At 39.4% G+C, this 117,166-nt stretch overlaps 3 protein-coding genes across 7 annotated transcripts; all 3 read right to left on the bottom strand.

The window, feature by feature from the left end:
* Positions 1–5,645: 5,645 nt before the first annotated feature.
* Positions 5,646–29,741, bottom strand: CYP27C1 (cytochrome P450 family 27 subfamily C member 1). Of its 4 annotated transcripts, none has more exons than XM_069020971.1 (9): positions 29,224–29,740; positions 24,477–24,667; positions 22,627–22,826; positions 20,626–20,835; positions 19,169–19,332; positions 11,764–11,930; positions 10,925–11,003; positions 10,037–10,240; positions 5,646–7,570 (listed from the first exon to the last, which is right to left on the bottom strand). In XM_069020971.1, the coding sequence occupies exons 1-9, from the start codon at positions 29,545–29,547 to the stop codon at positions 7,454–7,456; spliced, it is 1,656 nt and encodes a 551-aa protein (XP_068877072.1). In that variant the 5' UTR covers positions 29,548–29,740; the 3' UTR covers positions 5,646–7,453. The 4 variants fall into 4 exon arrangements, 2 of the variants coding, with proteins under 2 accessions (XP_068877072.1, XP_068877073.1); XM_069020972.1 differs by having other exon boundaries at positions 24,477–24,594; positions 29,224–29,315; XR_011151998.1 differs by lacking the exon at positions 5,646–7,570 and adding an exon at positions 10,383–10,549 and having other exon boundaries at positions 10,156–10,240; positions 29,224–29,741.
* Positions 29,742–41,751: 12,010 nt separating this feature from the next.
* Positions 41,752–61,364, bottom strand: ERCC3 (ERCC excision repair 3, TFIIH core complex helicase subunit). Its single transcript, XM_069020970.1, has 15 exons — positions 61,318–61,364; positions 61,029–61,234; positions 59,777–60,013; positions 59,098–59,147; positions 57,934–58,069; positions 57,560–57,724; positions 56,372–56,576; positions 55,058–55,372; positions 53,738–53,922; positions 51,483–51,685; positions 47,978–48,074; positions 47,671–47,788; positions 46,405–46,523; positions 43,084–43,236; positions 41,752–42,725 (listed from the first exon to the last, which is right to left on the bottom strand). The coding sequence occupies exons 1-15, from the start codon at positions 61,334–61,336 to the stop codon at positions 42,591–42,593; spliced, it is 2,343 nt and encodes a 780-aa protein (XP_068877071.1). The 5' UTR covers positions 61,337–61,364; the 3' UTR covers positions 41,752–42,590.
* A 267-nt stretch (positions 61,365–61,631) lies between these two features.
* Positions 61,632–114,687, bottom strand: MAP3K2 (mitogen-activated protein kinase kinase kinase 2). Of its 2 annotated transcripts, none has more exons than XM_069020968.1 (17): positions 114,604–114,687; positions 95,453–95,522; positions 92,986–93,104; positions 91,385–91,425; positions 88,789–88,888; positions 86,875–86,988; positions 86,144–86,243; positions 85,129–85,259; positions 83,163–83,242; positions 81,208–81,275; positions 78,138–78,233; positions 75,417–75,623; positions 74,540–74,688; positions 72,593–72,724; positions 71,312–71,441; positions 70,071–70,248; positions 61,632–68,508 (listed from the first exon to the last, which is right to left on the bottom strand). In XM_069020968.1, exons 2-17 carry the CDS (start codon positions 95,454–95,456, stop codon positions 68,283–68,285), a joined length of 1,875 nt encoding a protein of 624 aa, XP_068877069.1. In that variant the 5' UTR covers positions 95,457–95,522; positions 114,604–114,687; the 3' UTR covers positions 61,632–68,282. The 2 variants fall into 2 exon arrangements, with proteins under 2 accessions (XP_068877069.1, XP_068877070.1); XM_069020969.1 differs by having other exon boundaries at positions 78,138–78,230.
* Between the last annotated feature and the right edge of the window lie 2,479 nt (positions 114,688–117,166).

The raw sequence follows: 117,166 nt of genomic DNA, 5'->3' as shown, positions 1-117,166 counted from the left end.
TCCCATCCTATCTTATCCATTATCACAGCAAACAAGTCTTCATCTTCTTATATAAATACCAGAATATATATACAGAAACACGATTTGTGCTTTTATGCCATATAGGATGGAACAGTTCCTAGACATGTTTTGATAAAGCTAATCAGATCGGGTTTGCTCTTTTTTATAAAAAAATATTTTACAGGTTCCTGTTTGTTTATATGCAATATTAGAGGCAGTTCTTTAGTTACTAGTTCCACATTATCTTGCAATTAGAAGTTGCTATTCATCCCACAGGAATGTCCCACTGATCACAAAGACTTTATTGACTCACTGCTGTCTTTGATGTATTTCTCTTGGCCCCTTGGTTACAATCAGTAGTCACTAAAAACACCAATCACAATCACAAAAACCAACAGGAGGAAGTATCTTCTAGCTAGCAGTTTTTAACCTTTTATGAGTTGCCATCCCCTTAAAAAATACTCCAAAAAAACATTAAAGCATGACAAAGGCTTCCTTGTTTTGGTCCTTCTTTACAGATCCTGGAGAAATAAATAATGGATTGTCATTGCTCCCTGGTGCTGACACTAAACATCCCTCTTTCCAGTCACACTGTTCAACATTAAAATTCCAAACTTTAGATGTGAAGTACATGATGATAACCAATAAAGTGGTTGCTTCTATTTGTTGCCTAAAGACATCTAAAAATAATGAACTCTTTTCTACTCTTTCTTATCACTATGTTGTTAAATAATAGTCATAGAAGTAAAGCAAAGGCCTAGGAAAGATTTTCTCCTCTGAGAAGTAGTCAATTCAGTGGAAAAGCCTTAGGACCCTGACCTAACCCAGCATCTGGGAAATGTAAGGTTATTCCCCATCCACTATATGTTTTTCGGTAATTTAATTAATTTTAATTTTACATGAATTGAACAATTGATATTTTATCACTTCTCGTGGCAGAAACTCATTAGTAGCCCGCTATTTTCTGTGCCTGTAGAAAGAGGACAGTGTGCTATTTATAGCCAAATAATAGCATAAATTTCGTTTGGTCTTGCCTATAGTATTGTGTGGTGAAATGCCAACATCAAAAATAATAATGAAAGTACTTAATACCAAATTATAGGTTAACACAATTGCAGTAATTACAAGTGGCACTCTTGCATTCTGATGTGACCCAGAATCATGACAGATTAAAACATTAATCTCTACTATGCATTTGCCAATGAAGCTTTGTCAATCAAGATGATTCAATCTCAGAAGATGCAGAAAGAGGAATTTAACACACTGAAACTGTTCAGTGTGGGCCTAAAATTTACAGCTTTGAAAACATACAAACATTGGAGACATCTGCTTTGATACAGCAGCATGGCTGTATTAGATCTTTCCTGCCTCAATTTAATCTGACGTAGCCAGTGGATGGATAAGTGTAGCCATTCCCTGCAGATGTGATGATTGATCTCTGCATCACAATATGTGCTAGAAAGCTTTGCCAGCTGAGATTTATGTCTCAGAAATCTGCAAAGTTGGGATGTTTTGTAACCATCTTTAAAATACAATGTAGGATAGAGTGAGACAAATGGCTGCCCACACTTTCTGGAGCTGATACCTATTTATATTGCAAAACTAAGCTGACTAACAACCAGTGAATGATTATTTCTTGGATGAATTTGGTGCCTTCATTCTTTGTGAAACAGGTGTTTGATAGAGTTATCATGATTACTATGCATTTATTATTTATGAATTTGTGACCATAAAAGAAGCATCTATAACTGTGATAGTGAAATGCTGATTGCTTTGTCAGTGGTATCTTCCTAGATGAAGATTTTTAACCAAGTCCTTCCAGTTATATGTGTAACTGATTCCCCACATACCTTTTTGATTCTCTAATAAACTAGACTTAATGCTTCTTTTTTGCATCTGGAATGAGACTGTCTCTGCAGTATTCGGGAATCTTCAAGCAAATTCAGGTGTTCACCCCTATCTGCATAAAGGGGACAAAGAGCTTATCAAGCTGAGCTGCTGAAAGTAAAGAAGACTTGTCTAAATGTTTCTTATCCTATACTTAACTGTGGTGGCAAACATTCTCTTGCAGTCCTTTGTCTCTTAGACACTCCTTTCTACAATCCCTGACTCCAACCTTTTTTTCTGAGTAAAGTGGGCTGCTTCAGTGAGTTTACACTTCAGTGTAATTCTTTCCCAACTAGGTAAACACTTGACAGCAAACACTGTGTTACAAACATTGCCAATGTTGGTACAATACCCTTTAAATGGTGTCAGATGATCTCCTGTTTACTGCAATGTTTATTGCAATAGTGTCTGAAACACACAAATATCCCCCTAAACTATTTCCTGTCTCCTTTACTTTTATCTCACCTAGACTGTGATCTCTTCAGAGTAAGAACTGGCTTTATTTTGAATTTTGCATGATAACAGGTAGACTGTCAAAGCTCAATGATTAACAAACTGTTAAAGACAAATCTCAACAGGAGCCATACAGGACTACAAAGGCTGGGTTTTCTATAAGGAAACTTTTCCCACACGAAACTTTGGACATACTGTACTTTTTTCCACATGAAAATTCCCATTTTGAGCAAGGATATGCAAAAGATGAACAGAAATTTGAGAATGTTTACATGTACAGGGGCTAAGCGTCCTTGTCAAACAAGTTTAACCAAACCCCTCTACCTTTAAGAAGCCACAGTAAGTACATTGCTGTTAGCTATATATATATATATATATATCCCCCCCCCCCGTAGATACATAATCACAGACTTTCACTAAGGAATACTATAATGGCAGCACCACCTAGTGGTACCAAAACCACAGTGTAGTATTTTCAGTAGTTCCCTGAAGAAAATCCTATTGGAAACATAGGGGAAACTCAGCTGAAATTATTTTTGAAATACCCAAATGACATCTCCATGTTTTGTTTTTGTTTTTTTTTTTCCCAGAAAGAACACGAATAAATATTTGAAAGCTCTTAGCATACATATACATATACAATACGTATACATATTTTCCATTGTAAGTACCCTTTGAAAGGGCAAACAGTATGTGAATATGTGCATTAATCACAGAGGATAAAATATTTTTCTTTTTATTATACATATATATAAAAAATGAATAAATATATATATTTAAATGATCATGTACTAAAATAATTAATACACCTTCCCATCCAACTTTTTAATTTACTACTGCATGTGTAAGGTTTAGATGGAAACCTATACAGGCATAAGAAATACCTAGTGACTTTGGACCCCTTCCCAAATATTTTCCAACACACATTCCAGGGAACCATAGTTTGTCTTACTTCAATATATATAGTCCATGACAGAGATGATCCCTTTGCAAAAAACAGAAGGGTCCAGTGTGTAAGAGCAGTTGTCCTCCCCAGTGGTTGTATTGGCTGGCATACATATTTACATCTGTGCTCAGTAGCTGTACAGCTCTGGGACTACCACTTGGTAGCATTTTAAATCATCCTATCATCTGCTTTTCACTTGCCCCTGTAAATCCTCTATTGACACTTCTGTGACACTTCAGGAGGTGAAAAGCCCTCCTGATGCATCTGCCACCGTGGGAGCCTGCCAGTGCAGACTAACATTGTTCTGAACACTGAGAACCAGTGATTTGTAACAGCCCTTCCGAATCTCTCTCTGGGCATGTAGTGGGGAAGTTTGGCATTACCAAAGATGTAAACCTCTAGTAATTATATGATAGCATTTTTTAAAGTTATAAACATTACATGACAACACAGCGTAGTAAGGAAAAAGCTCAATGATAAAACAGTAGTGGGGTTTTTTTTATATGGTGCAAATAGTACACATCAGGCACCCAAACCACTCCTGCCTCATGCCTTTTCTCTCAGCCTGCCCCATGCCACGTGCAGTCCACAGCTCACCTCTCCACTTCCTGAACTTGCACCCCATGTGATATTTGGTATAGCCCCAAAGCCTCCACTCTGTGTGGCTTTCCCACTCCTTCCCTTCCCAGTCCCAAATACCAGCACAGCTCTTCTGTTCCTAGCTCCAAACACACCCCCAGTGCCTACCTCTCTCATGTTCACAGCTGCCAGGCATCCTACTCTCCATCTTCACAGCCACATCACTGCTGGCCTATTTAAGAAGCTCCTAAGCTTCATTCACTACTGGCATACAAGGTTGCTGGAGTTGTGACTATTTCACCACTGACCTCATAGATTCCTTCCTTGCCAAGAAGGAAAAACAGAGAACAAAGTGACTGAATACAGTAATTCTAGTTAATACTTTAGGGAATTCTTTTTACCATGCTTTATCATTTCATGGTTGGGTTTGGGTTTTTTTCAGTCTTCCCTGTGTCTCACAGTGACTTTATTCTGAACTCTAATTCTCCCGATAGCTTGAAACTTTCCACACCAGTTTATTTATTCATTGTTACTGGTGATACTTGTTTTGAACAGGCACTGTCCTTTACTTCAAGGACTAAAGAGCTTAACCTGAAAGGATTTGAAGAGATTTATGACTTCTTACAATATTCACTTTTCTAGACTAACTACATGAACATTCTGAGGATAAATTTAGTCTCTTGCAGACATCCATGTTTCCACTACCTGTTATCTAATCCAACTGGAAGAAGCAAAATCAACTCAGCAGTTTTGTGTCCAACAAACCAAGTTCTCCTAAGCCCATGGTTACATAGCTTCCAGGTGTGCCAGGGCTTGATCTGCCAGCAAACCACAGGGAGGCAGAGCAAAAACCATTGCAGTATAACCCTTTCTCCACTCACAGAAACTATTAACCTGATAATTACCTGTCCAAATCAAACTCCACCTTTCTTGAACACTTAAGCATACTGTATGTAGCACTTAAGAAGTATCTCTGATAAAAATTGGGGAAGAATAGGTGAGCTCCTCAAATAAATTATTTTTATTTCCTACATACCTATATTTTGCTATTAAATTCCAGCCCATTTCTAGTACATTCTGAGTTCTGTTTTTGTTGTTGTTTTGGTTTGATCTTTTACACTTATGCCTTTTTTCTTTATGTCATTAATACTCTTCTATGTATTAAGCAATTAATCAGAACATTAACATTAGAGTCAGTCCTAAAGTATTTCTTGGATAACTTTGCCAGTAACTTTCCTCCAGAATAACAGTACTCTTAAAATAATGTTATCTCTCCTTCTGCCAGGTCATTATATACCTTAAATTCTTGTAAGAATCCTCATCTTTTCTAGCTGAACTATTAATTTCCATGGAGCAGTGAATCTTTCCATTCTATACAAGTTAAAGACTTTAGGCTGCTAAAGAAAAATGCAAACATAAATAGTAATTAAAATAAGAACCAAGACTCGTAAATTCTGTATAAATATTTTATTATGTATAAAAGACAACTTACATGGATAGATGCTCTATTAGAAAAAAATACTGGCTGTGTTCATGAAAAGATTCAAATGCTATAAAAAGTATTTTAGAATGTCTCTTCCATCTTCTACAGTGATGTATTACTTAGGGACTGATACCAAGTAACAAATGTACTGCAACATAGCAGTGGCTGGTGTTTCTAATGATGCTGTGACAAAGCAAAAGAAAGGCACCATATGGCATCCAAATTTGGATTCAAGGCAGGAGCTCTTTGTCTCCAAGTCAACAAAACCAGGCAGAGTTATGGAGTCAAATACTCAGTCCATAGACTTTTAAACAGATGTTTGAAAAACATCTCCTTCAGGATGTCAGCTGGCTCTGGCAAATACAAATCTCTTAATTTGATTTAAGATGGAGACAATTGAAAATAACAATGGGAAAGAAAAAAAAAAGAATAATTGGAAGTCCTGGAAAAATCAGAAGGCAAATTTGTTCAAGGAAAATACTCCCAAACAGAATACCTGGTTTTCTTACAGTACACATATATGCTCAATACAAGAATAACATTTTAAAGTCCTTATGTAAGCATTTAATCCTCTCATAGATCAGATCAATTTTGTTTTTCTTTTGTCTAAACCTTGAAAAGGCACCACAAAAAGGAACAAAATACCACAACAATGTGACTGTAGTAGCTTGCTATGTGAAATTTCATGTATACCATTAGAACTACAGTGTGGTATTTAATTTCTAACCTGTCTTTGGCTTCCAAAGGCTAGACAAGCAAAGAAAAATGTTGTCATTTTAAAATGCAAAACTTTTGCTAACTTTGCTGAAATATTTATTATTGTCAGTATGTAAACTACCTCCCTAACAACAGTCAGAGCCTGACATGTAAACAGTTAATGATACATAATTACATATGTATCATATTAGGATATGCAGGTTTGAGCACCATTCAAGGCATAACATGGACACAAGGTAGAAAGTTTCTCTCAGAAATGAGAATGTAAGGTTAGTGCAGTGATACTAAAGTTATCCAAAGTATCATGCAAAAGAGAATTTTCTGTTGGCTGTCATAGGAAAAATAATAGCATTTAAAAACCAACCAAACAGACAAAACAACCCCCAAAAAACCAATCCCAAATTTCCAGATGTCCACACTTTCTGTTAGGCACTAGACAGTAAAAAAATCTCTCTGAATACTTCAGTAGTCACATTTTCATCCTACAGAACTTTGTATTTGCCTCTGGGTTCAACAAATTAAAATGGGAAGTTTCCAGTTCTTACTGTTGAAGAACTATGAACAAAAGTAACATTTTAATTAAATGATAAAAATGTAACAACCACCTCCTTTTAATATTTACATTTGGGTTTGGCATATTAGCTAGAACAGTGACAGTGGCTTGTGCTTTGGTGATGAGAACAATGCCTGGCTTCAAGCTCTCCAATGTGATATTTAAACTTTCTTTTTTAAGACTTTTAATTTTTTTTAACTATATAGAAATATTTTATGGGGATTAAGTTTAGATAAATTTGCATATGTCCTGTATTTCAAGTCTAAACAATGTAACATACGTTGTATTTTTTCTATCCTTGCTTTTCATATTACTGGATTTTTTTTTTTTTTAATACATGCAGAGTAAATGTTTTACAGATTAAAAAAAAATCAGTGTTACATGGAAACTTTTAAAAAACACTGGAGGAAAAGAAACAGGAAAATACAAACTTATACATGCAGCTAATTTTCACATACTATATAGTAATCCCCTTGCTCTCAAATACAGTCACTGAGTAGCAGTGTAACAAAACCACTGAATGATACTGACAAGTCTGAATTTACTTTTGGTTGGCTTTTTCAATGCATGTGTTGTTATTACTAGGAATTCTCCCAGATAAAAGGAGATCCTCAGTGCAAGAAGGATTTTTTTTTTGGTATATATTTTCATATGTGTAATTAGCTGTTACGGGAGAGGTAACTGCTGTTATGTACTGCTAGAACTAAGGCAGAACATAATACTTCACGATATTGTCAAATACCTAGAAACCAGAGAACAAACATGCTTTAAACTTCTACAAAATGCAAACCTGTTTCCATGAAAATTGCATAAGTACTTCCAAAACATTTGAGTTTCATTTTCTGTCAGAAAATCTCACATTGATGGAGTTTCCAGGAGTCAAAAGTCCATGAGTTTTGGCATGAACTGGTTCTGTTTTGGAAGAAATCTTGATTTCAAAATTCTGAAGTAGCTGTGAACATAAACAGGACAAGTATTAGAAAAACTGCAAAATTACTGATGAAGATTAGCCTTTAAAAAAGAGAAGAGACTGTCACAAGCAAAATTTGCACTGCCAGTTCTGCAGAGTTTAAGTGCTATGATTCCCATTCAGGAAAATAAAATAAGGTATTACAAGGTAAAGATTATAGTTCAAAATCTTCCTCCTCTGACTGAGGGAGGACTGAGCAAGTCCTTTCTGAAGAACTTCCAGATTAAACAGTCTGAACTATCAAAGAAACTAAGGTCTCTTTCAAACCTTGTGAGGTTCCTCTCTATGTGTTTATGATTTCACTTCCTTTAATATCAATCAATATGTGAAATTATTAAGAAAGCAATAGGAGTCCCAATCCCATCAGACACATTTTTCTGAACAAAAAATACCTCAGCTATCTACTTTGACACCTTCAAGAGGGAAATACTGCAACATCCTCAACTTTTCCTAATAATAAATCTCAAACACTTTTTTCTATAAATTAAGTAATTATCTCTTATCCTTCTCCTAGTATGACTGATGACCAATGCATTATTTTCCTATATATAACTGCCTTTTTCAGTGTCAGATGTTTGACAAAAATTTTATCTAACTTTTCTCTTTTTTAAGTCCTTCTTGTTATTCTCTTTGTCTTCCAAATTTCCTTGAATTTGCCTATATTGTCCTTAAAACACAGTGTGCAGGGATGGCTGTTTATCACTGCTTAGTGAGGATGCATCAGTGTTTGGCAAGACTGAGTCATTTAGCTCATCTTTCTGACATACAGAATGCTTGCTAATGCTGCAAATATAATCTAGAATCACATTGCCTTGTCAGAATTGACTGATTTTTTACTATATCCCTCCAGTATGTTCCTATGGTACTAATATTACCCAGACAGTTGTTCATAAATTTGTTTTTATGCATTTATTTCTTCTCAAGGGCACTAACTTGAAACTGTCATTAGTGAATAATTTTGTGCTGCTTCTGGAACATTTCTCCTTTTTTTTTTTTTTTTCATAATTCTATATTTACATCCCCTGATTTTAACTTAATTCACATCAGCTTGGTATCCCATGCAAACTGTAAAAGTATTCTCTAATCCATCACTTACACTGTTAATGAAAATACTATGAATGAAATGCCTAAATGAAAATAAATGCCATAAGGAAAATGCCTAAATCAAATGCAGGACAGACTTTTATTGAATTTTAATTAAATGCTTTCCCAAGTTCAACAGAAAATATTTGATAGCTACTGCCTCCAGCTATTTCCTTTTTCCAACCAGCTGTGCATGCAATTTATGGACACTTCCATGTGGAACAAATTTTATTAATTTAATATAGAGAAAAACATACAGGACTTGTGAAAATACTTCCTGAAGTCAGAGTACATGACTTACTTTATACCCCCACATTAGATAAGTAATCAAGTCAAAGAAGGAAATCAGACTGGTCTGAAACAATTTCTCTTTGATGAGCTCTATGTGTTTCTAATTTTAAATCACTTAAATATAATCTTGATGTTTGTAAATAGGTTGTGTGCTGTTTTGTTCCAGTTTCTGTCCAGAAAACAAAGCGGGTTCTCCATTGCTTCCTCGAGCCTCCTTCTCAAAAAGATGGAAGCATGTTTTTTAACGCAGCCCCCTGGGAACTCTCTCACTCTCAGGTTCAAAAGACAGGTGCTAATTATTCAGAGATTGCACTAGAAATTTCCTGAAGGAAATCCAAAGACAAATTCAGTCAAGCTTTGCTTTGAATACGTAAAACGTATCTAAATATTTTTATAGTTAAGCAACTATAAATAGTTACCAAATCTTTGAGATTTGATTGCAGAATCTGGACTCATTATTTGAGCTGAAGGGGGTCTTGTAAATGACAAAAAATGTAGTAGCTGTTGGGAATGTTTTCTTTATTATATGAACCAATCAAAACCAATATATATCAATATGTACCAACTATTTATATAACTATAAATTATGTGTATCTAAAATGATAATGAGTTAGAAGAAAGAACAAGAAGAGACAGAAAAGCACAGAACACAGAAAAATTCTACTATTTGTCATCACACTGTGATCAGTACAAGGATATAAAATCTATTTTACATCTTTGTAAGTTCTGAATTCTTCTAACTAAAAAATAGAAACTGAGCAGGTAACCATTCTAATATTCATTAAGGAACACTTCTGATTTTCTTACAAAAGCCTTCTGTACCAAATCCATATATTTCCTTAACAGACTTACCTTTACCATCATGTGTACTATACCATCTGCAATGTAGTTTAAGTACTATGCTACATTTCAAGCATGATTATTTTCAATTTTCCAAGTCTTTGTAGGATGAGTACATTAGACAATAGTCCAAAACAAAGGTTTTGAGCACTGTAGGGTATCCAGAAATGGCATACATAAAAAAAATGATACCAATTCACTTTTCTTCTTGAAATGCTGTCACATAGTTCTAACCTGAATCAGTGCAAGATGGATTTCCAGCTCTGCAATTCTTTTTCCTACACAACTTCGAATGCCATAACCAAAGGGGATGGAGCCAAAGTTGTCTACTCTGTCCAAATTATCTTTTCTCAGCCAGCGCTCAGGTCGGAACTTATTCGCCTCTGAGAAATTTTCTTCACTGTATGAAGTAGCATAATGGCAAAGTGCCAGTTGAGTCTAAGGAAATAAATGACATTTATATTTAGCTAAATCCAATGCACATAACAAAATTAAAAAGCACTTGCAATTACTGTAATTTCTGCAATAAGAGGTGATAAAAATTAAGTATCTTTGAGTAATTCTAAAGACAAAAGGATACCTCAAAAATCAAATCCCTTTCTCAACTGGTCAAAGGAAATAATCTTCAAATTGTTCTCAATCTTGCTGGATACATTAGAGAAGATGCAGTGGGGAAGGAGATGGGAACAAAAGTCACAAGTATTGGGAATTGTTTCATGAAGTTGCTACGCGAGAAAGGAAGAAACTCTACAAAGGGAATTAACAGACAAAGAATTAGAAAACTGCAAGAATAATGAAATTCATGCTTTTTTAATTGAATTGTACCATTTACACAGAGATGTTATTAATAGACGCCACCCTCAAGAATATTAAGAATAAGTCATAATGATAAATTTCATTTGCCAGTGAGGACCCAAATAAAAAAATATCAAAACAACAGCAACAAGTCAATCATAACATCCATTTGTGGCATATGAATGGGTATTACTGAAATACTTTCCTTTTAATGTTCTAGCATGGTGAAATCTTTTAAAATCAATGAAGTGTATACGTGTTGTAGCAGATCATATTTCACACACAGAAATTAAACTGCTCTCTGCAGAGGACTGCAACAGAACCTACCCCTTTAGGTATCAAGTATCCTCCAATGATCAAGTCTTTTTGGGTCACTCTTCCATTTCCTGGCAATACTGGATATAACCTAGAGAGAAATATTTATCTGAAGTTCAACAGTAATAACTAATACAATTTTTAAAAGTTTAGATTCCAATTTGCATTCACAAATATGCAGCATGAATGCCATATCCATTCACAGCAAACATGTTTTTTGGAATTACAGGACACCTTGGAGCTTCAAGGACTTTGAATCATCTGTGAGAATATGACCATCATCTGAGAAAAGTTATTTATTGTAACTGAAGGTTGAGTTATTTGGTCTATGCATTTATTTGCTTTACATATGTACAAGCACAAAGTTAGGTGGTCAACCTGGAGACATTTTAGCACTACTGCTAAAGCTGAAAAAGCCTTATTGATGCCTTCTTTAAATCCTCTTACTCTCCTCACCTCATGATGAACATTCAGTATAAACATATTAAAAGAAGTATTTCATATGCCTTTAATTGAAATCAAAAAGCTTAAAATTATTGAAGTGGCACTGCAAAGTACCAGTGTGAGGGAGAAGGTTTTTACATTTCATCATACAGACTAAAGGGAAAAAATCAAGCCTTCGATTCCTTACCTTAACAGACATGCCATACATATGTGATACCACTGAGAAACATTAACAGTATATAATCTATCTTATTCACTGCTTGACTATCCTTGGACACAATACTGTTACAAGAAATAAAAGTAGAAGCTGCAAATAGCAGTAGCAACAATTAAATAAAAATGCTAGAACTAACTCAAAATCCATTAGAATAACACAGAATTAAATCTTTTAGTTGTCTGCTACTTACCTCAAGGTTTCTTTCAGGACAGCCCTAATCAAAGGCAATTTTGGGACATCGTCAGCAACTGGAACTTGATCTTTCCTCATCTTATTGACTATTTCCTCATAAACACGTTGCTGAACCTCTGGGTGCTTCGCCAACAAGTATATTGCCCAGGACAAAGTAAAAGAAGTCTAAGGAAGAAACCACAATCATCATCATCAAGGCCAACAAGACTAAAAATAATTTCAAGACAAGAAAAACAATCAGCTTTCAACTATGTGTTTTATATGTTTAAAGTTATGAAACAGACTGGCAGTGATTCACATCTGGATTCAGTGGGATGTTGCCAGACTTCTCCATCCCTCCTTCATCCCTTTTCCATCTAAAAGTCCACCACATATCAAAACAATCCATGTTGATATTTTCCCAATGAAAAATAAAAAGCAACAGACAAACCAAATGCAAACCCAACTATGTAAACAATATTGAAACATAAACACTTTAAACAGTAATGGATTAAGTTAGTAGTTAGTTTTCGATATTCATTTCACCTTTCCTTCCAATAAAAACACTTCACAGGAAACAAGACAACAAAATACTACTCAGAACATTTCCAAACCCTTTTAAGCATATGGTGGTCCCCTCATAGCATCCACAGAATAGAACTGATATAATCTCTGCTAAGATTATATTTTATCCTTTGGTAAGCAATGCTACATCACTATGTTGGGGGTTTAGGAGTTCTCCTTTTGTTTTTCTCTTAAAGAATTTTCCCCATTTGTACTGCCAGGAGACAGTAAGGGCTGGATACTTAAGAGAGACAAAAGACCTGGCCACAGCAGGATAGGTCCAGCTGACTACTCTCTTTTACCTGGGGTTTTCTCATGTAGGGCAGAAATGCCATGAGATTTGAACTGGGAAAAAGGGTGCAGCCCCTAGTTCTCTTGCTCTCTCAGCATTTGGAGGGGAGAGAGGCTGTGGTTGCTGTGGGGAGAATTCATCACCACTGCGGGGTTCTGCCTTCTGCTGCCTTCCTTCTACCGTGAGTGGAGCTTGCTCGCTGCAGCAGCCATTGCACTGGGACCCTATTTAACACCCTACCTCACTAAAAGAGGGACTTTTTCACCATCTGCTGGGGTGCCTCAGGGGAAAACCCTGGGATCCCAAGCCGGCCTTTCCCTGCCCTGCTGGGAGCAAGGCTGCCGCTGCCATGCCCCCACTGTTCCTTTGCCACTGCTCTGAGCCTTTGCCACATTGTAGCTCCACACCCCCTGCCTGCCCAGATGTCCTGGGGTTCCCACTGCAGCTCCACAGTTTGATACATCTCATCTACCACCCCGGATTTGTGCTCCTCCCTGATGCTCCAGCCTGCTGCTCCCGAGGGTCTGGCCAGGCACCGGGATCGGCTGCCCAGGGGGTTTGTGAAGCCTTTCTTCCATCCCTTCCCGGGATCTCAAGCCGCCATTACCGCCTGCTCCCCGAGCTCGCTCCGGAGCGCCCCCTGCAGCTGCGGGGGAACCATCGCACCCGCCCTGCTCACCGGGAGCCGCCAGCGCCCCTGCCGGCTGCGAGCGGAACTGCACCCGAGGGGAAAGGGCCTGACAGCCGAGAAGGCTGGGACTGGGTTTGTGCTTCTGTTTGCTGTTATTGCCATAGTTATTGCTGTTTGTTTGCCTTGTTATCTATATATTAATAAAGAACTGTTATTCCTATTTCTCATATCTTTGCCTGAAAGCCCCTTAATTTCAAAATTATAAAAATTTAGATGGAAGTGGGTAACATTTTCCATTCCAAGGCAGGCTTCTGCCTTCCGTGGCAGACACCTGTCTTTCAAACCAAGACAGATCTTGGCACCCAATGTACAGCTTGAGGGCATTGGGAGAAAACAGTGAAAAAGGACTAACAGATCCTGGATAACCTAATTTTTGTGTGCTGAACATTGAAACCTCGTTAGGCAGCACCACGTGGTCTAGCTTACCCTAGTTCGGGTGGCACGTGGTCGTTTCTCCCCTTTGCAGCTCCTTATCTAAACATGGTTCCTATGACTAAGGCTACTGTGGCTGTTATCCAGTTTGCACTATGGGTCAATAAAGTGAGGAATTCATGGGCTTTTAACTTCCTCCAGAATGTGGGTACATGGATAAAGGGGTATCACACACTAAGTGCATGTTTTTGGGGTTACATTAAAAATGGTACCTTCTGTGAGGAAATAACACCAGGGTAAGTTTTCTCCCAACCCTTCAACCAGTTCTTTAGGCCTACCCCACCAGCTTTCGAAGGGTTTACATTTTCTCTAGATACTAACCAAGTGTTTCTGATAGGCATACTCTATTTAGCATTTTATTTACCTCTAGCAAGTATGGCCAGAGAGGGAATGATAACCCGGGCTAGAGGGGTCCTTCCTCTAGCCATGAAAAGGCACGGGAGAATCAGATCTTTTGGATGGTGTGGATCCGATGGCCCGGCACACCAGAGCCACAGAAATATGAAGCATTGGTTGATACTGGTGCACAGTGTACCCTAATGCCATCGGGACATGTGGGGGCAGAACCTGTTTCTATTGCTGGGGTGACCAGGGATCACAGCAGTTGACCCTATTGGAAGCAGAGGTGAGCCTGACTGGGAAGGAGTGGCAAAAACATCCCATCGTGACTGGCCCAGGGGCCCCATGTATTCTGGGCATAGACTTCCTTCAGAACAGCTATTACAAAGACCCAAAAGGACTCAGGTGGGCATTTGGGATTGCTGCTGTGGAGGCAGAGGGCAATAGGCAATTGAACACCCTGCCTGGACTATCAGAGAATCCTTCTGCAGCTGGGCTCCTGAAGGTGCAAGAGCAACAAGTGCCAATTGCCACCTTGACAGTGCATCACCAGCAGTATTGGACAAATCGAGATGCTGTGATCCCCATCCATAGGATGATCTATGAGCTGGAGAGCCAAGGGGTGGTCAGCAAGGCCCACTCACCCTTCAACAGCCCCATCTGGCCTGTGCGCAAGTCGGATGGAGAATGGAGATTGACTGTGGACTATCGTGGCTTGAATGAAGTGACTCCACCACTGAGCGCTGCTGTGCCGGACATGTTGGAGCTCCAGTACGAGCTGGAGTCCAAAGCAGCAAAGTGGTACACCACTATTGACATTGCCAATGCATTTTTCTCCATTCCTTTGGCACCAGAGTGCAGGCCTCAGTTCGCCTTCACCTGGAGGGGCATGCAGTACACCTGGAACCGACTGCCCCAGGGATGGAAGCACAGTCCCACCATCTGCCATGGACTGATCCAGGCTGCACTGGAAAAGGGTGAGGCTCTAGAACATCTGCAGTACATTGATGACATCATTGTGTGGGGGAACACAGCAACAGAAGTATTTGAGACAGGGGAGAAAATCATCCAGATTCTCCTGGAAGCTGGGTTTGCCATAGAGAAGAGCAAAGTCAAGGGACCTGCCCAGGAGATCCAGTTCCTGGGAGTAAAGTGGCAAGATGGACGATGTCAGATTCCCACCGAGGTCATCAGTAAGATCATTGCGATGTCTCCACCAACCAACAAGAAGGAAACACAAGCTTTCCTAGGCACCATAGGTTTTTGGAGAAGGCACATTCCTGAGTACAGCCAGATTGTGAGTCCTCTTTACCTGGTTACCCGCAAGAAGAACGATTTCCACTAGGGCCCCGAACAGCAGCAAGCCTTCATCCAGATCAAGCAGGAAATCACTCATGTGGTAGCCCTTGGCCCAGCCAGGACAGGACCAGAGGTGAAGAATGTGCTCTACTCTGCAGCCGGGAGCCATGGTCTGTCCTGGAACCTTTGGCAGAAGGTGCCTGGTGAGACTCGGGGTCGACCACTGGGATTCTGGAGCCGAAGCTACAGAGGGTCCGAAGCCAACTACCCCAACAGAGAAGGAAATCTTGGCAGCTTATGAAGGAGTCCAAGCTGCCTCAGAAGTAATCGGCACAGAGGCACAACTCCTGCCACCCTGACTACCAGTGCTGGGTTGGATGTTTAAGGGAAAGGTTCCTTCCAAGCATCACGCCACCAATGCCACTTGGAGCAAATGGATTGCCCTCATCACACAGCACGCCCATATTGGAAACCCAAATTGCCCTGGGATCTTGGAAATAATTACAAACTGGCCGGAAGGTGAGACTTTTGGATTATCTTCTGAAGAAGAGGAGGAGTAACTGACGTGCTGAGGAAGCCCCACCGTATAATGAGCTACCGGAGAGTGAAAGATGATACGCCCTCTTCACTGATGGTACCTGCTGAATTGTAGGTGCTAGCCAGAAATGGAAAGCCGCTGTATGGAGCCCCACACGACAAGTTGCATGAGCTACTGAGGGAGAAGGTGGATTGAGCCAACTCACTGAACTCAAAGCCGTCCAGTTAGCCCTGGACATTGCTGAAAGAGAGAAGTGGCCAAAGCTCTACCTCTACACCGATTTATGGATGGTAGCCAATGCTCTATGGGGTTGGCTGGAAAGGTGGAAGAAGGCCAACTGGCAGCATAGAGGAAAACCAATCTGGGCTGCTGTTGAGTGGAAAGGCATTGCCACTCAGGTAGAGAAGCTACCCATGAAATTCCATCAATGTAGATGCCCATGTCCCTAAGAGTCAGGCTAATGAAGAACAGCATAACAACGAACAGGTAGATCAAGCTGTGAAAATAGAGGTGTCCCAGATAGACTTGGATTGGAAACACAAGGGAGAGTTGTTCCTAGCTCGATGGGCCCATGATGCCTCAGGCCATCAGGGCAGAGATGCCACCTATAAGTGGGCACGAGACCAAGGGCTGGATTTAACCCTGGACAGTATCTCCCAGGTGATCCATGATTGTGAGACATGCGCTGTGATCAAGCAGGCCAAGCCCCTGTGGTATGGTGGGCAGTGGTCCAAATATAAGTATGGGGAGGCCTGGCAGATTGATTACATCACACTGCCTCAAACCCGCCAAGGCAAGCGCTATGTGCTCATAGGTGGTAGAAGCTACCACTGGGTGGCTGGAGACCTACCCTGTGCCTCATGCTACTGTCCAGAACACCATCCTGGGCCTTGAAAAGCAAGTCCTTTGGAGGCATGGAACCCCTGAGAGAACTGAGTCTGACAATGGGACTCATTTCAAGAACAGCCTTATAAACACCTGGGCTAGAGAACATGGCATTGAATGGGTGTACCACATCCCTTACCATGCACCAGCAGCTGGGAAGGTTGAGCGGTGTAATGGACTGCTTAAAACCACATTGAAGGCACTGGGTGGGGGGACTTTCAAAAACTGGGAGATGCATTTAGCAAGAGCCACCTGGTTAGTTAACACCCGAGGCTCCACCAGCCGAGCAGGCCCTGCCCAATCCGAACCCCTACAAACAACAGACGGGGATAAGGTTCCAGTGGTGCACATGAGAGGTATGCTTGGAAAAACTGTCTGGGTTAATTCTGCCTCGAGCAAAGACAAACCCATCCGTGGGGTTGTCTTTGCTCAGGGACCAGGTTGTACCTGGTGGGTGATGCAAAAGGATGGAGAGACCCGATGCCATGCCCCCACTGTTCCTTTGCCACTGCTCTGAGCCTTTGCCACATTGTAGCTCTGCACCCCCTGCCTGCCCAGATGTCCTGGGGTTCCCACTGCAGTTCCACAGTTTGATACATCTCATCTACCACCCTGGATTTGTGCTCCTCCCTGATGCTCCAGCCTGCTGCTCCCGAAGCTCCGGCCGGACACTGGGATCGGCTGCCCAGGGGGTTTGTGAAGCCTTTCTTCCATCCCTTCCCGGGATCTCAAGCCGCCATTACCGCCTGCTCCCCGAGCTCGCTCCGGAGCGCCCCCTGCAGCTGCGGGGGAACCATCGCACCCGCCCTGCTCACCGGGAGCCGCCAGCGCCCCTGCCGGCTGCGAGCGGAACTGCACCCGAGGGGAAAGGGCCTGACAGCCGAGAAGGCTGGGACTGGGTTTGTGCTTCTGTTTGCTGTTATTGCCATAGTTATTGCTGTTTGTTTGCCTTGTTATCTATATATTAATAAAGAACTGTTATTCCTATTTCTCATATCTTTGCCTAAATGCCCCTTAATTTCAAAATTATAACAATTTAGATGGAAGGGGGTTACATTTTCCATTCCAAGGAAAAAACTGTCACACACTAAAAATGGAAAATTAATGGTCCGAAAAATTAGAAAATTTATGGGATGAATAACTGCTTTTCTTAACCAAACATCAAAAGCTCTGCAAAGTCATAAGCCCTTGGGATATTTAACCAATGGAATAATATTCAGGACATAAAGATTTACATATGCTCCTTATTTTGGAATTCAAAAGTGATACTGTTGGGGTTTTTTTGTTTTCTTAAGAAACGTTAAAAACATCCTTAAAACAACAACAAAAAATTCTGAATTCAATTATCCAGGGAGTTTTAATTTTCTTTAAGAACATTTTACTTTTTTACTTACTTTAAGCTTTTCTAGTGTATGACTATTAAAGTTCTACATAGCACTTTCTTTATCAAATTAATATAATTTCTTTTAAAATTGTGTTCCATTACAATCATTATAATAGCAGCGTTCATTGATATATATAACTCTGTATACATTGTATATAAAATAACTCATTTTTCTCTTTCCTTATTCTTCTGATTGTCATGCTACAGTCAGTACTGAGTTACACTGATTTCATATGATAGGAGTGAGAGGAGAGGAAGATACACACATGACATTAATGTTTCTTCAAATGATCTATATGGCAAAGCAGAAGAATAAAGAATAAGAGACACTTAAAACACATTCCTAGATGTTAACATATTGGATGCACCAGCCCCATTAGTCCTGAACCCTTACCACAGCTCTTTGCTCAGCGTGACTTTATGTTGCCAGCAGAAGCAGGGGTAGAGTGAACTTACGCCTTACCCACATCATTGTGGGCCTAACATCCCCCTCCTAATGGATTCCAGCAGAAATCAGGTATCTGATCCATAATGTGTGTCCCAATTGATTTAATTAGCCATACATGAAAATCCTTTACCAAACTCTACACAGGAGCTTGTTGATCAATTTTTTTCACACTACCTTTCAGCTAACTTTTCTATTGTGGTCTACCTAAAGTAGCACAAACACAAACCTGATAAACAAACTAGTAAAAGAAAATGTGTAAAATACAAGCTGAATGTAAAGACAATTGCTATTTTATCTATTTAATAAGTCTGTGGAACAGACTCCCAAGTGATGGGTTCCTTCCTGCAAACCACAGCTAGAACAGAACACTGACTTCATTCCAGTGGAGAGATTACACAGTACAGGAAATATTTTGTATCACTTTAAAGGCGTCAAGACTTAAATGTGTTAAAAATTACATCCTTATAAACAATGTAACCCCCCTGAAGAGAGCTGCTAGTGATACTGGTTTATGAAAACAGCTATGCACAAGAAAAATGGTAACAAGCTTACTGTGTCCACTCCTGCCAGAAGCATTTCAGTCATGTTGGCATAGATCTCTTCCAAAGTAAGTTCCTTACGCCCTAGGAGGTCTGTAAGTAGCCCACCATTCACTACTTCTCCTTGGTCAAGCTGAGACTGAATAGCCTTCAATTTGTTGTCAACATGGATTTGACCTTTGGGATTCAAAATAATTGTTAAGCCTCCATTTTTATTTTTCTGCTGGTTTCATTCAGTAATCACATTTCTCACTTATGCTACACTGCACATCCAGGGGAAAAAAGTTCTCTTTTCTTACGGAAAAGGTCTTAGAGTGGTGGTGGAGGTCCTTGGGTACTCACGGCAAGGAAAGATTGAGCTGGCAGGAACCTTGGAAGCTCACAGCATGAGAATGCTGAGCACAAAGAAAGGACACAAGAGACTCCAGTTTTCCCTTTTCTCCAGGGAAGCTCGAAGCCAAGTTCTTACACCCACCTGGCTTTTTTTCTGATGACTCTGCAAGAAGTGGTGAACTCTGCAGAACATGCTGCAACCCAGCACAGAGAGGCTGCTACAAGATGCTAGCAGCAACCAGAAGGTCAAAGCCACAGAACTTAATTACTCTGAGGATGAAGATGAGGAGCATCAAGTAGTAACAAAAATTGAAAAACTTCAGTGAATGACACGCTGAGCAATTTCACCCACAGTTCCATGTATACTTTAGTGACTGCAAACAGCATCTTTGGTCAAACAATGGATTTAAGAGGAGAAAAGTTCCTCAGAAAGTTAATGACTCACAGAATGAGCTTACAAAAAAAATGAAAATGCATGCAGCTTTCTAATATTTGAGAGAGAAAAAGGATTCAGGTTTTTTTAACACTCAAGAACATTAAAAAATAATTGCAAAGACAACTCCTTCTGCCTACTTAGATGAACGTACATGAAAGCTGATTCATAAAGCAGCCAGGAATGTTTTATTTACCAAAAACCCCCATATTGTAGTACATCAATGTACTTCGATGTCAACTTATACACTTGTATAGATATAAATAAAATTTTAAACATGTTTAATTAATTGCTAGAGCCTAGTTTATTAACCTTCTAGTCAGTTTTAGTGGTGATTATTTGTCAGGGTGCTTAACTAAAATTTTGCTGAAGTCAATGAAACTACCCTCATTAAAATTGAAGTGGCTTAAGATAAAACCTTGGCAAAGAACTTGGACCTGGAGTGACAAGTGGGTACTGAAACAGATGAAAATAAATAAAGAAAGAGCAGTATAAAAAAGGAGAGTTTTGAAATGTACTAGTAAAATTTGTTTTCAGTAGAATATTTTTTAAAACAGTTCCCCTGTCCAGCCTGCATTTAATATGAAACTTACTTCTGCCACAATGTCTTCTTATAATTTTAGAAGAGAAATGCAGCTTGTCCCATTCAAGCACACACAGAACCTGCACAAATACAGCTGAACTTTTCTACTACTAAGTCTTACTAAATTTGAAGAGTCCATCCCAGGATCTGCAGAACTCTCTCCAGGGTTTTGGAATAAGTGGACGAAGCCATTTGGGAATAGCACCTGCATACATAGTGGTCTTAAACATGCTAAACATCAATTCCAGAGCCTCAATATATTCAACAGTCTGCTGTGGGACGTTGTTTTCCAGGCAGCCCAACCGACATTCGTACAGAATAGTCGCCACACCTGCATGTAAAAAATCAAAGAATTGGCTATACACATGCATCACTACGTATTAATAATTTAAGGAATTAACTAACAGAAAATTTAACTACCTTACAAGAAATTATTATTATTGTTGTTGTTGTTGTTGTTGTTGTTATTACTACTTCAGTTGGGGAACAGATAGAACAGAAATTCAAAACACAGTAAAATAGCCCAGCTAAACAATGTAGCAAGAGAGTAGTTGCTATGTCAGTAATGCTCAGCATGAGAAGACAGCCAGGAATTCCATCAGAAGTAGAGCAGCCTCCAGCCTGTTTGCTGTGTTTTGCATTGCACTACAAATCCTGAGCCTGCCCTGCTGGCCTCTGAACCCACAGGGACACGCAAGTCCAAAGACATTTCTGATAACTGGTGACAATGCAGGAGTTTCCACCAGTGGCTGTGTCTGCCATCAGCTGGCAGCAAATGAATACTGAGTCTGTGTAAATGGATAGAAAGCTTGCACTCCAGACAGTGCTTTTACTGCACACACCATACTCCACCCAGCCCTGAAAAACAGCAAGCATGACACTGTTGCAAGTGATGGTGTTGACTGTCTCTCTTTGTGACTTGCTGTAATTTTCACAGATGTTTTTATGCAGTACTGCAGGCACCCCCACTAGAAATTATCTTTACTGACAAAAATAATTTTAAAATTTGGTTATTTTCAACTCAATCTTCCTTCCCTAATTTTCCTCCCTGGGAAGATATTTTTCTGTGCCTTTTATTTTTTTTGTGCCTCTTTCAGAAACTGCTAGTTCTTATACCTCCTCTTGCTGCTTAAATGGTCCTCTTGAAGAAATCTTACATATGGGTTCCCAAAGAGTTACAGTGTAAGTTAAATAAACAGCAAGTTATATAGAAAACAAGTGTGTGCCAGGCACAAGTTATAAATGAAAAACTAAAAGAATGTGAAGAATTTACACTGACCCATCAGTTATAGTGAATCTGTAAGCTCACAGTTTGAAATTCCATAAACTGGTAGTTAAATGCCATTTTTAGACACTATTAATGTGAAACAGAACAAGCAGGCAGCCAGCAATTTGATACATCTTCGTAAGTGAGCAATTTGGAAATTCTTCAAATCCCAAATTACTCAGCTGCCTGTCAGCAAAGAGTACCAATGTTTTTAAAAGTCATTACATATAACAAGATGGGGCTGTAAGCAGTCATTTAAAGAAATACATGAAATAAACATCACCAAGCTATTTCTGTAAGAACACAGGAAATGCCATCCAGGCTCAGGCCAAGGTTCCATTCAGCATTCCCTCACTAATGGTAGCCAGTAGCAGATGATATTAAGGAAAGCATTACAATCCCTCACTTGGCATGCATAAGCAGGGAAAAGCAGTATCTTTTCCCACATTAAGCTATGAACTGAATTTAGATACATCACATGGGGATTCCCCATTGGAATTTGGCTGGTATATTGTGAAATTAACATGTCTTAGAAGTCACCTGTTAGAAGATCAGCACCCTTATTCTTGAGAAATCAATACAGAAATACAGACTATTGAGACTGTTCAAGGCCTTGATTGAACATTTCACCTATACACCAGCATTTCCATGGGAAATGCTCCTTAATACAAGGTATCAGGTCTTTGGACTCTGCAAAGGAATTCTCCTGATACCCACTGCCCTAACTAGGAAGACACACTAATGCAGAATATCAAACTTCCCTTTGCAGATTAATCTCAACGGGGCACAGTCATTTGACAGAAATGCCTAACCACAACCACACTGCTTTTCTTTACAGATCCAGCCCAAGCTTACCTTCCATTGAATACTTGAAGAAAAGTTTGTTAACATTGGTCACCGTTTCTCCATCTTCCTCTTGACTTCTGAGGCTGTGGATTCTTTTAATTAAGTCTGTGATAACTTCATTGACTCCTTCAGAGTAAACAGCCACATCTTTGGGTTTCAGAATTTTTTGGCTCAGTACACTTCTCATTTTTAGCCATTGCTCCCCCTCCCTAGAAAAAATTATCAATAATATCTATACATAGTTTTCCTTAACAATCATCAGCTGGGTAAGAGCTCTGCAACCAAACCGTTTGCAATTTTTCATGTCATATGAAAGCAAGTAGTAAAATGAAGATGATGATAATGTATATTTTTTATTATGCTCCTACAATTTTATTCTGCATTTTTTGCATGTCCTCATTAAATTTCATTGTTGCAACATGTATGTTCAGGTATAAGTCAATCTCTGGGTTGAGTGACAGAACTTGCCCACTCAGTGCTCTGAATTTGACAAGTGTCCCTATGTTAGTCTGTTAGTAGTAGCTAAAGCAAGAAACTAGTAAAATATTCTATTAAAATTATTTTAAATAAGTATTTGAATGGGTAGCCTACAAAACTGCTTGTACACAGAATCAGTACCTAATTACCAAATAAAGGTATCACATTCAGATCTGACAAATCAACAACTTGAGCTGGTACCATAAATCCCATTACTGATATATCACTTTCAGCTACCCCAATTCTAAACCATCAAAGTAATAAGAGAGCAGACCTACCTGTAGAGAAACAACTTAGAGCTACAGATTCTGCTTTAGATGAGCTATGCATGGAAACCTTTGTGCTGAAGACCAAAATTCTGAATTGTAGTATCTAAATGCTCAGTATGAGCTGAGTATTTGGGAAGAGTGGTTCCAGGGATACCTTTCAATTCCTTATGAAAACGGGCACTTATCTTTTAAATGTTTCTTTTAAATTATCATATTTCCCATTATGTTTTTTACCTGGAGTAATGCCATTGCAAGGCACAGAAACTTATTGGCCAGCAAAAAAATTTGATCTCTTTAACAGGTATTTTCTGAGTCTCCTGATTTAAGATCTCTTCTCACTAAGTATTAAGGAACTGTTAGTTTGAGTCTCAACTGCAGTTATAGATTTGAGTCTGTAGTGCAATATATAAAGCCTTTTGCTACCATGAAAAAACAGACTGTCCATGACTCAGGAAATTATTTTCCCTCTAAATAAACATCCTATGTCAGTGGGGACTGTGAGTAGTTCTCAGTGGCAATTAACCACACCCACAGGCTCTGCCAGGTTATGCAAGCTGAACAGACAGATAACTCCTCTGGAATCAGCCAGATTCAAAAATATCTGTGTGGGGATGCACTACAGTGTGAATTGACCATCTCTACATTAGTCTACTGAGGGGGCACATCAGTGGACAATAAAGCCAAAACCAATCTCGGCCAACAATTCCGCACAGCACACTGCCAACCAGATGGAACAGTCTAGAACTCATGCAATAAGCCCACATTCATGCAGTGCAGTGCCAAAGATAGTAAGCTCTATTCTGCAAAACTGCTTGCAGGTGAGTGAGTCAACTCAGACAACTGTTTATCAACATTCCCAAAGAATGTCTTCATGCAAAGTAGCTCACTTTGTAGTGTAGTTCAACTACACATCATTACCATCCCTTTGAAACTTCACAGCAAAACAGACAAATTCACAGCATTCACTACAAATACCTACTCACTTCCTCCCACTAGACACAGAGATTTCCCCACACAGAAAAGCCTGATTTCCCAGATGACCTGTGCAGATCTTCAGAAAATCACTGAATTTATACAAGAAAACAAGGAAAGTGGAGGAGTAACGACACTTACGCAGAAATGAGCCCCGTGGCTTTCCCCCGTAAATCTCTGTACTCCTGCCAGGATTCCATGTTGGCTCTTTGTGGTGCTCTGCCTTCTGCTCGGAGGACTTGAGCAACCATGTCTCGATCTGCAATGGATACAACAAACTGGGGACCAAAGCGAGACTTGAAGATCTTTCCATATTCCTGAGTGTGCTTTTGCTACAGCATCACCAACAAAGAGAAACAGAAGTCAAGTATTACTAAGGAAAACTATCACAAAAGGAAATTGACAATTTGTCATGCACAATCTCTCACATCTCAAATTTCATCTCCAGCTTTCCAATCAAGGAAGAGTTTGAAATGTCAGGAGAAGCATCTAAGCATTACAGTGAAATATTCACAAGGAAGAGAGGTCACACAGTTCAGGACCCCTGACTGAAAAGGCCCAAAGCTCTAAGGCACAGAGTGTGAGTGAAACCAAACACTGAGAAGATGAAAGGACCTGGTGCACTTAAAAATACATCCCTTCAGATCAAACAGGTTAGAAAGAATGTCTGCAAAAATGAAAAACATGGAAGCATATAGGGTTAAATTAACAGCATAATACAAAGATATAATTTAATATCTTTTGTAAATCACTACTTACTCTACCATTTAATTGCTTATAGAAAAGCTATGTATAAATTTCTTACACCTAACCAAGAACAATGACAGCACAACAGCCTAGTGAAAAACTGCATTTTGGAACAGATTTGTCAGCAGTGTACTTGAGAGAGATGTATGCTAATTCTGCAAAAGAAGGAAAAAGGTGGGGTCTTATTCTTGCAGTGAGGTTTATTGAGTGGTTGATCCACAAATCATGTGATTCAAGCTGAAGGCAAACAAGAGGATTGGAAATTAATAAAGAGGATTGGAAAACATTAAACTGTGTATATATATTAAAACAAACAAAACCAACCCAAAAAGTTTTCCAGTCAGAATGCAGTATCACTGTCCCATGAAACCTTACTGATTATTTCAAATAAATTTCATTCTGACGTGGTCATGAAGTGAAATTCTCAACTCTTAGAAATCCGCTTGGAGTTGAGGTACATCCTCATTTCAGAAGGGAAAAAAACGCACCAAAACTGCAAAGCAGTTATTAAAAAGACATTATTAAAACTTAAAAAATCAATTCTAAAGCCTTTATTTCTGGTTGAAGTATTAAGACATGTTAAACTGACCAAAGCTTAACTTTGACATGTTACCTACATTCTAATCCAAAGACATCTGCACACAGTTATGCTGAATATAAACCAAAGGTGGTTGACACCAACTAGACCTTGTGACAGTCTAGTATTGACCCAAGATTAACTTATGTGAAATATATTTTATTCAATCTTAGTTACAGAGATGAATTGTTTAATTGCCAACAATTAGTTTAAGACACATGAATCACTCTTCAGAATATGATACCAAGTACATATAAAAAATGTAACGCTTTTTGTGTAGTTTCCAAATAAACCATGAGTTCTGCAATTGTGGTCTCTGCCAGTCACCTCTCAACTACTTTTGGAACACAATGGCCAACTTAGACTGAAGTTGTAAAGGTCTCCCACAACGATATTCTTACCATTTTCAAAAGTCATTATCTGGATTCATGAGACACACTGTCAACCTGCTGAGGGAAATGCTACAGCAGGACTCAACTGCTGTCCTTTCTGCTTGGTCTGCTCCTAACCAACATCACGGGCAGAGCAATGTATGAACAAGCACTCCCAAAATCCAAAGTATCTCTTGCCTTGGAGATATTTTAGGGATACTGAACTTGGAGATAACTTTGAGAGTATGTGCCTTTAAAGGAAGACATGAGTTGGGAAAGGAGTGCAGCAAGGAAAAATCAATGGAGTGAGGGGAATACAGGTCACCAGTCACAGAAAAACAGGTTCAACAAATGTTGCTATTTATAGAGCAGCTTGGGTTTTTTTTCACTGATGGTGAGGCTTACATGGGACAACGAACTTCAACAGAAAATAAATCAAGTGACAGGCTATCCAATCAATAAATTAAATACTAGTTTTAAACCAGAAATGAACAGGGACAAAGTATTTGGACATTTCTTTCTTTCAATAGAATGAACATCAGTCTATCAATTTCACATATAAAAAAAATGCCCAGGATTTCTTTTTCCATATTTTCCATCACAACACGGGTTTTCCTTTCCCTTGTTCCAAACCTTGAAACTGTTCCACTCTAGTGCCTCACATACCATTCTCCTGCCAGTCATTCTTTCACACACCATAAATTCAAACTGCCAGCATCCAAATCCCTCCCTCCTCACCTTTCTTTTCTTTATCCTTGCATAGCACTGATGAGACAAAAGAGATCTAACCCCATCAAATTAAAAATACTTTCCCTTCATCATAATTGCAGTAGGCATTACTACTTTGGCCAGGACTAACTGGAACCATGTTACTGAGAACAGAACCTCCTTTGTGAAAAAGTGCTTGGCTTCCCCACACCTTCTGCATATAGCACACCGAAAGACAACGTTTAAGTAGCTGTGCTGGTTACCAAAGGGTTTGGTATTAATTCATCCCTGATATTCACTGTATTGTTAAATTTAACAGACTGTTATTAATCCAGTTAATGCCTGCTTCCATTCTATGTGTAGGCAAACAGGGCATCTTGTGATTCTTGAGACTCTAAGCAGAATAAATACTGGCATTATATTGCAACTTTTCCTTATCCTTCCTCACACTTTCCTTTCTAGGAATAATATTCACTAAAGAAAGAAATACCCATATCAGCTAGTGGTAGCAAAAAGCATATGCTATTTAGAATGTCTTACATTCTTTTTATTATTTTGAATAATTTTCACTGTTTTGACAGGGAAAGAACTTGAAACCAATGGTAACATCTTTTTTAGTGTTATGAAAGTATGATGAGTACCTCTCCAATTCTGTACGCCACCACAGAGTTAGAGAAAAAAAAAAGAAAAAAGCTTTAGTTGTCTTCAAGTTTCATATGCGTGTCTTGGTTAGCAAGCAATCAAATTCATCATCAGCAATCTTGTTTGGGTGCCATGGAACACAGCATACACCCTAACATTTCTTCTTAAAAATCTAAATGGTAAATATAACAAAGCTGGACAAAACTAAGCAACTTATGCGATTCTTTTTTTTCTGGCTCCTGCCTCTTTCTGGTGTTTTTAGACCCTTTGTAAATCTTAACTTTCGAGTTTTGATTCTCAAACCACTTAAAAGTTCCGTTTTCTTTAGTTTCCCTTTTCTATTTTTATTTCCCTTTCTCTCTTTTTTCTTTCTGAAATTTCAATAATTTTCAGGCAGCAAACCTCTTGGGGCTGACTGTGAATTTCTTCCTAGCGATTTGGAAAAGGTCACTAAAGAAAGCAAAATAATAAATGCGCCATTTGAGATATTCCCAAGGAGATCTGCCCTGCCGGTGGAAAGCGTTATGGATCCACAGCTGCAAAAGGGTGAAACACCTCTTTACTCCCTTATACACAAGTGCTTCCTTTAAAATAGCTTGGACTACACAGGGAAAGGGCCCCAGGAGATGCACTGTGACTTTTTAGGAATGAAACCCACATGTCTGGCAAGCAACCAAAACAATTCATCTCTGGATAGCGACAGCCTTACGGTAAGAGTGCTGCCAGCATCCCCGAGGCGCTGCACAGAGGAGGAGGATCCTTGTCCACCCAGCTCCCGCCGTGCCACCCAGGGATAACGCGCCTCACCCACCCCCACCAGGTGCCACCGACGGAGGGGACCCGCCGCGGCCCGCGGGACACCACAGCAGCAGAGCTGCCCAGACCACAGAGCGCTTCTCAAGCCCCACCCGGGCTCTGGTTCGCTCGACCGCCTCCCCCCACTTTAGCACCGCCGCCCGCCAGGTGACAGGAGCCGCCCTCCCCCCTTGCCTCCCCTCACGCCGCCATCCGGCCCCGCTTCCCGCCACCCGCTCCCCTCCCCCGCGCCAGTGTGGCGGCCGGGGAGGGGGCGGCAGGGCCGGCAGCGCCAGTCGCCGCCACTGCCGGGCCTGTCCCTCAGCCCGCCGGAAAGGTTCAAACCGCCCGCCTCCTGCTGAAGGGACGGGGGCGGACAGCGCTGACGGCGGCGGGGTCCGGCGCATCTACCACCCCGTCAGGGGATTGATATAGGCAAAGTGTATTTGTGTAAGGGGAGGCCGGGGTAGGAGAGACAAAATGGTCTCTGAACACAGCGGAGCAGCGCCGGGCCGGGCTGAGGGAAGGGCAGCGGCGGTGGTGCCTCAGCCGCGGCAGGGCTGGGGCGGCCCCGGGTGCCGGCACAGCCTCACGGCACGGGTGGGTGCGACGGTCTAAGATTCCGGGAAAGCCCACGCTTCCCAGCCCTGCCTGCCAAAAATAAGCCCTCTGCAAGCTTGTGAAGCAGCCCACTTAAAAATAAATGATACCTTTTTTTTTTTTTTTTTTTTCCCCTTTCAGCCTGAGGCACCTCCCCAGCGGTTCAAAACGGGCACAAAGATTAGCGGGGAGCGCTCGCGGGCACCGGGGCACGGGGAGCCGGGATCGGGGATCCCATGAGAAACAAAACTGCCGGAGCCTCCGGTGCTGCGGGAACTGGAGTGGGGCATCCCCTGAATCCTGGCTCTCCCCGGCGGGAAGGCGGCGCGGCGATGCCCAGCTGCGGTGCTGCTAAGCCGGCGATTCACCGGTGTTTAGGAGGGGAGGAAGGGAAAGGTATAAGAAATCCTGGTGTGATTAAAGCATTTAAGTAGCCGAGTGAGCTTACCTGGATTTCATGAATGCGGCCGAAGCCGTCCTTCCAGAAGAACTCGTAGAGGTTATAGAGGGTGTTGGGTCCGGGCATTTCGTGCAGGCTCTTCACCCTGCCCAGGCGGCGCGGGGGAGGCTCCAGCAGCTCCGCTCCGCGCCCTTCGCCTTTGTTCCCCGCCGCTGGCCGCGGGCTGCTCCTCATCTCCAGGGACTGGCTGCTGCAGAGCCGGGACAGCCCGGGAAACCTGCTGCTGGCTAAAAGTGCCTGGTAAAAGTAAGTCCTCTCACATTCAAGCGTCTGCTTGCATTTCATCGTCAAAACTCTGGTGAAGAAAGACATGTTTTTTAATTTCAGAAGGGTCCAGTTTGCTCCTGCAGCTGCCTTTCTGGTTGCTCTTTCTTCAGTGCCTGCTTTAACTTGTACAAGCAGCACTTCTCTGTGGGGATAAGAAGCGAGCAGAGTCCTCAGGCAGATGCAAAAGGGTGCTCTTTATTGCCACAAATCAGGCCTCTTTAAGCAGTTAGGCCTTTGTAAGTTACATATTTTCAAAGGACAACAAATATAATTCAACCAACCACCATAAGCCATGATGTGAGCATGTGACGGTTATATAACTTGTTTTTTAAGGTTACGTAACTTGTTTTCTACCTCTGTTCCAGCTGAGTCAGTCCCAGAATCCTTTTCTACTTAGCTGAAGTACAAGTGATGCCTGAAGATGCCACCTAAAACAGACTAAACAGGAATAAGGAAATAAAGGTAGCTATTTATTTGAAGGGCCTTCAAAAGTACACCCTGGGGAGTCCAGAGGCTACTGCCAAGATGGACGGCAAGTTCTTCTTCTTATAAGTTTGGTTCATTTGCATATCAGGGTTAATTCTCCAATTAAAACTTCAGTTAATGATGTATGAAGAAAATGAGTACAAAAGCTAAATTTTTTAGCAATATAGTATTGAACATTTATTAGTAGAACAAAGGGAAATCACAGCGCTGGGGTGCTTGGCAATATTGCCAGAGGTGCACTCTATTCATTTGACTGTGGACTTAAGTACTCTCTTAAACTGTTACATATTCATTAAGCCCAGAAAGTAATTTACACTTCACTCAACTTTCCCCCCCCTCCGGTTTCTGCCCCTTCAGCCAGCAGGACGCCGCCTTGGTCCTCTGGATCGCTTCAGAATTGAAGACAGGAAGACAGGCACCCTCTCTCCGGTGCCTCCTGCCTCCCCAGTTTCTAGCCTAATTTGTAGCTGACAGTTTCCTTGGGAGGTGTGAGCTTTGATGAGATAACATCTTCCTGGGATGCATGTGGTTTATCTTCTTTGTTTCTCTAAGATATCTTGCTTCCTGGCTCTGAAGTTTCTCAGCTCAAAAGACATTTATTACTATGTGTTTATTAATACATTTCTTAACATATTACAACTATTTCCAAGTTACAATTTACGTTAATCTCGTTCCTACTTAACTACATTTTTCCTTAACACTATTTCTATGTAATACATCATCACTTATAAATGTTAAAATCGTATATGCAAAAGACAACATTTATCATTCACTCATTTATCACATGTAGTTTCCCCAAGCTTGTCCCCCCTTTAGAGGCTCTTGGTTTATACTTTTTGGGCCTAGGACGGTCTGGGTGTCCTTGGAGAGCAGGCCTGGAGAGGCTTTGTTATGTCTACCTAGCATGAGAGAGCAGAAGTGAACAGGCTACAAGAAACTGCGGAGTTAGACACCAGGCAGTACAGGATTTGAAAAAGATGAAAGTTAAAACCTAAGGCATCACAAGGAGTCAGCCATGATTTTACAAAGGCCACAGGGCCCTTGTTCTGTAAGGCTTTGCCTGTCTGTAGCATCTCCCCCTTCTTTGTTTGTGTGTTCTCTTGCTGAAACCACCTATACTCATAAAGCCATTATCTTAAAGTTACTATCAATCATTCGTTGCACACAAGATAAAACACATGGGATGCATATCACAATCAATAAAAACACACCAAAGATAACTGTGCCATACATTACCAAACTTTTAAGCCATGCCCCGAAGCCGAGATTGTTGATCCATGGAGACATCCCCCACCAATCACCCTCATTGTGCTGCTGTAGCTGCTTAGTAAGGTGCTTAAGATTACTGATACTTTCTGTATTGATTCTGAATGATCACTTAAGTTCATGCAACACATGCTGTCAAATTCTTTGCATCCATGGCCTTGAGGCAGCAGCAAGAAGTCAATGGCTGCCCTGTTCTGCAGTGTTGCATGTCGAACTGAGTTAACATCCATTAGCATTGCTGACAGAGCAGCACTAGTGGCGTTAGCTTCCTTTGCAAGCCAGCAGCCAAGCTTGTTTGAGGAAGCCAAAGCGTGAGCAGTACCAGTTGATGGTATCAAGCTGACAGAGATGTGCCCCGCAGTGTTCCAAAAGGTTACCTTTGCATCGCATTTCTTGTTAAGAACGTGTGTTCTGCGCCGAACCCGATGCTGTGCTGCAATAATTAAAGCAGTCCAATTTGGATGAAAGAAGGCTAGCTGGCCAATGGTACATGGTCTGCCAACAGCTTTGCCTGGTATACCTTTCCAGACACACTCTCCACGTATTAGGAACAAGTCTGAAGGGACAGCAATAGCACTGATGCCACATGCCAGGTGACTTTCCAAGGTTCGGTTGCACCACAAGGAAGCGTTGCTAAAAATACCTTTAGGAGAGACATCAAAGTTAACACTGTTCATATAAATGTCAGGTGTACAATCAATGTAGAAGCACAGCAAAGCGCCCAAGGTCCCTAACGTATTTAGTTCTTGTGGCTGCGAGGCCAAAGCCAGAAAGTCATGCAGCCTTCCCAGATCTTTGTACCATGTTTCATCCCATCCTGCAGTCTTTCACCAGGTGTCCTGGCACCACCACCTGGGCTGCAATATACCTGGTGCTGTGCAGTTTTGCAGCACGGTTTCATTATGCAGCTTACCAAAACACTTCTTGTCAGTGGGTACTCCTACCAAGCACGTGCAGAAAGGATCACTGGAGGTTGTCACAGAGATGCACACAGCATTGGTGCACATAGCATTGGCAAGGGTGATCCATATGCTTGCGCCATCCAGTGTAGGGGGTGCGACACTTGCAGTGCTCTCACCAATCAGGATGATGCAACAAATGGTCACACACACCGCAAAGGAACCCATTTCACGTGGTGACCTGTGGAGACACAAACATAACCCCTACCCCACGTTAACAAATCTACAGGTCCTGCCCACTACCCTGTTAATGGGTCCTGTACAATCACTGGAGGCCTAGGATGAGCCCTTGTATCGAAAGACTATTGCCTTTCACATGCTGTTTGGCCAGTTTCATCTTGATTTAGAAAATTAAGAACATACAGGTCTTTTGCTAACCTGTAATGTGGGCAGTCCAAGTCCCCCTTCCTTTGTTTTTCAAGCATAGTTTTCAATGTTCTGTGGGCATGTTCAATGATAGCCTGCCCAGTGGGAGAGCGGGGAATACCTGTGTTGTGGGAGACACCCCATTGCTGTAAGAATTGGCAAGTCTGTTCAGAAGCATAAGCAGGACCATTGTCTATTTTAGTAGTGTGAGGAAGGCCTAAAGTAGCAAAGCATGTGAGCCAGTGTCGAGTAACATCACAAGTCTTCTCTCCTGTATGAGTGGCTGCCATTAAAAAGCATGAGAAAGTGTCAACAGTTACATGAACATATTTTAAATTACCGAATTCTGGAGCATGAGTAACATCAGTTTGCCAGATAGAATTGAGTTAGGGTTAAGGATCATTGTCATCAGCAAACCACTGAAACAAAACTGCAAAAGGTTGAAATTTACTAGGTACTATGGCAAGAGAAATGTGTTTATCGGGGTCCCATCTCCAGCCTTGGTGCTTTTCCAGTGCCTGAGCACAATGCTCAAGGGCCTTTTTAGCCTCTGGAGTCAGCTGTCAGGGAGAATTAAGAGCAGGGTCACCTCTGAATAAATCAAATAGAAGATGCAAAAGCTCTGTGGATAAACCTAGAATGGGATGTAACCAATTCAGGGAACCTAGTAATTTCTGCAAATCATTTGAGGTCAAGTTATCCTTAACACAAAGCTTTAGTGGCCGAGGCCAGATAGTCTGCTGAGTAATTTTCCACCCTCAGTAATGCCACGGGGCCTGCTGCTGCACTTTCTCGGGTGCAAGGATCAATCTGGCTGCTTGAACTGCCCGAATGACAGCCCCCTGTATGGAACACAAAACAGAATTATCTTTAGCTGCAAGTAAAGCATCATCCATGTAGTGGTATATGGTTGCATCAGGAAATTGGCGGTGCACAGGTTGCAGAGTAAGGTCGACCACTCTTTGGCACACAGTCAGGCTGTTGCACATGCCTTGTGGCAAAACTGTCCAGTGAAACCTTTTCATCGGCTTGGCATGATTTAGGGTAGGCACTGAAAAGGCAAAACGAGGTGCATTGTCAGGGTGCAAGGGAATGGTAAAAAAGCAGTCTTTTAAGTCTGTAACTATGAGAAGCCATTTGAGAGGAATCATTGCTGGAGAGGGAAGTCCAGGTTGTAAAGCACCCATCGGCTCAATCCCCATGTTTACCACCTTCATGTCATGTAACAGTCTCCATTTACCACTTTTCTTGGGAATGCAGAATAGAGGAGTGTTTCAAGGGCTAGAGGATGGCTGTATGTGCCTAAGAGATAGCTATTCATCTACAAGTTGCTGTAAGTTTTGTAGCCATTCCTGATGTAGGGGCCATTAAGAGACCCAGAGTCATTTGTTTTCCATGTGAGTTTACATATGTTCAGTATCTGTGTTCAGAATGGCTGATCAATGGCTCCTATGAAAAAGATCTTTACATGAATCGAGTCAATGCTTACAGTGGTTCCAAACTGGCCCAAGACATCCCGCTCCCACAACGTGCATGGAGCAATGAGTGGCACAATGCAGGCAGTTTGACCATCAGGGCTGAGAGCAAGAAGAAGGTGAGTGCTTTGTCTAGGGCATTGCAGCCCTTCTACCCCAATCAGAGTCAAGGCAGGGTCATCTGTGGGCCTGTGTAATTGAGATGTCAGCTCCAGTATCACCAAGTCCTTTGAATTTTTTCCCGTCTCTAATACATACCATGGTCGGCTGAGCTGCTGTGATACCACTTGTCCAAAAAATTTGAGGCTGGTCAGTACTGCCAAAGCTGCCAGTGCTGCCAAATCCACCAGTGCCATGCTTACCTTTTCCACCTGGGGTTGTGCTGGAAAGTGGAACAAGCTGTGCCAAACGCTGGCCTGCGGGTATAGAGCAAGGTGGCACGGGTGTCCAGAGCATAATTTGTACCTCATCTTCAAAGTCAGAATCGATCACACCAGGTAGCACAAAAAGTGCTAGTTTAGTGGTAGAAGAACATAAAATTAGCAAAGCATTTATATTGTTGCCAATAGGTTTTCAGACCCCTGTAGGAACTAAATGGACCGAGGCTGTGTCAAGAGTCACTGACTGGCTGGCGGCCAGGGCCAGTTTGGCACTGCCGGAGGTTGCGGGGACGAGCTGGCGTGCCAGACGCTGTGCTTCCCATTGGAGTGTGCGGGGCACGCCAGCTCGCCCCCCGCTGTCGGTTTCCTGACATTACGGGCTGACCCTCTGCAAGCCGGTCAGCGCGTAATGAACGAGCATCAGTTTACACAGACCATTATTTAACACTCCCTCCCCTAGGGCTGGAAAAGGGGGGTGGGTCTGGGATGAGACTTGAATAGAACAAACCTGTTGTTTAGTATAATTCAAATCCGATAAATATACCCATTATACATGCAGCTAAATTTCAGGTTTTGCCTCTTTCGCCCACTAGTTTGGTGAAAAGCTCACACCATCTTTCTCCTACTTCAAAAAGGCAGGATTAAGCCTATTTTTTCTTGTGGCATTAATTCATTCCCATGTGTTAGAAAATAGGGTATTTTGTGCAAGAAGTTCTTCTAGAACTGCTCATTATCCTGTAACATATATGAAAAACATTTGTGCATCCACATATAAGTAGCACTGGTCATACACAGTAACCTTACAAACTATTCCTGTAAATTACAATAGTCAGGGGTGTTACTGGTAATTGCAGAATGATCTGTCTTTTCGACAGGATATACTCCATAAGCAGCTTGTGTCAACTTTCATAGAAGTCTGCACAGTTTAAAAAGTATTTGTGTTGTTTTCATTTGTGTTTCTGTATAATTCCAGAGGTGTTAGTGATAATCTGTAAAATGTTGATTAGTTTCAGAAATTATGTAGAAGAGACTACCTTGGTTTTTAAGTGAATCAGACAGATAAAACTTGAGGAAAGAGGAAAGTGTCAAGGCAGATCCACTTTTCTAGAACAGAATTATGAATAAGCTGCTGGAAAAGCAAATCTAGTAAACTTCAAAGTTACTAGCTTTTGTTTTCCTTATTTAGCTTTACTTAGATTTTCGAGGCTGTATTCTGGTTAAGCTGTGTGTACATACTTACTTTGGGCACTGATAACTCTACTGAAACAAATAACTCTGAAGTTAGACAGATGCATCAGTCTTTATAGATACCACAGTAAATCTTACAGGAACAAAATCTGTTAAAGTACATGCTGGTTTAAGCTAAAATCATGTCCTCAGAATGGGCTTTATCATACTTGAAAGGGTCCAGAGAAGAGCAACAGGAAAAAAAAGTAGAAGGTTTTAAAAAATGACGTAAGAAGGTTGAGAGACTTATTTCATCTGGGAAAGACAACTACCACAACCATGACAACAGCCTACAGATGTTGACATCTTCTGTTAAATAAAGGTGCGTGTCAGCGAGAGAAGAAAGAAAATAATGGGCCTAGTTTGCAGCTACAGATTTCTTGGTTACTTTTTCAGGTAGCCAAGGCATCGCAGGATGTTACGTACTTGCTATCACTGAGCTTTTTAAGAGCAGGTTTGAGAACATCATCAGGGAACCTCTGGCTTTCCTTCCCACATTTCTATGTAGTGTAGCTATGTTATTTCTTTGATATTTATCTAAAGATGCTTTGAGAAAGACAGTTACACAGATTTTAAAATTATATTAATATTGTAATTTCTAGATTGCTGGAGGGAATATATGCATCCTTCCTAGAAACTCCTGCTCACAGCTATCAGTATGGTTGGTTTTTTTTTTTTTTTTTTTTAAGTTTGAAATCAAACATGGTTAAGGTAAAGCATCTGCTGCTATTAGTATGCTAGTGAGATAAACTTAGATACATTATGCTGTAAAGGTTACAGTTTTGCAACTGGTAGTAGCTTTCTCTGAGTGTACTTTTTTCCAGTTTCCATATTTGGAATTCTCCATTATTTTCCCCTGTTACCACTTCTCCATGAAAATCATTGTAGGACATACTCTTTCTAGCCAGGATACTTGGAAAGCTTCAGAAGCTTTATCCTTTAAGGATTTCACCAGAACAGTACCTGCTTTCCCACTGAGGAATTTCTGGAGGTAGCAGTAGCCCCAGCATGGGAACTGTGTTGTATAACCCCACCTGCACTCAGTTTCTTTTCAGTTTACTTATTGTTAGATTTCTGTTTGTTTGCAATAAAATGGTCTGAAACACAGACTCCATTTAAAAAAAACCCAGCATGTAAACACTCAGAGAATCTGCAATTTCAGTGAAGCAGGGAGCTCACCTGGTGCAGCACATAAAACAGCTGCAGACTTTCAGATCTCGTCACTGGCAAACCACAGCAGATTTTTAATACCAGTCAAGCATTCTGTGATTACTGGCTATCAGGTTTCTACGTGCAGCTTACACAATCACAGTAGAGCCAAATTCATGAAAAGATTCTAGCAATCCATTGTGTTACAGCTCCTGAGGAATTGGATGCATTCTCTGCTGTTTGGATAGACTCTTGCTGGGTTTTAATACGGCACTCAACAGTGCAGAGTCTAAAACAGTTTATTTCATTAGTCATATGCAAATATTTATTACTGTGAAAAAAGAAAAACAAAAATTACAGAAAAGCCTAGAAGAAAAAAACCCAGACCCCACCAAAAACCAAAAAAAATAACCCCAACCTAAAAAATTAACTTTGAATAGGATTTTATACCTGATCTAGTTTTAAAGAAAGAGTGGAATGTGCCATTTGAGAAGAGTCCTGACCCAGGAGTGTCTGTGAGACACCTCCATTACTATTTACCATCTTAAAATTTATTACAAGGAGCCATTAGTGTTTTATAAGCAAAGCCAAACCACATCATCCTGAAGAATTTCCCGAGTACATTATAGGCAATAGCTATAGAGTGTAACAGAAAGAAATAAATGAAGAAAGCACAAAGTAGCAATGCATTAATGATGAAAATGACCAAATTACTTTGATACAACAGAAGGATTTAAAGGGGTCTAAAGGTGCCATTATGCAAATCTGTATAGAGGACCTTCCTTGCACAAAGAGAGGTGAGTGTATTGACATCCACAGAAACAATTTTTATGTAGTGCAGGTGATGGACCAGAGGTAGGTCTGATGACCACTGGGCCAAAAATATTTATAAATAATAGATATTTCTAGGCAGTTTGCTAGATGGAGTAGAAATTCAGAGCCACTAACAGGTGCAGCTCTGGCGCACTACTAAAACACTGCTCTACAGTAATTATCAGTAATACCATAGCAACCCATCAGTGCAGATACAAGTTTTCTAGATAAACTGTACAAAAAGAATACTCAAGACAACAAGAGCCAAATTGCAAGGCAGTTCAATAGCTGAATACAGGAAGGGAATGTTTATGAATGTGAGTGAATACATGTGGGCTACCACAACTTGGAATGTGTAAATAAACCATTCGCTTCTCTTTGCTATGCCAGATCATAATTGTGTGGTTCTGTTTGACTTTCAAATTAGAATTTTAGTGAACATATGTGCCACTAATGTTCCTGCTTCACATCCTTCACACTTCACATCCTTACTACTGCAGAATCTGAACTGGAGGTCAAACTTGCAAACTGCAGGATGTTCAGTAGTCAACATTACGAGTAAACACCAAAATTTATGTGACAAGATAGATGACACTGCAATAAGTTTCCTAGAATAGACTTGAAAAAGAGAAAGGAAGAGTGAAGGAAAGGAGCCAACATTCGAAAGAGCAGCAGAGGGTGAAAGGTTTAGAGGGTAACCTAAAGTGGTGGAGGGGTTAGTATTGTCTGGTCCCATTTTCCTCCCAGATATGAACACTTGATACACAGATATGGAGACTTGTTTCAGGTAACAGAAGTCCAGTAGTAGTGCCACAGAATTCCCAGGAATAATGGTGAGTATAATAGCCATTACACAAACCCACCTTCCAATCCAAATAAAGCCACCAAAACATAAAGAAGGCAGGAGTTATGCCATCAGCACAAGCCAACCAAAACACATTTGTGTGACTTAAAAGATAAATATTTTCTCCTACTTGTACAACCTCCCAGTACATATATTTATTGGACATCTTAACACTGACTCAGAAACACACTCAGAGTTCTTTAAATTTAAACAATGACGTTTGTCCAAGCCTGTTGGTCCTTAGAGTCTGAAAATATGCTTTATGTAACAAGTCAGTTGGGACTTTTGTTATTTCAAACAAGTTGGAGCACGTGCGCCTTCACAGCAGACATGCTTCAGTTTTAGTTAACTTTTGCTATGTAATGGGATCACAGTATAAACTAAACTTGGCTTATTGATAATTTAGACTATTATTTTTGGATAGTATGTCTTCAAATCCACAGTCCTGCTGTTCTCCCAGTCTAGACCCCCTAATGGTCTGATTAATTATACTTTGTTACCTTTGTTTAGTTATTTCTAAATCCAATTTAAACTTGCCCTCCTCTTCGGATGAACTCTGACTAAGTTCAGTCAAAGCTCTTTGTGTCAATAACACTGGTATTCAGAGGCAATGGTTACGTATCATCTTACCAGGAATTCTGTTTTCTTAGAATTATTCTCACCTTTTAACAGTCTTGGGCTGTATCTGGTGTGTAATAATTTGAACATCATTTTATGATATCCAGTATAATATTGCACTGTATGTTTTACATAACTGTTGAGATAGCTACAAGTATAAATCATTTCTAATTTATGGAAGTAAAAGAGATTTGATAGGAGGGATTTAACTTTGCCCAAGTAACACCTTCAGTTAAGACTACACAGACAGGCTCTTCAGAACATTTGCAAATAAAAAGCTGAAAAAGGGCTGCATTGTCAGAAATGTAAGCAAAAATTTTCAGTGTAGTTTAAAACCTTTTCACTGAAAAAGCCATACAGTTAGTCATAATTTTTGCCTTTTCTGACTGTCCTCAAATCCATCTTCTGAAAGATCCTTTCAAGTTGTGGAGTTACTTCTTTGGAATTTTAAATGCTTTCTGAATTCTGATTTTTTTTTTTTTTACTGAAAACAGGACAAATTTGAACATAACAGGCTAAATACTAATTTAATATTGTACAGAAATAAGATATTTAAATCAGAACAAGCAATCCAATGCCACTGTGTGTGACTTACTGTTCAACCCTTAATAAAAACCCCATGAATCAACAGTAAAGAATTCAGCTCTACTTGCAGACTTCTCATAGATTTAGATCCTTGCCCTGTGCCTCTTGGGGCATATGACACTAAGCTATACTGAGAACCACTTGCCTTTCTAAACACACAAAGTATGGCATTACAAAAAATGACCATCAGGAGGGCAGAAGGAGCCAGAGAAACAGAAACTGGCTGTAGTTTGGTGCTTTGGTGAGCTGTAACACTGTGAAATTGCCACCCCATCATCACTGTGCCCTTTTAGTCTAGAAGGCCATTTTAATGAGTAACAGCAGCATCCTTTAGGCATTAACATCTTCATATGGACACTTGCTGGTTTGCCACAAAAAGGAAGGGCACATAAACACAAGCTTCAGTATTGCAGCCTATCAGAAACACAAACAGCAAATATTAAAAAAAGACAATTCCTGAAGAAGATTAAGTCTCCTCAGTATGGAATTCAGACTAAGGAGGTGGCCAGGGAGCAGAGAAAAAGCTTTTCTTCCAGCAAGGAAACCTGAATTACATCCAAGAAAATCACACCTCCTCTATCCATAGATTTCCAAGAAATAATTTACTTACCCCTGAGTTCACCTGCCTCTGGGACCACTCATAATCTGAATCACAGTTCTGCCACACTATCTGTTCTTTTGTGGACAATTTAGTTTCCTAGAGGGCTGGGACTGCAGATCTGGAGCTGTGACCCTTGGGTGCACTGCCAGAGTGCAGGAGCAGTGAGGGGCCAGCAGGACAAAGGCACAGGAGCCAGCAGTTCCTCAGTGACCAACCTGCCCGGAAAGCAGAGCTGACTGACCCTGTTACTGTACAGGTGCTGCCATGTGCAGCAGCAACTCAGCTGTAGAGTAAATGTACCAGTCTGCCACTTGCTGCTACAGCCTGGAGTAACAGCAGGCAGTCATTACCATACTTAATCATAGCAAAGTAATGAACTCTGAAGTTTGAATACCAAGATGCTATCACTGATGCATGGAGCCATTTATACCTTGTAGAATTATTATGCTTTACTTGATGCTGAATGTACTGCATCCCACGCAGACATTACTTAGAAGAGGGAGATCATTAATCATGATTTACTACACAAGAACTACAGCACCGTCCTAAATCAAGCTACTACTAGTAACTCCACAATTACAGGAATCAGTATTAAGCCATTTGCATTTAGTAGGTTGTTGTGGTGTTTTTTCAACTTAATGAAGGGTGGAGAGTAGTTTCAAAGCAATTCATAAAGCTTTTTAAGATAATTACGCAGAGGGACACTGCCAGACTTGCTCAGATAAACCTGTCACAGGCCCCTCCCATTATACCAAATTACCATTTTGCTACTAACTATTGCCATTAGAGCTGGTCCAAACTACTATCAGAAGTAAATAGTGCTTTAAACTGGGGAGAGGAAATCAGCACCAGAATACTGCACAATTATCTTTTCTATATAAGCCACTCAAGCACTGCCATGGCTGGTTCCAGGTTGTGGGGCAGAAGACTCAGCACAAGAGAAAGAACCAAGTATTATAGGGTAGGACTCAGAGCCTAAACAAAGTTTAAACTGAAGCAGATCAGTTCCCTTTTTAAAAATTACCTGATTCTGATACAGAGACCAAAACCAAGCACCATCTGTTCTCAATTACGCTTCCAATATTTCTAGTCTTGATTTGTGAATTCATGCTAATAAGGAACAGAATTCAGTATTCTTCTGAAGCACATTTGTCATACAACCAGGATGGCTGTACCATGCATGCTCCTTCCAGTACGGTAAAGATTTATATCAACCTATTTTGAACCAACAGAGGTTGTTCCTAAAGCTCTACAATCAGTGAAATAACACCTCTTAATACAACACCAACCATTGTGTTACATTATTAAGTAGATGTTATTTAGAAAGCATTCTTCTGCCACAAACCACCACCATTTCTCCTATAATTTTCTAGAATTATACTGCAGCCTTCATTAAAAAAAACAAACTCAGGAATCTTTCCTTCATACATTCTTCCAACTCACCTTTTTGACTGAGTAATAACTTCTGTGGTGACAGTGCACTGTTTAGCAGTTATGAAGGTTTTATTGCATGGTTAATAAATAGAATATAAATAAAAACAGAGAGAGCTTTTATTTGAGCAATTTCTCAACAGTAGCAAGAAAAATGAGGAGAAAGAGCACAGAATTTATTTGTATTTACTACTAATGCTTTCCTTGAGTTTACTCTGGAGACAGAGTCCCTATTTCTTCTTGTCTTCAAACTCTAAAACATTTCTGACCAATCTGTTAGAATTTTAATACAGGTTAAGTCATAAGTATAAATTAGCTCTCGGTTTAAAAATATAATGTAAAGTGCTCCTCTTGGGATTTGTTCAGCTCACTGAATGATTTTATTTGAACATTTTGAAAAACAGTATATTGCTGAGCAGACACAATAGTCAGATAAATAATATTTCAAACATCAGTACAAACTTCATTTACAAAACCTTTTCAGGACTCTTCTGAAAAAGGATCTTCAGCTGTTAAAAATAAAATCTATTAATTACCCTGAAAACCAGACAAGTACTTCTCTTGAACGAAGTGGCCTGTATGCTTCTGCCCTCTGGGGATGAGGAAATGAGGGCATAAGACAAGGAGCCAGTGCCACACAAAAAAATATGTGCTGTGACATATTTGTATCCTTAAGTTTGTAAAAATATTTTCATGGTAAGATTTAGTTCCTTCTTTGCTTTCTCATTCACCTATAAGAGCACATACATTGGTAAGTAAGTAAGTGGCTATACAGATGCATATAAAGAAGTCTTTTAAAGGACCTGTCATAAATTTCAACTCCATCTTTTCAGCTACAGGAACAAAGACATGGATCCACAGTTTCAACAAAAGGCCCATGTGAAGATGTCACTTCCGGAAGCGTTTGAACAGGGGGTGGATGTGTTTGTTTGAAGATGCTTTGCTCCGTGAGGACTGGTATTCCATGTAAACTGTATCATCTGCTCCGGACATGGAGCTCATGGTGCCTGCACGACGGGACACCTGCAAGTACAAGGAGTGTAAGTACCTGCTTAGTGTGTGATCAGAGGTTTTAAAAGTATTTTCATTGCATATGACTTAAAGATTGACTTCAAAATCTGTAACAATGGATCTGTTACCTTCTCCTTCAAATATGATGGAGAAAGACATTAATTACATGTCTAATTTCTTCCAAGTGCCCAAAAAGTGAATTATTCCAATAGCTAAAGGCTAATGCAGATTAGAAAAATAAATCTGTTCTCTAATGTTTCACAAAGATACCAGGTCATCAACGACTACATCACATTTAGAATTGGATGGAAGTGAAATGCTCCAGTTCTGTCCCACCTGTGGTCATCCTTTTCAAAGAATTCTTCATTACCTGAGCTGACTTTGAACCATATTCTCCAGCAACTACTTCCTCCTCAGCATCCAGGTCAGATGCTTGCAGGACTTTCTGGAGAAGCTGCTGCTGTTCTTCTTTGGTTGAAAACGAAAGTTCTTCCTCTTCCATGCCTGCCAGCTTTGTGATTACCTAAGAAACAGAGCACACTACAAGGTGAGGGCTCTTCCTCCTCACTGTTAGCTATTCAAAGCCAGGACAAGGATTTCTGATTCCATATCCTGTTGGAACTGCCTTCAACTTTTATTAATGGTTAGAACAACTTCACACTACAGATAGCACAGATACATATAAAATCTTGCTAAGTGATGTACATATACACACATCTCGTTATATTCTAGCTGGAAATGCAAAAGCCAAACCTTTGGGGGAGGGCGGGGGGAAATGAAAAGAAAGAAAAGCTCTGGGGAGAGGATGTCAGCTAAACACTGTTTATACCAGCTTGACCAAGAACCTGACCAAAGCACATATAACTTGGATATGCATTCAGCTTACTGCAAAGTTAGTGTCATGTTGAAGGCTCTAGATTTGTCCAGTTTAAGAACCAGCATTTTATATTTAACAAAAATAATCCACTAGCTCTGCAGAGACTGAGAATTTTAGCAAGAAGCATTCAGGACAATGGGGAAAAAATCCTAACAAACTGAGATGTACAGCTGTTGAGAGACAGTGCAGTAACCTGCAACAGAGCATCAGCAGCAGAGCAAAAGGACTCCTCCAGCTTTTGAGTACATAGACACTGGGTAACTTCAGTTAGGTTTGTTCTCCTTGGAATTCTCAGTAACTCATCTGGTAACTGTGGGTGCAGGGCACATGTGACCTACTGGCAATGCAGAGCCATGGGCTCCACAGCTGACAAACCTCCACTTCTGAAGAACTGAAAAGATCTCAAGCTTCTGTTATAAAGCTTTGCAACAGGCAGCTTACTTTAACTAGAGGTATTTTGAAAACTTCACAAGAATTTTCCCTGTAGTTAAATGCATTCTGTAAGTATATGTTTATACATAACCATCAGTTTTCCCACTGTTCCCAACTTGACAAGGTTTTGAGAAAGACATTCTAATTCAGCCATTGATTATGTGGTGTTTCCCCTCCTCATCTTTTCAATTTTTCAATATCTTTATACAATTATAAACTAATTACCTCAGCAGTCTCAGCTGGAGCAGATCACAAAAACACTGTAAGTAAAGTTAAAGGTAAAACAAATCCATATTAGCAGCCAAGTACTGTTTTTAAAAAATGGGGTAGGGAAACACTGGAATGAATTATCAGTGCTGTGAGCTGTTATTCATGGCAGCTTCTAATTTGAAAAAAGGATGTTTTCCCGACAAAATGTCTGAGTCTGAAGAATCCATTCATGGAAGCAATCTGTCCTACATGGCTAAAGGAACACTATGGTCCTCCTTGTTTATTTAGGAGGATATGTGCTATGGTCATCTCAAAAATAAAGAAAAAGAAGTCGCAAAGATCAGTTTTAAATTGCATTTGCCTGTTTCCAGCTCTGGCTGCAAAACAGTACTAGCATGACTCATAGAATGGAAAGAATTCCCACTGCATCATCTTTTAAGCTGTCCAACTGATGCCCTGTTTAAAGTTATCACCAATTCTTTAATATACAGAGTTCTTCTGCTACTGGTTTAAAATTCAACTAACCAAAAAAAACCAGCTAGCGGTACACTCCAAGCAGTAAATTGTAGTAAGGCTGATATTTAAGAAGCAAAGACAAGATACGTGGACTTAGCAAAAACATATTACTCCAGTTCTCTTTTTGGTGAAAGGCAGAGAATGGAGCTATTAAGAGATGGCAAGAAGAAAGTAAGTCCTAAACAAAAAGTGAAAACTGTTACCCCTTTAAACTAGTAATGAATTTTTAGTTATTTAGCAACACAAATTCTGATGGAGAGGACTTTAGCATTGAAATAACTACCTAAAGAAGAGGTAGAGTCTCCGTATTTGGAAGACTAAGAAGGCAGATGTGCTGTGAATAACATACACATAGTTCATCCTTGCTTGGCATGAAGAAACACAATAGATGTTTTTTTTGGAAGTTTCTTTCAGCCCTATTCTTTGACCCAGCTATGACTAAGTTTGGCAAACAGAAGAAAATAGATATTCTAATGTTTTGTTTCTAATCTGCAAATAAAGAACATTCCAGTACTGGTCAGCAAAAATGTTGCTCCAGATACTCAGCTGGCCACTTGCACTGCCTTTGTCCCACATTACACCAAAGCTCCTAGGACTAAGAGCTCCTTCCTTGCAAAATGAAATCCCTCTATTTTAACCTCTTTCTTAGTTCTAGAATCCAAGGCATTCAAATACAAGTAAAGGGACTGCTCTCCTCTTTCTGGCTACAGCCACATAGATGCATTTGCTCTAAGTATTTGCAGCTTAGTACTGATCTACAACTTTTGTCAGAAGAACATATTCACTACAAAGGGAAACAAAGTTTTCACCTATAAAGACTCTGACATGTCTCTTTCTAAAGAGCTCTTTAATGGACTGCTCTTTCCAGAGCAGTGATTTACTCCAGCCCAGCAGTTCAGGGGGATGTCCTGTACTGGTGCCTCACACAGACAAGCTCTTGAACAGCCTTATTTTTTATTCTCCTCATCAATGCTTCTCATTGGGAGGACTTCTAATCAGAGCAGTAAGCTTCAGTTTTGTAAAGAAATCATTTACCTAAACCCAAGAGCTGTCATGATACTCTGCTGCCTTTAGCAGCCCAACAGATGAGCATATGGGGCAGTCCCTGCATTAAAAGAAAAATAAATGAGATACACCATGAAATCTATCATATAGAAGAGCTTTGGTAAAATGAGATGTTATGTTTGGAAGATGACAACATAGTGGAACATTGGTCTGAGACTGGAGCTCTTTGGCACTTATTTGTCACTTCTTAAGTTTTGCAAGTCTAAATTGCTGCTGCCTACTCTGATACACTAACGAGAACACCAACTCTGCTTTATGCAGACCCAGTGTGATAACAAATAATGGGAGGCCTCCACAGATGGACAACAGAACAGCACAAACATAAACCATGAAGGACCATGCACTGCACTCTGCAGGGTGCCTGGTTTGAAGTTAAAACACCTTTCCAGAAGCTGTACAAAGCTACCTGTACCTGCCCTCACAATAATACAGATGATAAAACAATACCGGAGCAGTTCCACTTGTGAGAAAAAACTTCATTAATGCATTCCACAACTGGAATTCGCAAGTCCTGGACCAAATAGTAACATTAAACAATATGAAAATTACATTCTTAGGCCCCAAGCATAATAAACAGAAGGGACAAGTTACCTTGAAGCTATAACCTTGATCTACAAGAAATCGTTGCCGTTTCGTTGAATATGCCATTTCCTGAGTGTCTTGGGATACAAGGGAATAAAAAAAGGCATTGTATTCCTCTGCAACCATGCCTAGGAGACAAAAGCACTCAGTGATTAGTTCCACTTGGAACGCTGCAACAGAGAACAACAGTGGAATAAATACTGAAAACAGGTGTTTAAATTGTCCCCACAAAAACTATTGCATTGTTTAGCTGCACCCAGACCTTGCAGAAACTGACACAGCATGGAAACCCCTACTTTGGTGCTCCCCCAACTTGAGGATAGGTGAAAAGACAAAAACAGAAAAGGAAATGTAGACTAACACAAACACACAGGTGCTCTAAGAAGAACCTGCTGCTTTATTCTGCTAGGCAAGGTGAAAGATAAAATTGTTTTTAAGTCTATTATGTCAAGAAGAAGTGAAAAGCCAAGAGCAAGGTTGCTGTGCATGTCAAAAAAGCTCAACAGAAAAAGGAAAAGTTTTATCCACATAAACTAGAATTTGCAATGGTTTTGAATTAAAAAAGTGAGACAAAGATACTTAGCTAAGAATTCATAGGACTATCTGAAGACCAGCATATACCAGGCTGTGTATAAATCTTTTTACACTTACAGTTCTTAAGGTCTGTTACCTAGGTAACAGGGTTCTCTTTTAAAATCCAGGGTTTCACCAAGACTTTGTCAATTCACTAGCATGGGTTTTGTTTGCATTTTCAAACAAAGCCTCACCTGTAACAAGCACAAACTGCACATAAAGTGTGTGCAGAGCTTAAGTGTGAGTAGAAAGTATTTTAAGAATAATTTTTCTAAACAAAAAAAAATCCTTTGGCCATGTTTTACAAAAACATACTAGTCAAAAACCAAATCCAATTTTTAAAAGCAAGTAGTCTGCAGTATCAAAAAAGTGATTTCTACAGGCTTGCTTGTTAGAGTAATACTATGATTCTTTAAAAACAATTTCATATTGAAGGAAATATCAAGGAATGAAAACATAAGAGAATTGCCAAAGAACAAAAAGTCAGTTTTCTTTCAGCTTTTTTTGTCCTTTGGAAGTTTTCTCATCACTAAATTTACTGACCCAGAAGATGCTTCATTTTCATTCACTGGTATATAGGTATATTCTCTTTGACTAAAACATAATCCAAGGACAGTATAAAGATACCTCATGAACATCCAGTTTCTCCTGCTCTAGGATATGATGATCCAAGGCCCAGAGCCCAGCCACCACCTCCTTTACCTTTTTTGGCTCTCAGCACCCGTCCCAGTCTTTGAGCCTCCTGCCTTCGTGACCCACCATGGGATGAAATCTGAATGAGAACATTGGCTTCGGGCAGATCGAAGGATGTGTCCCCTACCTGCAACAGAGCAGCACCCTCTGAGCAGTCCTTTATTTCCACATTTCCCCAGCCAACACTAAATACAAAGCACAGCTTTCTTTGTGAGCTGTGATACAAAGATGTCAAATGCACACCATGCATGTGCAGCTGACTCTTAAAGTTCCTTCTGAAGATAGGCACAAGGACACAGTGAATGTACTCACTCACCTTGGAAATGAAAATAGTGTTGATTTTTGGATTGTGCTTGAAGTTTTGTAGAATTTGCATTCTTTCCCCTTGTGCAGTAGGACCATAGATATAGGGTCTGAAAAGAACACAACATTTGCAAATTAAATTAATTCAAGATTTTTCACTCATTTCTTATGAGGTACCATGGCAGGGAGTGCAGTACACATTTAAGCAGATATGAAAACAAACCAGATTCTGGTACAGATTTCAGTTTACTTTTAGCTTGTTTGGCTCTTCATGGCAGCTGCCCAGGGGTTTGTGGAACCCTCTGCAGCAACCCAGTCAGGCAGAAAGAAATTCTGACAGTCACAAATGTTTTGCAATTACGTGCACCAATGAAGCTGTATATCAATAGACTGAATACGTTTGCTAAGCCTACATGAAAGACTGAAGGCAGCTGTTAAAATAAGGAGATTTTTTTTCTCCTCAAATATACTGAGTTAGCACACTGACAGCTGCAACCTTTGCTCTCTGTTTAAACACCTGAAAATCCAGGCTTCTCTATCAAGGATATGCTGGGTGTCACAACCAGGCTGCTGCGTGTTGTTCTGGGAAAATTATTTTTGCTTTTAAAGTTAACCTCTTGCCCCTTCTAATACCTTCTGGGCCTACTGAAATGAGAAAAAGGCCCCAGACATTCCATGAGCAGCTCACAGTGGCATTTCACCTACCATTTCTAATGTTTGACAATGAATCACATGGAACATTTAATGTCTCAATCCCAAAGGCTCACACAAACTCTCAGTCACCCACAGACTTCATGAATAACTCGGACAGTTAGAAATTTTCCAGGGTCTGGCTGTTTTATTCCTGCCTAAGCAGAGTTAAAAAACCAAAAAGCTAGAAAGAGCAAAGCCCACACAAAACCAGTGAGATGCATGCAGGATAGCACAGCCACTGCTTTGTCATCTGTTGCACTAATTTTCCAAATGCTGGTTTACCAAGCATCTCCAAACAGTACGAGTGAAGTTTTCCAGTTATTGTTTTGTTCACATTTCCATAAATTATTTCTAACACAAGGAACCTAGCTCAATTTTTTCATTTAGTATTGCACATACATGAAAGATAGCTGAATATAAACATAGCTGTGCACAGGACTAACGTTTTCTATTCTTATCAACTAATTTCTGTGTACTGGCTCCTCTTGCTTTCTCTACTACAAACTTTATTCTAGGGTTTTTTACCAAACAATCCTAGTCATCTCTGATTCTTCTCTTTAGTGTATTTAAGCAGACTTTCAGAAAAAAAGCTAAAAAATGAAAGTGGCAAATGAGTCAACTCTGAAAAAGTACCAACATTATTCAGTTAGTAGCATTCAGTAATACTTTAACTGTTATTTTAAATTTCATTTAGTATTTAAATTGTGAAGTTAAATGGCAGATTTAAACTGAAAGTAAAGCACTTTTGAGCCTTCCTTTTCTTAAGAACACCAAGAAAGCATTCAAGCACATTTTGTACTAAGAACAGAATAATCCTCAACTCCTGGCTATCAATCCTTCATTTTAACTTGCCCTGATCCTACTTGACAGTAATTCATTGACACTCCTGAGTACTTTTCTGAATCTAGAACATTGAGTGCTAAATGGATTCTTTTTTTAATGACTCATTTTCCTTACTGCAAAAAGACACCTGAGGGATTTGCAAAGATAGATTCCTCTCCCATTAACTGGAATAACTGACAAAACGACAGAGGCACAGTCCTTCAGAAACAGAGATTTAAACATATTCCTAACACCAGTAAAACCAGTCAGCACATGAGCTGTGCTATACTGGATGACAGACTCATGACAGAGGGAAAGCTGGCTAAGCAAATTTGAATTCTATGGCCCCAAAAATTGCAGTCAAAATAATTCCTATCATGTGCATGTTCTTTCCCTGATAGTTCCCCACTACCAAGGGCAAGGGGCTTAAGGGAGGAGCCAGCAGAGGCAGCCGGACCGTGGCCACCTCTCCCCCCATCTGGGAGCCCATTCACCCCGCATGCTTCCGTCAGGCCATGAGAAGGGCAGTGGGAGCTGTGCTCCTGCTGGGCACACAGCCACAGCACTCCTGCTGTACCCACTGGGCTGCTCTCTCCTCCACATACGGAATTCCTGTCCCGCACAAACTAACAGTCCTCTTTGGTTTAGCCTGCTGACAGCAAACTGATACAAAACTCTCTAGTTTTGTAAAACAAAGACTCCCTCACCTTTGTCCAGCACTGCAAGCCTCCTCTCTTTCTAATAGTGACAGCTGGGTAACGTGGAGCTCCATAAATGATGTGAGAAACACAGAACGCACACCAAAACATAAGAAGGGGCCCCCTACTATTTCTTCAGCTGGTTTTCCTGCCACATTTCCACAGCATCTACACCACTTACAACTGCTGTGCTCCGCAGCATCCCCCCCTCCCAGCATCACCTGTGCTAAAGGCTTTGTCTGTGGTGCACTGAACAGTGCTAGGACATTCCAGAGGCATCATTACAGCTAACCTCGGTCCAGACAGATTAAAAAAATGATGAAAGAGACCGCGGATGTTGGAATTCATCCACCACCATTAGCTCTGCTTGCTATTTAATGTCACAGCATGCCAGCACAACACAGCCCTTAAACTACAGTCAGACCTGACCGTGAATTTTGGAAAGTGCAAGGCTTGTTTGTGGTTTTGCTAAGGAGTATTGCTGAAATTCCTAGACATGAAATCATACACCATCAAAATGCCCCACAGCTTCCAGCAAGCAAGGTATTATTTGGGCTTGTCAAAGAAAGGATGAGGACAGCTTATGTGGTTATGTTTCCCAATAATCACTCTATGCCTGACCCTGACAAACTCTCCCTGATCATCCCTCCCCAAATCCTACCAACAGACTGATGCTGACCCCTCATTAAAATCTGTTTGCACAGCCTCCTGTAACTACACTCATGTTACAGTCATTTAAGGTAACTGAGGAGCTCTAGGGAGAAACATCCTGTAGGTTATTAAACAATTACTGCAGTTCTAGATCCCAAAAAAGCTTGTCTTAGTTTGGTTTTTTTTTTGTCAAGGGTAAGACCTTCTGAAGAGGGAGGCCCTGGGTCTCAGAACATCTTGAAAGATCCAGAGTGTATATATTTGAAAACCTTTGTCTCTGAGAGACAGGGGAAGCTACCATCCATTAAAGAAATAGTCCTAGTGATATTTCTAAAAGCCCCTCATTTTTCCACTGGCTTTTACTAATACAAATAAAATAACTTAAAATAACATAACATAAAATAAAATACTAAATCTTCCACAGAAATCTTGGATGTAAACTTTTCTGAAACAAATGCTAAACAGAGACTCTTTTCAAACACTGAAATCATGTTACAGGGCCAATACGGTTCATCCCAAAATACCTCTTGAGCTTTTTATGCAGGTGGACTGGAGTTACAGCATTACAAAAAATATCAAAGACTACTGAAAGCTGCGAGATTGCAAGGAAATTGTCATGGAAGAAGGATGCCATCACTGGTAGCAAACACTTACTTCCCAAGTCTGACTGCATATTCCTTCAGTGCAAACACATTGTCAGCAAAGACGATGATTTTATCATTCCGTCGCTCATGAAACTTAATCAGGAACTGACAGGCTCTGAATTTATTTGGGTTCATGGTGTAGAGCAGTATCCTTTTCTTTGTTTTGATAGCTACATATTCTCTGTAAAATTCAGGTGACATTGGGCACCAGACCTACAATTAGAAAACATACACACAGACAAAGTAATGCTCCATTATTTACTTATTTAATCCCAGTGGGAATTGAAAAGATATTGGGGGATGATAATGCATTAGGACTTTCTGTATAGTGCAGGCCACAGATTTTAACAAAGTAATTTCTGTAGCAAAATGAAAGCTACCAGTCCGTGAAGTCTCCTGGACTGTTATAATCTGTTTAACCTCATCACCATTTCAGTGTTATGCTCTGGCATTGAGATCCACGACAGAAATAGACAAGAGGACTGGAGCAAGACTGAAAGATAGTTCCTTTATGTTCACACTTAAATAATGTACTGAATGCTACTACTTTTTACAAAGCAGTAATTAAGGGAATGAACTGTGTAGTCTCCCTTTCACAGCAGTCAAAGCGTTTTCCAATAAAGACTAATCTTCATCCATATTCTGAAAGCTGAGACACATTTTGTCTTCATTACCGAACAAATTCACCCATCTTTCTTCATATACCCACATAGGAGCGACCTTTATTTTAACAGCTACTGAGTCTGGAACTTCCAAAACACTAGGATTGATTAGAAGTTTTCAACAAACATCCCTAAGCAGTTTTTTCATTATGTAAATAACTACCATAGTACTTCAGTAAGTCTGGGCTTATTTTTTTCTCCTGTAGCATGAAAAAAGAAGACATTATGAAGTTTAAGCCAATGAAATGACACTATTGATAATGTATGACACTATCCACAGGGCATATAATTTAAGAAACATTTACTCTGCTGTACACGTGTTAATCCCTCATGTCCATTGCACAATAGAAATTAACAAAATACTGCAGAGAAAAGCCTCTTTCATAACCACCATTCAGCTAAGGAAGTTAACAACAATTTACAGGAGTTTATTTAAACAACATGAATTGTTCTGTACTGATAAGAACTAATTTTTGTTTTCAAAATATTTTTCCAGTGAGTTAAATGCCAGATAATGCTTTTATTATCCTTTGACTACATTAAAAATAAATTCATGCACTGAATAGGCTCTGTTGTTATTGTGTGCTGTCTACATGAAAGACTTAAAACTCTTGAATCAGAAGACAATCACATCAAAGTGACAGTGAGATATGAATACTGAATACTTGACTACAGTAAAAAATTTAATCTATTGCTCAATGCCTCTCTGAATACATGGCAAGCCCATGTATTTTGTATTTGCACTCTCTTCTGGATTAGGATGTTACTCTCCCTTCAACAGTTATTTTCTAGGTGCCTTTCACTTGCATTCTATGAGTTCAAAACAGTGGGGTTTTTCCTTTCTACAACCTCCAGTTTGCACAGTGGTCAAAAGGAGAACAGCTGACCTGCATCTGCCATCTTTTATTCCAGTACCAGAGCTAGGGAGAATTGCATGGAATTACCAAGACAGGCTTAAAATAAACCACCACATAAATAAACACCATAAACATCACAACATCAAAGACAAAAAAAAACCCCAAACCAACAAAGACAGAAAATCCCCACAAACAATGGAGAAGAAAAACCCCAAACAGAAAAGAAAACTCTTTTGTAAAACTCTACCGTAACACACTGCAGCTGCTAAAACTACTTCCATTCAAGAGACCAGACAAGTTCATGAAAAAGCAATCCACTAATGCTTACATGGAAACCTTGTAAATAACAGAGAGCCTGGAGAAATTTATACTCTTCCCTAGGTATCTTCCATGTGAATTATCAGAGACAATACATTGAGTTAGACTTTCCATCTGACCCAGAAAGATGACTTTAACATTCTAATGTGCCTGTATGAAAGATTTTCACTTCTTCTGAAACCAGATTTACCTCTCACCCCTATGCTGGAAAGAACAGAGGCCACACCGTTAAACTGGAAAGAATGGTAAGATCCAGTCCTATGTTTTCAAGTTTCATCCTCATATATTCAGGCTTGAAATAAACAGGTGTTTTCTTACACTTTTTAAAATTTCTGCTATCATTCTTTGTTTTAAGAGCTGCAAGAATTCTTCTCAAAGTTATAAGCATACTAAATAAACACTAATAGTACCAAAAAGCAGAGCATCACCTCAGCACACTGGACTTTAGCGATGTAGCCACTGTTCTGCAGCTCCATCCAGTTGGCTTCATAGAGCTTTGGTCCAATCAAGAAGTTCAGGTCAACAATTTTATCATCTTCTCTGACCAGGGTAGCAGTCAGCCCCAGTTTACAGTGAGCTTGTACAATAGTGAGCACACGTCTGAACATTTTTGCTAAGAAATCCAAGACAAATTTTTTGTTAGCTTTCCTGAATGGTTTTAGAAGATAAATACTGCAACTTTAAAAGACATTTTCATCAACTCCTGAACATAAGGCAAGCACAGCATTTGGAAATTGTACCCCATTCCACATACACTCCTAACAAATCTGTGTTACAGCAAAACTTCACCATGATTACAGCTTTAGTTTGCATCATCAAATGTCCTCTGAAAATCTCAGTAAGCCTTCTGGCATCTTTATTATTTCCCATTCCCCAAGAGAAAATTAATATATTCAGAGATTACATGGCTTGGTTTAGGTCTGTATTATTTCCTAGAAAGAACTATGACACAAGGACTCTTGGCTGACTGCCAAATTCAGGACTGGCAGGATATGGCAGAATTACTCATCTTCAGTATTGCTAGAGATCACAGAGGAGTTGCTATACCTTCATTTCTATAAAACCAAGTAAGAACAAAAGTGACAGAACAGTGCCAGCACTGTGCTACTTTGACAAAATGGCAATTAATCATCAAGGTCTATTTCTGAAATCCATTACTTCTGTAGACACCAAATTATATTCAAATGAGAATAAGGCAGAACAGCTAACAGAATCCTGGGTGGTATTTTTATCCAGGATCATTCCACAGACACTTTAATACTACGGTAGCATAGATCTCAATTATGTTGCAGTTTCAAAGACAACAGCTATTTCTGGATGGCAATCATTATGGTCACTCATAGATATTAAAAACTGGCCTGCAGTGCCACTGCATGTAAGAGAAGAAGGCAGATTAATTCCTCTCCTGTTCAAATATGTCTGCAGCAAAATTATGCAAATGTAATTCAGGTGTTTTAAGAGCACTTTATCAACCCACACGGAGGAACTTGTACTTTACACTGCCATTACAGAAAACACAGTGTCTAATTTGAAGGATTTCAGAAAACTAGTGGTCAGCTAAACTATGCAGTATTGGGGGAAAAAAAAAAGAAATAGAACAAGGCAGTTTACTTGTCTCAAAACCCTGAACCATGGGTTTACTCACTCCACTAATCATGAGAAGAACAGCAAAAAAACACTACTTCTAAAAGAACAGAGAGACACCAACAATGTGTGCAACGTGGAAGGTTTGCACGCCCTTTCCTTACCAGGAATGGTATGGACTTCATCCAGTATCATAAGGCCCCACTCTTGACTTTTAAGCCACTCCATTACTCTTTCTGCTTCCCAGGACCTTTTGGTCGTGTGCCCCAACATGGAATATGTGCTGATGGCAACAGAACAGCCAATGGGCTTGTCTTTGGCATCAGACGTGAAGCGACAGATCTGGCTGTCGTCGATGGTGGACCACATCTTGAACTGGGCCTTCCACTGCTCCACAGACACCGCGGAGTTCCCCAGCACCAGGCACCGCTTGCGCACAGTGCACGCAGCCGTCACTCCCACCAGAGACTTGCCAGCACCTGCAGGGCAGGAGGAGTGACACTCATTAGCCATCTCTCAGACACCACTGGAGTAGGAGGAAAACAAAACAAAAAACCAAAGGAAAATTGTGAGAGAATATGAAATCATGTAAGGGCAAATTCTTCGCTGTTTCTTTGCTACAATATTCTTAAAAAGATCAAGTATTTGCTTCTTAAAAAACAGCTGGATTGTCTACTAAACACAACTGTATTTCCTCAAGAAAATAACTGTAAACAATGGCTTTGACAATTAGAAGCAACCATTTTAATGCTTTTTAATTTCAAAAGAATGTTAAATTACAGGTGGCTACAGAAAGCTTTCCTAAGGGCAATCTATTCCTCTGTCCCTGCCAGTTATGCACATTCCCCTACAAAGCAAGTCTGTAAATCTTCCCATCCTTCACACGCCAGCACCCCTTACGCACTCTCAGGCCCTCGCCATATCTCCCATGTGCCTTCTCCTCCCCCAGTACTGAGGGCACTGGCACACAGTCTCCTGTTTGCTCCTTTTTTCCTCGTTTTCTGTAGATTGTCTCAGTCTGCATGTTTCTCATTTCTTCCTCAAACTCCCCTGCCCAGCACTTGTGCACACAAGCTCTTTTCTTCCTTGGACACCCCTTTATGCCACCTTTGTATTCCCAGCTCCCTGCAATTTCCCTATTCCCAACCAAGGAACAAATTCCACTGCCAACAGCTTTACATTTCACAGGAAGACGAGCAGGGGTGGCAGAGGGCACAGTGGAAGCACGACTGGCAATGTGAAGGTACCACAGCTGCTCCCCAGCTCCGCAGCCCCTGCCAGGACACCGACAGCTCTGCAACCCAGCTCTCCCTCAGCACAGCCTCACCACCTGCTCACTAAAACCCACCAGGACTCTGCACACTGCGACCAGAACAGTCCCTGCTGCTGTGTGAAATCCAGGCAGCTGTCATCTTTGGAATTCACTTTACTACAAGCAAATAAAGAACAAGTTGTCTAAGCACCAACACAAAACTTACCACATGGCAAGACAATAACACCAGACCTGGCTCGTCCATTCCCAAACATCTTCCTTAGGCTTTTCTCTTGATAGGGCCTGAGGACAGCAGTAGGTTTCAGATCTATATTAATATCAGGATTCACAGAATCATTTCTGAAATCATATTCTGCCAGCAAGGGGTACTCCAAATGGATACAACGCTTCTGAAGTTCTTCAATCATCTCCTGAAGAGGAAACAAAGCTTCAGTTGATAAATTCTCCACATCTGAATTAAGTTCTTCTTCCCTAAAAACAACTATGTTATATAGTACCAAGTGAAATTGCATTTATTTTTTATGCTTATGAAGTCTGCAAGAGCTAAGGTTTACTCCTGAAACTTTACCTGTGATCAGCCCACCCCCTAAACATTTTAAACAACAGTTAATATTAGAGAGGACTCTTCAGGGAGATGGAAGAACACGACACATTCAGCTCAGATTATTGCTTACCTGGCAATGACTAAGCTACAGCTTGAAGTCCTGCAACGAAGAGCTCAGTAACAGACACAAAAGGTTCTCTATATTACACAAAGCTGCACATCTGTTACCTTAAAAACATCCATACCCTGTAGGGAAGTTATTCCAAGACAATGACAGGCTGAATCGATCACCAAGAGGTTGTTGGTTTGCACTGGCTTTTTTTCAAATAAACAAAACCGCTACTAAGTTGTCCTTTTTTAAATTCCTTTTTCCCCCACTAAGGCATCATTAGAATCACCTACTCCAAAAACAACTTGAGAAATTCTATAGAAGCTCTCTGAAGGTCAAGCAAGGACTGTGCTACAACCTCCAGCTCCCTTTCTCAAGTGATGAACTTGAAAACACCAAGAAAGAGTTCCTTCTGCAACCACAAATTACAAAAACAAAAGCAAGAGGGGAAAAAAAGCTCTCTGAAAGCAGCACTCCCCTGAATTCTCACTTGTCTTGCACTAATACTCAGCCACATGTGACGAGAACCTCCCCGAGTCCCTGGAGCCTCTCTGGCCTGTGAGCATCGTGCTTTGCAGGCTGGGAAGGAACAATGCCCAGCCTACCACCCTGTAAGATTCTAAATTTTGGAAGGTAAAAGGAAATAAATAATGACTTCCAAGGATCTCCCCTACAAACTAAGAGCCACAGTACTTCCTAGTAAGTTTTCATGCTTATGTCCTTCTGTGCAATATTCATACCTGCTTGACTTCAAAGGACACTGTCTGCGTTTCCTCCTCTTCCTCCTCATCTTTGTCCATCTGTTCATAAAACTCAAATAAGTCAGCTGGGACGTCTGGCTTATTCTGAGCATCTGTTCCCTGTGAAGTTGATGGACCAAGGCCACCTTCACTGGATTTGGAAATCTGAAATAGAGGAACATGAATTCTCATGAAAGGTTTCATTAGAGACACACTTGGGCTCCCCTCTTCCCCCCGAATTTGGTCTCATTAAAGTTTGTTGCTGGTGGAATGAAGCAGATACAAAAAGCAAACAATAACCAGTCCAAACTACTCAAGAGTCACTGCAGTTACCTCCAGTCACTGCAGTAATTTTAGAATATGGCTGCACATACCGCTGATTTACTTGTGAATGTCTCTGTAATGAGCTCTGTCTCTTCACCCTCAGCATTTCTCAGGCGGCATTCTTTAATCACATGGTCTTGCAGAAGCTGCTGAATGACATCAGGGTGGGTACTTTCCACAAAATACCTAAAATTAAAGAATAAAAGAAAGCATTTTTATGAACTCATCAACTGAATAACTCACAGGAAGAGTGGCATAGATGATTCAATGCACAGCTGTCCCAGGTACACTCTCAAGCATCCAGTCTTGGGGTGCTAATTTAAAAACTAAGACATTATGACAACCTAAACTTTTAAAAGATGCCTCATACCAAAAGCATCATGTACTGTGCAGTTATCCATCCATCTTGCTCAAATACTCTCTAACATAACATGAGTGGCAAAACTCCAGCAAAACTGCCTACACAGACCTCTCACGTACACATCTTACTTGTGACATGCAAGTGAAGTAAATTGTTTTGAGGCTGAACTGAGGCGAGTTGGTGAAAATGTTGCATCTGGTGTTTTCAAGTCCTGTCCACAGCACCAAAAAAGCCCAAAAGACAAAACCCTAAACTTCCAAGACACAAACCACCTAAAAACTTAAAACTAGTGCATCCTGGGGATTCCTCAGTGATGATGCTGGTTGGAGATCACAGTTAAAATATGAGCTGACTTCTCCAGGCCCCTTCCAGCATTATCCTCTAGCTTTAAAACAAATCAGATTCAACCCAGACACAAGCACCCACCTCTTGTCACTGGATTTGCTTATCTTTCCTGAATAACAGAACACATGTCAGAATACCCAAGACTGCAGGACAGCTGTGGAAAGCTTCTCTAAAAGGAAGGACGGAAGGATGGAAGGAAGGAAGGAAACAATGATTTGAAAACCTCAAGGACATATTGCAAGTCCAAGCAATAAAGAAACAAGCTACAACATCAAATTTGCAAACTATTTTTAAGAATGTGATGACAACCAGCACTAGCTCAGGATAGCCAAACACAATTCACCAGCTAATGTATTAAATACTTCCAAAAGCTGTAAAAGTGATACCTGGGAGCTGTTACACTCAGCTGGCAGCTGTGAGACTCCAGAGCTCCTGAGAGCACTCACTCACGCACAAGTGTGCATTTGGAGGGCTTCCTGCCACAAGAGCTAGGGAAGAAGCCACCTACCTGTTATGTTTCAGAACCAGCTTCACCTTCCCGTAGCTGACAGTGCACAGCTACAAACAAAGAGAGCAATCATTAGGAACATGCAAAAGAGAGATTCCCTATTTAGGACCAAACACTGCAATGGCTTTAGGTCTTTGTGAGGAAGCACCATGCCACAAAACATTTACTTGCAATGCTGGTATGCTCATGGAACAAACCTGAAAAGGCATTTTCAGAAGATGCTCACATCATCTCACACAGGAGATCAGGCACAGATATTCACTTTTTATACCTCATTTCAATCGACTTCCAGGACTGTGAGAGCATACTTGCAGGATAAGGCAGGCTGTCTTATAGTGCCCCACTGTTACAGACTGTTTCCTACATTCTCAGTTATTCTTCAGGGCAAATCTGAGGAAACTTTCCCCATGTACAAGTCATACTGGCTGAAAGTATCTGCACAGACACTTTAATGGACTTTTTTTTATAAATCCTACACAGGATACATTATGAAAACAATGCAGCAATATGCCATGCAAAAAGACAGGAAAAAAAATGTTCTCTTGAAACAGCAACAGAAGAATAAGGCAGTTAAAAATGATGAATGATTAAAAAATAATAAATCAATTAGGCAGGGGCAGCAGGAAAGGAATTCATTAGTAGCAACAGATGTATTTCCAATGCCATAAAATAGCCTTACCTTGATAAACTGAATTATTCCATCTGGGACGCCAGTCTTGCTGAGTTTCTGCAAATACTCAGTGATGTCACTTGTCTGCAAGCCCACACTCACGGCAGCGTACAGAGAGTAGGCAGTCAGCTTGTACTCGTGGATGTGGGTGGGTCTGCACACAGGCTCGGCAATGGCAACTAGAAAGTCCTGTGCATATTTGTAAACTGGAGAAAAGGCTTCCAGAAATATATGGCCATCAGGAGCCTGCAGAAATAAAAGGAAATGCTGAAAGCACAACAGTGTTAGTTGAACTGAATCTTATAATGAAGTTACAAGAAAAAGAATAAACATGTAACTTTTGTCTTCTGAAATGGTCCAGGCATGTCCCAGGCATTGTCTGTGTCCGTTCCACGGCGCTATGAATAAATCACGCCCAGATTGATAAAGGCTTTTCCAGACTAACATGCTGGGGTATTTCTTCCTTTTAATGCTAAACAAACTGGTTGTCTAGAGGTAAGCTTCCAGCCCCATTTGCCTGAACAACAAAATTCCTTGCTCATTTTATGCTGAATGAATGAATGAATGAATGAATGAATGAATGAATAAATGATAGCACTTGGGTGTCAGCACTAGGTGCCTGTACAGCACTCAGTGACAGGCATCCTGCAGACATTGGCTGGGCAACCATCTGTTCCCTAGATGCTGCACCACTCGCCAGACCTCGGACAAGTTTACTGACGTCCCTTTCAAAGTGCAGAGAAAAAAAACGGCTCCAGTTACAGAAGATGAGACCAGCCCGTCTTAAAGCTGTTTCACTCCAATATACAAACCCCGCTGCTGTGTCACTGCGGCGACAGATCCCTCTCGTGTCATCAGCTAACGCGCTGTTCTACAGCCCTCCCTGAGACGTCTGGCTGAGATGCTCCTGTGCCCTGCCCGGTCCGCAGCGCACCCGCGACAGCGGGGCCCCGCGGGGACGCTGTTGGGGCTGGAGCAATTCCCTGGCCGTTCCCGGTGCTCCCGTCTCGGCAGCACAGGCGCTGCAGGGGACGCACCCGCCCCGAACGGCAGCAAATCCCGCTCCAACGCGACCCCGGGGCTCTCCACCCGCACCCCCCGGCTCTCCCTGCGCGTCCCCGCCTGACGCCGCAGCAGTCCCGGCTTCTCCACGAGAGAACCCCCGCGCCGGCCCCGCCGCGTCCCGCAGCGATCCGGCCCCCCGCGCCTGCCACCCTCGGGCACACGGCGACAGCGGCCCCGCCGCCCCCCGCGCACGCACCACCCAGAGGGGCCGCGAGCTGTGGTCGGCCTTCAGGGGCATCTGCAGCCGGTAGTCCTTGGCGCCGTACTCGTCCACCTTGGTGCCGCTCTCCTCCACCTGCTTCCCCGCCGCCGACGGCACCGCCTCCTGCGGCTCCTTCCCGGCACCTTCGTCCTCATCGTCTTCGTCGTCATCGTAATGGCGCTTCTTGGACTTCTTCTTATCTGGGAGCAGAGCGGGAGCTGTGACGAGCCCCCCCCCCAGGGTCCCCCCGCCCCGGCCCGCGCCGCCTCCCGGCCCCGCTCACCCCGCTCCTTCCTGCCCATGGCCGCCGCGCGCCGCGCTGCGCCCGCCCGAGCGTCACTTCCGCAGGGCCGGGCCGCGAGGGGCGGGAGCAGACACCGCCGGCTTTCTGGTCCCGGGGCCGCCCCCGCCGCGGGGAGACGCGCGGGCGGGCAGGGGGCGCGGCCTCGGGAACGGGCCACGCCCGGAGCAGCGGGAAATGAGCAAAAATAATTAAAAATGAGTAAAAGGAATTGAACAGACTTCCGGAAAGCGCACTGTAAATAACAATAAAAAAGCCAACCCGGAACTGAGGTACGAGAGTGACATTGCGCAGTATTCTGAAGTGCAGAATTCTTAAAAGAGAAATCACACTGTTGTCCCTACAGAGTGTTTTAATATATTTCTAAGTACAATTCGTGTCTGATTTTGGAAATACAAATACATTTCGAATGGTTAAAAACAAAAATTAAAAAAATATTTTGAACATCAGCCAGCTGAAAATATATTTATCTAGTAAATCATCTCTCAAAGCCTTTATATATTTAATTATTCTAACTAAACATAGTACCCTTAAAAAACAAGTTCATAAAAATGTAGAAATGAAATTGTGGAATAAGATTACTGGGATATATACACACACACATTCAATGCATACACAGAATTACAAGGCAGGGTTGGTTGTTTGTTTTTAAGTTTGGAAGGTTGTTAGACAACGGAACTTGCAAGCAATGCCCAACTCCTGAGTTCCTCAACCATGATAACCATAAGCTAATTTTTTAATTGTTTTTATCTTTTTTTTATACACAAGATATTCCATGTAAAGCAGCAACAGCAGTGCAGTTACTGGTAGCAACATCTCAAAAGTAATAAAAAACCCCATACATCCAGACAGTAGTACATTGCACACACACGTGATTCTCATACACCCATCGACAACTGGTCAGAGTATTAAATCAGTGTACAAATTAAATATTTCCAAAAATGTGCAAAAAATTCAACGTTGATAGAAAAAAACACCTTTGTGTACATACATTACAAACTGTGCCCAGCATTCAACTGAGAGTAAAAACATTTACAGTGAGAAACTGATAGATTAAATAGAGAATTTAATGGCTACATAAAAATGTACATTAGATCAAGAGTAAATTTACAAATTTTTATTCATAGCTTCATGAAAACTAAAAGCCTACGTTCCAATTAAGCTAAGTCTCCTCCACCTATTTACAGTGATACTCCATTACACGACTCCTGCGAGGTCTGAGATGACAGACACTATGCTTTAATAAACCATTCCAATTTTAGGGTGACACCACCTTTTTTTACTGGTATTAACAAGAAACAAACACTACGGAACTGACAATCTAATGGCTGTTCAGAAAAGAAAATGCAATCCTTGTTTTTATATCCACATTATATAAACCTCTGGGGGAAAAGGATCATCTAGTTTTCGGGTAAAAAGCACAAAAAAGCTCAGATGTATTTCCTACTACTACCCACTCTGGAGCTGGAGTATCCTTTTCCTTATCTCTCAGCAGAAGACCCTGACCTCCAATCCTTACCTGTGAACTCAACATAAGGGTTGAACCATAAGATACAATTTTTATGCCATTTAATCCAGTTCCTCTCCCTTTAAAATAAGTTTATGAAAACTTAAGCCCTAGCCAAGGTGTGACTGCTCTGAAACTTGAGAAATTTCATTTCCTCCATCCCATCCCTCAACTCCGTATACGTATATATTGCTAGAGGAATCCCAAGGATTGCACGAGCAAACCAGGAGCTGCAGCGTCCCTGGTCTAAAGCTGAACACACACCTTTATTCAGGAGCTATCAGGGGCCACCACCTATGCAGGATTTAAACTTTGCCAGCTAGAAAGAAAAATAAACGGTGTGGGCCAAGTGGGGGAAATCAAATGAGAAAGAAGCTCCTTTGTTTCTGATCCCAGATTTTGATTCAGAAATCCTGGGTTGATAGCAAACCTGTCTGATCCCTTGGTGTGCATTAGTGGCTCCTCCTGAAGGCAGCACCCATACCCAGGTAACTGTGGGTGACATCTGGCTGCCACATAAAGAGGACTGGCTGCTTCCTGGAGCTTTGGAACACTCTCACTATGGCGCACAAAACAGACCAGGTCACAATTTTATCTTCATGGCGTTCTTTAAATGCCCCAAGGCTCAAACCCAGCTACAGAAGTCACCAGGTTTTAGTCACCAAGCTTATGCAGTAATTTTAGAATGACAACAGTAGGATTAAATTAGAAAGAGCTTTTAAAAAGAAAACTCTTCATTTTAATGCAAGCATGAATTTTTGCGTACCAGAACAGTAACTATTAACACCCACATGTCTGAAATATGGGCAGTGTCTCACTTTTTACTAGTACCTGCTTTACTCAGTCAGCAACAGCTTACTGGTAGATAGATACACACTATCTATAAGTGACATGAAACATCACTTTTGGCTATATGTATATGGGATATAAAAGCTTTGGTAATTTTAAGTGATTCTACACTGCAGACTTGTCATTGCCACAAGACAGCAAGTTACCAGGAAGAAGAAATGACACTGGCGGCAATACTTTTGCTTTTCCAGAAACACCATAGGGACTTGCATTCAAGCACACACGTTATACTTCTCTAAATGCGTGACACAGTCTTTCAAGATTAAAAAAGTAAGAAATTGGTTATAAATAACTGTAGATCTGACCAATTTTCTCAAGTCTCTGAAGCTGCAATTAGACATCACTCTATGCTGTCCAAAAGAATGGCTTGCTGTACTGCAGTGTACCTACGGGTGCTACGAGGCTTTCAGTCAAGACAACAGCAGGATTAGGATTATCCAAAAGGCACAGGAAAGAAATCTGTTGGTTTGCTTGGACAGATCATACTCCTGTGCATGAAAGTAAACAGCTTTTAATACAGTACCATGCTTACAAATGTACCAGCTTGGCTTTCAAGCCCAGTAAGAAACTCTGCTGCAGAGTCTGGTACCCAGAGCCAGGAAGCCAGATCCTGACAATCTAGTTACTTCTGTGCATGCAGACAAATACTCTTTCTGGTATGTGCATCAGTGTACAATCTCCAGAATGCAAATGCAAAACCTGTATTAGCACAGGAAGCCAAAAATCACTTTAAAGTTCTGAATTTGAATGTCTGCTGCAAACTATAATTCATGCACACTTTTCAGTGCAGTTAGGCGAACTCTGGTTTGGGCACTTTGAAAAAAACCATTTGCTAAGACTGCTTTGGTGACATGGAATTGTATGACATATTTCAATATGGTGTTCTAACATGAACAAAATTAAGGCATAAAGACAAAAAGGCACTAGCTAAAAAAACCCAAACTTTTCATTTTTTTGTACTGAAAGGACTGTTTAGTTGGAAATCAAATTGTAAATCAAGTTAAACATTTAAGACTATATTTAAACCGTCAAGAAAAGAAGACTGTAGATTTAACTATGCAATTATTAGACTCATATCTTTTTGAGTTCTTCCATGGATATTTCTATCACCCAAATAAAAAATAAACAACTTCCTCTAACACAGCACTACTGAAACTTTGAGTCATGCTCTAACAGGACTGTAATTACATCATTAATATCATACCACAGAAGTAGCTTTTGTCACTTAATATGTGCAACAGACAGAATACTAAAATTCATTAGGAGATAAGTAAGAATTTTGAAAATACACATACTCACCATGAATTTCAACCCTTATTTTTTGAGAGTATAGCTTCATCGTGGCGTTTACAGAAAAGCAAACCAACCCTGCAGCAGTATTGCCTTCACTGGCATTTTCTTATAACTGGATTCAACAATTAAGACTAATTAGTGATTCTAAAATGCTGGTGGCTTTTTAAGTGATATACAAGAAGTTGTGAGCAGGGATCTTGGCTCTGCAATCCTCCTGCAATGGAGTTTAAAGCATGAAGTTCCATGCACCCTCACAAATTCTAGAAGGAGGGGTTGTTCACCATCACCCCAGGAGTCCCTGTAAGTGTCTAACAAACCCTGTATACAACTTGTTTTACTGCATTACCCCACTATGGGCAAGTAATAGCCAGCCTTCTGGTAAAAGTCTGATTTAGCTTGATAATTATTTCTAGCTCAAAACATTTGTGTTAATAACCAACTCATTTCCTGTAAGTTATTTAAGTCAGTAGAGAAAAAACTAGCTCAAGCCTAACCTTGGTTAAATTCATAAAATTTTACTAGAATCACTCAAACTGGAAAATCTCAGCTTCATTTAAGAAGCACAGTCTTTTCTTGGCAGCTTTCTGACGTGCCAAAGACATGATGAAAAATGCATTCTGAAAGTTGTTTTCTTCCTGGCTCCAAAATGTTGACCGTTGTCATGACTGAATGCCATTATTTTTAGAAAAGGCACAAAAGCAGCAAACTTGATTGTTCAGTAATTAAAAACCATAATAAGGAAGTGATACTGCAATATACATGATCCAGCACTGTCTCACAGAAAGGACACATTATAAGAAAACTAGATTATGAAAATTTTCAAGCTTCAGAGAGTGCAGTTTCTCTTTAGAATAGTATATTTAAATGTTACGAATGCTACAGATAAACCTGGTTACATTTTCCCTTTAATGTCCTTTTTTGGTAATATATAAAATTTTCTTACCTTTTCAGGTATCACTGACCACTACTGATTTTTATATACATTTTGACCTTGGTTTTGGTACCTTCTTAGTCTGTTTGAAATCAATCATTTCAATTACATGATCTTTAAAATTACCTAGATAAATGATCAGGTTCTACATTAAACTTCCCATCCCTACTGTCACTATATTTTGCTTATAAAGCAAAGGTCCCTTACAGCAGAGTACATACCAATTCTTCTTAAAGGCTGCTTCATAGCTTTTATCTAGTGACAGAGAAACAAACAAAAAAAATAGTCACTACAAGCTGCCTTGCCTTTCAGCCTTTTACACTTTTCCTGGTCTGACTAGCTCTCCCTGTGCTTAGGAAACCTTGCACAGCTGTGTACCCTGACCGAGAAAATTATAAGCTGGGTAAAATACTCACATAAGCTGAAGAAGTCACCACTCTCAGTCTCTGGAGAGATGGCCACAAAAAAAGTCATTCTCACTCCACTACAGGTAAAGTGATTAGGATAGATCCATACTCCTGCTTATGCTCTGGTAAAACATATGGAATTCAGCAGAATAAGTTCAGAAATCTTATCCATGAGTGACTGTGGGAATGGGTAAGCTTATTGTTCTGTCTCCATGCACTTTGTAACTCTGATAGTCCTCTAAAGATGCAGAACAGGTAGAGCCTTGTCAGACTAGACAAGGGTCACAGTACCAGCCTGCTCTGCCTTTACAAAACAACAAAAGCAAGCAATGAATCATCCAAAACAGTAAACATAATTTCAGTTCTGTAGTCCAATAGTTTATTTCCAAATGCCCTTTTAAATTATTTATGTTCTGTTCTTCTACAAAAATATGAGAATCTGACTTTTCTGTCGTGAAAAGTCAGTTATTCACTACACCTGATCAGTACCTGGGCTTCTCAACTGAGAAGCAGTATTTCAGCTTTTTACTACTTTTCTTTTATTATGCTCTTTCAGAAATAGAAAAAGTGATTAATGTACACTTTATGACAGTTGGAAATCTGACAAACACCAATCTGGATTATCAGGCTGGAATAATCACACTCATGTTATTTAATTGATGGCTCTCTCTGCACTTCTGGCCTATTCTTTGTACAATTTTCTGTGCTGTGCCTCCTTCTTCATAGCATTCATCAGTGCTACCTCATTAAAAATATAACTGGAGTCTTAGCTTTCTCAGGGATCCATTCCTGATGTTAAGAGATGTTTGAAGATATTTGACTTTATTTCAGGAATTTTCAACACATCCTAGATGACTGACCTGCATTACTAAACCATTTTTTTTTTAGTGCAGAATGGGAAGAATTTTATATTTTTCAGGCACTTGATGTTGACATACATTCCATCCTAGCGCCTCTCAACAGCTTTGAAAACATTTCTTTTAGCTCATTCTGAATCAAGCAACTCATATACTGCACAAGGATTAGTCACTCCCTTTCCCCTGCAGCCAATTCATGGGACTGTGGAGGAGAATTGACTCTCAACATCACTATTTTTTCTCAGCTAAGATAACTGTCTCCCTCTAAGCTTATGCAACAGAGGTTCTCTTTGGCAGATAGAGCAGGAGGTGTTCTCCTAAGTATTTACATCCAATAGCTGACCCTTGTCTAGCATGGAAAATTTCCCCTTTGCAGTATAGTAGTTTCTACGGGTTTGGGCCCATAATCTGTTTAATTGTAATTATTTTCCTATTAAGATAATACAACAATTCTACTCCAAAACCTCTAACTAGTACATCAGTTTTGAGCTCGTTATGTTATTTTCTTTTGGTCACATAGAAGTACCAGCTAGACATGCTGCTGTACAAAGAGTTCCAAGTTCTCCCAGCTTCGTCAATTAACTCTCAGAACCACATGTTCCTGCTTAAACTGTAAATTCCAGAAACTGATTAAAATGCTAAAATATAGTAAGAACTTAGAACTCTCTGCTGCAAGTACCTACAATACAGAGAAGAATCACATAGAAGTAACCTTCTTGTCCTTTAGCTGCATGTCTATTTTTCCCTGCACCCTGAGTCAGTCAGCGGTGTCAGAAAAAGCCACACAGTTCCTGACTGTCCAAGCATTTGTAATTTTTTTCCTCTTTAAATAAGGAACAAATATGTACTAAAGTGCTTTATCTACATCAACCACATCAGTACATTATAGAAACAAAAAGTTCTAGTCCTGGTGGGAGGGGGGGGAGAGAAGATTCTCATTTTAGATACAAAATTTAGATTGTTTACAATCTAAGTGAAACAAAGATTCAAGAGAATATTCTCTCTCTTGTCTTTTTTCTCCTTTTTCTTTGTAAAAAATAAAAATAAAAGTGCAGTCAAATAGAAAATAAATGCAGTAGATGCAAGCTGAGTTGAGGCAGGTGTTAGTGATAGTGTGCAAACGTGTGTCTTAGCAGTTCATCTGCAAACGGTCGCAGCTTGGCCTCGATAAAAATCCGTTTCAAGAAATCCCGAGCGTGGTCGGAGACGTGAGGTGGGAGCTGGGGGTTGGTTGGCTGAGTGGCAATTTTAAAGATGGCAGCCATGGCTTCGAACTCTGCCCACGGGGGCTTCTCAGTGAGCATTTCTACCACTGTGCAACCTACACTCCTGAAACAGAGGCAGAAGTGAAACAGCAGGTTACAACATCCATGCTTTCCCAGGAACACAAGAAATAGCAGAGAGGAGCTAAAATATCACAAATAAGGAGCGTCCACTTAACAATACAGAGCAACTTCAGCACAAAACAGGCATTGGAAAAAAATGGCATGTACTGTTATACCTTTATCTCAAAGTTGCACAGATCACTACCTATGTCTCCACTTCATTACTCCCCTGGGCCAAAAGCTACTACCTCAGTGAAGGGATAATTAGATATTTATCCAGGCAATACCGACTGTGGTAGGGCTCTGCCAGCATCCAGTGCTCAGCAGGCTGACAAAGGCCACACACTCAGCACTGCACTTGGAAGCTTTCCTGCTCCTTGAGGCCAAACAGAAATGCAAAGCATCAGGAATGCTCCAAGCATACCACGTGTGTTGCCAGCTCATTAGAAATGCCCAAGTTATCACCAGTGAATAGTGTGCAAACATAATACGGCAGCTGAAAAACAAAAGCCCTACTTCATGTTATCGTCTCTTTTAGTTAAGCATACTAAAAATATACTTATATTGACAAACAAAATTTTAAGTTCCTAAACAATCTTTGTACACAAAACTCATGTTTATAGAATTTAGGAAGGCAGAAGGGCATACAGCATACACAATAAGGATTTACTGACTGACAGAAGTCCAACTTCAGTATTTTTTCTTAAGTTTCCGCCAAAAAACACACAAAAACCTTGGTACCAATACTTCAAATTTGAACAAATCAACTGCTTGAAATTATAAGGTTTCTCTATTATTCATGTGTATCAGAGTAATTACTAAGTAATCTGAAGTAGCCTGGATTAATTTCCCTGAGGTTAAAAGTATTGCTATTGGTTGGCTATAATGTAGTTCCTTTTTAAACACACAGTGTTACTACTCCTGTTTATCTGCTGCTGCCAGCCCACTACTGCATGTTCACAGATCAGCTGCAGTGCAAGGAGTCTCACTGCCAAAGTCATCTGCCCACTGGGCTGGAGCCATATTAGACTGTGGCATATTACACAATATTGCACTAACCTTCATTATTGAAAATTACCTTTCTCTCTTAGTTCCTAAGTATTTATTAACAAAGCAAATTCTTTTTTGGTACTCCCTTTAAATCTGGCAAATTCACTCTTAAGTGTTCAGCTTTTAGAGGACTAGCATTTTATTTTCTGCCTTGCATCAAAGGTATTTCAGAGTTAAAGTTTCATTTCAAGACATTGACTGAACTGATGTTTCAAAGCTTCACACATTGCTTTCAGCCAGTACCTCTCCAGAACTAAAAAACAGTTTGGTAATCCTAACTTCATGCAAGGTCAAAGGATTCTCTTAGGATCTCTAAACTGATGGGCTGAGAAATTGCCACATGAAAAATTAAATTTCAGTGTTAAGACTCTCCAAATATGACTATCAGTGCTCACATCTGCCACCTTCTTCAGCTTAAATCCCAGAATGAAACACTGCAGCTTCAGATAACAAACACCTACTCTCTGTTGAAAATGAAATGACACTTCTCAGTAGAGAAGGGTTTTTTTAACATACCAGATGTCTGCTTTTCTGCCGTACCCTTCTCCACTAATAACTTCGGGGCTCATCCAGTAGGGAGTTCCTGTGACAGACTTCATTCCTGTACCAGAGAGACAGATAGTCTGCAGTCGTTTGCTGGCACCAAAGTCACCAAGCTTCACATTGCCTGCTGAGTCCCGCAGAATATTTGCTCCTGGAAGGAAGGGAACACAGCATTACCTTCATGAAAGACTCGAGGTTTTGGTGTGGCAAACAGTAACAGAAGTTTGGATTCAGGGATACAATTCAACATCAACCCAGGATTTCAAGCCAGAGAATTTACTCTCTCTGCTCATGCCTACTACACTATTCTGGAGTTCAGAAAATAATGAATTGTACACACTGGTTTTCATCCTAGGCCTTTTCCAGGAAGGGGCAGTCCCTTTGGAAAGCCCTCCTGACAAAATAAGGAATGTGCCATACATGGGAAATTAAAAAAAATGGGAAAGGAGTTTCCACGCAACTGAAAATGTCTCCACACTATTTTAAAGCCAAATCCCAGCTTGTGTTACAGATTTATTCAAAACAGTTGTCTGCCCAAGATGTACAAATTGACTGTGATATCTCAACCTGCTCTGAACAAAGCACTGTTGATACAAAGCAGCAGGAAAATGGTAAAAATATTATGGAATACAACAGCACTGTGTTCAACACATCTATTGTGCACATCACCATCTTCCTACATATTCACACCTTGCTTATGCAACACTTGCAAGTCACCTGTACCTATCTGCAAATAGCAAATGTTTCATCAGGCTTCCTAGCAGTAAAATGGAAGAAGTCTGATCAGGCAAATCACCTCTGCCGGTCACTTCTTGTACCAGTGAAGTGCTGGGTAATTTCTATATAATTAATGAAACAAAACTCTAAATATAAACTTTCGAGTCATGATGCTTCCCTCTGCACATTCTATTTCTAATGACATCATCCTCTAATATATTTAAAACTATTAATAGTAAAATAAAATCAAAGGAGTTTATCCTGATTGTTTTGCAGACGGAGACTAAAGAAACATTGCCAGAAGTCTGCTAGAACATCCCAAGGTTGATTATTTTTCCCTCCCCAGGTTACAGCAGTGACAAAAGATGGAAAGCAATCACACTGATTTTAAGTCAGTATTTCAGTATTTCAAACTTAATTGCATTTTAGCGCTTCACATAAGACTGGAAAAGGATCAGTAATAAAGAGCACTGAATTGTGCACAGAACTATCATTACCTTTAATATCCCGATGGACAATCATATTACTGTGCAAATAGTGAACTCCTTCCAAAATCTGCCGTGTGTATTTACGAGTCACATTCTCTGTGAGTGCTCCGTACGATTTCAACTGGTCTTTGATGGAACCCTATGGCACAGAAGTAAAAAGCACTAACACTTCTAGAATTCAACTGAAATTCAATTAAATTTACACCTGCAACGTAGACATTTAAAATTACAATCCGTCTTGATTGAACCTTAAAACTCGCAAGCAGCTGAATAGTTCTAGTCCAATGTACAGAAAGAGAACAGCACCACTCCAACACCACCCTCGAACTTTTTGATGGGTAAGTGGTGATACTCAGGATGGACATAACACAGGCCCTTTGGGTTAGTTTATACTCAAAAAAACTACCACGTGCTGTAGGGTGGTGCTTTAGGTAAAAATTAAGAGGTAAGCAAGTCTTAGCTTAAAATAACATTTAAGCAAAACCTCTTGGGTTTTTGCAACTATTTTTGTATAACCTGGCTTTGCCACACAGAGTTACAAACTGCTAAGGTTACTTCTGTCACATTGCCCTCCAAATCTCAGAAAAATTAAAGCAGTCCCCCAAAGCAAAGCCCAGAACTCAAAAAATGAAGAAGCAAACAAAAAACCCACCACCAAGAAAACAATACCCAGACACTGCTTTTCCCCTGTGGAGTCTCATAGCAAGTAGACTGCTCTAACTATTCAGAAATACAGAGCCTCTGTTTTTATACGAGCACATTTTATTTAGCTCTGCTGACCCCACTTGGTGAGAAAATGAAATTCTACAGTTTTCTGACCTTACAGTATTTCCTAACAAAGCAGAAGAGCAGCAGTTCAGCATGTGCTAGTTGCCACACAAAAAGCAAGCACTAAGATTCCTTTCTGTATGCACTTATTCCCACTCCCATCTTTGCTACTTTTTGTTTTCCTGAAATACTTGAAGCATGGCAAAACAAAACATTAAAATTCACGAAGATTTACATGTTTACTAATGATAATATTGTCTTTTCAAAGACATCGCCAGGCACCAACTTATGCCAAAACCAAACACAAAAAGAGCTTTTGTACAAAGCACTGTAATTCTGAAAACCCAAGCAAGAAATGCAGAAGACAGGAGCCTGCAAGCAGTTGTTAGTACCCATCTTTGGTGACTGTTTTTAACTTGGACAGTTTTAAATATCTGTGTGCACTTATGCAAAGCTGAATGCTTGGGTGCTCATCACACTACACACAACCGATGGCTGAAGTGGATGAGCTCTCTTGCTTACCCCAGGCATGTACTCCATGAATATTGAGAGCGTCCTTTCAGGCGGATCTCTCAAGAAACCGTAATACTGAACAATTCTTTCATGCAGCAGATTTTTCAGCAACTGAATCTCACACTCAAGTGCATTTACTTCCTGAAAGGACAAAACAGAAAAGATTTACCATGCTAGATGTAGTAAAACTAAGATTTTGGATTTGATTTTTTTCAAGCAGAGCAGTATGTACATATTGAAGTGTTATGCAAACTAAGTAACAAAATAATCCTGCAGCCTATGTAAAGTTTTTGCATTTTATAATAAGAAAATATCAATGCTAAATTGAGGTAATTAAAAACAAGCAAAACTATGTCTGTTCTATACATTATCTTTGGGATTATTTTGCTGGGTTTTCATTGTTTCTCTTCTCTTGAAGCTATGTTTATTTCAGAGCACAGCACATGTCAATACGTGCATGAGGTCAGTGATCATTATGCAACATGTCATAAGCCTCCAACTGGGTAAAAAAACAATGAACAAAATACAGAAAAACCTCTACATTTTAATCTGTGGTGGAGTAATTAGCATTAACTCTTAACTTTTCCAGGATGATAGACTATACTTTAAAAATGCCTTTGAGTACCACTTGATATTGTAATAATGAAATACAACAAAGGAAAAAACTCACAACTGCTTTCTCTGGAGCCATCCAAAATACTACAAATTTTGCAAAAGGAAGTAAGATATTTTGAAATGGACTGTATAGTTAAATGCTGGAAAAATACTAACCCGCAAATTCAAACTTGACTAGATTCCAAATTTCACCTAGAAGTTTTTCATCAAAACCTGAATTTTTATCTGTCACAGCCTATTACCGATACCCTCACACTTCTGACACTAGAAAGAAAACAAATTTTTTTACACACAGAAGCACATATTACTACAAAATGCCATGATAAGTGAGATCACAAAACCGTTGCTTCAGGAGAGATCTACCATATTTTATATTTAACATTTCCAAAATATAATCAGTTGTTCTGTTACACATTTTAAAGAAGTAGCAACAACAACTACTCTAGGATTCTACAGCACAAATAATCCTTGACTTTTTCCTTGATCCTACATCACTAATAGCAGCAACTATAACTGGCAGCCACTCAATTCTGCAATCATGCTTACACCCATTGTTTCCCCGGCCTTGCTCCCCACAGTGCAGAACGCAGTCACAATGTAGGGAAAGCAACAATTCTCTTCCCATCCTGTAAAAAGCAGCAAGTATGGTTTGGGAAAAGAAGAAATAGAGGATTGGTGCTACCTTTAAATAGTTTATCTCCTTCAGCATCCAGTATTTAAAGATGGACAAGTTCAATTTTAGAGAGAGAATAAACTAACAAGGAAACTTGTGCTCTTTTGAGAGAAACACAGTGTGTAACAGCATCTAGTCTTGATGCACAACGTTTAAAAGAAACAAAACAAACCCCAAAACACAGAAATACCCCCAAAAAGATGAAAAAATACGTTAAGAATCTCAAACTTCTTCATAGGCAAAACCAATTTGTTTTCAGGAATTTGTTTTCAGGAACACTTAAATCAGTACAGCCTTTTCTGTTTATAAATGGAACTTCTTCTAATTCCTGTTAGTATAAAAATTATGTATTTCAGAGCACACTTCATAACAGATTGTTTAATTTTAAAGACCGAGACTGCACCAAATCAAATTATGCATCTTTACAGCATAAGGATATGTCTGAAAATTTAAAAATGTGATGTAGTATTAAAATCAGGTAAGCAGACTAATTATCTGTAGTACTAACAAAACAGAATTCCTAACAAGGACATGATTTCCTAATATAACATGGTTTAAAACATGTTCAAAACATGTTCATCCTGTTCAAGGAAAGGAATGTGAGTCTGGTCAAGAACACCCCACTTCAGCAGAAGCCTTTTCCAAGGTCTCTCTTTCGTATCACTTACCTTGCTGGTTTCCGGACTATCGGGATCGAACTGAACTTGTTTAACAGCCAATTCTCTTCCAGTATCAGCATCGTAACACAGATATACTCTGCCAAATGCACCTTGACCCAGCAGTTTACCAAGTCTCCAGTTAGTTGGAGCTCGTGGTGCTGAAAATATAAGTATGTTTTGGTTTTCAAATGAGCTTGTTATTCAGCTGATCGAGAAAAACTGGAATACACAGAAAATAATTTTTAAAAGACTACTTTTTCAACAACAGAGACTGTGTCCCCTAAACCTCATCATATAAATTACAAAGATCAGTAAAACTTCCTGTAAAATGCAAAACATGAGCTACTTAAATTTATTCACAAAATAATTTGTGGTAGAACTAGACCTCCTTAAAACAACTAGCAATAGCTAATCTGAAAAACAGAAAAAGCACGTTAAACAAACAACTTTCTTTTTAAAAAAATCAAGGCATAATTACAAGGTATGAGCTACTGAAGTCATCACAAAGTATATTTGCTCCTGAAATGCTACCACAAGTATGAAGCAGTACCACAAAAGATGTACAGTTTAACTGAAAACATGACAAACATCTGCAAAAATAAATAGCAACTGCAACCTACAAAACCCTTCTCAGGTCCTAAAGAGTCTAACAAATCACTTTTACGATGTTTTGCTATCACAGATGTAAATTCCAACTGAAAGTCTACATGAAAGCTGGCAAGGTAAGCAATGAAAATACTGATGAGCATAGTCTTGACCTTTGCCTATTAAAGAGATAAAACCATGTTATTTAATGGCATGTATTTGGATGACATGGTAGGTTTTGACATGATATACTTGAAAAGTAAGAGTTTTACAGCGAGGTTCACAAAATGCCAGAACTTACAGCGGCTGGGTGGGCTGATGTCCATGACTGACAAGGTAGGATTGTCTATGTCACTGCCCCTCCTCCTCATCCGGTTATCTTCGTATTCTGGTGTAAAGACGCTGCTCCCACTGCTGGTGCTCAGCGAGTGGTCAGTGGGACTGAAACTAACTGGTGATCGGAAGTTGTTCCCCTGAGTCCTTCTGGCTCTGGGAAAAGTTTTACGACCTTCAAAGATATACACAGAACATGAACGTTACACTACAAAAAAATACTGCAGTGCAAAGTGTGCATGCAAATACTTTATGAATTCTACATCATCTCGTCCGAATCTGCCACAGCAGAGGATAGGATGCAATCATCATGAAATTTACTGGTTTAATTTTCCACCTAGAAGAAAACAAACATTCATCACAGATGTATATAAGGACTAGACAGAATCAAAAACTTAAGAGATGAAAATTGGAACCAAATTCTGGAACTGTTCTGAAATATGATCAACATGCTTCAAAAACCTGGAGACCTGTAAGAGGAGAAAAGAAAATGCCCTGCCTCTGCTTGTATTGCTCTATTAATGTATAAATACCAAATTTCTGATATTGAGGAGAACAAGATACACATTTACAATCATGTGGTGCCCAAGTAGCCTCTTGAATGAAGAGAAAGACTGACACATGGAATCAACAGGAAGACCACAAAAGTATTTAAAAAACCAAAACACGAGCATTGCAAAATTCAGAGGTGGCTACAGCATCAAAATAAAAAATAGAGAGCACTGATCTTCAACATATTAATTACAACCAAATGACTAACACAATTTATGTTCATCTATTTAGATAACACAACTATTTTTAGGATACCATCTCTTTGTTAAGTTTCATTCTACAGAACTCAGCATTAACTGAAGGAGTCTCTGATTCTTTAGGTATTACACTGGAGGAGGAGTTCTCAGAGGACTGAAGAAAGCAGATTAAAAAATCTTTGAAATAGTAGACTCAGAGTTATATACTAGTCTGGACAATTTAAATTCCAAGAAAGATATGCAAAAAAGTTATTAAGCAGTTTTATTCACCATTGAGAAGATAAGAAAGGTGATAAACCAGTCAAAATTGGTTTGTCACTAATCCAATTTTTCCATTTCAATGGGACGTTCTCACAAGCCAACTCATGAAGTACTGCAGACCACTTTACTATGTAGATTATACCCAAGACAGATTCAGAGCAGCTATTAGTGATTTCTCATCAAAGGGGAAGATAACTGAAGTGGACATCCCCAACAGTTTATCTTTAGTCCATTTCCATACACTGTTTTAACTCATGATGTACATGTGATGGAATTTAACACACTGAAGTATTGCAGATGACATCATATTAAGTGTGGGTGAAAATCCATTTAAAGATAGAAATCAAAATTCACAGAGGTATTGGAAGTTGCAAATGATTCAAAAATCAGTAAGATGAAATTCAGTAAGGAACTACAATATAAATACTTAAAGAGAAATCTAATGTAAAAACTTACAAGAGTAAAGCAATTGGTTGGCATAAAGTCATGTAGAAAAGGATACAGGAAATGTAATCACAGACTGAAGAGCAGTCAGAATGGTGACAAGAAAGTAGGGTCATTCTGCAATATATTAATGTGACTGCTACATACCAAGGTCTGCTTATATCCTATGTTATACAAAAAGCAGCCATGAGAAAAACCTCAGCTAAAGCAGGAGAAGAAAACTAAAGAGAGAACAGGTATGTGTGTGCTGTAGTGTTATATAAGGGCAATGACCAATTCTTCACTGCGTTAAAATGGAGTAACTAGTAGCTACTTTCATTTGCAGGAAAAATGTCTTGGGAGACAAAGAAAGTTAAGTTATAAGCTATCTTGGAAGTTGGTTACATAAAGAGAGTGAGTATGTCTTCTGCTGAAGTCAATTTAGAGTTTACTTAAAAAGTCAGTATGACAGATCTTCGCCTCTTTAAATCTTGCCTTAGAGCAAGGGACAGGACTGAAGCTGCATTGCAGAGCTTCAGTTTGATATTTCTGTGATTCCTGTAACATAATTCCATTTATTGTTGTGCTCATTCCACACTGCAAATGAAGCCATCTGGTCTTGGGAGAAATTTCTTCATAATACTTCTCAACTAGCGCTTGACACACCCTGAAGTATGAAAATCCTTCAGCTGCTTCTCTCTACTTCCCTTAGAAATTTAACACATGTTAAATTTATATCGATGTTATTACTGTCCAAACCAGTTTTGTGGACACATTAGCAGGTGCTGCCTCGCATTCCAACAATTTATTTTACCAGCTAATTGTTAATTCTCAGTTTAAATCACTGCTCTTAAATTTTATTTACTCTTTTAATCTAAGAAACTGTTAACAGGAACTCCACCGTACTTGGGATTTCGTAAAGCAAAACAAGAAGTGACAAAGTAACATACCTCCTTTAGATAGAAAAGGGTCACAAAGGTCAAAAGCTTATACTGGATGACTTGTGTGTGGCCAAAAATAGCAAACATTTCCACAGTTGTGCATATGAGTCAGGAATTCTGTAATCCATAACTTTACCAGAGAGAAAACTACTCAGAGGTTCTATCAATCATTAGAATCTTAGCAAGTGAGTTTGGGGAAAGAATTTAAGCTTTCAACGTCTTCAATATTTTCATTTCATTAAGATCTTAAAATTTTATTCACATTTTCAGACAAGAAAAACAGATTAATAAAACTGTTGCAGTGTTCATACTTACCATCATTGTAGTCTTGTTGATGATATGAAATATGGTATCTTCTGGGATAAGTCCCCCCCTTTCCAAATTTCTCAAATACTGGGATATCATACTCTACTAGAAAATAAAAGGATTCATTTCAAAATTTAAAATGTGACAGAAGCCTGTTAAATTACTCACTCTGGTAATACAAACTTAAAATGGGTGAACGTATCGGAGTATATGAAGGGTTGAAGCATCAAAGCAAAAAGAGATTATAGAACAAAATCACACAACTCACAAGAACTAAAAGGATGTCAGTCAAAAGTCCCAAAGGATCAAGAATTCAACAGCTCAAGTGGTTTGTAATCTCTCGCTTAAAAGAATGTTGGAGGACTGAAGTATGCCTGATTACTCCTGTTTTAAAATCTTTCTAGAGGAGAAACTATTCCAAAGAATATAATTTAAAGTTGTGTAAATATGAAAAACTGGTGAATGAATCAACACAGCTTGAATTACTAAAAAACATTCAATAGATCCTCTTTCAAAAGTTATTGAAGGAGAAAAGTATAAGATAAGGGAGAAAGTCCCTCATGCATAAATAACTGGTTAGAAGATAAGTACATAAGAAGGGAGGAAACAGTCAACAGTTCCACAGGAATCTGGGCTAAAATTCATGCAGCTTAATTATCCATGAATTCTCAGTATAGAACAAGGAACAGTGAGGTGACAAAATCACTTTGCAAAATAAAACCAAGGGAAGAATTAGAGAAGGCCCTTAAGAATCTGTGTGACTGGATATTAAAGTTGCAGATGAAATTCAGTGTAGGCTTCAGTAAAGGTTTGTGATAGAGACTTCCAAAAAAAGCAGCACCTGAACTCTTTATTAGCTAAGAAGAAAATTAAATCCTGTAAGATACACTTAACAAAGTTTTGGTCTAGACCATATCAAAGGACTTAGTAAAACTGGAAAATATTTAAAAGTACAGAGATGATCAAAGATACAAAATGGCTTCTCCATAAGGAATGTAGGCCTCTATATACTAGAGCTGTCTGCAACAGCTCAAAGGCAGACAAAGAGGTCCATAAAAAACCCAAACCAAACCAAACAAATCCAACTGAAAAACTATAACAACAAAAAAAGCCTTAAAAAAAAATCACAAAACACATATATCTTCATAAAACACAATAAACTGCACAACTTTGTGTTGCAACCTACAGTTGATGCTGAGAAAGTTTATACAAGTTGAAATAGGGACAAGAAAAATTTGTGGAAGGAAAAAAAGTCCATCAAATCATAGAAGAACATCTTGCATTTGCAGAACCCTTGAGCAATACATGACTGGGAATATATTCTGAAAGAGGAACACTACACACCCTTCTATAGAAGCCAGGTACTGGTTGTGGCAGGAGGAAAGACTGGGCCAGATGGACTTTTTTTCTGCTTCTGTTACACATCAAATCATGAGAAGAAATATTGAATATGGAATTAATGATTGCTGTGTATCCCACTGTTAACTGGGATACCAGAACATCCCATGAGAAAAAAACCCAGCAAGCCCCCATAAAAAAATACTGCAAGATGATCTTATTAGAAAAGTAACTGTAATGAACACAAATAAACTAGATTAGGATTATACAAAAGGCAAACTAATTTCTGACATTTCCAACTCTTTTGGTACTTATCTCTGCCACCTATATGCTTCTTACATAGTTTTATTTTCGTTTAAAAGGAGTGCAATCTGTTAAGCACTCTAGAATTCTAAAAAAAAAACCAACTTGCCCTCACACATTTATCTGGATAAAGCGTCAAAATCAAAATAAAAAGAAGCCTCAAAGTATGTAATAAACCAAAGAAACACAAAACCCTTTTGATTTTCTGGAACCTAATTATTGTTCAACAGCAAAGTTTTGTAGTGAGACATGACTGAGAAGACACTTCAGAGCCCTTTCAAGGTTACCCTCTGCACTTCACAGCCTGAACCCTGCACAACAACTTGGATTCAAGCCAGGGTATTGCATGAAAAAAACATTAGTGGTGATGATTAATTTATAGGCACAGCCCACGGTTCTCCATCCTTTCACTTTGCAGTGCTTTCAATTACAGAAGCCATGAGCACTTCAATGTGATCCTTATTTCACACAGAAGAAAACAAAGGCTCCATGTACTGGTTTTGGCTGGATAGAGTTAATTTTGTTTGTAGTGGTCATGTGGTGCTACAGTTTGTATCCGTGACCAAAATGCTGTTACTAACATAGGGATATTTTAGTCATTGCTGAAGCACATTTACACAGAATCAAGGCTTTTTTTTGCTTCACACACTGCCCTGCCAGCTGGTAGAGTGGGCTGGGAGACACAAGAAGTTGGGAAGGAACACACCTGGGACAGCTGGCCCCAACTGACCCAAGGGATCTCCATACTATCTGAGGTTGTGCTCTGCAACAAAAGCTGGGAGAAAGACAGAGGAAGGGAGGACATTTGTAGTGATGGCATTTTGCTCTCCAAGGTAACCACTGGGAGCGATGAAGCCCTGCTTTAGTGGAAATGGCTGAACACCTGCCTGCTGATGGGAAGTGGTGAATGAATTCCTTGTTTTGTTTTGCGTGTGCAGCTTTTGCTGTACTATTAAACTGCCTTTATTTTAACTCAGGAGTTTTCTTACTTTTCCCCTTGGATTCTCTCCCCGATCTCATGTGGGGGAGTGAGTGAGCAGCTGTGTGGGGCTTAGCTGCCTACTGGGGTTAAACCACACCACCTCCAAATTAAAACAATTAACCATGGCTATACACCAACTTGGAGCCAGATATTACAGCCCAGGTTAACTGTTGCATGCCCCTATGCACTGCAACATTTGTTCTTTTTACAGAGGCAGATAGTTACACTATGCACACTAAGAGTGCTGTCACACACGATAACCTGGAAGAAAACATTTGGAATTTCTTTTATTTCCATGGCACCTTTTACTGTGTGTATTTGGTGTTGCTTTGCTTTCTTCTACCATATTGTTTGTGAGATAAAATACTTCTCAATGTGAACATCCCTTCCAAGCCTTATTATTTGCAAGAGAAGCAGTTCTGGAAATCTAGTGTGTCTCCAGTGATTTTTGCCTACCTGAGAATTCCTGATGATTATCTGGATAGCTCTGTGCTCTTGGCATCCGAGACTTGGGATAGTTGTCCCTGGAAGTGTAAAACATACAGCATCTAAATACATACTGTTAATCTAATATTTAAAACATTTAATCTTACTGTCCTCTTACTGATGAAAAGCCACTGCTATACAGGTTGCTGCACCAGTTTACAAACGTAGAACTCAATTCTGAAACTCAATTCTAGTAGGTATCTATAACAATTGAAGATCAGTAACAATGGAAAAGCTTGCTTATTGAGCTTAATGTAGTAAGAAAGCAACACACTCTGTTAATGAGCAATGATATTAGTAAAAACATGAATTATCACAAGTACAGCCACAAAGGAACACTGTAATGTTTAACACCTTTATGGCAAAACACAAAGGTTTAAAGACTGGCAAAATCTGTTATACAGCCTACAAAAACTCTTGAGGAAATTTAACCAAAGAAATGTAGAACCTTTTAATGAGGAAAAATATTTCCTCTTCTCTCCATGAAAGTCATAGGATTAAGAGAGTGATTTTATTGAGTTATAGAATGATGAAGAGTTTTTTGGTTCTTACATGATCACATTGTTTCTTACCTACAGTTGGTATGTAAGTCCCAGCCACCAAAAGGAATGGATGGGATTGCCAGTCAGAGTAATCGATTACAGTTTATTTCCATAAACATACCAAAACAGTGTCCTCCTTTTTCTGGTAAGAATTTCTCTAATGGGTAACAGAAGCTAAATGGAGACACAAAACCTACATCTTTGTAGGAAATATTTAAATGGAAAAAAAAAAAAGGAAAACAAACTAAGTAGAGGTGACAAATTAAGTAAATAAAAACAACCAAAAGAAGCTTTGAAGAAGAAATATGAGTTGCATTAAGTTTGCTTTCTTTCCCCTTCTTCCACTCACCCCTACCCCACAAAAAACCTAAATTTGGCGATTTGGTAAAATTTCTTTTCTGTGGAGCTACATTAAACACTGCGTGTATAACCTATCACACTACAACCACAAAATACTTTTCATGTCTATTGTCTTCTTGCTTGTGAAATGCACACTATTTAACTCAAAACTGTATTTGTTAGACCAAACATATTTGTGTCCTCAAACCACATATTCTCAAATGAAATGGTAGTACTGAATAATACAGCTCTGATTAATTGCCACAGGCAGTGACCTCCAACTTTGTACCTTTCCACCAATTAAATAAATATTTAATTAGCAGTGTTGTTTCGCAGATTGAAATAAACAAAGAGCAAATCTGCACATTAAACCCGGTTATTTGCCTGGCTACCATAAACCAAACATGAATATATTCTGCTTGGCTTGGCTTGATGGCGACCCCCTCAAAACACAGGAGTCTCCTCAGAGGTCAATCCAAAAAGACCCCCCACAACACACACTGCCTCTTACTGACTGGTGGGCTTTAACAAAGAAAAATAAGTCAAAAGTTTGCAATAGGAACAAGGGGAGAGGAACAGACAGTAATTGCAAAGGAAAGGACGTCATTGCCCGTTGAAGCCTTTAAATGATTCTACTCTCCTTCTGGAACTGGGTACCCCCTGCTTTAGCAAAGGAAAGCCTACTTAATATGGCAGTGCCTAAGAACTGTAAATTTAATGGAGTGGCTCTCTGCCAGGGAATATACACCACACATATGTAAGACCTAGCAACATTTAGTAAAAACCTTCAGTACATTTCTTGTCGGACCTTAAGTCTAAATTTTTGCAGTTTAAATACCAATTATTTTTTTAAAAAAAGAAAGCTACAGTATTTTCCATGTATTAGTAAGCAATTAAGTTTCAATAAGCTTTTATAAACATGCTATAACTTACAAAGGAATTTCTGGAAGAAGTACTGTCACTGGAGAGTTGTATTTTACAGCTGAGATATTATGCAATCTAATAAAGATAAATAATGAAATAATGAATATAAATAATTTTTACCCATCTAACGGGCTGTCAAGTGAGGGGCAGCTTCCCGAGCCAGAGTTTTCAGGACTGCTCAAAGACAATGGATCCAGCATCTAATAAACAAAAAACAGAGGCAGACCAACAAGTTCAAGGGTTTTTTTCAATTTTTTTTCTAAACAGTCGAAGAGTTTTGTTATTGAACAGCTAATAAGAAACAAATCCAAATCAGATAAGAACTGGTAAAAACAGAGGGGGAAGCTTATCTGTTGCCTTCCTAAAATGAAGTTTGTTTTGGTATATTATATAACATCTATTATTTTCTATGACTTGGACGCCAGTCTTTTGCTGTAAATTAAGCAGTTATGCCTCCAATTTTTATGGTCTGTGCTGCATCTTAAAGGTCCTCGGCACATACTTTGCCATACACCAATCAAGGACTTGTTAAAGAAATTGTGTCCCAAAAGTGACACTTTAATGAACTCTATTGGGGAGAACAACATTTATCACAAGTTCAGCATTTTTACAATTCTTGTCTCATGCTGAACAGTGTGTCTGAACAAGGGAAGAAAGGGAAGCAAGCCCATCTGGAGCCATACAGATTACCTCTCTAACCCAATGTACTATGGCCCAACTGGCAGCCCATGAGTTTTACCCAACCCCCACATCTCTTACAGAAAGCGTGGGGTCTGCTGTCAGAGTGCAAATAGCTGTGCTCAGGCTGATCAACAGCAGAGCAGAGCAAAACCCTCCACTCCCAAATTCCCTTCTTGTCTTTGTCAGGCAGGCTGTGACAGATGAAGGCAGCATGGCCAACACTTGCCAAGGTGATGTGGCAATGTAGAGGGAAGGGAGCAACAGAATTTGTGAGTTCTCATCCCCTCAAACTGGCCCTTGAGGCTCCTTAGGTTGAACTAACCTGGCTTCCTATGAAAGTAAAATTAATTAATTTAAACCTGCTGACAGCTCACACAGCTATGCACACACGACAGGTTATATATACATTTCTGGAATACTTAGGAGTGAATGGACATCCCAGGCTTCAAGGGATCATCTGTCTGTCTGACCAGTCAGTGACCAGAAATTACTTTGCCCAGGCCAAAAGTAATTATTTCAGTGGAATGAATCCAAACCTAGGCTGGATCTGACCACATGGCTATGATAATGAATAGCCCTGGTCTGGAAAGCAGGAGATTCAGCCACTATTCTCAGCTCAGCCATTAAAATTGTGCAACAAATTGCACTGTCCCTTTGCCTTTATTTTTATTTTATCATCTGTGTCTCATTTAGTCAGCTCATAAAAACTGTTGCCTCTTGCCATTTGCAAATACACTGCCAATGTCAACAACAACTTGAAGAGATTTGGGTATGCAGCATTATTTTTCTATCCTCCTTGAAACATCTCTTTCTCCATTACCAATTCTGTGAGCAGTTACATTCCTGCTTCTTTTCCTGCTGTTTTGAAGGGCAATTTTTACATTCAGAGAGCAGGATTTTTTTTCTCACACAGAATTACAGAATATTCTGAGTTGGAAGGAACCCACAAGGATCACTGAGTCCAACTCTGAAATATCAACTGAGTCCAAATAATTCTGACAGATCCAAACTCTTTCTTAAAATCTCCTTTTAATTACCTGGAAAAGCTGTAAAGCTGGTCTAGCTTACATATCATTCTCATTAAAATAAAGGGGCTTGTGCTTTCTAATGTAGACATCTCTGCAGTTATTCCTATCTAGCACTATCTCACTCCACTATTGTGGTAGTTAAGAATATTGTCTTTCTCCTTGCAACAATGTATTTAAAAAATTGAAGGGACATAAAAAAACCCAACCAGGTTCTGCAAGACTAAACAGCACAATTATTTCAACCTTATGTCATCAATCAAGTTTTCAGGAGTTATCACCAATTTTTTTGCTGTTCTTTCTAATAATTCCATATCCTTCATGAACAGCAGTATTTCATAAATCAACAAAAACTTTAATTTCAATAATCACAGATGTACCTGATCCATGCTTTCTGGAATGAATTCACCCTCACTGTTGATACTGGTGAAGGACCCATTTCGAGCCACCTGATGCAGCTCATCTGGAATGTATCCTGGGGGCGGTGAACTCCTATCACGAGTATTAGAACCTTTTGAAAGAAAAGGGCCAGTCAGAGTCTCTCCACTAACCCAGAATTCAAGGGCTTTATTCAAATGCTTCACAGGCACTGAGCCTACCTGGATCACTTGTGGCTTTAGGAATTCCCCAAATGCCTGTGCAATACAAGACTTAAGTATTTAAAATCTGCAACTGAGAAATTACGAACTTTGGGGCAGAGTTGCCTCGATGACATTAAAGAGAATTTTCATTATACAGGAACAGAAATATAATTTGCCCACACATCTAGCTGGGTAAATTCCTTCTTTTGAACAAAGTCAGAATCGAAACCCTTCCACCCATGTCAACTAATCCTTTCCAGCTCTTGAGAATTTCAGTTTTTCTTTGTCGAATATTAAGTCTGTAAGAACATAAATACATACATTCATAATAAATGCATAGTAAGTTAAATTGCCTGGAAAATTATTCATTAAGCTCTCTAGTTTCATAATTAGATTTGGAAGTTAACATCACACCAACTTTAAAACATGAATAAGCAAAAAGGTTCTATCAATCCCAAAATCAGTATCTTAAACAAATGCTCACACATGAAAAAATATGGGGGTCCTAAACTGAGCAAGGAAACACACTGCCATATAAGCAGATTTTTCAGTAGCTCATTCCTGTATCTGAAAATACCCTGAAATAACTCTAAATACTCTTATTTACTTGTGGGGTTTTTTTGATAGTTTTCTGTATTATATATATTTAAAACACTTTTGTCTCAATATTCAAAATCCCCTCCCCCAAGTGCAAATTCTGTAGTAGAGTCATTGATCAGTAGAAGAGACATTCTGTGTTGAGAGCAAAATTCTCATGAAGAGAATGCTATAAAAAATGTTTTTACAATTAAAGCTATTGAAATGTGCAGCTTACCTATTACAGACAGTCGTCTTTTTCTGTCTGTCACACCAAACACTGTATTATCTAAATCTTCCAGTGAGGGCAAGGGTTCCACGTTGTTTACACTGGGTGACTGAAAATGCATAAGTATTACAACCTGCAGTTACCACTTTACGTTCTGGACAATGAAAGTACTTTGTAAATTTTATAGGCTTTGTGTGATACATTCTGTTTTTCAAGCAGTCAAAAAAGCAGCTTGCTGATTTACATCACAATTCATCTGTTTTAGTAGCTCAGTCGTACTCTTTAAAATTCATTTTCAATATGCACCAGTATACAAATCCTATGAATATCAATGCCGTGATTTGTTAGATAATACCAAAATACCTCAGCATTTAGTCTATAGACCACTAGTCTTTGCTACAACAAACACTGAACTTCCCACAAAGAAGTGTCACCAACCTATGACTTAAAGAACAGTTTCAAGTAGCTACCATTACTTAAATTCTATATGCTTTTTTTAAAAATCATTCTACTAAGGCACACTTTTCTACCACTGTAGGGAAGGCAAACAAAAAGACAGGAATAGGATCTAGGAAAGAGTTAAAACTGAGTCAGTACAAAATGCTAATAGATGCTTAAAGTGAAATGAAGAAGCAATCAGTATTACATTCAATTGGAAAAATGCCATCTTTAAGAAAAGATACAAATTGTACTTTGTTTTGAAAACTGAGGAAAAAGATATTTAGCATGTCAACTCATACCTGTGTATTTCCATGTATTACAAGCAGTATCTTGAGACTTTTCATATGTACGCTACGGTCAAGTAGTTCAACAGCTTTGTCCAGGTCATCCTGTGTGGTTAATGGAATTACAAGCTACAAAAAGAGGGGCAGGGGAAAAAAAGTCTTAAACAGGACACGAGAAAGAAATGAGGAAGTCAAGTGCAGAGAAACAAACAGAATCTCTTCTTTCATACCAAACAACTTGAAAATAAACTTTATTAAATGATCCCCTTAAGGAAGTATTAAAAGTCTGTAGTTCAATCTTAACACTTCCTTCAGATGCCTTTATTAAGGACAGCATGGTGGAACAAGTCTTCACAAGAAGCAACCATTTTGCATATACAGAACTTAATATCCAAAAGTTTCAGCAAAATGGGTACAATTCGGTCAATGCCTAAATTAACACAAGTCTGTAAGATAAATAAAATTCCTATTTTATAGAGCATAAAGCACATTTTTGTATCCCAACTATTACAACTATGAATGTTTAAAATTGCATCACTAACACAATTTCTCCACTGAAAACCAGAATTTGTTAAGGAAGATGTGATCCACATGCAACAACTCTAGTCCTCACTAGAATCTTACTTGGATCTAATTAATTAGAATTAATTTGGCATACATGTATCTTTAGAACAGAAAACTATGCTATTAATGTGCAGTCGAGATCTGAATTCTCTAACAATTTAAACTGGGCTTGTGTTTCAGGAGTGTAAATTATAGCTTCTGCTTGCAACAAAGGAACAGAATACAGATTTTTAAACCTATTCCACTTGTAAACAGCCTCAGTCAATGATGCTTCAATGCAACACCAGTCAAAATACAGGACTTTTATACAAAAAGAGATGGGAGTGAGGAGGAAGATCTTGATAAAATGAAGAGTGGGCTTATTTGTTAAACTGCACTTTTAATGCCAGTGATACATTTTTACCATCCCATTTCTGAAAGGTGATGGGATCATTTGCCAGCTAGTGCAGAAGTTAAGAAGCAGAAAACCTACTCAAATGCCTAAAAATCTACCAGTGGAAGGAGCTGAGGCTAAAACATTATGAAGTGCTATTTCTTCTGACCATCCTAATCTCCAAAAGCCTTCTGTTGGAATTCTTCATTTTGAGGATCAGTTTCACATAAGTGCCTGGTAATGCAGTGAGTAACCAACAAACAGCAATCACTGGCATTTTCTTCTGCAGAGATGCAGAGTACATACAGCAGTTGCATTGTGCATAACCAAGCACATGAATAATCCTTCATGCACTTTGCTGACTGAAGACAAAAGACAGATGTAACCCCTAAGAATGGATCCTGCATCTGTAAATACGTTTGCTATTAATAATTCCATGCCTACTTCTGAAGGAAAGCCAGAAGTAATACTGATCAGGCCTAAGTGGCTAGACAGGGCTGGCCCTGTTACCAAGAAATCTTTGGGAACCAGCCACTTTAAGAGGAGCAACAGTAAAGCCTAGTTGTCCAATCTGCACAGTAACTAAATGCAGCATTCTAGCAACTACCTAACAAGATTAATCCTTGAAGAAAAGGATTTACAAGAAAGGATAAATGCTATTTCAAATTTACAAACAAGACAAAGCTCAAGGAGGTAAAGACTTTTCCAAAGTCACACAACAGAGCTGTGGCAGGAAGACAATTCATCCATTCCTAACCAAGTCGGAGACTTCATTATGATATAACACTACTCATGAAACATTTCATGCATTTCCTGCCTATCCAACTTTGGACAAGACTTTGAGAAAAAATGCACACACGTATTAGAAATCTGGGTTTTTTTCACAGGAGTAAGTTTTGTCACAGAAGTGGTTCCCACTACTTACAAGAGCAAATTTCAGCCTTAAAATGATCAATGTCCAAGTCAAGAATTTAGAGGACACAGAATATTACCTCATTATTGCTGTAATGTAAATCCATAGTCTGTCCAAAAGCAACTTTAGCTTTAGCTGCAAGATCTTCAAGTTTAACAGGCCTTGGTAATTGCAGGATCCTGAAACACAATTTAAGTTATAAAGAATTTCTGTCCACTACTTATGAAAATCTGGCAACTCATTACTTAAGAACTATCTCAGAACTAGGTTTATTACTAAAAAGACTGTAAGAGGCTATACTTTATTCCCTGTGCTTCATATTCTGAGACTTTCAAAAAAGAAAGAAAAGCAGTGAAAAAGCTAAAAGGGATAATCAGATACAGAATTAGATTTCATTATGACTATTTTACTTGCTTCCATATGGCATGCTTAAGGTTTTGCAAGACTCAGTTTCAGAGGGGAATTCTTAGAAATTTCTACATTTTTTCACTTTAGAAAACTAATACGGAGTACCACAGGCTGACAAGCATAAGCATCAGAAAGGAATTACTCCTGTAGTCCCCATGTTTTGGAAATCCAAAAGACTATCTTACCTGAGGAAGGTAACTAAATGTCACCATCTTTACCATAATTAACTACACACTCAAACTGCCCAGTCCATCACTAACTGTGCTTCAAGTGTGCTCCTGAAAGAATGGTGCAGTTGCAGGTCAACAACTTAGATTTTCTATTAACTTAATGTCCTATCAAACCAATTAGCCCAAACTGCCTATAACTAACCTTTTTCCTATAGAAAACCATTGTCTTTTTTGAGATACTAGAGCATTAAACAAAAAAAATAGTGACTAAGCTCTTAAGGTACATTGAATTCACATTCAAAAAGAAAGAGCACTCAAATTCTGTGAAGTATAAAAGTTAGCAAAGGGGACCTGTCCTTTTCATGTGTAGGTCAGTTAGTAGTACACTGGTTTGGGGGACAACTTTTCTCACTGAAATGAGGCTAGAAGCCAGACCACTTCCAATTAAAAATACTTGTTAAAAAATCTTTTTAAAAGCACCCTAAACAAGCAAACAACAAACAAAGACCCCAAAAAACCAACCAACACCAATTCTCACTGTAGTTAACAATCTGGGCAGCAAGCCTGCAATTCTACCCATCACACTCCTTGGAACAAAGTGCCACACTCACCACTGAAAGCAAGTCTAGAATCACTTCTCTTTTCCACTTCCCATTTTAAAAACTAGTTAAGCCATTGCATAACTTTTTTTCTTGCATCATTTCTTTACTTGATCTTCACAGCTACATGCTCAGGCAAACAGAAGTATTACAACGTGTGCTGAGCAATGAGCCTAGGCTGCCCCGTACCCCTGGGCAAGCAGGCTAAAGTCACTTGGGACAGCTCATAACAGAGCTAGGCCTATGAGCTTAAAAACTTGGGAAAGGTATTTTTTCACACACTTACTTTATGCTTGTATTAATATTGAATTGATTAACTTAGTGCACTGTGAAAGTGAAATATGATGAACTGCAAAATGTACTGTCTATGCAGACTGGCAGCAAGTAAACATTTCTCTGTTTTAAATTCATGCTTCCTCTTATTTCACAAGAAATTGTTAGGTAGAAGAGACCTCAATTTTCAAAGCCTTCAAAAAGACTTATTCCCTCCAAATTACTTAGAGCACTCAGCCATTACTGATGCACTTTTACATGTGATGTTCAGAGGTGTGATAGGAAGAAGCTGAAGAATGTTGATACCTAGGGAACACTGCTCTTTTACTGCTCCATGTGAAGGGGGAGCACATACTATAATCAGCATGGATACACACTCAACTACTGCCTGTCACACTAAGGGCTACCCAGAACTATTAAAAGTTTTATTGAAGCCTGTTTCATTTAAGGAATTTATTATTTCTATTAAGAGTAGCATGCCCAGAATATTATTTCCTTTTTCTGTAAGTATTTTCAAAGACCTTATTCTATAATAATTTCTCTGTAGGTAGAATGAAATTTTGTACTTTCAGAGAGAGACAGGCAAAACAAATTGTCAACAAACCAGTTCTTTGTGGAATTATACATCAAATTCTGTAAAAGCTTTTGAGCACTCACCAGAGAGGAGATTATATAGAGACAGATGTTTATATACTTTAAGCAGGTGCATCATCCACCTCTCATAAACAAAATACAAATAAATTTTAACTAACTAAATGAAAACAATCTGAGTCTAATAAATTTTCCCCTTACAGTTGTCAGACTGGCACCCCTGAAGTACAATCCAAGCTCTTCCTCTGGGTATTACAGTAACAATAAATTATCATGCAATTATTACACACACAGTGAAGGACAAAAATTTATTTTCTGGTCTATTCAAACTTGAGATCTATTCTAGAGATCTAAGTAATTGTTCAAGACTATAAACATCTATCTGAAGGGTAAGCAAATGAAGGATATTACATCCAACATAGTTACAGTATAATATTTAGGTATTTATGCATACTTAGAACCCACATTTTAAACAGTTAATTCTCTTTAAATTGTGTTCATATCAAAATTAAATTTAAGCTCAAACAAAAAAAACTTAAGAGAACTGAAACACTTCAAACCGTTAATTTGAAACTTTATGACAAGAGCACAACAAAACTCTATAAATAATTAAGAGACAAGACTGTTTCCTTACCTCTTTTCACCTCGATGTTCAAATTTGACTCTAACATCGTTCTGTAAGAAAAGAGATAAAGGAACCACTATTAGTTTGTTATCACCTCTTTTGATGAAGCCCATGAATAGTCTTACACTAGAACTAAATTCCCTATTAATTTTATGTCCTTTCCAACATATCAAGTATTTTAACAAGCTACTTCTGCTGAGGTACGTGATAGAGGCTTAAAGAGTTAAAAACCAGAAAGCGTTAAAAATACAAAAAACTTATTCTGAAGTACAATGAATGCTTCTGCAAATAAACATATTATTTTCTATCAATATATGTTAATACAACAGATTTATGACTTCAAATTTAATGTGGAACTGGTTACCAAAGAATTCTCTATCCTGAATAGGTAGATAGCTCTAGCTACCAATAAAATGTTTTTATGTATACTTCGCAGCTGAGCATTCCAGGCCTAAGAAACATATCTTGTTTCATAAGCATTACCATAGAAACCCACATATGCAATACATTTCCCAATAACCATATCTGTATATATTTGCAGCTACATGGAAATAAAATTGCTTTGCAAAATCATAATTTTAAGAATCAAATTGTATTAGCAACTATTGCAAGAAAAACAATAATGCCTTCAGCCACAAAGTTTATCCAAGTAACAATGTTTCATCTTCCAAAAGAACTGATTTACAAATGATTACTTCCAAAATCCGCAAATTGAAACAGTGATAAACATGTCTTCTAACTTCCTAAACATGCATTATACTCAATTCATTTTGGATCATACATGCATGTTACCACAATGCCTAAAGTCACAGCTCAGATGTGAGTTCCACGACAGTAGCAAAGCTCCACTGTGTTATACACTGAACTCTCAAAACTTTCAAAGCACAGAATGAAAAATTTGTAGCCATCTGGTTTTGACAGTTTAAGAGGCAAATATATCTGAATAGTTTGATTTTTAAAAGGTTAAAATAAGCACAAACTGAAGTTTATTGAACTGTAAATTATGGATCCAATCAAATGAACATACAGGTCACTCAATTTGGGTAGAAGTCTACATCCTCTCCTACTCTATCTACATAGTAGTTCAAACCTATCAATTAAGTATTTACTGGTTTTCCATTTGTGTTCAGTACGCACAGGAAAAAAAAATGGAGCTGGAAAGAACTCTCATTTCCAGCACACGTACAAGAAATTGAGGCCAAAGATGCAGTAAAACAGTTTAAGCATATTTCTGCTTCTGTCCTGACATTCTTTGGTATGATACAGGTGACAACTGAGTAATCTACTAAACCCATAAATTTATTCATTGGTATTTTAAAATAGTATCATTCCAATATAATAATAACAACAGCTATAAAATCACTTTACATATAGTGTAAATACCTCTATAATCTTCAATTTATTTGTTTAGGCATACACTATGACCTGCTCTGAAATGCCACCATTTCATTTTGCTGCTAATAGAAGAACATGAACAAAGAAAATGGCAGCACATGTGGGAGACTAATAGCTCATTCTGGTACGTTCACTGGTCTGGCAAGAAAAATAATTACAGAAGTCACAGCAGGACATCCCACGTTGAGTACATTAGTGAGGATATTGAAGATTACCTGTTTTTTAGGCGAAGATGACTTTGGTTTTCCTGTTTCTTGCTGGGGCAATACAGGACGACTGGCCTTATGAAGCACAGCCAAATCCTGCATGATTGAATTCAAAGCTTGCTGCTCATCTGCTCAGAGAAAAAGACCAGACAAGTGTAAAAGACTGTTACTTTTGAAGGGCATTACTGTCTAATTTCACAATTAGGCAGGCATTAGTCTAAAGGTCTAAAAACTAAGAGTCTGCATTACACTTCAATACATAATTGCCAAATTTAAAAAAAATCGTTGCCACATTGCAAACATTTTTATTTTATTTATCATTAACAGTGCTTAAGGAAATAAACAGCTTAATCAGTAACTGTAATTCAATAACAGGTATAAAAAAACTGAAGTCATAACAAAGACTAAACTTTATACAACTACAGGCTGTATTCATAAGAGAAAGGGGATGCAGGGGAAAGCCTTGTCTACTTCAATTCAAATAATATCCATTGATGTTTACTAGAAATAATACTTCCCGTTCCCCTCCATAAAACAAAGAATAAAAAGCAAGTTCCTTTGAACTATTTCTCCTCTGTCCTGAACAGGTATGATCATGCCCATAGGAAGCATACACAAACTCCCACATGAACACCTCAACTGCCTGAGCATCTGCTGATAGCCCATGAAGCATCATAAAAATCCAAAACAAAAACCCCACCACAACAAAAAACCAATCCACAAACCAAAACCAAAATACCACATAACTTTACCAGGACTGAAAATACAGACAACTTTAGGGCTTAAAGGAAGAATTCACACGGAGAATCAGAAGCACTGAACACAGGGGACAATTTAGGGGCAGGAATGCTACGTAACTTAGGTTTCAAGTTTACAAAAAATCCTAAATCCTGACCATCTGCTGCAGCTGTGATGTCCTGATGTCCTGTTAGACAAGATTTGCCATAGAACTGGAATGCTCCTTTAGGCAGGAAAGCACTTAGGAACTCAAAAGCCTGTACATACATCACTAAGAGAAATTTATTTCTATTATTTTGTATTAATTCCTTGCCACAGCAATAGTACTGCACTCAGTATGTATCTAGAACACTGGATAACAAAATTTATCTCCAGAGGTGTTGACTGTGTGTCTTTGTGCTCCTTCACAATGGGTATGTTTGTTGAAGAATTCATTGCTAAATGCTGTGATTTACAAAGAACCATATTTCTCAAACATGGACCAGAGAAAAGCTCAGCATTGAAAGCAGCAAGCAAGCATCCCATGTATGCAGCAACAATGAGAATTCCTTCACATTCGATTAAAATATAACCAAATATATTTATCATATAAGGAAATTGTGGGTTTTAAGTGTTCTAATTTAACAGATTCCTTACGGATCAGAAAGCTGGTCTGAAAACTAGTAACTTTGATCATCACTCATGCTGTCATTATTCATAACTCTACTAAGATGTGCAAATCTATAAAAGCAAGTTTTACCAGCAATATTTAATGGCAGAACTAAAGGTGCTCTTGCAGCTCAGTTATTAATTTCTCACACTAAAACACACTTCAAAATTTGCCAGAGTTAAAACAGTTGAACTATTTTATTGTGTTATGGCCTATTCTAGTGTTCAGCAATGCAAAAAGTAAAATAATGCTTTAGCAGTTGGTTGGAGTTCCCAGTGGTCCCTAGATTGCATATTTTATACAAAAGAAACCAAAGTACTGTGGCAAAGCATCTACAGTTACTAAATATCCACTATGACTCAACAATCATTTCTCTCACACGAAACATTGGATAATATCAGAAATCTGAAGAGTGCTGTATTCCTAGATTGAGCAACTTGACTGTTAAGCATAAGGTTAGAAAAAATAAGCATAACATTAAAAGACAAACAAAAGCAATACAAAAATGTGTGTGGTGTGGTTGGTTGGTTTGCTGGGATTTTTTGGAGGGAGCAGATAAATGATTACAGTAACATGGTCAACTCACTAAAAACAAACAACCTGAAAAATTGACATACAATTTAAAGTAAAACAAATATGCTACATAACTAGAACAACACAGACCCTCTACACAGAAGTAGCTTTGCACTGTAATGACACAAGGCAATAAGATAAAATTCTTATACGCAGACTTTGTGTTTTGAGTTTGGTTCTTTCTAACAGCCATTACCACTTAGAGCACAGTAAGTATTGCTCAGTACCCTAATACCATGAACCTCAATTTCCTAAACTTGAATCTGGAAGTTATCACATAATGAGGGAAAAGTACTACGTTGCAAGGAAGGAAAACAAACAAAACAAAATAAACAAACAAAACCCCCCAAAAAATCAACCCAAAAAAAAAATCCAACCCAAACGCAAAAACCAAAAGGAATATTTTCAGTACTAGTGAAGCTGCTGAACACTGCCTTTCATGTAGTTGTTACACTGTGTTAAACAGCCAAAGCACATGTTTCATAGGAACAGTAGTAAATTTTTATACAGACTTACCCATTATGGCAGTGAGTCTGAAAACTCAAACTTCAGGGAAATGGTTGCTTCATTAGCATTATTTTATTTCCTGAAATGCAAAACCAAAAAGCCCACAATTACTAAAGTTGTCAAAGCCATGTAAAACAGTCAACTTTTCATTGTTTATAGGCAGTTTTTCTAAAATTCTACATAGCAAACACACATATAAACTACAAATAAGCTTGCATAAACACACACATGATGGGTGGAGAAAACAGATATTGCCCCCAAAGCCTCACCAGCCTGAGTAACATCTATAATCTCTGAATACACAAAGCCTGAGCTAGATACTCTTCTAGACTTCATCTGATTTTAATCTCTACCTACACCCCCAAATGATGATTAGTAGCTTAATTAACAGTAACACTCTACTACATGGGCTACCCACAACTCCAGATTATTAAGAACCAATTCTTTTTCTACAGGTCCCTGTAACTGGTGTTCAAAGTTCTGTGTTCAGAACTACATACATATAGTTCATATCTATAAATACACATGAAACTCACAGCACAAATCAAGAGTCATCAATACCTACTGATTACATAAACTAGAAAACTTCAAGTGTTGTTTTTCATCATAATTCAAGAACATAACACAGATATCCTAACTTCCCTGAAAGCAAATGGCTCCAGAAGACACCAGGTATTAACTTTTAATATTCAATATGTTATCCAGAAAAGCAGAAACATAAGGGCCACATTTATGAACAAATCCAGTCTATCACAATATCTTCAAAATTGGCCAACTGAAAAAAAAAAAAACAATAATGAAGGATGAATTAAAATAATCTTTCTATAAGATGCCATTATGGAGCTTAACAGCAAAAAACTAAACACATCTCTCTCAACAGAGAAGATTTGTTGTAATACAGACTAACACAGCAAAAAAAAAAAGTAGGTTTTTTTAAATTCAAGATAATAAAACTCTCTAATTTCTTAAGCAGTCACTGTAAAGAAGTAAGGAGGGCCAGTGTCCCTCCTCCTGTTTGTTGGCTGCAGTGGACCATCCTTCCTTCTGACTCAAGAGACGAAAGATCTACCCTACTCTGATAAAACAGATGATTTCCCTGCAAGTTCATTCAAGGAGCTACATCAATAGAGTATGACTCATTTTTTTCTCCTTTTTTAAACAAAAGTTATTTTCATATGGTTTACTTTCTTACCAGTGTGAAATGACCCCTGATGCCATCATAGGGCAACCAGTGGGAGCACATGGCTGAGAGCAGAGGGGAGGTGGGCCAGCTCTTTCAGCACCAGCCAGGTTTCCTTGCTTGAATATTCTGCCAATTTTGTACGTAACAACAAATTAATTACAGTTTTCCAAAAGATTTCTGAGCATCTTCAATGCATCCTTATTTCATGAAAACAGTCTTTTTGAGCAGCATTCATTTCAGTGGAACTAGAAAGCTTCAAGTACTTATGGCATATTTTTCAGAAAGAAATTTGGACTTGAGAGCCATATGAAGGTCTCTGCAGCATACTGCCTTTTACCTATATATCAGATGAGTCACCTACTACCATCTATTACAAGCTCCACAATAACCAAGAAGAGGTTTCTAAGGAAAACCCAGAGCTCCCACTACGTAATCAGAAACCAGTTCCATTAAAGAGCACACAAAAGAGCACATGAGAACTAAAAGAAAGCTGAAAATACAGTTGATGTGTATTCTGAGTTACATACTCCCAAGTCTATGGACAGCCTCACAGCAGTACCTGAAACAGCTTCCAAGTGCTGGGGGAAAGAAACTCCCATCTAATGCTTTGTAAAGTATTAAAACCTGTAAGAGTGTGAAAAGTAAACCTGGCCTGGGCTGCCAACAGCCTCAGACAACACCAACTTTTACTACTAATGGGGTCTTCAGCCTCTTCTGTCAGCAGGAGACAGAAAAATCTGTTTCAAAAAAAAAAAAAAAAAACAAAAAACAAGCAAACAAAAAAAAGAAAACAGTTCTGCTGCTCTGTAACACAAAAGGAAACTCATGAAGACAAAAAAGCAGGGGATTTGTACTAATCTTCAGAGAGGAAAATAGGCTGAATTTTCACTTATCTGCTGAATGATAGTGGCCAATACCACTCAAAATAAGGACTGTATCTTTGGTCTTTGCTCTCACTCAAGATGCCAGGAGATCTGATTTACTTATTGAACTGGGATTAATTGCCTTTATGGCTTTAAATATCAGAACTAACATTTTTTCCCCATGAGCGATTCTTTGCATCTTTTGCATCCCTGAGAATTCAAAAAAGAAGAACATATATTAAACGATTTCCTATGCTGCATTTTTTGTATCAGCAATTGTCTTGGAGAATCTTCCAAAAAATTATTCCCTAAAGTGCTTATAAAACATCTTTTTAATTCTGTATTTGACCCAACTGTCTTAAAATGAGAGCTAATGTCATTTTCATAAAATGTCTGTTTTAATTAGCTGTCTTAATACATAAAACATAACAATGTATTTCATGACTTTGGATGATGTACTGCTGTAGTATTTCTTTGTAAGGGTTTCAAAGAAATACAATAGTTCTGTGAGGCATTTTAAATCTTCTCCCACACCTGAAGAAAATAAAACCAACTTACATCTCTACACAAAAATACCCCTCACGTTCTTCCTCAACCTAGCTGAAAAAACCCCAAAACTTGGAAGCTGAAGATATTTGAGCTTAAGGGCTCACATAGGGCTGAAGAACAAACATCTTAAGAAACATCTCCTCCAAGTTCCTCCAGCTGCAAGAACTCATTCTTTAGTATTAATCTGTGACATGTCTCACTAGAACATAAGTTAATAAGCTAGCATCCATATATTTCCCCCTACAATTCCTTCTTACTCCTTAAAGGAAAAAAACCCAACTTAAGAAAATTAAATTTCTCTGAATAACTTATGCTTCTTACTTTATTGCTCCTTTTAACCAAAATTCTGTGTTCAAACATGAAGTATAATCAGTCACCTTAACAACCTCTATGTTAGCATTTAGTGTTACTTTAAAAATAAGCTAGCAACATTAAAATTTCAATTAGAAACATGACTCTGACCCAATTTTATGAAGACCTTTATGAATTCACCTTGTGAAATGAAAAAAGACTTCTGTTTTTAACTGATCATTTTCACAATGGGCTATAACAACAGGGTGGTTGTGGAAAGTGAGTAAAAGCAAGCTAATAAAAATCAACATTTTTTAAACAAGCATATGTACGTTCAGTAGAAAGGTAAAAAAGCATACCCTAATCCCTGGTTGCAAAGTAGCATCAGTATAGCACACACACAAGAGTAGATTACAATCCGAGACAAAAAAAAGGAAGTGAAATAAAAAATTGAAACTCGGGAGAAAGACTCAGGAGAAGCAAAGGCTGCAAAACACAAAGAGCAGATGCAAAGGTAGAATAAAATTATGTCAAGGTCTTGCAGAGAGACACAAGCAGCCTGAATTTGAATATAATTAAAGAAGGGATGACAGAGTGAATTTCAAAAAGGTGTTTGCTACTCTTATCACATCATCAAAGAAGAATATCCTAGCAACAGAATTTTGGATATAAGGGTGGGGAGATGCTGATTCATATTCATGATTCACTTCCCACCAGCCACCTTCCAAAGTCTGGAAGTCTTTCAGAATCTGAGAAAGCTAAAACCAATTTCCAAGAATCACCTGGATATTTTCTTTCTTCAGTGGCTTTCTCAATGCAAATGAAACAAAGCCTGAGGACAAGTAAGCCATGCAGACGATGTAGCTACTTCAGACACCCTGAGCTAATTGCCCATTCACACATTTATATAATAACCACAACACAGTGCCTCTGAGTTACTAAATCAAGAACAAAAAAAAAAAAAACCCAGTGAAGCAAGCAACCTAGCTTAGTCAGATTTTGTAAGGAATTCAGACTAACATAGTAACACTTCACCTACATAGAAAGGTGCTTTACATCTTCAGAGCCCAAACCTGTTGCAATAGTGGGGGGCAAGAATCTCAAGGACATAAATTCCCTCCACTAAATTTTCACTAAAATAAATGAGTGCAAGGATAAATGGTTTCCAACCCTTATACCAAAGCAAAATGACATAATGTGACCTCAAAATAAGAAAGATGCACTGTAATTATTTCAATCACAGGTAAAGATTAAGTCAGATTTACACTGTATTAGACATGAGCAAGTTAAACCAAAACAACATGAAAACAGCATCTGCTTGCATTGCTATTCAGAAACACTTGTCTATAATAGATGATGCAAAAAGAGCCAAGTAAAAATGAAGACTGAGCTTTCACAGGGGATTTTTCAGACTGTAGAATGGACAATCAGAATACAAAGTAAGACTATAAAATTTTATTTCATAGCAAGAAGAATGAACCAGATAAAATGGTTTTACTCTAAAAATGTTATTCTTAAACAATCAAATGGTTGGTCTCACACAGGCAGCCTCTAATAAATCACAGCAAGCAAGGCTGACAAAATCTCAAGTGATCACCTAGTCAAATACACCTACTTAACCTTTAAACAAAATAATGTGCAGAACTGCTTATTAAGGTTTTTATTAAAAAGAAAAATAAACACAGTATCTGTGAACAAGACAAAGAGTAATACCTAAATCTGAACTTCTGTAGCCATTTTCATAAAGCAACTGTTGGCATAAATGACAATAATGACACTACCTAGTGTGACAAGCATAGCAATCAGTATTGTTACAAGACATTAGAAGACACCTAAAAGAAGGTAACTCCATAGAAATGAACATAAAGAACAGGATTGTATATGGACATACACACAAATGAACACGGGACAAAAAGCCATCCTTTTCAAAGAATATGAAAGCAGCAGCAGTAACACAAAATCATGAATGATAGAAAAAAAGAGAATTGAAGAACGGTAATGAGAAAAAGTCTAACGGTAACGCATCAGATGTGAGATCAGCTTTAGAAAAACCTGGATCTTTAACATATTGTAATAATACATAAAAAAGGTATTCACACGGAGACCATAGAAGGGAGAAAAAGATTAAACTAATCCAAATCAAAAGCCAATGATACATTGCTAAATTAAGGTAACATTTGCAAAACAAAACAAAAAGTAGGACTCAGTGGGTCAAATTTGGAACATTACAAATTACATTTAACTGGGTGAATTAAATAAAAGAAATATTATTCCTGTCACAGTACTATGGGACCTTTTTAAATTAAAATATACTGCAAGGGAATGAATGGATAAATACTTCTTAGGAAGTATCTGTTAAAATGTTTGATTCCAGCCTTCTTTGCACACCTTGAGGAATCTTTAGGTCTGAAAGCCAGCAGGGAGAAATCCTGTCTATCAACAGCACACCAGGAAGGGCATGAGCCACAGAGCAGTAATATTCTCCTCAGTTCTTTCTCTCTCATGTGCCCTCTTCTATTCTGAAGCACTTTCTTCCCCCCTTCATTTATCCCAACTTAGAGGTTAACTGCATTGGACAGGACTCACTGAGAGTGTTCACTGAGAGCTGTGCTGTGCTAGGAGAGACTGGCAAAACAGCAGAACCAACCAAGCCCTGGCAGCTGACACCTCAGAGCAAGGAAGACAATCTAGAGCAGCATCTCTCATGACCAGGGAAGTAATTCAGGAATGACGGAGTCCTGTCCTGGACTCGAGTAGCATTAGACAGAAACAGCATTCCCCTCTATTTTTACCTTATAGAATCACAGAACCATTAAGGTTGGAAAAGACCTCCAAGACCATCAACTCTGGAACATCAACCTTTAACTAAACACCACCACATCAACTAAACCAGAGCACTAGGTGTCACATCCCGCCATTTCTTGGACGTTTCCAGGGATGGTGACTCCACCACTTCCCTGGGCAGTCCATTCCAATGCTTGACAACCCTTTCGAAGGAAAAATTCTTCCTGATGTCCAACCTGAACTTCCCCAGGCACATCCCCTAGGCCATCTCCTCTCCTCCTACTGCTAATTGCCTGGGAGAAGAGGCCAATTCCCACCTTGCTACACGCAGCACCTCACTACATGTTTTTCCATAGTTACCATCATTCAACAGTTCTGTCCTAAACAGCTGAACTACACCCTTCCATCACTAGAATGACTGTTTGACAGGAGAAACATAAACACATCAAATACATTTTGACAGAAAGAACATTTCTGGCTTATTTCCTGCAAAAGTACTTGGATTTATTTTAAAAAGTATTTTAATTTTTGTTCTGATTGTATGTAGCTTAGTCAATATACATCCAAACTTTGCCCTGAATTTTCTCACTCTCTTCTAATTAAACCACTTTATTCAGCACCCCAAGCTATTTTAACGTATTCTACAGAGACCAAACAACCTTAAAAAGTACCATGAGCCAGCAACCTCTATGAGCACGATGGGCTTCATAAAATAATAGCAATCAACTCACTCATAGTTAATACTTAAAAAAAAAATTTAATAAAAATATATTAAGGGGTAAAAAACCCCCTCAGATGTCTTTACTGAATTAAGATGGTGAAAGAGCAACTGGTGATAAAAAACCAGAAAGAAATAGCCAGCATCCATTTTTTGTTCCAGTTTTGAGAAAAAATCAAGAGGTTAAGTGCAAACCACACCATAGTGTTACTGGAATAGAAATTTCAGCACCAACAAGAACAAAGAGATAAATGCAGTATGTTATATGCTTCAAATCAAACATTTAAAATTCGTGATCCAGGGATTTTTAAGTCTAACACTCTTCACAAAAGCAGTGGGTTTGTTTTCTGGATCATTCTTGCAAGTATTTGGAAATGCCTGGAAAACAAGAGGATTCTAGCGGATTGCAAATATTGTATAAATAACTGAGAATGATAAAGGAAAGGGTCCAAAAGCTGCCAATTGTTCTTATCACAGCAATCGATAATAAAATACTGCAATACTTAGCTTGGTTTCTACCATAGTAATAAATGCAAAACACAGCAAATGCCTCAATCTCGAGGCTTGTTACTACTGCCAAGCAAAATATGTCTTCTTGAAATAATCACAGATTAGTTAACAGAACTAACTGCAGCAATTACCCTACTTAGGTTTTTTCAACATATTTGCTTAAGTATCACATGATATTCGAGTTATTTGCTTTAAAACCTCCACTAAATAACAGGAAATTCAGCTGATAGATTAAAATAAAAGAGATCCATATTCCTACTTAGCAGAAAACACCAATGAACATGATTCCCACTGCAGGCCCCTGGAGACTGACAATGATCAGGCAGGCAGAATGAGATAGACAAGTTATGGCTTAAGGAAATGACCTGAATCATGTTTGAAAACAGTTGCAGTCCAGCAAAATGTATTTAAATACCATTAAGTGTTTTAAATACATATAATAATTTATTGTGGTTACTCTCAATTTGTTATTAATTAAAAATAACACTAAACACTTTAAAAATGAGATGAACTGCATTTATGGTGCTAAAACTGACAGGACTGCCTTCTGAAGTTCTATCCTTCCTGTAACCAGGAGGGCACCACTCCCAATTAGAAGATGTATCTCATGCAAATTTAAATATTGTGGTTTATTACATTCACTCAGTAATGTTTTTGCATTGAATGCATTTTAACATAAAGACAAGCTTTTAGGAAATTGGAAAAAAAGTTGCAGCTACAAGATTGGACGGTCTCAGCAAGAAACAATTGAGAAGAATTATTAAATCACAATATGTAACTATCTAATTTAAGTGCAATACAGCATTAAAGAGTCATAGTGGAATCCTTGTGTGCATAAAAATGCAGTGTATGCAGAAGCCATCTTGCTTCTGTACACAACCTACAGGCACAGTGCTCTGTGCAGACGGCAAGCGTGGGATGGCTGAAGCATCGGAATCTTTGTGGCTGCTACAGAGGTATCAGGTATCTCTATGATGTGCAGACTTGAGATTTCTTACACTGAAGACTTTTAAAATCTTCCTGGCAGGCAAAAGAAAGTGAATTAATGTCTCACTGAGCCCACAGGAGCATGCAGACTTACCTCACCTATACAGCTACAGACATGATTCAGTATCTGTTTATTTTATGAAAAGAAAGGTTACTAGCTGTACTCCTTCCAGAGTTCAATTTAATATACTGACAAACAAAAAAGTAACAAAAACCCCCAAACCAATAAAACAGACCAGACTTGCATAAAGAACAACATTTATGGATGGTGCCTTCCCAGTTCCAGGAAGAATAAAACCTCGAAAATCAGTGTGGTCAGTTCTAGCACCCTAAAAGCAGCTCCCACTCAAATTACCTTGAGAACGAGATTTTATAATCAACTGAAGGATGCAGCATGCCCAGTGACAACAGCAAAACTTCATTCAGATTAAATCTTTAGTTCCTGCTGTTCTATAAACTGTAATTTGACAGAGTCTTGTAACATATATCATCTTGGTGAACCACGATCTTGACTTGAAAAACTTACAATGTGCTGGAAGGATGGAGAATGTAAAGCCAGAGTTTTTAAGGCTTGTTCTCATAAAAATGCAAAGCAACAGTTCAAGATGAGTTAATAGCAAAATTAGGCTTTTGAGATAAATATCTTAACACTTACAGCAATATTCACAAAGAGTAACCGTAGTCTAGGAAAGCTAATCTCTCTACACTTCCTTTACAGTTGATAGGGAGAGATAAGCATAGAGAGTTTCAAGACACTTAAATGCAAGTTTCCTGCTTTGAATGAACCTCTTCTTTCCAAGCGGTATCAAGAACCTCTATTAGCTAACCCTTCATAGGCCCACTCCATTTCAAGTACACAAAAAAGATAAGACTGTAATTGGCCTCAAACAGAAAGACATCTACTTTCCTCAACAAGATCACTTTCCTCACCTAATTCGAGTTTTACAGAACTTGTCTATTTCCTGTATGTCACTGCCTCTGCAGCAGCCAAAGCACTTGACAACTCATTTCTCAACTTAACTGAAAAATTACTTTGCTGATACATCAAGCAAATCTTTCTTGAAAGTCATTATGCTTTCTCAAGATCTGTTCATGATTTTTAAATTTAAAAATTTTGAATTGAGGAAGGGTCACAGCAGCTGAAACTTGCAGACAGGCACCACAGTGACACCTTGCAAAATATGTTAGCGCTGCCAATTTTGCAAGGGAACATACTGGCTGGCTGCAAATTGACTGCCCGTCCTCCTTGCTTATCCAGGACCAGATTTTCTCACAAAGGTATGTCCCATTAAAAGTAACAGACACAGTTCACTGGGCTACAAATAACTGCATCACTGCCTCCAGAGCACTGTGACATCTTGGAAATTTATCAGCAGCATCATGGTGGAAAGCCTCAGAGCACCACAACACGAAGAACACATTCCTTATCATTAGCTGGGCTATATGCTAAACAAACTGCTTAGTGCTATACACATCATAAAAGTGTTTAAAGCTAATTCAATAATTAAGATAACATTAGAATGTCCACAAACACGCAGAGTAAAACACTTCAGTGATGTTTGTAACTTTATCCTAATTTACTGTCTTATGTGAACCGAATAGCTGTATAGAAGTTGCCTCAAACAAAACATGTGTATGAAATTTTTAGACTCCAGAATGCCATGAAACATGCACTACAGTGAGTGTCATAATCAGATTTAGGTGCTTCTGTGTCTCCTTCCAAAAATATCAAGTGGTACTCTCAACTCAGCACTTCTTGCCACCATTTGGAGCCCCTGTGCTGAAGCTGCCATGAGTGGCATCAGTGTTAGTTTTTTCCAAACTTACAACTAACAAGTCCAAATATTTGGGAAGAAGGGCTAAAGGTGTTACAACAAAAACCATTCCTCACTACAAATCCTCACAAATCTGCATGTACTCTATCCAAGATCCTATAGGAAGGTAACTGGAGGGGTTTTTGTCCAATAGACAGTTCAGAACATATATCCTAAAAGAACAGAGTTTAGTTCTCATCCTTGTGACAGCATTCGAGATCACCAGTTCAGCCAAAGAACTAATTGTACACAGTACGCAAACTTAATCCTACCAGTACTACCAGTACTGATGATTCCACCAACCTTCACTACTCTAAGAATGGAAGACTGTGCTACAATCGGTGACAAATAAATGGATTTTAACCATTCACTAAAAGAGTAAACCCATTACAAACTACTTCTATCAACAATATTCTATGAGCAAAAATAAAGTACATTAGAAAAAAAATGCAGTCTTCCAGCAGAACTGAGTATTGCAAACAACTGGAGCATTTCAATTAATGTACAAGAGCGATGACATACAAATTACCAATCAGATACAGCTTTTGAGGACATACAGAAGAAAGCACCTCCTTAAACTCCAGTAACTAGTTCTAACCTTTTCAGTTAACCTTCCAGTTTTGTGACTGCGATGGGTTGAAATAGAAGCATTTTGGGAAATAAGCCAGATTAATAAACCCACTCTCCATTTCTACACCTAGTTTTAATATCTATCTTCAGCTACTGAAACTGCAAAGCTTTGTTTTTCTTCAATATAACAATCATATTTGACAGAATCTTCTGTTCAGAGCAAAACTCAACTATTTCAAAGTTGCAGCAGTTGTGAGTTTTAATCATGGCTGCAAATCATATCACCACTATTTCAAATCAAGTACCAAAAAAAAAATTAACATAAGGATACATATGAGCCTTCCTGATTAATATGACCCACCTGGCATTTTGCTGTGATGTCAGTAAGAACAGAATCATCTCAGTCTCAATTACTCTCCATCTTCCAAATTTTGCAAGAAATAAAGGAGAAATCCTCCTCAGTCTTTGTTATATACTATCTTACTCATTCCTCAATGCACAGTTGTTCCTCAAAGCACAGTTCTTCCTGCACACTACTCAAGGCAGTGATACACTGAGGAAATCCAGAGTAGAGAAATGTAACTATGAATTTTCTCATCTTCTGCTGCCGTGCTGTAATGTTTTCCTACTCCAATGACGCACCAGCACCTGGAGCTTCTGCCTAAAATGCATTTCCTGGCTCACACTCAATTCTTCCTCATTAAGTACCCCACCTGCTCTTCTCATCATAATTCAAATTAGCTTTGTACAGTCAGTCAGCTCATTTTTTCTATCCTCAAAACAAACATAAGATGGAAAAAAAAATAATCTCATAATACACTAACATGGAATATTTAAGTAGATAAGACATTCATGAGCCATACAGATTTCCAACACAGAATAGAAAAAGCACTCCTGAATCCATCTCTAATTCAAGAATAAAACATGCAACAACAAATAGCTATGAATTGAACCAGGGAGCCCCAGATACGGACAGACTCAGACCTCTCACACTTGGAACTGTACAGAGAGCTCAATAATACCATCAAGAAGACAGGTAAGTGTGTAATTAATATACATTAATGGAAACTGAGAAAACCTTGTGCACATGCATAGGTAACACATACTATGCAAAATCCAAATACTCTTTCACACGATTGGGCAGCATTTTTGTAGCGAGCAACTCTCAATGAGCAGGTCTAAATGGACAAATGTGCAAGCTTTTACCCATACGCAATAGGCACTGTGTTTTAAGCTAGATGACTCACAGAGGCCAACACATTAAGACACTGCTAAACGATCAAGTGCACCAACTCTTTGTCACTTTACACTTTTAATAATAATCTTTAGCTCCCTGTGAATCAGAAAAAAATCATAATTCAGCTCAAACCCTCATATTAACATTTAAACCAAAATGTAAAAATAGAAACCGAGGTTTGTCAAAACACTCCAGAATCAAATGCAAAGACACAGACGTTTTGTCATAAGGTTTCCTCTTGAACCTGCCCTAGCACAGCCCTTAGCAGTGGGTTCCAAATTACAATGAGATCTATGATGCTTTATTATTACACTTTTACCTCAAGTGATAAAAATATAAGAATCCTCATAAACACAGATAATGAGGTAAACTAACTACAGACTCAGAAGTTCCAGAGAAAGGATTACTATGCTTGTGCCCACTTCTAACCATCACCTTTAAGACAATTGGTCCACTGCTAAGGTTGCACTTGTGTCAAGAGACTAGTCCTGCTTGTCTACAGTAACTGCTGCTGTCCAGGTGAACTTTAATGACAAGCAGGAGATCTGGAGCCAACAGATGATCCAGCTGAAAAGAGTTATTTTACATTTTAATTAATAATCAGCCTAACTGGCCTTACATTTCTACAGTATCAATGCCAACACAAAGAAAGGAGCAAGAACTCATGCTGGAATCAACCCTCTTAGCCACTGCACAGATCTGGATCTTTGAAAAAGATTCTCTAAAAGATGACATGAATAATGCAGGGATTTCAGGAAATTACACAATATTAAGTGTGACATATAACAAATAAACTGCAATAACATGTATATGCATAATTGTGATAGAGCAGGGAAGAGCAGATATGGCTGTTCCAAAAAGAGATCCTCACTTTCAAATCTTTGTGCACTATGTGTACGTGTATAAAGAATTGATTTCACTCAGTATCATGGTCTACTTGGATTTATGGTGCTGGAGAAGTCTCACCAAAGGCCTTGTTGAAGTCACAGCATAAGAAAGAAGGTCCACCCTTGCATGAATAAATTGGTTAAAATATAGGAGACATAGGAGAAACAGTTGTTTTCACAAGGAAGGAAAAGGATGTCAGTGGGCCTCCAGAACAGTGTGTGTTGTTCAACATATTCTAAATTATCCAAGAAACAGGAGCTTTCTGAAATGCCTATCATTTGGGAGAGCAAGGAGAGGACTGACTACAGCAGAGGTGGTGGTCTTTATCAGAGAGAGGACTGAGCAATAAAGCAGGTAATTACCAGCATTGATGAATGAAAGTGATGCAAGTTGAGTGGAGAGGAGGAAGGAGAGCAATGGGTCCAACTTGGCATGTAAGAAACCAATGGGCTTTGCACTGAATACTGCCAACACTCAGAAATAAAGCCAGCGTTAGGAATTATGAACAGAAAGTGCAAAACAGATCACTGTCTTCACATCTTAAACACCATTAGCATTCCTGGGACTGTCACTTCCAGAAGAGGATGTAGCAAACTAGGAAAAGGTATAATCAAAGGCATAGAATGGGTTCTACGGGGGAAAAGAAATAGCAAGTTAGGACTCCGGTTTCAATAACATTTGGGTGTGGGGAGAAAGCGACAAAGGGCTACAAAATTGTACAAGGAACAGAGAGATGTATTGTTATAATAGACAGAGAATGTTACTCTCCTCCAAAAGAAAGGTGGTACCAAAGGAACTCAGTACAAATATTTAAAAAGTTTAAAAAAAAAAGTAGTTTTAACTAGAACCACTGACGTACCTACAGAATTTCTTACGAAAGGATATTTGGATGCCACAGATTTATTTAGCTGCACACAAAAAAAGTCTGAGAAAAAAAATCCTAACATTACTAGCTACACAAAAACTACACCAGATTTAGAATCAACCTTTACTAAAAATAATTAGGGATTGAAAGAATATTCAAGCTAAGTATGGTTACACTGTTCTCACTCTTCCATAAGCATTCATTCATACTCATCACTGAGGGAAGAATACTGGATTATCTTTTGTTTGATTCCATCACAGATTAAGATTTTTACCTAAAACTTGCCAGACAGTTCACCAGTAACATATAAACTTTCTTTTGAAAGTCTCATTCAGTATTCATGATAGTGCTGGTATCACAGACACAGAAGCATAACAGCTATTCCATAAAGGAACGTGCAGCAGCAAGGCATTGGTTAAGTCAGTCATTAAGAAGTCATTACCTTACCCACCTCATCCCTGCCTGAAGTTACTGTGCTTACTGCTACCAGCAGTGGAAAAAACACTTTTCTAAACCGAGCTGTATACCAAGACAGTTATCATCAAGCCATTATGGAAAAAATAAAACAAAATTCCCATGGAGGTTTGCTATTCAAATTGTTTTTTATTTTTTAAAAAAAGTCTTATGCTGGAGTTACAAAAATTGTGGCACTGCTAAAAACACACACAGTCAGTGTAAAAAAAGAACAATTAAATACAGGTTGAATTTTACCAGTTTTCAGCCACTACATTAATAAAATATTTAGGGTGGCAATTCTCATGCTCCTCAACATAATGCTGTATTTTATTTAGGTTTTCCTTTAGATGTTTAATTTCTGCTTGTGTCAGTATTTTAGCCCTCTGTTCTCTTTTTTTTTTATTTTTATAAATTTAAACAGCTTGATCCAGATTTTTCCAGTTTTCAAATGTTTGTTCAAAGATGAGACTATACTTACATCTGGTAACACGGCATTTAAACTGTTAGCATTTACAGACCTCCTGTCTAAATTATTTTTAAATAATTTTAAGGAGAAGTGAGAGGTAATCAACACTGACTCCTTGAATACTTCTTTCTGCAAGAAACTAGAAAAGGTCTTCATTAATACTCATTATTGGTGTCCGTTTAATTTTTTGTGAAGAATGCACTGCTGAAAGAATTGCAAAATTTGTCCCATCTGTGATCTAGCCTCAAGAATTATGGATAAAATCATTTACATAAGTCAGATAAAATGGAGTGAAACCAGGGAACATGCTGAACACATCTGTTTCATAGCTGACTCTGCAATTCTTCCAATAAAGTATGCTTATAGGATAAAAATTTCTTCTGCTACATCACTGGACCATATGACATCTCAAAATGGCAAAAGGCTTGTTCAGGTACAGTTACGGTGACAGAAGTTACCTCAGCAACGTGATTTACTTCAAAAGACAGCACATGTATAAAACAGACCAGTAAGGACACATTTTTGCCAACAGAAGCTGTGTCTCACCCTAGGAGAACTTGTCCTCAATCAAATTTCCTGATATAGAGCAGGCTTATGTTCAAAAGCCACTGGGACCGCATGTGCTGGTAAAGAGATATGGAAGAGCAGCAAGTGCATACTCTGCTAAGTCTAAAAATGCTTAATAGAAGAAAACTAACCTAAAACAAAGATTGAATGCAATACAGTATAAGGTTATATTCCTTGGAAAGGTAACTCTAATTCATATATATGAAGAAAGAGATAACTGATACAACAAACACTAGTACGAGCTCCTGTCTTAGCAAATGCAGGAGTCAAGAACCTGATGGTGTTGGCAAGAAAAAAAAGCCCCAACAACAAAACAAAAACAAACCCAGCCGTACCTGCATGCACACACCCTAGAATGACATTTTAATAAGGCCGTCATGTTACTTCTGCTACTTACAGAGTAACTTAATTACTCTGTTGCTCAAAAACTGTCTGTAGAACTCCGAAAAAGATACAGACAGATCACACAGAGCACAGTGAGAGTGAACAACAAAAACTGTTTGCACAGTTCAGTAAAGTCTGAAATAAAAGAAGACAGAGGAAGTCTTCACATATACAAACACTTGGTGAAAAGAGCACGGAAATCATTATCCTGCATGAGTAATATGAGCTGGATGAGAATTAAGTGGCTTAACTAGCACCAAGACAGAGTTGAGTTAAATGTTAAGAGAAGCCTCCTTACAACAATAATAGTCATGTACCAGCTATAAATAGACCAGTGAAGAGGTGTGGTATTCCCCTCTTCTGAGTTTTTTAAGATCAGACAAATGTCTGTCACACATGATTTCAGCATATTTCCTTCTGCCTCTGGTGGGGGCTGACCTCATGAAGTCCCTTCCCTTCTTACACATCCATCATTTCTTCCTTCATCCAAATGAGAAATGTTCATCAGTGTTATCATACCTGAGCTTCAAAAGTACAGTCTTTCCAACATAAACATCTGAAGCACATGAATTTTATTACATTGCTGTTGCCAGACTGCTAGTGTACTTGGCACAAATCACTGCAGGAAAACAAAAGCAGCATCTTTTACTGCTGCAGATAATCCACAAAAATGGACAAATGATGAATGGAAATACAGAAAGAGAAGCCAGTGAGAAAGACATTGTGAAGAATTCAAAGAAAAAAATGGCTGAAAACAAAGTTACAGCAAAGAAAAAATACTTTAGCCTAAAGAAAATTGTTTTCCTTTCACATGAAAAACTAAGTCTGTTGGTGTATCTTAAAAAATATGCAATAATTTGAGATACAGAAGTACTCATAAGTAAGACTTCACAAACAGATGGGCCAAAGACACGTCTCTACAGGCCTCCCTGCATTACCAATTCCCAGCTCCCGGTTTTTAAAGGACAGTGCAGATACTTCTGCTTTGGCCTTGCTCAAGTAACTCCAACCTCAAATAACCTCATCAAGCTGGGTGCTAAACTATGCCACGTGTATTTGTGGGTCAAGTATCTCTAGAGCAGGAGTTCCCATTTCCCAGGGAAATCCCTGCAATATCACAATACAGAACTCCATCTTTCCTTTACTTATTGTCACCAATCTTCCTGCAGCTTCTAAAAGATTACATTTAAGGTGAATATATTAAAACATCCCAGAAAAACTGCAAATAAGCATGTTCAGTCTAAGAAAATGGGTTTACATACAGCCATAAATTGCATTTGTCATGTTATTAAATCAAGATGTCATGTCAAGAACTAGAAGTGAGAAATGAATCACAACTAACACACTGCATTCTGAACATGTTCCCATGTTTCCAATGTTATTCTGCAAGCTGTGTGCAATTACAGCATGCAGGATCTATTTTGACCTTAGCACTACAAAATACCAAAATATTAAAATAGCAAAAGTAGTATTTATCCCTAAAGAGATTTTTCTTTCTTCCCACAGAAAAATCAGTGTGTTTAATTGAATTCACAGATTTTTTTTTTTTTTAATTTAATACTGTGTCAGTTCTACTTCAGAATCTTAAAAGCTTATGTTTAGAAATTAAACTTTCAGGACAGCAAACCTAATAGTTTGCTAATTAGATAAATCTGGAGTCACTAGGCAATATACATATTTACATTAGCTTGTCATGCATATGAAAACACATGACATTTTCTGCAAATGTATTTAAGATGTACTTAACTACATCAATCAGTCAAATTTTCATCATTCATTTCTTTTTCTCCCAATAGTCTAAATAAAGGATAATGTTAGTAGTATGAAACATCTAAGAAGTTATTACTAGAAAATACATTCATTACTCCAAGCTAAATGGGTACCTCTCCATAGATCAGAACACCCTCAGCTGTGCATTGAAGAAGAGGAGGAACAAATGAAGGAAATCAGTCCATTATCATACTCAGGCTGCATTTTACAAGAAAACATTACTTTTAAGCTTAGAGGCTGCCCAGTTAGAGAGCCACTGAACAACTTGTCACAAAACCAGATTACATGTAACTCATTACTTTTGGTTTAGTTTGCTGAAGTAAAAAGTCAGCCTGCAGTAAAGAGGACAGAAAAAAATACAAAACTTAAGATTACCAAGATTGCAAAGCTTTTTTCTCCACAGTTCTACATAAATACTTATTAATAATGACAAGGTTTTAAAAAAAAAGTAATTCTGATTTGTACCCAAATATGAACAACTTCTTTTAGGAAATGATCAGGAAAAATGCGAAGTAAAAACTGTAACTGTGGCCTAAATTTAGAGCTTGACCAATTTGCTTGTTTTCTCCAGAGACAGCTTTATAATAAAACAATCTCTCCTGCATTTAGCATCACTAGGCTTTAATTCCACAAGCCTGGCACTGACTAGCTCTCCCAACAATCATAGCAAAGAACCACTGACACATCTATGACCAAAATCGAAAGGTTATTCATTTTTACCATAAATTAGTTTTATCAACATAAAGCAAAAACAAAACAAAAAAGCTTGACTACTGATACTAAACAACATAATGCTCATTTCACCACATTAATAAATTCTGTCACAGCTCTCTACCTAATAACATTTACTATAAAAACTCCTAAGATTACCAAGCTATCTTGAAAAAAAAAGGTTCCTCTGACTATTTAGAAATCTCAGCAAGCCAAGGTAAGCAATGCAAAAGCATCTGTTTTCTTCACCTTAGCCTTCTATTAGTGCCAGGTAAACCACCTGTTCAAACACCAACACAGAGTTCATCAAACCAAACTCTACACAGATTTTTCTTCTCAAGCAATGAGTCAATCTAACAAACGTTATCTTCCTATTCTGCTTTATCAACATACACAAAAGCCTTGGGGGAAAAAATTAACTATATACAGCTTCACTACCTGAATCAAATCTGGGTTCAATACATATTGGTGGCAGTCATAATAGAACACAGTGCAAAGGAAACAGCAATTATAGCAAGTTCTGGTTTTTAAACAGATTTCTAAGGAAACCAGTTAATTACACAGTCACTGTAAGGAAAGGTATAGGTGAAAGCAGGAAAAAATAGCAATGAAAAAAATTTATTCTAAGGTTTTTCAGTGTGGCATTAATACTAGCTCACCAATGTCCCTCCCCTTAAAAATATCCACAGGGAATTCCATAAGAAAGAACACTTTCTAGGGTTTTCCATTAGTAAGTGCTTTGCCACGAGAGAACCCAAGGATGTTGTACAAGACAAGCCTATAGACGTTCACTCTGCTAATATGTCTCTGCCATACACACAGCAATGCAATTCCGAAGGCCTCTAACGCTCTGCAACGTGCTGCATTGTTTAAAGAAAAGAAACGTTATAGTTAAGAGACATTTTCTGCACGGACTAGAAATCCCCCTTATTGCAAGGCAGGATTCTATTATCTTTTAACACCTTCTTAGAGGACACTTCATGATACAACACAGCTTAGAAGTGCTCAGCTAATTTAGCGCTTTGATCTTCAGTAATGCCACAGCCAAAAACTAAAACCAGATTTATGAAGCAAGAGAAACCAAGGGGGAAAAAAACCCCAAAACAACAACAACAAAAACCCTAACCTTGTGAGTGCTGCAATGCACTTCAAAAGCAACACGGGAATAAATAATCCGACGTTCACTTTTTCCCCTGACAAAAACATCTCGCAGAATCTGACCTACATACCCAATTCATAGCACTACCACTGCAGAGCAATTCAAAGACGACACACCACAGCATCAGCGATCAATCACGGGAAGATTTAGGGTGACATAGAAAAATACTCGTAAGGCACGTAGAACACTTAAGATACTGCAGCGGCAATAGAACTAACATTAACGTGTGTCTCCCGGCACCGCAAACAACTACACCGCCGCGTAGCTCCACCTGCACCGGGCCGGGTTCGTGCCACCCCCAGCTCGGGCACCTCCGAGACGCCGGGGCCGCCCCAAGGCCCCCCCAAGACGCCCGGGCAAACCCGCCCCGGGGTTCCCACGCACCGACCTGTGTCACGGCGGAGGCCGGGCGGCCGCCGGGGACCCCCCGCGCTGCCCGGCGGCGGCGGGCGCAGCCCCGGCTGGGCGGGCGGCGCGGAGGGAGCGGCCAGGATTCCGGAGCGGAGCCCACCCCCCCCCGGGGGAGGGGGGGAAGGGGCCCGGGGCCTGCCCGCGCCGGGGCACGGCGGGGACGGTGACAGGCGGCGCCGAGGCCGGCGCGGAGGGAGCGGCGCGAGTCGGCGGGCGGAGGGGAGCGGGGCAGGTGCCTCGGGGCGCTGCGGCCGCGGCGGGGCCGGGCCGGGGGTCCCGTCGGGCGTGAAGCGCCGCGGCCGCCGCTGCTGCCGCCCGCGAGCTCCGCCCCGCGCGCGCCAGGCCCCGTGACGGAGAGGGAGCGCGAGGCGTCACCGCGCGGCGGCGTCACGGCGAGGGGGCGGCGCGCGCCCGGGGGCCGCGGGGGCGCGTGCGCGCCGGGCCCCCCGCCCAGGGTTCGAGTCCCACCCGGGACCCTCCGCGGCAGCCCCGGGCTAAGCGCAGCGGGGCCGTGTGGCTCCTGACGCTGCCGCAGCGCCGTCGGGAGCGGCTGCCGGTCCCAGACAGGCGAGCGTAAGAGATACCCGACCTAGAGCCGTTCCGCGGCTGCGGGACCTCCGCCGTGCGAGAGTAGGATGGGAAGGGGCACGGCGGTAAAACCATTGCCACTGCTCACTGCAACAAATCCCCCGCCTCTGCTAGGCCCCGACCGCAGGCCGGCGCAGGACACGCTGCCTTGACTTGCCTCTTACAGGGGCTGTGCACGCTTTTAGGACAATTCAGAAAGGCGTTCTGCCGCCTTCAGGTCGCCCATTTCTCCCGGCAGAGACTGACCGCTCTCTGCAGGAGGCACCTGCTTCCCGCAGGAAGTCAATACATGCAGGGAAGAAGGATGCTATTCCCAATTAATCAGCGAGGAAGCAGTCCCTGATACGTAGCAGGACAGCTATTACAGCTACCCTTGCAGTCTAAGTAGCCAATGACTAAATAATAGCATGGCACTGTAATTAGTTTTGTACCGATTTAACAGTAACCTTACAGGCATGAACCATTGTGTATGAGAAGCATAAATGACCTGTGCATATTTAGCGGATGCCCTCTGAGACACTGCCAGGCCCTGTGTGTTCACACAGAGCTGTACAGAGGCAGCAGTGACCTGTGCCAGGGCACCTGACTGTATAACTCAGTAATCCTCGCTGAGCTGCTGCTCACATGCTGCTTTCTGGGCATGTGGTAAGAGGTATTTGACCTGTAAGACATCAAGAGGTTTGCAAATCCTGGACAAGCCCTCAAAATCTACCCAAAACAAGAGTTGGGGGGCTACTTTGGTCACTCTTAACAGATCTGTGAAAGAATACTTGAACAGAAGTTTAAGATTCACATGTTAGCTTCCAGTGGGAACCACATATGAAACTAAATAATTACTCTCTAAGGTCCATAACCTGATTATTTTGAGATCTTCAACCAAAATAGGCTGCAGAGAATGATAAAAACAAATACTCTCAAGTTTTTTAATAGGCACTGAAGAGGACAGTGCTGAAGACCAACTGATGAAGCACATCCAAGAAAGGCACAAGGCACTGAATCACTGATTCCAGAGCCATCATGCAGGAGACACAGTCATCTCAAAGCTAAGACACTTTGCTCCACACTTGGGTAAATTGTCAGTGGTGTTAATGAGACACTTGCCATGACCAAGAGTCTTTAACTAGGAAGTTAAAAAGGTGACCTTTTCTGCCAAACGATAGGGAAACAGCCAAGAAAATGCTGACTGTGATGCTCCTGCACCATCAAGCAAAATCAATGAGCCACAGCTGCTTACACAGCTTTGAAAACACATCCAGTGTTTCCCCTGCCTTAATGTTCCATTTCATGGCCGTTTCTCAGCTTTAGTATCTTGCAAATGGATTTCACTGATGGAGGAGGGGTTAGTGAATAGTAGGCTTTGAAGTCAAAGTTCTTTCCTACAGAAGAAGCCACCAAGGATTGTGGAAAATCATCCCACATTCCTCTACCCATGTGATCCTCTGTATTGCTGCACAATTGCTGCCTGCGAAGCACAGAGCACCATCCCAAGAGTGCCTTGCAGAGGTGATGTACATCCTGACAGGCATCAGTGCTATCATGCCATAATCCTGAAATCAGAGCATCTTCAATACCAGGAGCAGGATAAACAGCTAAATATTGACTTTGAGATAAAAAATACCTATCAACACCAAGGACTGTCAAATTTCCCGCACAAAGGACCAGCACTTATGACACTGGTTCACACTGAGCTCAGCCCAAACCCAGGGGCATAGTTCTGGGATCACGTGTCATGCTACCAGAGCAAAATAAATCTTATAGGAACAGTGTAATTGCTGATATGGAAAATAACAGTAAAAAAATAGCTGACAGGAGTTGCAATAAAGTATATTAGTTATTTATGCATTCAGTTCAAACCCGGTACAGGTGACAGAAGCTGGGAGGTGTGGGGGTGGAAATTATAGAGTAAGCACATCTCAGGATAGTGGACTCAAGCAATTGACTGATATCTGGCA

Source organism: Aphelocoma coerulescens, chromosome 7 (genome assembly GCF_041296385.1).
Source record: "Aphelocoma coerulescens isolate FSJ_1873_10779 chromosome 7, UR_Acoe_1.0, whole genome shotgun sequence".
In the NCBI taxonomy this organism is placed as follows: domain Eukaryota; kingdom Metazoa; phylum Chordata; class Aves; order Passeriformes; family Corvidae; genus Aphelocoma; species Aphelocoma coerulescens.
Note: the sequence above shows the minus strand (reverse complement) of the source record. Positions and strands in the feature narration are given on the sequence as shown.

What these genes read in the sequence shown, in the direction of transcription:
- MAP3K2 (XM_069020968.1), bottom strand. An exon ending in TAATCATCAGGAATTCTCAG is followed by an intron (nt 78,234 to 81,207) that starts GTAGGCAAAAAT and finishes TTTATTTTCTAG; the next exon opens with TAGAGTATGATATCCCAGTA. An exon ending in TCAACAAGACTACAATGATG is followed by an intron (nt 75,624 to 78,137) that starts GTAAGTATGAAC and finishes ATATCTTTGAAG; the next exon opens with GTCGTAAAACTTTTCCCAGA.
- CYP27C1 (XM_069020971.1), bottom strand. Translation starts at nt 29,547, where the DNA reads ATGTCTTTCTTCACCAGAGTTTTGACGATGAAATGCAAGCAGACGCTT. An exon ending in GGATGGACTCTTCAAATTTA is followed by an intron (nt 19,333 to 20,625) that starts GTAAGACTTAGT and finishes TGAATCCCAAAG; the next exon opens with GTCAAATCCATGTTGACAAC. An exon ending in TCCATCTTGCACTGATTCAG is followed by an intron (nt 7,571 to 10,036) that starts GTTAGAACTATG and finishes TTATGTTCACAG; the next exon opens with CTACTTCAGAATTTTGAAAT.
- ERCC3 (XM_069020970.1), bottom strand. An exon ending in TGTCCTTTGAAGTCAAGCAG is followed by an intron (nt 56,577 to 57,559) that starts GTATGAATATTG and finishes TTTCCTCTTCAG; the next exon opens with GAGATGATTGAAGAACTTCA. An exon ending in ATCAAGGTTATAGCTTCAAG is followed by an intron (nt 43,237 to 46,404) that starts GTAACTTGTCCC and finishes TCTGTTTCTTAG; the next exon opens with GTAATCACAAAGCTGGCAGG.